The 144,179-nt window shown below is 46.6% G+C and overlaps 1 long non-coding RNA gene across 6 annotated transcripts; it reads left to right on the forward strand.

Moving 5' to 3' along the window:
• Window positions 1-43,354: 43,354 nt before the first annotated feature.
• LOC140458914 (uncharacterized) lies at window positions 43,355-107,279 on the forward strand. 6 transcript variants are annotated; one of them, XR_011953734.1, is made up of 8 exons: window positions 43,355-43,419; window positions 49,826-49,934; window positions 59,862-59,968; window positions 65,149-65,274; window positions 71,684-71,792; window positions 81,728-81,834; window positions 87,306-87,431; window positions 100,456-100,707. It is a non-coding gene; the product is annotated as an uncharacterized lncRNA (long non-coding RNA). The 6 variants fall into 6 exon arrangements; XR_011953737.1 differs by lacking the exons at window positions 43,355-43,419; window positions 49,826-49,934; window positions 65,149-65,274 and adding exons at window positions 58,752-58,807; window positions 107,203-107,279 and having other exon boundaries at window positions 100,456-101,029; XR_011953736.1 differs by lacking the exons at window positions 43,355-43,419; window positions 49,826-49,934; window positions 65,149-65,274 and adding exons at window positions 58,752-58,807; window positions 106,511-107,194 and having other exon boundaries at window positions 100,456-101,029.
• Window positions 107,280-144,179: the final 36,900 nt, after the last annotated feature.

The following is a 144,179-nucleotide window of genomic DNA, read 5'->3' on the forward strand; positions in this document are numbered from 1 at the left end:
GGGGGACAGAGAGGGGTGTACAGAGAGGGAGAGACAGAGAGATGGGGGACGGGGGGGCAGAGAGTGGGGTACAGAGAGGGGGGACAGAGAGAGGGGCGACAGAGAGAGGGGCGACAGAGAGAGGGGCGACAGAGAGGGGGGCGACAGAGAGGGGGGACAGAGAGAGCGGAGAGAGAGAGAGATGGGGGACAGAGAGAGAGGAGGGACAGAGAGAGTGGGGGGACAGAGAGAGGGGGGACAGAGAGGGAGAGGACAGAGGGGGGACAGAGAAGAGGGGGACAGGGTGAACAGAGAGAGGGGGACAGAGAGAGTGGGACAGAGAGAGGGGGGACAGAGAGAGGGAGGACAGAGAGAGATGGGGACAGTGAGAAGGGGACAGAGAGAGTGGGGACAGAGAGATGGGGGACAGAGAGATGGGGGACAGAGAGAGAGGGACGGGGGCGCAGAGGGAGAGGAACTGAGAGGGGGGGATAGAGAGAGAGGGCTGACAGAGAGATGGGGGGTCAAATAGAGACGGACGGGGGGGGCAGAGAGAGCGGGACAGAGAGAGGGAGGATATAGTGAGGGGAACAGAGAGAAGGGGGACAGAGAGAGGGGGACAGAGAGAGGGGGATAGAGAGAGGGGGAACAGAGAGAAGGGGTAAGAAAAAGGGGGACAGAGAGAGGGTCGATAGAGAGAGGGGACAGAGAGAGGGGGCCGGGGTGCAGAGAGAGGGGGAAAGTGAGGGGGGACAGAGAAAGAGGTACAGTGAGTGGGGGAACAAATAGGCGGGACAGAGAGGTCTACAGAGAGTGGGGGGACAGAGAATTTTGGACAGAGACAGGGGAGACATTGAGAGGGGGGACAGAGGGGAGGAACAGAGAAGGGACAATATAGGGGGTGACAGAGATGGGGTACAGAGAGATAGGGACATAGAGAGGGGTGACGGTGAGAGGCGGGACAGTGGGGGACAGAGGGGGATAGAGAGAGGGGAACAAAGAGGGTGTACAGAAAGTGGGGGACAGAGAGAGGGGGTGACAGAGAAAGGGGGCACTGTGAGGGCATACAGAGAGAGGGGGCAGAGAGTGGGGGGGCAGAGACAGACGGGGCACAGAAAGCGGGGGGCTTGGCATGGAGACGGAGCGAGGGGTGGACAGAGAGAGGAGGACAGAGAGGAGAGGGACAGAGAAAAGGGGGCAGAGAGAGAGGGACAGAGAGAGAGGGGCAGAGAGTTGGGACAGAGATAGGGGACAGAGAGAGGGGGGTGCAGAGAGAGGGGGCAGAGAGAGATAGGGCAGAGAGAGAGGGGGCAGAGATCAAGGTGGGACAGAGCGAGGGGTGACAGAGACGGGGGGACAGAGACAGGGAGTACAGAGACATGGGGGGATAGAGAGAGGGGGCACAGAGCGAGTGGGGACAGAGAGAGGTGGGCAGAGAGAGGGGGGACAGAGCAAGGGCGGCAGAGAGAATGCGGTCAGAGAGAGTGGGGTCAGAGAGAGGGGACAGAGAGAAGGGGGCAGAGAGAGGGGGCAGAGAGAGCGGGCAGAGAGCGCGGGAACAGACAGAGGGCGGACAGAGAGGGGGGGACAGAGAGGGAGGGGACAGAGGGGAGACAGAGAAGAGGGGGACAGAGAGGGGGACAGAGAGGGGTGTACAGAGAGGGGGGGAAGGGAGATGGGGGACGGGGGTGCAGAGAGTGGGGTACAGAGAGGGGGGACAGAGAGAGGGGGGACAGAGAGAGGGGGGACCGAGAGAGAGAGGAGGGACAGAGAGAGTGGGGGGAGAGAGAGAGGGGGGTCAGAGAGGGAGAGGACAGAGGGGGACAGAGAAGAGGGGGACGGGGGCGTACAGAGAGAGGGGGACAGAGAGAGGGGGACAGAGAGAAGGGGGACAGAGAGAAGGGGGACAGAGAGAAGGGGACAGAGAGAAGGGGACAGAGAGAGTGGGGGACAGAGAGAGTCGTGTCAGAGAGAGTGGGGTCAGAGAGAGGGTGAACAGGGAGAGGGTGGACAGACAGAGGGGGCAGAGAGAAGGGGACAGACAGCGCGGGAACAGAGAGAGGGTGGACAGAGAGAGGGTGTGCAGGGAGTTGGGGGACAGAGAGAGGGGGGAATAGAGAGAGGGCTGACAGAGAGATGGGGGGACAGAGAGAGACGGACGGCGGGCAGAGAAAGCGGGACAGAGAGAGGGGTGATAGAGAGAGGTGGAACAGAGAAAAGGGGGACTGAGAGAGGGGGAGAGAGGAGAGGGACAGAGAAACGCGGAACAGAGAGTTGGGACAGAGATAGAGGGACAGAGAGAGGGGAACAGAGAAGGGGGCAGAGAGAGGGGGAGAGAGAGAGGGGGGGCAGAGAGAGGGGGACAGAGAGAGGAGGGGCAGAGAGAGTGGGGTCAGAGAGAGAGGGACAGACAGAGGGGGACAGAGAGAGGGGCACAGAGAGAGAAGGTCAGAGAGAGTGGGATCAGAGAGAGGGGACAGAGAGAGCGGGACAGAGAGAGGTGGGCAGAGACAGGGGCACAGAGAAGGGGGCAGAGAGAGGGGGAGAGAGAGAGAGGTGGCAGTGAGCGAGGGGGACAGAGAGAGGGGGACAGAGAGAGTGGGGTCAGAGAGGGTGGGGTCAGAGAGAGAGAGTCAGAGAGAGGGGGCAGAGAGCGTGGGAACAGACAGAGGGCGGACAGAGAGAGGGGGTGCAAAGAGGGGGGCAGAGAGAGGGTGGAAAATGAGAGGGCGACAGAGAGAGAGGGACCAAAGAGAGAGGGGCGACAGAGAGAGGGGGACAGAGAAAGGTGTATAGAGAGGGGGGCAGAGAGGCGGGGAGAGAGGTGTACAGAGAGTGGGGTGAGAGAGAGTTGGGGACAGAGAGAGGGTAGACATTGAGAGCGGGGACAGAGGGGGGGGAACAGAGAGGGGAAACAGAGATGGGGTACAGAGAGAGGGGGACAGTGAGAGGCGGGACGGGGGGACAGAAGGGGGAATAGAGATAGGGGAACAAAGAGGGTACAGAGAGTGGGCGACAGAGAGAGGAGAGATAGAAAGAGGAGGCAGAGAGTGGGGGACAGAGAGACGGGTGACAGATAGCGGGGTGCGTGAAAGGGGGACGGAGCGAGGGGTGGACAGAGAGAAGGGGACAGAGAAAGGAGGGCAGAGAGAGAGGGACAGAGAACGTGGAACAGAGAGAGGGGGACAGAGAGAGAGGAACAGAGAGTGGGGGCAGAGAGAATTGGGACAGAGAGTGTGAACAGAGAGAGGGGGACAGAGAGAGGGGGTGCAGAGAGTTGGGGACAGAGTTGGGCGACAGAAAGTTGGGGGAAAGAGAGATGGGGGGACAGAGAGAGACGGACGGGGGGCAGAGAGAGAGGGGGGCAGAGTGAGTGGGACAGAGAGAGAGGGATGGAGAGAGGTGGTACAGAGAGAAGGGGGGCAGAGAGAGGGGGACATAGAGAGGAGGGACGGGAGGGCGAAGAGAGGGGGACAGAGAGAGGGGGACAGAGAGGAGAGTAACTGAGAAAGGGGGGAAGAGTGAGAGGGATGGGGGACAGAGAGTTGGGACAGTGATAGGGGGACAGAGAGGGGGCAGAGAGAGGGGGGCAGAGAGAGGGGGCAGCGATAGACGGGGCAGAGAGAGACGGGGCATAGAGCAAGGTGGGACAGAGCGAGGGGGGACAGAGACAGGGGGACAGAGAGAGGGCGACAGAGAGAGGGGGACAGAGAGAGGGGGAGTGAGAGTGGGGTCAGAGAGATTGGGGTGAGAGAGAGGGGGACAGAGAGAGGGGGACAGAGAGAGGGGGACAGAGAGAGGGGGACAGAGAGAGGAGGGGCAGAGAGAGTGGGGTCAGAGAGAGGGGGACAGACAGAGGGGTACAGAGAGAGGGGCACAGAGAGAGGGGCACAGAGAGAGAAGGTCAGAGAGAGTGGGGTCAGAGAGAGGGGACAGAGAGAGGGGGACAGAGAGAGCAGGTCACAGAGAGGGGGGCAGAGAGAGGGGGGCAGAGAGAGTGGTTTAAGAGAGAGGGGGACAGAGAGAGGGGGACAGAGAGAGGGGGACAGAGAGAGGGGGACAGAGAGAGGGGGCAGAGAGCGCGGGAACAGACAGAGGGCGGACAGAGAGTGGGGACAGAGAGAGGGGTGACCGAGAGAGAGAGGAGGGACAGAGAGAGTGGGGGGACAGAGAGAGGGGGGACAGAGAGGGAGAGGACAGAGGGGGACAGAGAAGAGGGGGACGGGGGCGTACAGAGAGAGGGGGACAGAGAGAAGGGGGACAGAGAGAGGGGGAACAGAGAGATAGGAGGACAGAGAGAGTCGGATCAGAGAGAGTGGGGTCAGAGAGAGGGTGAACAGGGAGAGTCGGGTCAGAGAGAGTGGGGTCAGAGAGAGGGTGAACAGGGAGAGGGTGGACAGACAGAGGGGGCAGAGAGAAGGGGACAGACAGCGCGGGAACAGAGAGAGGGTGGTCAGAGAGAGGGTGTGCAGGGAGTTGGGGGACAGAGAGAGGGGGGATAGAGAGAGGGCTGACAGAGAGATGGGGGGACAGAGAGAGACGGACAGCGGGCAGAGAAAGCGAGACAGAGAGAGGGGTGATAGAGAGAGGTGGAGAGAGAGAGGGGGCAGAGAGCGAGGGGGACAGAGAGAAGGGGACAGAGAGAGTGGGGTCAGAGAGGGTGGGGTCAGAGAGGGGGGTCAGAGAGAGGTGGCCAGAGAGAGGGGGCAGAGAGCGTGGGAACAGACAGAGGGCGGACAGAGAGAGTGGGGGAGCAAAGAGGGGGGCAGAGAGAGGGTGGAAAATGAGAGGGCGACAGAGAGAGGGGCTAACATGCGAGGGAGCCGGGGGTTCTGAGAGAGGGGGGACAGTGAGAGGGGGACAGAGAAAGGTGTATAGAGAGGGGGGCAGAGAGGCGGGGAGAGAGGTGTACAGAGAGTGGGGGGGACAGAGAGAGGGTAGACATTGAGAGCGGGGACAGAGGGGGGGAAACAGAGAGGGGAAACAGAGATGGGGTACAGAGAGAGGGGGACAGTGAGAGGCGGGACGGGGGGGACAGAAGGGGGAATAGAGATAGGGGAACAAAGAGGGTACAGAGAGTGGGCGACAGAGAGAGGATCGATAGAGAGAGGAGGCAGAGAGTGGGGGACAGAGAGACGGGTGACAGATAGCGGGGGGGCGTGAAAGGGGGATGGAGCGAGGGGTGGACAGAGAGAAGGGGACAGAGAAAGGAGGGCAGAGAGAGAGGGACAGAGAGAGAGGAACAGAGAGTGGGGGCAGAGAGAATTGGGACAGAGAGTGGGAACAGAGAGAGGGCTGACAGAGAGATGGGGGGACAGAGAGAGATCGACGGGGGGCAGAGAGAGAGGGGGGCAGAGAGAGTGGGACAGAGAGAGGTGGAACATAGAGAAGGGGGGCAGAGAGAGAGGGACAGAGAGAGGAGGGACGGGAGGGCGAAGAGAGGGGGACAGAGAGAGGGGGACAGAAAGGAGAGTAACAGGGAAAGGGGGGAAGAGTGAGAGGGACGGGGGACAGAGAGTTGGGACAGAGATAGCGGGACAGAGAGGGGGCAGAGAGAGGGGGGCAGAGAGAGGGGGACAGAGAGAGGGGCAGTGAGAGTGGGGTCAGAGAGATTGGGGTGAGAGAGAAGGGGACAGAGAGAGGGGGACAGAGAGAGGGGGACAGAGAGAGGGGGACAGAGAGAGGAGGGGCAGAGAGAGTGGGGTCAGAGAGAGAGGGACAGACAGAGGGGGACAGAGAGAGATGCACAGAGAGAGAAGGTTAGAGAGAGTGGGATCAGAGAGAGGGGACAGAGAGAGGGGGACAGAGAGAGCGGGACAGAGAGAGGTGGGCAGAGAGAGGGGCACAGAGAAGGGGGCAGAGAGAGGGGGAGAGAGAGAGAGGTGGCAGTGAGCGAGGGGGACAGAGAGAGGGGGACAGAGAGAGTGGGGTCAGAGAGGGTGGGGTCAGAGAGAGAGAGTCAGAGAGAGGGGGCAGAGAGCGTGGGAACAGACAGAGGGCGGACAGATAGAGGGGGTGCAAAGAGGGGGGCAGAGAGAGGGTGGAAAATGAGAGGGCGACAGAGAGAGAGGGACCAAAGAGAGAGGGGCGACAGAGAGAGGGGGACAGAGAAAGGTGTATAGAGAGGGGGGCAGAGAGGCGGGGAGAGAGGTGTACAGAGAGTGGGGTGACAGAGAGTTGGGGACAGAGAGAGGGTAGACATTGAGAGCGGGGACAGAGGGGGGGAACAGAGAGGGGAAACAGAGATGGGGTACAGAGAGAGGGGGACAGTGAGAGGCGGGACGGGGGGACAGAAGGGGGAATAGAGATAGGGGAACAAAGAGGGTACAGAGAGTGGGCGACAGAGAGAGGAGAGATAGAAAGAGGAGGCAGAGAGTGGGGGACAGAGAGACGGGTGACAGATAGCGGGGGGCGTGAAAGGGGGACGGAGCGAGGGGTGGACAGAGAGAAGGGGACAGAGAAAGGAGGGCAGAGAGAGAGGGACAGAGAACGTGGAACAGAGAGAGGGGGACAGAGAGAGAGGAACAGAGAGTGGGGGCAGAGAGAATTGGGACAGAGAGTGGGAACAGAGAGAGGGGGACAGAGAGAGGGGGTGCAGAGAGTTGGGGACAGAGTTGGGCGACAGAAAGTTGGGGGAAAGAGAGATGGGGGGACAGAGAGAGACGGACGGGGGGCAGAGAGAGAGGGGGGCAGAGAAAGTGGGACAGAGAGAGAGGGATGGAGAGAGGTGGTACAGAGAGAAGGGGGGCAGAGAGAGGGGGACATAGAGAGGAGGGACGGGAGGGCGAAGAGAGGGGGACAGAGAGAGGGGGACAGAGAGGAGAGTAACAGGGAAAGGGGGGAAGAGTGAGAGGGATGGGGGACAGAGAGTTGGGACAGTGATAGGGGGACAGAGAGGGGGCAGAGAGAGGGGGGCAGAGAGAGGGGGCAGCGAGAGACGGGGCAGAGAGAGACGGGGCATAGAGCAAGGTGGGACAGAGCGAGGGGGGACAGAGACAGGGGGACAGAGAGAGGGCGACAGAGAGAGGGCGACAGAGAGAGGGCGACAGAGAGAGGGGGACAGAGAGAGGGTGAGTGAGAGTGGGGTCAGAGAGATTGGGGTGAGAGAGAGGGGGACAGAGAGAGGGGGACAGAGAGAGGGGGACAGAGAGAGGGGGACAGAGAGAGTGGGGTCAGAGAGAGGGGGACAGACAGAGGGGGACAGAGAGAGGGGCACAGAGAGAGGGGCACAGAGAGAGAAGGTCAGAGAGAGTGGGGTCAGAGAGAGGGGACAGAGAGAGGGGGACAGAGAGAGCAGGTCACAGAGAGGGGGGCAGAGAGAGGGGGGCAGAGAGAGTGGTTTAAGAGAGAGGGGGACAGAGAGAGGGGGCAGAGAGTGCGGGAACAGACATAGGGCGGACAGAGAGAGAGGAACAGAGAGGGGAGTTAGAGAGGGAAGGGACAGAGGGGGGACAGAGAAGAGGGGGACTGAGAGGGGGACAGAGAGGGGTGTACAGAGAGGGAGAGACAGAGAGATGGGGGACGGGGGGGCAGAGAGTGGGGTACAGAGAGGGGGGACAGAGAGAGGGGCGACAGAGAGAGGGGCGACAGAGAGGGGGTTACAGAGAGGGGGGACAGAGAGAGCGGAGAGAGAGAGAGATGGGGGACAGAGAGAGAGGAGGGACAGAGAGAGTGGGGGGACAGAGAGAGGGGGGACAGAGAGGGAGAGGACAGAGGGGGGACAGAGAAGAGGGGGACAGGGTGAACAGAGAGAGGGGGACAGAGAGAGTGGGACAGAGAGAGGGGGGACAGAGAGAGGGAGGACAGAGAGAGATGGGGACAGTGAGAAGGGGACAGAGAGAGGGGGACAGAGAGAGGGGGGACAGAGAGATGGGGGACAGAGAGAGAGGGACGGGGGCGCAGAGGGAGAGGAACTGAGAGGGGGGATAGAGAGAGAGGGCTGACAGAGAGATGGGGGGTCAAATAGAGACGGACGGGGGGGGCAGAGAGAGCGGGACAGAGAGAGGGAGGATATAGTGAGGGGAACAGAGAGAAGGGGGACAGAGAGAGGGGGACAGAGAGAGGGGGATAGAGAGAGGGGGAACAGAGAGAAGGGGTAAGAAAAAGGGGGACAGAGAGAGGGTCGATAGAGAGAGGGGACAGAGAGAGGGGGCCGGGGTGCAGAGAGAGGGGGAAAGTGAGGGGGGACAGAGAAAGAGGTACAGTGAGTGGGGGAACAAATAGGCGGGACAGAGAGGTCTACAGAGAGTGGGGGGACAGAGAATTTTGGACAGAGACAGGGGAGACATTGAGAGGGGGGACAGAGGGGAGGAACAGAGAAGGGACAATATAGGGGGTGACAGAGATGGGGTACAGAGAGATAGGGACATAGAGAGGGGTGACGGTGAGAGGCGGGACAGTGGGGGACAGAGGGGGATAGAGAGAGGGGAACAAAGAGGGTGTACAGAAAGTGGGGGACAGAGAGAGGGGGTGACAGAGAAAGGGGGCACTATGAGGGCATACAGAGAGAGGGGGCAGAGAGTGGGGGGGCAGAGACAGACGGGGCACAGAAAGCGGGGGGCTTGGCATGGAGACGGAGCGAGGGGTGGACAGAGAGAGGAGGACAGAGAGGAGAGGGACAGAGAAAAGGGGGCAGAGAGAGAGGGACAGAGAGAGAGGGGCAGAGAGTTGGGACAGAGATAGGGGACAGAGAGAGGGGGGTGCAGAGAGAGGGGGCAGAGAGAGATGGGGCAGAGAGAGAGGGGGCAGAGATCAAGGTGGGACAGAGCGAGGGGTGACAGAGACGGGGTGACAGAGACAGGGAGTACAGAGACATGGGGGGATAGAGAGAGGGGGCACAGAGCGAGTGGGGACAGAGAGAGGTGGGCAGAGAGAGGGGGGACAGAGCAAGGGGGGCAGAGAGAATGCGGTCAGAGAGAGTGGGGTCGGAGAGAGGGGACAGAGAGAAGGGGGCAGAGAGAGGGGGCAGAGAGAGCGGGCAGAGAGCGCGGGCAGAGAGCGCGGGAACAGACAGAGGGCGGACAGAGAGGGGGGGGACAGAGAGGGAGGGGACAGAGGGGAGACAGAGAAGAGGGGGACAGAGAGGGGGACAGAGAGGGGTGTACAGAGAGGGGGGGAAGGGAGAGGGGGGACAGAGAGAGGGGGGACCGAGAGAGAGAGGAGGGACAGAGAGAGTGGGGGGAGAGAGAGAGGGGGGTCAGAGAGGGAGAGGACAGAGGGGGACAGAGAAGAGGGGGACGGGGGCGTACAGAGAGAGGGGGACAGAGAGAGGGGGACAGAGAGAAGGGGGACAGAGAGAAGGGGACAGAGAGAGGGGGACAGAGAGAGTGGGGGACAGAGAGAGTCGGGTCAGAGAGAGTGGGGTCAGAGAGAGGGTGAACAGGGAGAGGGTGGACAGACAGAGGGGGCAGAGAGAAGGGGACAGACAGCGCGGGAACAGAGAGAGGGTGGTCAGAGAGAGGGTGTGCAGGGAGTTGGGGGACAGAGAGAGGGGGAATAGAGAGAGGGCTGACAGCGAGATGGGGGGACAGAGAGAGACGGACGGCGGGCAGAGAAAGCGGGACAGAGAGAGGGGTGATAGAGAGAGGTGGAGAGAGAGAGGGGGCAGAGAGCGAGGGGGACAGAGAGAAGGGGACAGAGAGAGTGGGGTCAGAGAGGGTGGGGTCAGAGAGGGGGGTCAGAGAGAGGGGGCCAGAGAGAGGGGGCAGAGAGCGTGGGAACAGACAGAGGGCGGACAGAGAGAGTGGGGGAGCAAAGAGGGGGGCAGAGAGAGGGTGGAAAATGAGAGGGCGACAGAGAGAGGGGCTAACATGCGAGGGAGCCGGGGGTTCTGAGAGAGGGGGGACAGTGAGAGGGGGACAGAGAAAGGTGTATAGAGAGGGGGGCAGAGAGGCGGGGAGAGAGGTGTACAGAGAGTGGGGGGACAGAGAGAGGGTAGACATTGAGAGCGGGGACAGAGGGGGGGAAACAGAGAGGGGAAACAGAGTTGGGGTACATAGAGAGGGTGACAGTGAGAGGCGGGACGGGGGGGACAGAAGGGGGAATAGAGATAGGGGAACAAAGAGGGTACAGAGAGTGGGCGACAGAGAGAGGATCGATAGAGAGAGGAGGCAGAGAGTGGGGGACAGAGAGACGGGTGACAGATAGCGGGGGGGCGTGAAAGGGGGATGGAGCGAGGGGTGGACAGAGAGAAGGGGACAGAGAAAGGAGGGCAGAGAGAGAGGGACAGAGAGAGAGGAACAGAGAGTGGGGGCAGAGAGAATTGGGACAGAGAGTGGGAACAGAGAGAGGGCTGACAGAGAGATGGGGGGACAGAGAGAGATGGACGGGGGGCAGAGAGAGAGGGGGGCAGAGAGAGTGGGACAGAGAGAGGTGGAACATAGAGAAGGGGGGCAGAGAGAGAGGGACAGAGAGAGGAGGGACGGGAGGGCGAAGAGAGGGGGACAGAAAGGAGAGTAACAGGGAAAGGGGGGAAGAGTGAGAGGGACGGGGGACAGAGAGTTGGGTAAGTGATAGGGGGACAGAGAGGGGGCAGAGAGAGGGGGGCAGAGAGAGGGGGCAGCGAGAGACGGGGCAGAGAGAGACGGGGCATAGAGCAAGGTGGGACAGAGCGAGGGGGGACAGAGATAGGGGGACAGAGAGAGGGCGACAGAGAGAGGGCGACAGAGAGAGGGGGACAGAGAGAGGGGCAGTGAGAGTGGGGTCAGAGAGATTGGGGTGAGAGAGAAGGGGACAGAGAGAGGGGGACAGAGAGAGGGGGACAGAGAGAGGAGGGGCAGAGAGAGTGGGGTCAGAGAGAGAGGGACAGACAGAGGGGGACAGAGAGAGGGGCACAGAGAGAGAAGGTCAGAGAGAGTGGGATCAGAGAGAGGGGACAGAGAGAGCGGGACAGAGAGAGCGGGACAGAGAGAGGTGGGCAGAGAGAGGGGCACAGAGAAGGGGGCAGAGAGAGGGGGAGAGAGAGAGAGGTGGCAGTGAGCGAGGGGGACAGAGAGAGGGGGGCAGAGAAAGTGGGACAGAGAGAGAGGGATGGAGAGAGGTGGTACAGAGAGAAGGGGGGCAGAGAGAGGGGGACATAGAGAGGAGGGACGGGAGGGCGAAGAGAGGGGGACAGAGAGAGGGGGACAGAGAGGAGAGTAACAGGGAAAGGGGGGAAGAGTGAGAGGGATGGGGGACAGAGAGTTGGGACAGTGATAGGGGGACAGAGAGGGGGCAGAGAGAGGGGGGCAGAGAGAGAGGGCAGCGAGAGACGGGGCAGAGAGAGACGGGGCATAGAGCAAGGTGGGACAGAGCGAGGGGGGACAGAGACAGGGGGACAGAGAGAGGGCGACAGAGAGAGGGGGACAGAGAGAGGGTGAGTGAGAGTGGGGTCAGAGAGATTGGGGTGAGAGAGAGGGGGACAGAGAGAGGGGGACAGAGAGAGGGGGACAGAGAGAGGGGGACAGAGAGAGGGGGACAGAGAGAGGGGGACAGAGAGAGTGGGGTCAGAGAGAGGGGGACAGAGAGAGCGGCACAGAGAGAGGGGCACAGAGAGAGAAGGTCAGAGAGAGTGGGGTCAGAGAGAGGGGGACAGAGAGAGCAGGTCACAGAGAGGGGGGCAGAGAGAGGGGGGAAGAGAGAGTGGTTTAAGAGAGAGGGGGACAGAGAGAGGGGGCAGAGAGTGCGGGAACAGACATAGGGCGGACAGAGAGAGAGGAACAGAGAGGGGAGTTAGAGAGGGAAGGGACAGTGGGGGGACAGAGAAGAGGGGGACTGAGAGGGGGACAGAGAGGGGTGTACAGAGAGGGAGAGACAGAGAGATGGGGGACGGGGGGGCAGAGAGTGGCGTACAGAGAGGGGGGACAGAGAGAGGGGCGACAGAGAGAGGGGCGACAGAGAGGGGGGTACAGAGAGGGGGGACAGAGAGAGCGGAGAGAGAGAGAGATGGGGGACAGAGAGAGAGGAGGGACAGAGAGAGTGGGGGGACAGAGAGAGGGGGGACAGAGAGGGAGAGGACAGAGGGGGGACAGAGAAGAGGGGGACAGGGTGAACAGAGAGAGGGAGACAGAGAGAGTGGGACAGAGAGAGGGGGGACAGAGAGAGGGAGGACAGAGAGAGATGGGGACAGTGAGAAGGGGACAGAGAGAGGGGGACAGAGAGAGGGGGGACAGAGAGATGGGGGACAGAGAGATGGGGGACAGAGAGAGAGGGACGGGGGCGCAGAGGGAGAGGAACTGAGAGGGGGGGATAGAGAGAGAGGGCTGACAGAGAGATGGGGGGTCAAATAGAGACGGACGGGGGGGGCAGAGAGAGCGGGACAGAGAGAGGGAGGATATAGTGAGGGGAACAGAGAGAAGGGGGACAGAGAGAGGGGGACAGAGAGAGGGGGATAGAGAGAGGGGGAACAGAGAGAAGGGGTAAGAAAAAGGGGGACAGAGAGAGGGTCGATAGAGAGAGGGGACAGAGAGAGGGGGCCGGGGTGCAGAGAGAGGGGGAAAGTGAGGGGGGACAGAGAAAGAGGTACAGTGAGTGGGGGAACAAATAGGCGGGACAGAGACGTCTACAGAGAGTGGGGGGACAGAGAATTTTGGACAGAGACAGGGGAGACATTGAGAGGGGGGACAGAGGGGAGGAACAGAGAAGGGACAATATAGGGGGTGACAGAGATGGGGTACAGAGAGATAGGGACATAGAGAGGGGTGACGGTGAGAGGCGGGACAGTGGGGGACAGAGGGGGATAGAGAGAGGGGAACAAAGAGGGTGTACAGAAAGTGGGGGACAGAGAGAGGGGGTGACAGAGAAAGGGGGCACTGTGAGGGCATACAGAGAGAGGGGGCAGAGAGTGGGGGGGCAGAGACAGACGGGGCACAGAAAGCGGGGGGCTTGGCATGGAGACGGAGCGAGGGGTGGACAGAGAGAGGAGGACAGAGAGGAGAGGGACAGAGAAAAGGGGGCAGAGAGAGAGGGACAGAGAGAGAGGGGCAGAGAGTTGGGACAGAGATAGGGGACAGAGAGAGGGGGGTGCAGAGAGAGGGGGCAGAGAGAGATAGGGCAGAGAGAGAGGGGGCAGAGATCAAGGTGGGACAGAGCGAGGGGTGACAGAGACGGGGGGACAGAGACAGGGAGTACAGAGACATGGGGGGATAGAGAGAGGGGGCACAGAGCGAGTGGGGACAGAGAGAGGTGGGCAGAGAGAGGGGGGACAGAGCAAGGGCGGCAGAGAGAATGCGGTCAGAGAGAGTGGGGTCAGAGAGAGGGGACAGAGAGAAGGGGGCAGAGAGAGGGGGCAGAGAGAGCGGGCAGAGAGCGCGGGAACAGACAGAGGGCGGACAGAGAGGGGGGGACAGAGAGGGAGGGGACAGAGAGGGAGGGGACAGAGGGGAGACAGAGAAGAGGGGGACAGAGAGGGGGACAGAGAGGGGTGTACAGAGAGGGGGGGAAGGGAGATGGGGGACGGGGGTGCAGAGAGTGGGGTACAGAGAGGGGGGACAGAGAGAGGGGGGACAGAGAGAGGGGGGACCGAGAGAGAGAGGAGGGACAGAGAGAGTGGGGGGAGAGAGAGAGGGGGGTCAGAGAGGGAGAGGACAGAGGGGGACAGAGAAGAGGGGGACGGGGGCGTACAGAGAGAGGGGGACAGAGAGAGGGGGACAGAGAGAAGGGGGACAGAGAGAAGGGGACAGAGAGAAGGGGACAGAGAGAGTGGGGGACAGAGAGAGTCGTGTCAGAGAGAGTGGGGTCAGAGAGAGGGTGAACAGGGAGAGGGTGGACAGACAGAGGGGGCAGAGAGAAGGGGACAGACAGCGCGGGAACAGAGAGAGGGTGGACAGAGAGAGGGTGTGCAGGGAGTTGGGGGACAGAGAGAGGGGGGATAGAGAGAGGGCTGACAGAGAGATGGGGGGACAGAGAGAGACGGACGGCGGGCAGAGAAAGCGGGACAGAGAGAGGGGTGATAGAGAGAGGTGGAACAGAGAAAAGGGGGACTGAGAGAGGGGGAGAGAGGAGAGGGACAGAGAAACGCGGAACAGAGAGTTGGGACAGAGATAGAGGGACAGAGAGAGGGGAACAGAGAAGGGGGCAGAGAGAGGGGGAGAGAGAGAGGGGGGGCAGAGAGCGAGGGGGACAGAGAGAGGGGGACAGATAGAGTGGGGTCAGAGAGGGTGGGGTCAGAGAGGGTGGGGTCAGAGAGGGGGGTCAGAGAGAGGGGGCAGAGAGAGGGGGCAGAGAGCGTGCGAACAGACAGAGGGCGGACAGAGAGAGGGGGTGCAAAGAGGGGGGGCAGAGAGAGGGTGGAAAATGAGAGGGCGACAGAGAGAGAGGGACGAAAGAGAGAGGGGCGACAGAGAGAGGGTGTAACGTGAGAGGGGGCCGGCGGTTCAGAGAGAGGGGGGAAAGTGAGAGGGGGACAGAGAAAGGTGTATAGAGAGGGGGGCAGAGAGGCGGGGAGAGAGGTGTACAGAGAGTGGGGGGACAGAGAGTTGGGGACAGAGAGAGGGTAGACATTGAGAGCGGGGACAGAGGGGGGGAACAGAGAGGGGAAACAGAGATGGGGTACAGAGAGAGGCGGACAGTGAGAGGCGGGCCGGGGGGGACAGAGGGGGGAATCGAGATAGGGGAACAAAGAGGGTACAGAGAGTGGGCGACAGAGAGAGGATCGATACAGAGAGGAGGCAGAGAGTGGGGGACAGAGAGACGGGTGACAGATAGCGGGGGGCGTGAAAGGGGGATTGAGCGAGGGGTGGACAGAGAGAAGGGGACAGAGAAAGGACGGCAGAGAGAGAGGGACAGAGAGAGAGGAACAGAGAGTGGGGGCAGAGAGAATTGGGACAGAGAGTGGGAACAGAGAGAGGGGGACAGAGAGTGGGGGTGCAGAGTGTTGGGGTCAGAGTTGGGGGAAAGAGAGATGGGCGACAGAGAGAGAGGGACGGGGGGCAGAGAGAGAGAGGGACAGAGAGAGAGGGGGGATAGAGAGAGGGCTGACAGAGTGATGGGGGGACAGAGAGATGGGGGGACAGAGAGAGATGGACGGGGGGCAGAGAGAGGGGGGGGCAGAGAGAGTGGGACAGAGAGAGAGGGATGGAGAGAGGTGGAACAGAGAGAAGGGGGGCAGAGAGAAGGGGACAGAGAGAGGAGGGACGGGAGGGCGAAGAGAGGGGGACAGAGAGAGGGGGACAGAGAGGAGAGTAACTGAGAAAGGGGGGAAGAGTGAGAGGGACGGGGACAGAGAGTTGGGACAGTGATAGGGGGACAGAGAGGGGGCAGAGAGAGGGGGCAGCAAGAGACGGGGCAGAGAGAGACGGGGCAGAGAGCAAGGTGGGACAGAGCGAGGGGGGACAGAGACAGGGGGACAGAGAGAGGGCAACAGAGAGAGGGGGGCAGTGAGAGTGGGGTCACAGAGATTGGGGTGAGAGAGAGGGGGACAGAGAGAGGGGGACAGAGAGAGGGGGACAGAGAGAGGGGGACAGAGAGAGGAGGGGCAGAGAGAGTGGGGTCAGAGAGAGGGGGACAGAGAGAGGGGGACAGAGAGAGGGGGACAGAGAGAGAAGGTCAGAGAGAGTGGGGTCAGAGAGAGGGGACAGAGGGGGGGGACAGAGAGAGCGGGACAGAGAGAGAGGGGCAGAGAGAGTGGTTTTAGAGAGAGGCGGACAGAGAGAGGGGGACAGAAAGAGGGGGCAGAGAGAGGGGGCAGAAAGCGCGGGAACAGACAGAGGGCGGACAGAGAGTGGGGACAGAGAGAGGAGGGCAGAGAGACGGGGCAGAGAGCGCGGGAACAGACATAGGGCGGATAGAGAGAGGGGCACAGAGAGGGGAGATAGAGAGGGAAGGGACAGAAGGGGGACAGAGAAGAGGGGGACTGAGAGGGGGACAGAGAGGGGTGTACAGAGAGGGGGAGACAGAGAGATGGCGGACGGGGGGGCAGAGAGTGGGCTACAAGAGGAGGGACAGAGAGAGGAATACAGAGAGAGGGGCGACAGAGAGGGGGGTACAGAGAGGGGGGACAGAGAGAGCGGGGAGAGAGAGATGGGGAACAGAGAGAGAGAGGAGGGACAGAGAGAGTGGGGGGACAGAGAGAGGGGGAACAGAGAGATGGGGACAGAGAGAGATGGGGACAGTGAGAAGGGGACAGAGAGAGGGAGGACAGAGAGAGATTGGGACAGTGAGAAGGGGACAGAGAGAGGGGGACAGAGAGAGGGGGGACAGAGAGAGTGGGGTCAGAAAGAGTGGGGTCAGAGAGAGGGTGGACAGTCAGAGTGGGCAGAGAAAAGGGGACAGACAGCGTGGGAACAGAGAGAGGGTGGACAGAAAGAGGGTGTTCAGGGAGTAGGGGGATAGAGAGAGCGGGGATAGAGAGAGGGCTGACAGAGAGATGGGGGATAGAGAGAGACGGACTGGGGGCAGAGAGAGCGGCACAGAGAGAGGGGTGATAGAGAGAGGGGGAACAGAGAAAAGGGGGACAGAGAGAGGGGGACAGAGAGGAGAGGGACAGAGAAAGGCAGAACAGGGAGTTGGGACAGAGATAGAGGGATAGAGAGAGGGGGGAGAGAGAGGGGGCAAAGAGCGAGGGGGGACAGAGACGGGGTACAGAGACAGATGGTACAGAGGCAGGGGGACAGAGACATGGTGGGATAGAGAGAGGGGGGACAGAGAGAGGGAAGACAGAGAGAGGGGGCAGAGAGAGTGGTGTCAGAGAGAGTGGGGTCAGAGAGGGGGGTCAGAGAGAGGGGGCTCAGAGAGAGGGGACAGAGAGCGTGGGAACAGACAGAGGGCGGACAGAGAGAGGGGGTGCAGAGAGGGGGGGGCAGAGAGAGGGTGGAGGGTGGAAAATGAGAGGGCGACAGAGAGAGGGACGACAGAGAGAGGGACGAAAGAGAGAGGGGCGACAGAGAGAGGGGGTAACGTGAGAGGAGGCCGGGGGTGCAGAGAGAGGGGGGACAGTGAGAGGGGGACAGAGAAAGTTGTATAGAGGGGGGGGCAGAGAGGCGGGAAGAGAGGTGTACAGAGAGTGGTGGGACAGAGAGTTGGGGGCAGAGAGAGGGTAGACATTGAGAGCGGGGACAGAGAGGGGGGAAAGAGAGGGGAAACAGAGATGGGATACAGAGAGAGGGGAACAGTGAGAGGCGGGACGGGGGGGACAGGGGGGAATAGAGATAGGGGAACAAAGAGGGTACAGAGAGTGGGCGACAGAGAGAGGATCGATAGATAGAGGAGGCAGAGAGTGGGGGACAGAGAGACGGGTGACAGATAGCGGGGGGCGTGAAAGGGGGACTGAGCGAGGGGTGGACAGAGAGAAGGGGACAGGGAAAGGAGGGCAGAGAGAGAGGGACAGAGAACGTGGAACAGAGAGAGGGGGACAGAGAGAGGGGGACAGAGAGAGGGGGTGCACAGAGTTGTGGACAGTGTTGGGGGACAGAAAGTTGGGGGAAAGAGAGATGTGGGGGACAGAGAGAGAGGGACGGGGGCAGAGAGAGAGGGACAGAGAGAGAGGGGGGATAGAGATCGGGCTGACAGAGAGATGGGGGAACAGAGAGAGACGGACGGGGGAGAGAGAGAGTGGGCAGAGAGAGAGGGACAGAGAGAGGGGGGATAGAGAGAGGTGGAACAGAGAGAAGGGTGACAGAGAGTGGGGGACAGAGAGAGGGGGACAGCGAGAGGAGGGACGGGTGGGCGAAGAGAGGGAGACTGAGAGAGAGGGACAGAGAGGAGTGGGACAGAGAAAGGGGGGCAGAAAGAGAGGGACGGGGGGTACAGAGAGTTGGGACAGAGATAGGGGGACAGAGAGGGGCCAGAGAGAGGTGGGGCAGAGAGAGGGGGCAGAGAGAGGGGGCAGAGAGAGACAGGGCAGAGAGCAAGGTGGGACAGAGTGAGGGGGACAGAGACAGGGGGACAGAGTTGGGGCGACAGAGAGAGGTGGACAGAGAGAGGGAAGCAGGGAGAGTGGGGTCAGAGAGAGTGGGGTCAGAGAGAGTGGGGTCAGAGAGAGAGGGGGCAGAGAGAGAGGGGGCAGAGAGAGAGGGGGCAGAGAGAGAGGGGGCAGAGAGAGAGGGGGCAGAGAGAGAGGGGGCAGAGAGAGGGGGGTCAGAGAGGGTGGTCAGAGAGAGGCGACTCAGAGAGAGGGGGGACAGAGAGAGGGGGGACAGAGAGAGGGGGGACAGAGAGACGGGAACAGTGAGAGAGGGGGACAGAGAGAGGGGGGATAGAGACAGGGGGACAAAGACATGGGGGGATAGAGAGATGGGGACAGAGAGAGGGGAGACAGAGAGAGAGGGGGCAGAGAGAAGGGGGACAGAGAGAGGGGGGCAGAGAGAGGGGGGACAGAGAGAGGGGAACAGAGAGAGGGGAACAGAGAGAGGGGAACAGAGAGAGGGAGGAGAGAGCAAGGGGGGCAGAGAGAGAGGAACAGTGAGAGGGCGACAGAGAGGGGCGACAGAGAGAGGGGCAACAGAGAGAGGGGGTACGGGGAGGGGGGAACAGCAAGAGAGGGGACAGAGAGTGGGGACAGAGAGAGGGGGGACAGAGAGAGGGGGCCAGAGAGAGCGGGACAGAGAGAGGAGGGACAAAGCAAGGGGGGTCAGAGAGAGGGGAACAGTGAGAGGGCGACAGAGAGAGGGGCGACCGAGTGAGCGGTTACGGGGGAGTAGAGAGGGGGTCAGCGAGAGTGGGGGACAGGAAGAGGGGGACAGTAAGAAGGGGGAGCAGCGAGAAGGTGGTCAGTGAGAAGGGGGACTGAGAGAGGGGTACAGAGGGAGGTGGGATAGAAAGTGGGGGACAGAGAGTGGGGACAGAGTTAGGGGGCAGAGAGAGGGGGCACAGAGAGAGAGGGCGTAATAGGGGGCAGAGAGAGAGGTTCATGGAGAGCGGGTCAGAGCAAGGGAGTTCAGAGAGAGGGGGGACAGAGAGAGTGGGGACAGAGAGAGAGTGACAGAGAGGAGGGGGACAGAGAGGAGCGGGAGAGAGAGGGGCAGAGAGAGGGAGGCAGAGAGACAGGGACAGAGAGTGGGGGATAGAGAGAGAGGGGAGCAGAGAGAGGGGTCAGAGAGAGAGAAGGGAACAGTGAGCATGGGACACAGAGTGGGGACAGAGAGAGGGGGACGGGGGGCAGAGAGGTGTTCAGGGAGACAGAGCGAGGGAGACAGGGAGGAGGGACAGAGAGATGGTGGACAGAGAGAGGGGACAGAGAGAGGGGGACAGAGAGAGGCGGGACAGAGAGCGTGGGAACTTAGAGAGGGCGGAGAGAGAGAGGGGGTACAGAGAGTTGGGGGACAGAGATGGGATACAGAGAGAAAGGGACAGAGGGGGGGACAGAGAGACTGGGGACAGAGAGAGGGGGGACCGAGAGAGGGTGGACCGCGAGTGGGGGGTCCGGGGTGGATGTACAGGGGGGGCAGGAGGGGCAGTGATGTGGGACAGAGAGGCGGGACAGAGAGGCGGGACAGAGAGGCGGGACAGAGAGGCGGGACAGAGAGGCGGGACGGGGGGTGGGGACAGAAAGTCGGGGACAGAGAGAGGGGAGACAGTGAGGGGGACAGAGGGGAGAACAGAGAAGGGGGACAGAGAGGGGGGACAGAGAGGGGGGACAGAGAGAGGTGGACAGAGAGAGGGGGACAGAGAGAGGGGGACAGAGAGAGGGGGACAGAGATAGGGGGACAGAGAGAGGGGGACAGAGAGAGAGGAAACAGTGAGGGGGACAGAGGGGGGAACAGAGAAGGGGGACCGAGAGGGGGGACAGAGACACGGGGACAGAGAGAGGGGGACAGAGAGAGGGGGACAGAGAGAGGGGGACAGAGAGAGGGGGGACAGAGAGAGAGGGATAGATGGGGGGGCAGAGAAATGGGTAACAGAGCGAGCGGGGACAGAAAGAGGGGGGACAGAGAGAGGTGGGACAGAGAGAGTGGGGACAGAGAGAGTGGGGACAGAGAGAGTGGGGACAGGGGGGCAGAGAGTGGGGCGACAGAGAGAGTGGGGACAGGGGGGCAGAGGGTGGGGGGACAGAGAGAGGGGATCATGGGGGGCAGAGAGAGGGGGCACAGAGAGGGGCACAGAGAGAAGGTCACAGAGAGAGGGGGACAGAGAAAGTGGGGACAGAGAGAGGGGGGCAGAGAGAGGGGAGAGAGAGAGGGGCACAGAGAGAGGGGACAGATGGGGGTGAGAGACATGGGTGACAGAGAGAGTGGGGATAGAGGGAGAGGGGACAGAGGGAGGGGGACAGAGAGGGTGGGGTCAGAGAGGGTGGACAGAGAGCATGGGAACAGAGAGATGGGGACTGAGAGCGGGAGACAGAGAGTCGGGGGATAGAGAGAGAAGGACAGAGAACAGGAATAGAGAGAGGGACAAAGAGAGGAACGACAGACAGAGGGGCGACAGAGAGCGGGGGACAGAGAGGGGGGACGGGGGATAGTGAAAGGGGACAGAGAGAAAGGAGGGGCAGAGAGGGGGGGACAGAGAGAGAGGGACAGAGCGAGGGGTCGACAGAGAGGGGGTGAACGGGCGGACAGAGAGAGGGATGGTCAGTGACTAGGGGACGGGGCGGCAGCGTGAGGGGAGACAGAGAGAGGGGGGATAGAGAAAGGCCGACAGAGAGAGGGGGTCAGTGAGAGGGCGGTCAGAGAGAGGGAACTGAAAGAGGGGGACAGAGAGAGGGGAACAGAGAGAGGGGAACAGAGAGAGGGGAATATTGATAGGGAGACAGAGAGAGGGGGGAACAGAGCGAGTGGTGGACAGAGAGGGGGTGGACGGGCGGACAAAGAGAGGATGGTCAGAGACTGGGGGACGGGGGGAGAAGAGAGAGTGGGACAGCGAGAAGGGGTCAGAAAGGTGAGAAAGAGAAATGGGGACAGAGAGAGAAGACGAGCAGAGATAGGGGGACAGAGAGGAGGGGATAGAGAGGAGGGGACAGAGAGGAGGGTGACAGAGAGAGGGGGGCAGAGAGAGGGGGCAGAGAGAGGGGGGCAGAGAGAGGGGGACAGAGAGAGGGGGACAGAGAGAGGGGGACAGAGTGAGCGTGACAGAGTGAGGGGGTCAGAGAGAGAGGGTCAGAGGGGGGGGACACAGAGCAGGGGACAGAGAGAGTGGGACAGAGAGAAGGGAACAGAGATGTGTGGTCAGAGAGAGTGGGGGACAGAGAGGAGGGACAGAGACAAAGGGACAGAGAGCGTCAGAGAGAGGGGGGACAGAGTGAGGGGGCAGAGAGAGGTCGAAGGTTGGGGGAACAGCGAGAGGGGGGGACAGAGAGGGGGATAGTGAAAGGGGGACAGAAAGAGAGGAGGAGCAGAAATAGCGGGACATAGAGAGGGGGACAGCGTGAGGGGTGGACAGAGAGAGAGAGTGGGGTGTCAGAGTGAGTGGGTCAGAGAGAGGGGGTCAGAGAGAGCGGGACAGCGAGAGGGGGACAGCGAGAGGGGGGCAGAGTGAAGGATGGACAGAGAGGGGGTGGACGGGCGGACAGAGGGAGGAATGGTCAGAAACTGGGGGACAGAGAGAGGGGGGCAGCGAGAGGGGGGATGGGGGGAGAGTGAAAGGGGGACAGAGAAAGAGGAGGAGCAGAGATAGGGGACAGAGAGAGGGGGTTCAGAGTGAGGGGGTCAGAGAGGGGGTCAGAGAGTGGGGGACAGCGAGAGGGGGACAGCGAGAGGGGGACAGCGAGAGGGGGACAGAGTGAGCGGGACAGAGTGAGGTGGTCAGAGAGAGAAGATCAGAGAGAGGGGGACAGAGAGCGGGGGACAGAGAGAGTGGGACAGAGAGAAGGGGACAGAGATGTGTGGTCAGAGAGAGTGGGGGACAGAGAGGGGGGACAGAGACAAAGGGACAGAGAGCGACAGAGAGAGGGGGGACAGAGAGAGGGGACAGACAGAGGTGGGACAGAGAGAGGGGAACAGAGAGAGGGGGAGAGAGAAAGGGGAAGAGAGAGAGGTGAGAGACAGAGACGGAGTGAGAGAGGGGGAGAGAGGGGGGGGAACAGAGAGAGAGGGGGGGACAGAGAGGGGGACAGTGAGGGGGAGACGGGGGCGACAGAGAGGGGGGAACGAGAGGGGGGACAGAGAGATTGGGGACAGAGAGATAGGGGACAGAGAGGGGGGGCACAGAGAGAGGAGAACAGAGAGATGGAGACAGAGAGATGGGAACAGAGAGAGTGGGGGATAGAGAGACAGAGGGACAGAGAGAGAGTGGAACAAAAAGAGAGTGGGACAGAGAGAGGGGAGGACAGAGAAACAGAGGGACAGGGAGAGTGAACAGAGAGAGGTGGCAGAGAGTTGGGAGGACAGAAAGAGGGTGACAGAGAGGGGGGCAGAGAGAGGGGGACAGAGAGAGGGGTGACAGAGAGAGGGGGGATAGAGAGACAGGGTACAGAGAGACGGGGACAGAGGGACAGGGCCAAAGAGCGTGGTACAGTGAGAGATGGACAGAGAGAGTGGGACAGAGAGAGTGAGCACAGAGAGATGGGGGGCAGAGGGATGGGGGACAGAGAGAGTGGGGACAGAGAGAGTGGGGACAAGGAGAGGGGGACAGAGAGAGTGGGGACAGAGAGAGGGTAGACAGAGAGAGGGGGACAGAAAGAGGGGGAAAGAGAGAGGGGGAAAGAGAGAGGGGGGAACAGAGAGATGAGTGACAAAGAGAGGAGGTCATAGGGGGGCAGAGAGAGGGTTTCAGGGAGGGTGCTGAGAGAGGGTCACAGAGAGAGGGGCAGAGAGAGTGGGCAGAGAGAGGGAGGGCAGAGAGAGAGGGTCAGAGAGAGGGGGTCAGAGAGAGGGAGGCAGAGAGAGGGTGGGCAGAGAGAGGGGGCAGAGAGGAGGTGCAGAGAGAGGTGGACAGAGTGAGAGGTGGACAGAGAGAGGGGGGTCAGAGAGAGAGGGGACAGAGTGAGACAGGGACAGAGAGAGGGGGACATACAGAGGGGGACAGTGAGAGGGGGACAGAGAGAATGGGGACAGAGAGAGGGGGGCAGAGGGAGAAAGGGACAAAGAGTGAGGGACAGAGAGTGGGGACAGAGAGAAGGGAACAGAGAGCAGGGTACAGAGAGAAGGGGACAGAGAGAAGGGGACAGAGAGAAGGGGACAGAGAGAAGGGGACAGAGAGAAGGGGACAGAGAGAAGGGGACAGAGAGAGGAGGACAGAGAGAGGGGGGACAGACCTGGGGGACAGAGAACCGTGGGGACAGAGAGAGGGGGGGGCAGAGTGAAGGGGGATGGAGAGGGGTGAGCGAGCGAGAGCGGACAGAGAGACAAGGGGACAGGGAGGGTGGACAGAGCGAGGGGGCGGGGGGCGAGAGATAGGGGGCAGAGAGGGGGGTGACAGAGAGTCAGGGGACAGGGATGGGAGGACAGAGACAAGGGGACAGGGAGGGGGGATAGATAGAGGTGGCGGGGGGCAGAGAGAGAGGGGGACAGTGAGAGAGGGACAGAGAGAGGGAACAGAGGGGGACAGAGAGAGGCGACAGAGAGACAGTGGGACAGGAAGGGTGGACAGAGCGAGCGGGCAGAGATCGGGTGGGACAGAGAGAAGGATGACAGAGAGAGAGGCGACAGACTTAGGGGGACAGAGAGACGTGAGGACGGGGGGCAGAGAGGGGAGACAGAGAGGTGGAGAAAGAGAGAGTGGGAGACAGAGGGGGACAGGGAGAGGGCGGACAGAGAGAGGGGGATAGAGAGAGGGGAGATAGAGAGCGCAGGGACAGAGGCAGTGGGGACAGAGAGTGGGAAGACAGAGAGACGGGGGTCAGAGAGATGGGGACAGAGAGATGGGGACAGAGTGAGGGTGGACAGAGAGAGGGGGGACAGAGAGAGTGCAGACAGAGAGAGGGGGGCAGAGAGAGGGGACAGAAAGAGGGGACAGAAAGAATGTGCAGAAAGAGGGGGCAGAAAGAGGGGACAGAAAGATGGGTCAGAGATGTGGGGCAGACAGAGGGGCAGAGAGAGAGGCAGAGAGAGGGGGATATAGAGAGGAGAGACAAAGAGGGGGACAGTGAAACGGGGAACAGAGAGCGCTGGAACAGAGAGATGGGGATAGAGAGATGGGGGACAGAGAGAGGGGTGCAGAGAGGTTGAAGAGAGAGGGGGGACAGAGAGAGATTGACAGAGAGAGGAGGGACGGAGAGGGGGACAGAGAGAGGGTGGACATAGAGCGCGGGAACATAGAGATGGGGATATAGAAAGGGGGGCAGAGAGAGAGGGGGACAGAGAGCAGGGGGACAGAGAGGAGCTGGACAGATAGAGAGGGACAGAGCGGGGGGACAGAGAGCGGGGGACAGAGAGGAGGGGGACAGAGATGAGCTGGACAGATAGAGAGGGACAGAGTAAGTGGGGCAGAGAGAGGGGGACAGAGAGAGGGGGAAATAGAGAGGGGGAAATAGAGAGGGGGAAATAGAGAGGGGGTCAGAGGAGGGGGTCAGAGGAGGGGGCAGAGAGGAGGTGACAGAGAGCGGGGGACAGAGAGCGGGGGACAGAGAGCAGGGTGACAGAGAGGAGGGTGACAGAGAGGAGGGGGACAGAGAGGAGGGGGACAGAGTGAGGGGTGCAGAGAGAGGGGAGCAGAGAGAGGGGCAGAGAGAGGGGGAAATAGGGAGGGAGGAATAGAGAGGGGAACAGAGAGACGGGGACAGAGAGGGGGGGAACAGATAGGGCGGGCAGAGAGAGGGGGACAGAGAGAGTGGGACAGAGAGAGAAGGGACAGAGAGAGGAGGAGAGAGAGAGCATGAATAGAGAGAGGGACAAAGAGAGGGGAGACAGAAAGAGGGGGGACAGAGAGCGGGGAGAGAGAGAAGGGGGCAGAGAGAGGGGGAAAGAGAGAGGAGGGACAGAGAAAGGGATAGGGAGAGGGACAGAGAGAGGGGCGACAGAAAGAGGGGCGACAGAGAGGGGGGAACAGAGAGCGGGGGACAGAGATCGGGGGACAGAGAGAGGGGGACAGAGAGAGGGGGACAGAGAGAGGGGGACAGAGAGAGGGGGACAGAGAGAGGGGGACAGAGAGAGGGGGGAGAGAGAGAGGAGGAGAGAGAGAGCAGGAATAGAGAGACGGACAAAGAGATGGGCAACAGAAAGAGGGGAGACAGAGAGGGGGGACAGAGAGCGGGGGACAACGAGAGGGGGACAGAGAGAGCAGGAATAGTGAGAGGGGGACAGAGAGAGGGGCTACAGAGAGAGGGGAACGGGGGGACAGAGAGAGAAGGGACAGAGATAGGGGACAGAGGGGGTGGTACGGGGGGGGAGTGCGGGGGGGGAGACAGAGAGGGGGTACAGAGAGTGGGGGACAGAGAGAGGGGGGACAGAGGGAGGGGGACAGAAAGAGTGGGTACAGAGAGGTCGACTGTGGGAGGGGTTCAGAGAGAGGGGGCGGGGGAGCAGAGATTGGGGGCAGAGAGAGGGAGGAAATTGAAAGGTGGACAGAAGGGGGACAAGAGAGACAGGGACAGAGAGTGGGGGACGGAGAGAGTGGGGACAGAGATGGGGACAGAGAGACGGCTGACAGAGAAAGGGGGTCATAGGGGGCTGAGAGGGGTGTTCAGGGAGAGGGGGGACAGAAAGAGGCGGTCAGAGAGATTAAGTCAGAGAGAGGGGGGTCAGAGAGAGAGAGGGGACAGAGAGAGGGGGGACAGATGGGGGGAGAGACAGAGGGGTGACAGAGAGTGGGGTACAGAGAGAGCGGGAACAGAGAGAAAGGGACAGAGAGAAAGGGACAGAGAGAGGGACAGAGAGAGGGACAGGTAGGGGGTGACAGAGAGAGGGGGGACAGAGACAGGGGGATAGAGAGAGGGAATAAGGAGAGTGGGACACGGAGAGGACGAAAGAGAGAGGGGGCAGAGAGGGGGGGACAGTGAGAGAGAGCGGACAGAGAGAGTCGGGACCCAGAGAGGGTGCTGAGAGAGGGGAAAAGAGAGAGAGGGACAGAGAAAGAGCGTGGACAGAGAGAGGGTGGGCAGACAGGGGGACAGAAAGAGGGGAACAGAAAGAGGAAGGGGTAACAGAGGCTGGGGACAGAGAGGGGGGACAGAGAGAGGGGGGACAGAGAGAGAGTGGGGACAGGGAGAGAGGGGGGACAGGGAGAGCGGGACAGAGAGAGGGGGACAGAGAGAGAGGGGACAGAGAGAGAGGGGGGACAGAGAGAGAGTGGGGACAGGGAGAGAGGGGGGACAGGGAGAGCGGGACAGAGAGAGGGGGACAGAGAGAGTGGGGTCAGAGAGAGGGGGGACAGAGAGACAGATGGACAGAAAGAGGGTGACTGGGGCAGAGAGAAGGGGACAGAGGGGGCAGACAGAGGAGGGACAGAGAGTGGGGTACAGAGAGAGCGGGAACAGAGAGAAGGGAACAGAGAGAAAGGGACAGAGAGGGAGACGCAGAGAGAGGGATAGCGAAAGGGGTGACAGAGAGAGGGGGTCAGAGACAGGGGGATAGAGAGAGGGGACATAGAGAGTGGGACACGGAGGGGAGGAAAGAGAGGGGGCAGAGGGAGAGCGGAGCAGAGAGAGGGGGGACAGAGAGAGCGGGACAGAAAGAGGGGGACAGAGAGAGGGGGACAGAAAGAGGAGGGATGGGGTGACAGAGGGGGGGACAGAGGGTGTGGACAGAGAGGTGGGACAGAGAGGGAGACAGAGATGGGGACAGAGAGACGGGGACAGAGAGACAGGGGACAGAGAGACGGGGGACAGAGAGACGGGGGACAGAGAGACGGGGGACAGAGAAAGGGGGCCATGGGGAGCAGAGAGAGTGAGGGACAGCGAGGGGGGCCAGAGAGGGGTGGACAGAGGGGGGGACGGGGGGAAAACAGGGGGGACAGAAAGAGGGGAACAGAAAGAGGAGGGACGGGGACAGAGGGTGGAACAGAGGGTGGGTACAGAGAGATGGGGGACAGAGATATGGGGGACAGAGAGATGGGTGTCAAAGGGAGCAGAGAGAGTGGGCAGAGAGTGAGGGAGAATGAGGGGGGACAGAGAGAAGGAGGACAGAGAGAAGGGAACAGAGAGAAGGGGACAGAGAGAAGTGGGCAAGGGGTGCAGCGAGGGGGGGCACAGAGCAAGGGGGACACAGAGTGGGGGGGACACAGAGAGGGGGACAACGAGAGGGGGAAAGAGAGAGGGTGACAGAGAGATGGGGACAGAGAGATGGGGACAGAGAGATGGGGACAGAGAGATGGGGACAGAGAGAGAGGGCGGAGAGAGAGAGTGCGGACAGAGAGAGGGTGACAGAGAGATGGGGACAGAGAGATGGGGACAGAGAGATGGGGACAGAGAGATGGGGACAGAGAGATGGGGACAGAGAGATGGGGACAGAGAGATGGGGACAGAGAGATGGGGACAGAGAGATGGGGACACAGAGAGAGGGCGGAGAAAGAGGGCGGAGAGAGAGAGTGCAGACAGAGTGGGGGTCAGAAAGAGGGGAATAGAAAGGGGGGACAGAGGGGGGACAGAGAGCGGGGCACAGAGTGGGGGCGACAGAATGTGGGGGACAGAGTGGGGTAGAGAGAGGGGGACAGAGAGTGGGGACAGAGAGAGACAGGGATAGAGAGTGGGGGACAGAGAGAGTGAGGACAGAGAGAGGGAGGTCAGAAAGAGGGGGACAGAGATAAAGGGACAGAGATGGGGACACAGAGACGGGGACAGAGAGAGTGGGTCATAGGGGTTCAGGAAGAGGGAGGACACAGAGACGGGGGAACAGAGAGGAATTGGGGGACAGAGAGGAGGGGGGTAGAGAGGAGAGGGACAGACCGAGGGGGCGACAGAGCGAGGAGGTGACAGAGCGAGGGGGAGACTGAGAGACAGCGGACAGGGAGGGTGGACAGAGAGAGTGGCAGAGAGGGGGGCAGAGAGAGGGGGGACAGAGAGAGGGGAAAAAAGGGGTGGACAGAAGTGGGGAAGAGAGAGGGGGACAGACAGAGGGGGGACAGAGAGGGGGGGACAGAAGGGGGGAAGAGAGAGGGGGACGGGGAGAGGGAGAGAATGACAGAGAGAGGGGGAGTCAAAGATTGGGGACAGAGAGAGGGGGACAGAGAGAGGGGGACAGAGGGGGGTGGGGAATAAGAGGGAGGTGGCAAAAAGAGGGGGGTCAGAGAGAGAGGGACAGAGAGAGGGAGACTGGGGGGACAGAGGGGGACAGAAAGAGGGGGACAAAGAGAGGGAGGCAGAGAGAGAGAGGGGACAGAGAGAAGGGGAGAGAGAGGGGGACAGATAGAAGGGGGGAACAGAGAGGAAGGGGGGACACAGAGGAGGGGAGCAGAGGGCAGGGGGACAGAGCGAGGGGGGACAGAGCGAGAGGGGGCAGAGAGGGAGGAAAAGAGATAGTGGGGGAAAGAGAGGGAGGGAAAAGTGGGATGTAGGGGAGAGAGATGGGGGCAGAGAAAGGGGACAGAAAGGGGCAGAAATGGGGAGAGAAAGTGGGGGAGTGAGATTGGGGGAGAGAGTAGGGAGCAATTGAGAGACAGAGAGGGAGAGTGAGAGGGTGAGAGAGGGATGGGGAGAAAGAGGGTGGAGAGAGAGGGAAAAGAGGGGGAGAGAGAAAGAGGGAGAGGGAGAGAGGGGAGTGCGATGGCGGTGAGAGTGGGGGAAGATATTGGGGAGAGATTGGGGAAAGACAGCGGGGAGAGAGGGGAGAGTAAGAGGGGGAGAGATGGAGGGAGTGAGAGAGGGAGGGTAAGAGAGGGGAGAGATTTAGGTGACAGGGTGGGGGAGAGAGTTAGTGGACAGAGAGAGGGGAGAAAGAGATTGATGTGTAGAGAGAGGGAGTGAGCGGGGTGGAGAAAGAGGGTAGAGAGAGGTAGTGATGGAGGCGTTTTGAGAGAGAGGGGGAGAGAGAGAGGGGAGTGAGTGGGGGTGAGACAGGCGAGTGAGTGGGGGTGAGAGAGGGGAGAGTGAGAGGGAGGGAGGGAGAAAGGGATGGAGTGAGAGCCAGAGGGAGAGTGAGGTGACAGAGTAAGGGGAGGGAGCTAGTGAAGCGAGAGAGATGGAGAGAAACGGGTGGAGAGAGGAGGTGAGAAAGAGAGGGGAGGGAAAGGGGAGAGAGAGAAAAAGGCGAGAGAGTGGGTGAGACGGGGGACAGAGGGGGCGAGACAGAGGGTGTGAAAGAGGGGGACAAGCGAGAGCGGGCGAGAGAGAGGGGGTCGAGAGAGGGTGCAGAGAGAGGGGGTGAGAGAGAGAGGCGAGAGAGAGGGGGAGAGAGGGGGAAGAGAGGGAGAGAGGGTGTTTGGGAGAGTGGGGGAGAGAGAGGTTTGCGTAACGGGAGAGAGAGTGGGGAGATGGGTGAGACAGAGGGTGTGAGAGAGAGGGTGTATGAGAGGGGGTGAGAGAGGGGGAGAGACTGGGGTTGGGAGAGCGACCACGCGAGAGTGGGGCGAGTGAGAGGGGTGAGAGAGAGGGGGTGAGAGAGAAGGGGAGAGAGAGGGTGAGAGCGAGGGGGTGAGAGAGAGGGGGTGAGAGAGAGGGGGTGAGAGAGAGGGGTGAGAGAGAAAGGGGTGAGAGAGAGGGGGTGAGAGAGAGAGGTCGGGGGAATTGTGGGGGTTGGGGGAGAGAGAGAGGGCAGAAAAAGGGGGGAGGGAAAGGGGGAGAGAAAGATGGTGAGTGAGATTGGGGGACAGAGTGAGAGAGAGGGAGGGAGAGTGAGGTGACAGAGTGAAAAGAGAGAGAGAGAGGGCAGCGTGAGGGGTAGAGAGAGAGGGGCTAGAGAGGGAGGGCGAAAGAGGGGAGGGAGAGGAGGCAAGGGAGAGGGGGGAGAGAGGAAGAGAGAGAGAGAGGAGAGAGAGAGAGAGAGAGGAGGCAAGGAGGGAGAGAGAGGGAGGGGAGAGAGGGGGTGTGGGGAGAGTGGGTGGAGATCGGTAGAGAATCGTGGGGAGAGAGGGGGTAGAGAGAGAGAGAGGCAATGGAGAGAGAGAGGGGGCAGAGAGCGGAGGGATAAAAAGGGGGAAGAGAGAGGGTGGAGAGTGAGGGGGAGAGTGAGGGGGATAGTGAGGGGGAGAGTGAGGGGGTGAGTGAGGGGGTGAGAGAGAGAGGTAGAGAGAGGGAGAGGGTGGTTTGATAGAGCGGGGTGAGAGAGCGGGATGAGAGAGTGGGGGTGAGAGAGCGGGGGGTGAGAGAGAGAGGGTGAGGAGCGGGGATAGAGAGTGTGGGGAGAGAGAGGGGGGAGAGGGTGGAGACAGTGGGGTGGAGAAAGTGGGGTGTAGAGAGGGGGGAGAGAGAAGGGGAGAGAGAGGGTGGGAGAGAGGGGGAGAGAGAAGTGGGAGAGAGAGACGGTAGAGAGACAGGAGAGCGGGGGACAGAGACATGAGAGTGGGGGGAAGAGGGGGAGAGAGAGAGAGGGAGGGAGAGGGAGACAGGAGGACAGAATGGGGGTGAGGGAGGGGGGAGAAAGAGCGGGAAGAGAGAGGGAGAGAGGGGGGAGAGAGAGGGGGTGAAAGGGGGGAGAGAGAGGGGGAGGGAGGGGGAAGAGGGGGAGAGGGGGTAGAGAGGGAGGAGAGAGAGGGGGAGAGAGGGGGAGGGAGAGGGGGTAGAGAGGGAGGAGAGAGAGGGGGAGAGAGGGGGAGAGAGAGGGGGAGAGAGAGTGGGGAGAGAGGGGGAGAGATGGGGGAGAGAGGGGGAGAGACGGGGGAGAGAGAGAGAGGAGAGTGAGTGGGGAGAGAGTGGCGAGAGAGTATGGAGCTAGAAAGGGGGCTAGGGATGAAATTATGGGGAGAGGGATGGGGAGAGAGTCAGGGAGAGACGGGAAGAGAGGTGGGAAGAAAGAGGAAGGGAGAGAGAGGTGGGGAGAGAGAGACGGAAGAGAGACGGGGAGGGGGAGAGAGGGGGCGGAGACAGAGGGGAAGGTAGTGGGCGTGGGATGGGGAGAGAGAGAGGGGGAGGGGGTTAGAGAGGGGGTAGAGAGGGGGAGAGAGATGGATGGAGAGTGATGTGGAGAGAGAGATGGGTGGAGAGAGATGGGTGGAGAGAGAGAGAACATAGAACATAGAAGAATACAGCGCAGTACAGGCCCTTCGGCCCTCGATATTGCGCCGATCCAAGCCCACCTAACCTACACTAACCCACTATCCTCCATATACCTATCCAATGCCCGCTTAAATACCTATAAAGAGGGAGAGTCCACTACTGCTACTGGCAGGACATTCCATGAGCTTACGACTCGCTGAGTGAAGAACCTACCCCTAACATCAGTCCAATATCTACCCCCCCTTAATTTAAAGCTATGCCCCCTTGTAATAGCTGACTCCATACGTGGAAAAAGGTTCTCACTGTCAACCCTATCTAACCCCCTAATCATCTTGTACACCTCTATCAAGTCACCCCTAAACCTTCTTTTCTCCAATGAAAACAACCCCAAGTGCCTCAGCCTTTCCTCATAGGATCTTCCTACCATACCAGGCAACATCCTGGAAAACTTCCTCTGCACCCGTTCCAGTGCCTCCACATCCTTCCTATAGTATGGCGACCAAAACTGCACACAATATTCCAGATGCGGCCGCACCAGAGTCTTATACAACTGCAGCATGACCTCAGGACTCCGGAACTCAATTCCTCTACCACTAATAGCCAGTACGCCATATGCCTTCTTCACTGCACTATTTACCTGGGTGGCAACTTTCAGAGATCTGTGTACATGGACACCAAGATCCCTCTGCTCTTCCACACGACCAAGTAGTCTACCATTAGCCCAGTACCCCATCTTTTTATTACTCTTACCAAAGTGAATCACCTCACACTTAGCTACATTGAACTCCATTTGCCACCTTTCTGCCCAGCTCTGCAGCTTCTCTATATTAGGAGGTCTTTTACAGGCCTCCTAATAGTCCTAGAATCGTTGAAGAAAGGATTGCGAAGATGATTCAGGAGAAGAGTGACAGTAATAGGGTGATTGTTATGGGAGACTTTAACTTTCCTGATATTGATTGGGAAAGCTATAGCTCAAGTTCGTTAGATGGGTCAGTGTTTGTGCAATGTGTGCAGGAGAGTTTCCTGACACAATATGTAGATAAGCCAACAATAGGTGAGGCCATACTGGATTTGGTTCTGGGTAACGAACCAGGCCAGGTATTAGAACTAGAGGTAGGTGAGCACTTTGGGGACAGTGACCACAATTCGGTGATTTTTACTCTAGTGATGGAGAGGGATAAGTGTGTACTACAGGGCAAGAGTTATAGCTGGGGGCAGGGAAATTATGATGCGTTGAGGCATGACTTAGGATGTGTGGATTGGAAAAGTAGATTCCAAGGCAAGAGCGTAATTGATATGTGGAACTTGTTCAAGGAGCAACTATTGAGTGTCCTTGATAAGTACGTACCTATCAGGCAGGGAGGAAAGGGTCGTGTGAAGGAGCCGTGGTTTAATAAGGAGTTGGAATCCCTTGTTAAATGGAAGAGGGCGGCCTTTGTAAAGATGAGGCGTGAAGGTTCAATAGGGGCGATTGAGAGTTATAAGGTAGCCCGGAAGGACCTGAAGAGAGAGCTAAGAGCAGCAAGGAGGGGACATGAAAGGTCCTTAGTTGGTAGGATTAGGGAAAACCCTAAGGCTTTCTATAGGTATGTTAGGAATAAAAGAATGACTAGGGAAGGAATAGGTCCAATCAAGGATAGTAATGGGAAGTTGCGTGTGGAGGCTGAAGAGATTGGGGAGGCGCTGAATGAATACTTTTCGTCAGTATTCACTCAGGAACAGGACATTGTTGTCGATATGAATACTGAGGCACGAATAAGTAGAATGGATGGCTTTGAGATATGTAGAGAAGAGGTGTTGGAAATTCTGGCAAGGGTGAAAATAGATAAGTCCCCTGGGCCTGATTGCATTTATCCTAGGATTCTCTGGGAAGCAAGGGAGGAGATTGCAGAGCCATTGGCCTTGATTTTTGTGTCCTCTTTGTCTACAGGAGTAGTGCCAGAGGACTGGAGGCTAGCAAACGTGGTTCCCTTGTTCAAGAAGGGGAGTAGGGATAATCCTAGTAACTATAGGCCAGTGAGTCTCACTTCTGTTGTGGGCAAAGTCTTAGAGAGAATTATAAGGGATAGGATTTATGCACATCTGGATAAGAATGATGTGATCAAGGATAGTCAGCATGGTTTTGTGAAGGGCAGGTCGTGCCTCACAAACCTTATTGAATTCTTTGAGAAGGTGACGTTTGAGGTAGATGAGGGGAAAGCGGTAGATGTAGTATATATGGATTTTAGTAAGGCGTTTGATAAGGTCCCCCATGGTAGGCTACTGCAGAAAATACAGAGATATGGCATTGAGGGTGAGTTGGAGGTTTGGATTAGGAATTGGCTCTCTGGAAGAAGACAGAGGGTAGTAGTTGATGGCAAAGGTTCATCTTGGAGTGCCGTCACTAGTGGTGTTCCGCAAGGATCTGTTTTGGGACCATTGCTGTTTGTCATTTTTATAAATGACCTGGAGGAAGGGTTAGAAGGTTGGGTGAGCAAGTTTGCGGATGATACGAAAGTCGGAGGAGTTGTAGACAGTGAGGAAGGATATGGCAGGTTACAGCGGGATATAGAGAAGCTGCAGAGCTGGGCAGAAAGGTGGCAAATGGAGTTCAATGTAGCTAAGTGTGAAGTGATTCACTTTGGTAAGAGTAATAAAAAGATGGATTACTGGGCTAATGGTAGACTACTTGGTAGTGTAGAAGAGCAGAGGGATCTTGGTGTCCATGTACACAGATCTCTGAAAGTTGCCACCCAGGTAAATAGTGCAGTGAAGAAGGCATATGGCGTACTGGCTTTTATTGGTAGAGGAATTGAGTTCCGGAGTCCTGAGGTCATGCTGCAGTTGTATAAGACTCTGGTGCGGCCGCATCTGGAATATTGTGTGCAGTTTTGGTCGCCATACTATAGGAAGGATGTGGAGGCACTGGAACGGGTGCAGAGGAGGTTTACCAGGATGTTGCCTGGTATGGTAGGAAGATCCTATGAGGAAAGGCTGAGGCACTTGGGGTTGTTTTCTTTGGAGAAAAGAAGGTTTAGGGGTGATTTGATAGAGGTGTACAAGATGATTAGGGGGTTAGATAGGGTTGACAGTGAGAACCTTTTTCCGCGTATGGAGTCAGCTATTACAAGGGGGCATAGCTTTAAATTAAGGGGGGGTAGATATAGGACTGATGTTAGGGGTAGGTTCTTCACTCAGCGAGTCGTAAGATCATGGAATGCCCTGCCAGTAGCAGTAGTGGACTCTCCCTCTTTATGGGTATTTAAGCGGGCATTGGATAGGTATATGGAGGATAGTGGGTTAGTGTAGGTTAGGTGGGCTTTGATCGGCGCAACATCGAGGGCCGAAGGGCCTGTACTGCGCTGTATTGTTCTATGTTCTATATCCCGCTGTAACCTGCCATATCCTTCCTCACTGTCTACAACTCCTCCGACTTTCGTATCATCCGCAAACTTGCTCACCCAACCTTCTAACCCTTCCTCCAGGTCATTTATAAAAATGACAAACAGCAATGGTCCCAAAACAGATCCTTGCGGAACACCGCTAGTGACGGCACTCCAAGATGAACCTTTGCCATCAACTACTACCCTCTGTCTTCTTCCAGCCAGCCAATTCCTAATCCAAACCTCCAACTCACCCTCAATGCCATATCTCTGTATTTTCTGCAGTAGCCTACCATGGGGGACCTTATCAAACGCCTTACTAAAATCCAGATATACCACATCTACCGCTTTCCCCTCATCCACCTCCTTTGTCACCTTCTCAAAGAATTCAATAAGGTTTGTGAGGCACGACCTGCCCTTCACAAAACCATGCTGACTATCCTTGATCACATCATTCTTATCCAGATGTGCATAAATCCTATCCCTTACAATTCTCTCTCAGACTTTGCCCACAACAGAAGTGAGACTCACTGGCCTATAGTTACTAGGATTATCCCTACTCCCCTTCTTGAACAAGGGAACCACGTTTGCTAGCCTCCAGTCCTCTGGCACTACTCCTGTAGACAAAGAGGACACAAAAATCAAGGCCAATGGCTCTGCAATCTCCTCCCTTGCTTCCCAGACAATCCTAGGATAAATGCCATCAGGCCCAGGGGACTTATCTATTTTCACCCTTGCCAGAATTTCCAACACCTCTTCTCTACATATCTCAAAACCATCCATTCTACTTAATCGTGCCTCAGTATTCATATCGACAACAATGTCCTGTTCCTGAGTGAATACTGACGAAAAGTATTCATTCAGTGCCTCCCCAATCTCTTCAGCCTCCACACGCAACTTCCCATTACTATCCTTGATTGGACCTATTCCTTCCCTAGTCATTCTTTTATTCCTAACATATCTATAGAAAGCCTTAGAGTTTTCCCTAATCCTACCAACTAAGGACCTTTCATGTCCCCTCCTTGCTGCTCTTAGCTCTCTCTTCAGGTCCTTCCGGGCTACCTTATAACTCTCAATCGCCCCTATTGAACCTTCACACCTCATCTTTACAAAGGCCGCCCTCTTCCATTTAACAAGGGATTCCAATTCCTTATTAAACCACGGCTCCCTCACACGACCCTTTCCTCCCTGCCTGATAGGTGCGTACTTATCAAGGACACTCAATAGTTGCTCCTTGAACAAGTTCCACATATCAATTACGCTCTTGCCTTGGAATCTACTTTTCCAATCCACACATCCTAAGTCATGCCTCAACGCATCATAATTTCCCTGCCCCCAGCTATAACTCTTGCCCTGTAGTACACACTTATCCCTCTCCATCACGAGAGTAAAAATCACCGAATTGTGGTCACTGTCCCCAAAGTGCTCACCTACCTCTAGTTCTAATACCTGGCCTGGTTCGTTACCCAGAACCAAATCCAGTATGGCCTCACCTCTTGTTGGCTTATCTACATATTGTGTCAGGAAACTCTCCTGCACACATTGCACAAACACTGACCCATCTAACGAACTTGAGCTATAGCTTTCCCAATCAATATTAGGAAAGTTAAAGTCTCCCATAACAATCACCCTATTACTGTCACTCTTCTCCTGAATCATCTTCGCTATCCTTTCTTCAACGATTCGAGGACTATGAGGAGGCCTGTAAAAGACTCCTAACTGGGTGACCTCACCTCTCCTATTCCTAACCTCAACCCAAACTACCTCAGATGGCAAATCTTCGTCCATCTTCCTTTCCACCGCTGTAATACTATCTTTGACAAGCAAAGCCACACCCCCCCCTCTTTTACCCCCACCTCTGACCCTACTAAAACATTTAAACCCTGGAACCTGCAACAGCCAATCCTGTCCCTGATCTAGCCACGTCTCCGTAATAGCCACAACATCGAAGTCCCAGGTACCAACCCACGCTGAGAGTTCACCTACCTTATTTCGTATACTTCTGGCATTAAAGTATACACACTTCAAGCCACTCTTCTGTTTACAGGCACCCTCCTTTAATATTGATGCCATATTCCTAACCTCCCTACACTCCAGGTCCTGCACCCTAAAGCTACAGTCTGTGTTCCCATGCCCCTGCAGAGTTAGTTTAAACCCCCCCCCCCCCCAAGAGCACTAGCAAACCTCCCCCCAAGGATACTGGTGCCCCTCAGGTTCAGGTGCAGACCATCCTGTTTATAGAGGTCCCACCTTCCCCAGAAAGAACCCCAGTTATCCAAGTACCGAAATCCCTCCCTCCTGCACCATCTCTGTAGCCACGCATTAAACTGTTCTCTCTCCCTATTCCTCGACTCTCTATCACGTGGCACGGGTAACAAACCAGAGACAACAACTCTGTTCGTTCTAACTCTGAGCTTCCAACCTAGCTCCCTAAAAGCCTGTCTAACATCCTCAGCACTCCTCCTACCTATGTCATTGGTGCCAATATGGACCACGACTTCAGGCTGCTCCCCCTCCCCCTTAAGGACCCGGAAAACACGATCAGAGACGTCACGTACCCTTGCACCTGGGAGGCAACATACCAAACGTGAGTCCCTCTCGTTCCCACAAAACCGCCTATCTGTGCCCCGAACTATCGAGTCCCCAATTATTATTGCTCTGCACTTCTCCACCCTTCCCTTCTGAGTAGCGGGGACAGGCTCCGTGCCAGAGGCCTGAGCCCCGTTACTTACCCCTGGTAAGTCCCCCCACCCCCCCACAAGTATCCAAAACGGTATACTTGTTCTTGAGGGGAACGACCACAGGGGGTCCCTGCACTGGCTGCTTCCTCCCAGTCCCTCTCACTGTCACCCATCCATCTGCCATCTTCAGCTGCGTGCTTTTAAAGGGGAAACAAACCTACCCAGGTCAGCTTACGCTCTACCTGCTTCCGGGTCTCGGCTGCCTCTCTGGTCATCGTCACTTCCCCCTGTTGCTCCTGCTCTTTCTGTGAAGAGAGAGTGAAAAAAAAACACCGCTGCCCGCTACCGGTAAGTACTTCTAAAACAAACAGTCTTACCTTAGCTGCTGCTCGCACATCTTTGACTGTGGGGTCATAAGAGTGAACTCTGCTCTGGTTCACCTCTGGGTTCTCTGATGTCCACTTGTTCATTATCTAGCTTCCTCAGTCTCTCATGGGTGTATTTTTGCTCGGTATAGTATTTTACTATGACTTTCACAGCTGTTTTGTAAATTAATTGAAAAATGTAGAGCAGGCCAGGCAGAGTTTGAGGAGCAGGAGTATCAACGTTTTGGGCATGAGCCCTTCTTCAGGAATGTAAATGAATTGTCCACTGCTGCCCGGCTCTTGACCATATGCTGTTCCATTATCAGGTTATTTTTTCCACAATATCTTTGACAGTCAAGAATCCTTTTTTCCAATAAGCGAGTGTATTTTCCTTCAATTTAACAGTCAAATTCTGCACCATTTTCATTCCCTGTAATTCATATTGCACTCCCTGAAACATCAACTGTGTATTTCCCCTTCCACAGAAACTAGTAAACAATGGCAAAGCCTTGTTGCCTGTGGAGAGGGTGATGTTTGACTTCCTTGTACTGCTGCACTTTGTATGGTGAAGGTGGTTGGGTAAGAGACATTACAGATTATTCACTCAGCGATATTGAAGAGTAGAAGATATCTGTACAAATCATCATGGTTTTAATTTCACAAAAATATTATTGAGAAGTTTTGACATAAGGCTACAGATGGAGAATATTGTGTCCAGTGACCACAACCATTGCCAAATAAGCAGTTTTTCAAGAATGCCTTAACGGAAGAAAGCAGATCTTAGGGGGTTAGAGTAGGGATTCCAGACCATGTTCCCTTGCAATCTATAGAAACAGTCACACAGGTGAACTCAAAAATAAACACATCATTGAGAGTCTGAACTAAAATGAGTTATTGAGATATGAAAGGGTGTGTGGTGCAAGGAGATAGGAATGATTACAGCCAGGAATTAATTCAAAGGTGCGAAAGTAAATTGTTGTTGCTTATAAATGGGAGTCTTTTGATTGATCAGCAAGTTTTGGTACAAGTGAGCACTTCGGCAGTAGAGTTTTCAATATTCTTGAGATTATCGGGAGGGTGAATGTGGGATGTTGGTTTAGATAATGAAATCTAGAGTTAATAAATGGAATGAATGAGATTTTCAGCAAATGAGCTGAGACTGTGGTAAGGTCTGGTGATATCACTGAAGTCGAAATAGTGGACTTGGAGGGGGTCTGGCCTGTCATCCTCACCTCATTCAGCTGTTTGTCAGTTTGTGAATCAAGTCTGTAACAAACTCAGGAACTGAGTGGCCCTGGCATAACCCAAACTGGGCATCGCTGAGTAGGTTATTGCTGAGCAGGTGCATCAGCCTTCCATCACTTCACTGCTGAGTGAGTGTGGACTGATGCAGGGGAATTGCCTGAGTTGGATCTGCCCTGTGTTTTTGTGTTGGAACATCCCTGAGCAATGTTCCACAAAGTCAGTCGGTGCCAGTGCTGGAGCAGTACTTGCCTTGGTGGGCAGCAGGTTCTGGAGCACAGCCAACAGTATTATTGCCAAAATATTGGCAGGGCCCATACCTTTACACTGCTTATCCATTTCTTGATCTGATTTGAAATGAGTTTTCAACCAAGTCGATTCATATCTGTGATGTCAGGGACCAATGGAGAAGGCTCATCCACTTGGCACTGCTGGCTGAAAAGCGCTGCTAATGCTGTCCTCTTATCTGTTGCATGAATGTGTGAGACCCCTCCATCGGTAAGGGTGGGGATATCTGTGATGCTTCCTCCAGTGAGTTGTTTAATTGTCCATCACTATTCTTGACTAGGTGTGGCAGAACTGCAGAACTCACATCTAATCTATTGGCTATGGGATCACTTAGTTCTATTTAGTGTTGCTTGTGCTGTTTGGCATGCAGGTTTGGGAGCTGCACCAGGTTGGCACCTCATTTTTAGGTATGCCTTGTACTGTTCCTGACATGCCCTCCTGCATTCACCATTGAACCAGGGTTGATCCCCAGCTTGATGTTAATGGTTGAGTGGTGGATATCAGGCCATGAGATTTCAGATTGAGCTGGAGTACAGTTATGCTGCTGTTGTTGGCCCACAGTGAGGCGAAAGTTGCAGGGTCAAGAGGGCTGATTGTGTGGTTGTATTTTCCAGTGCATTGGTAGATGTAATGTGGTCCATCCAGTTTCATTCCTTTGTTGAGACTGTGCAGTGATTAATACAATGAGTGACTTGATGGGCCACTGTCGGGTTTCTTTCCCTCAAGGACATTGTCAATGGCAGAAAAACATCCCCAATGGTTCCATGGCAAACGGTAGATTCTTCATTCCAGTTATTTTTTTTCTTGAATTCAGAGCCACCCTCTACCGATTTGGGATTCAAACCTGAACTTCAGTTGTATATTTTAATATTCTTGATAAATGATAAATACGACAGGTTTGTTCACTTATTTTTAGAATCACTATCAAGGTTTTGTTTATTGTTTTGGAAATAAAAACACTGTCCATTATCCTGTCTCCTCCATCCTTCCCTCCAACAAGAGTGAGGGGCACATGGAGTTTCTCTGTCCATAACATTGAGACAATCCGATCAGCTGCCTCTGCTTCTTTCCTCCCTCTCCACGAGCCCACCGAGCCAAACTGCCTCACAAGGGTGCTCCCCATTTTAGTCCTAAACTTGCATTTCCTCGAGTCCCTTGTCAAGCCTTATTAGAGGTCATCTTGACCATTTACTAAAATGGTGTAGCTAAATCATGGACATTCCAAATCTGTCTAATCCTCCTGCTTGTCACCGCCCTCCCAACTCCCCCTCACAATTCACAGATATTGTTCCATGATCTGTCTGTCTGTCTTTTCTGGTTATGTCCTTCTCTCCCATTCTCCTAAAACCTAATATTTGACCTCACCATCATTGGAAAATCCTGCTCCGTCTCCACTCTCCCTTTCCTTTCTGAATTCCTTGTATTTGGTGTCCCTCCAGGGTCTATCCTTGGTCCGTCCTGTTTCTCACCTACATACTGCCAGGAGGTAACATCGCCCAAAAGCACTGTTGAGTTTCACATGTACACTGACAATGTCCAGCTCTCCCTCCCCATCATCCCTCTCCACTACTCCACTATTACTCAGTTATCAAACTGCTTACCGCGCTTCGATTAGCTGCAATTCACTCCAATGACACACTGTCATTGTTAAACCCATTGCCTTCAGTCACTATTCCAAATTCATTTCCCTTACTGCTGTGTCCCTCCCTTTCACTGGGAAGTGTCTGAGGCAGAACTACATTCTTCACAATATTGCTCTCATATCTGACCCCAAGGTGACCTTCTGATCAGACATCTACGCAATCACAAACACCAGGAATTCCAATCTCCTAAAACGTTGCTTGTCTCCTTCTCACCCCAGCTCCATTGCTACTGAAACCCTAACCTGTGTCGGTGTTGCCTTGAACTTGACAAATCTGAAACAGAACCCCTTGATTCCACGACTGACCCATAATCTGGTTCAAGACTCACCCGTAATGGGACACATCCTCTCCATATTTACCCTGTCAAACCTTGACAGAATCCTGTATGTTTCAAAGAGATCACCTCTCATTCTTCCAAAGTCCAGTGAGTATATTCCCAACTTATTCAGCCTTTGCTTACAGGATAATCCCTTCAAAACAGGGATCATCCCAATGGATCTTCTCTGAAATGCCTCCAATAAACTGCTCTATTTCATGAACTAAAGTGACCAAATCTGTTCCCGTTACTCCAGATGTGGTCTCACTTGTCATTTGTTTAGTTGCCCTAAGGTATATACTCCAAACTCTTATATTGCAAACTCTTTGAAAGAAGGGACAGTATTCCATTCCCCTTCCTGATTCCCTGTTGTAACTGTGTGCTCGCTTTCTGTTTCCTGCTCATTTTCCCCCAGTCCCTTTGTGGTGCAGCTTTCTACAGTTTATCCCAAGTTATACTTTATTTGCCAACTTGTTGCCCAGGTTTCCTGTGAATATCTCTCTGTAAACTGTTTATAACCTTTTGGAACTTTCCTGTTATGCCTTTTCTAGGAGATTCCCCCCTCATAATTCGAAACATGTACTGTGAGCACTGGGCAGTGGGAAGCATGCACAGTTGCTATCTTTCAGGGATACTCTGTTTCATGACTGGGAGGAGGTTGTTGCCCATTGGTCAGAATGGAGACATCTTGCCCATCAAGGTGCATGAGCCTTTCACACCCCACGTCTTATTGAGGAGGCTCAGCGGCAGCACGGAAGGAAAGAAAAGGAAGCAAATCCTGCTCTCCACATCTCACTGAATCTTGGGACATTCTGTCTCATGTTCATTCACATGAAGTCCCAAGGTGGAAACTCATAGAAACCCACATAGATTTGTCCTTGAAGTTCCTGCTAACCTCCACCAGGGGTAATGTGTACAGTCCTCCTGGGCCAGGAGGAGGGGATTGTATGAGTTTCAAACTTGAACTGACAGTGACGGATGTTATAAACTTGTATTACAGGCAGATATTCAGATGGAAATCTCAGTCATTGTAACGCCAAACTCTGACAGAATTACTCAATACATCAGGACCTGGATATTCATATTGTGTGAGAGTATTGTGTTCCAGATCAATACCATTTGCTGAATAAAAGTTCTCCTTTGAATCAAACCATCCTCTCAATAGATCTTCCCAAATCTTCAACATGTGACCTGTAACCCTTGTATAATGAGCTGATGGGTGTAAGGTTTATTATTACAACGTGTAACTTTTGTAAACCGCTTTGTCACAGCTCCCCAAATTTCCTTTGCTACAAGGAGAACACCTCAGTTTCCCCAAAGCCCTGATTCCCCAATGTCTGTTTGCTCTCTATAAGGTACACATCAAGATTGTGTTGGAACATTCTCCACTTGCCTGCATCAGTGCACCCCCTCCCCACCACCCAACAATATTAAGGAAAGTGAACATCCTCCAAGGGAAAGTACTGTACCCGAGTGATTTCCCATCCACCACCTTCAGCATTCCCTTTCCCCACCCTCGAGGCACAGTGGCATCACTGTGCAAAAGACCAAGTCAGCATTGTCCGACCCGACCATAGGACTGCTCTCTCATTAGAGAGAGATGTCTGGTAGTGGTTAACCTGAATATTACCACAGCACATGCAAGGGGAGAGGTTGAAAAGGAGAGTCCATTAATTACGGATGGTTATTCTTGATGTGTATTAGCAACACAGATGTCACGTGAACAATTAATGTTAAAAAAGCCCCACAAATTCTGCAACTAAAATCCCCCATTCCTTGAACCATCCTGGTTAATCTCCTGTGCCCTGTCTCAGGGACCCTGCCATCCTTCACAATGTGTGGGCGATCTGTGGTTCGCACAGACCCAGCTGCTCTGAACTGTGTGGGTGATAGCATAGAGCAACAGTTGCACTAAACCTCACTGTCTGGAAGAGAGTGAGAGACCGAAATCCCGAAGGCATTTAAAATCTATTTAGGAACATACTTGCAAGCCCAAGGCTGACCGGTCGATGGGCTCTGTGCTGGAAAATGGGATTAAAATAGTTAGCTGGGAGATTTCTTTACAGCATAAATCCAATGGACCACAAAACCGTTTTCGGTCATGTGGACCACAGACACGTAATATAGGAATATGACAAGCCACAATAGAAACCAGGTCAGAGAAGGTGATATTAGAATAGATGATACGTGATTGATTAATGTCTATTGGAGGAAATGTGACAGAGGTTAAGCAGGACATTGTGGAGCTCTGGGTGCAGGAATCTGAAATAAAAATGGGTTATCCTGAAAGCTGGAATTAAAGAAAGGAACATCACAGAGATTTGAGAGGGTGGACAAGATTAAAGATAGAAAGTGTGTTGAGACTGGAGGAGATTAGAGATTGGAGGATGTTGCAGAGATTTTAAGATGTCTTTGATACAGAGATAGTGATAGTTCTGAGGCTAGAGATGAATTATAGAGAAAAGGATGAGTTGTTAGTTTTCCCGACACTACCTCTTTATTGATAATGATTGTTTCTCTGTCCTCATCTGCCATTGCCTCAATAGGCCTGTGACAATGAGAGTATGCAGATAGTATGTTCCCGTTAAGGCCAAGGCTGGGAGGCATCGAGAATGCTGCATGACCTGAGAAATTGAGGCTGTGGTCAAGAAAATGAAGGAAGGATATGTCAGGTACAGACCCCACTGTGTTTGTGTGAATCCATAGAGGATGATAAGAGAAGTAGGAGTATACTCGCAGAAAACCAGGAGGCAAAAAAGGGGACATGACATAGCTTTTGGAAATAGGTTTAAGGAGAATCCAAAGAGATTCTACAAATACACTAAAGACAAAAGAATAACTAGGCAGAGAATAGCGACCCTCAAAGATCAACAAGACTGTCTATGGAACAGCAGGAGGTGGGAGAGATTCTTAGTATTTGATGTCAGATTTTACTGAAAGGGGATATAGAAGTTAGAGAAGTTGGAGAAATAAATAGTGATAACTTGGCAAGTGTACATATTACAGAGGAGGTGGTACTGGATGTCTTAAAATGCATAAAGATGGATAAATCCCTGAATCTGATCAGGTGTATCCCAGAACTTTGTGGGTAAATAGGGAAGCTTTTGCCGGGCCCCTCGCTGCGATATTTGTATCATCGATCGCCACAGGTGAGGTGCTGGAAGATGGGTGCCATTATTTGAGAAAGGTGGTAAGGAAAAGCCAGGGAACTATAGACTGGTGAGCCTGAAGTCAGTGGCAGAGAAGTTGTTGGAAGGGATTCTCAGGGACAGGATTTACGTGTCATTGGAAAAGCAAGAAAATATTAGGGAGAGTCAGCATAGCTTTGTGCATTGAAATCAGTAACTTGGACTTGAGAAAGACACAAGGTTTCACATAACACACTGGTTAGCAGGTTCAGTACCATAGAATTCTGGCGGAACTAGCTGTTTGAATACGGAATTGGCTGGAAGGTCAGTCATAGATGGACAGCACAGAAACAGAGACCCGTCGGTCCAACCAGTACATGCTGATCAGATATCCCAATGTAATCTAGTCCCACCTGTCAGCACCCGGCCCATATCCTTCCTATTCATATACACATGAAGATGCCTTTTAAATGTTGCAATCGTAATGGACTCTACCACTTCCTCTGGCAGCTCATTCCATACACGTCCCACCCTCTGTGTGAAAACGTTGCCTCTCAAGTCTCTTTAAAGTCTTGCCCTCGTACTATAAACCTATGTCTTCTAGTGCTGGGATCCCCCACGCCAGGGAAAAGACTTTGTCTATTTATCCTATCCATGCTCCTCTTGTTTTTATATACATCGATAAGATCACCTCTCAGCCTCCGACTCTGCAGGGAAAACAGCCCCAGTCAATTCAACCTCTATTCAACCCCCAGCCTAGCTCAAATCCTCCAACCCTGGCAACATTCTTGTAAATCTTTTCTGAACCCTTTCAAGTTTCACAACATCCTTCCAATAGGAGGGAGACCAGATTTGTACGCAACATTCCAAAAGTGGCCTAACCAATGTCCTGTACAGCTGCAACATGATCTCATAACTCCTGTACTCAATACTTAGTCCGATAAAGGCAAGCATACCAAATGGCGCCTTCACTATCCTATCTACCTGCACTCCAAGGTCTCTTTGTTCAGTAACACTCCTCAGGACCTTACCATTAAGTGTATAATTCCTACTAATATTTGTTTTCCCAAAATGCCACTCCTCAGCCATTCACCCATCTGATCAAGATCCCATTATACTCTGAGGTAATCTTTTTCACTGTCCACTACACCTCCAGTTTTGGTGCCATCTCACTAACTATACCTCCGATGTTCACATCTAACTCATTGATATAAATGAAGAAAGGTAGTGGATCCAGCAGTGATCCTTGTAACACTCCACTAGTCACAGGCCTCCAGTCTGAAAAGCGACCCTCCATCACCACCCTCTGTCTTCTGCCTTTGAGCCAGTTCTGTATCCAAATTGTTAGATCTCCCTATATGCCATGAGCTCTAACCTTGCTGAGCAGTCAGTGTCATAGTGGAGGATGCTTTTTGGACTGGAAGCCTGTGATGAGAAATATGCTGTCAGGCTGGGTACTGGGTCCACTGCTTTTTGCCATTTATATAAATGATTTCTATGTGAATATAGGAGCTATGGTTAGTAGGTTTACAATAGACACCAAAATTGGAGGTGCAGTGGACAGCAAAGTTACCTGAAAGTACAATGAGACTCTGATCAAATGGGCTGAGGAGTGGCAAATGAAGTTTAATTCAGATATATGTGAGGATCAGCATTTTGGAAAAGCAAATCAGGGTGGGACTTCTACACTTAATGGGAAGGTCCTGGGGAGTGTTGCTGAACAAAGAGATCTTGGAGTGCAGGTTCATAATTCCTTGAAAGTGGAATCATAGATAGGCAGTGTAGTGAAGAAAGTGTTTGGTGTACTTGCCTTTATTGGTCTGTGCATTGAGTACAGGAGTTGTGACATCAGTGTGCAGCTGTACAGGACATTCATTCAGCCACTTCTGGAATTCTGCTTTCAGTCCTGGTCTCCCCGCTATCGGAATGATATTGTGAAACTTGAAAGGATTCAGAAAAGATGCAAAGATGTTGCCAGGGTTGAGGGATTGAGCTATAGGGAGAGGCTGAATAGACTGAGGGTGTTTTCACTGGAGAATCGGATGCTGAGAGGTGACCGTAGAGTTTGATAAAATCGTGAGGGACATGGATAGGGTAAACAGCCAGGGTCTTATTCCTGTTTAGGTGAGTCCAAAACCAGAAAGTATAGGCATGAGGGAAAAGATTGAAAAGGGATATTAGGGGCAAAGTTTCAAGCTGAATGTAGTATGTGTATGGAATGAGCTGCCAGAGAAAGTGTGGAGGCCGGTACAGTTACAACATTTAAAAGGCATCTCACTGGATATGTGATTGGGAAAGTTTTAGAAGGCTATGGGCCAAGGGCTGACATATGGGATGAGATTAATTTAGGATATCTGGTTGGCATGGACAAGTTGAACTGAAGGGTCTGTTTCGGTGCTGTACATCTCTATGGCACTAATAAATTAAAATTAATATAGGTTTCTCTTTTATGGAGAGTTAGCAGAAGGCCAGACAATTCTCCTTGGAACTGAGAAGGTTAAGCAGTGATTTCGACCAGGAGTTGATTTGTTTCTAGGGTATAGAGTGAGAAATTTTTAATGTCACAATTTTTAGTAACTATTTTCAGGTAACTGGCAAATAATGCAAAGAAAAATGTGAAGATTATTTTGCTCACTAAGTTCTGAGCATCTGCAACAGTATGACCGACAGCTGGATGCAGATTCAGTAGTTATTGTCAAAACAAATTTGAAATTTAACAATTTTAAGGAAGGACTTGGAGCGCTATGTCCAAATGGGAGGTGAGTTGGGATAGACTGGCACCATCTCCAGAGGGAGAGAGTACAGTCCCAATGGGCTGAATAGCCTCCAGCCCCTGTGCTCTGTGATACTGACCCATTCACTGTGAATGATGAAGCTCATCCCAGGGCAGAGCCGTAGAGATGTACAGCATGAAAATAAACCCTTTGGTTAAACTGGTCCATGCTGACCAGATATCCCAACCTAATCTAGACCCATTTGCCAACACTTGGTACATATCACTCTACACCCTTCCTGTTCATGTACCCATCCAGATGCCAAATGGTTTAATTGTACCAACATCGTCCACTTCCTGACAGAAGACTCCATACATGCACCAACCTCAGTGTGGGAAAATAACTGCCCCTCAGATCCATTTTAAATTCTTCCCCTCTCACCTTAAACCTATGCCCCCTCATTCTGGACTCCCCGACCCCAGGGAAATGACCTTGTCTATTTATCCTACCCATTGCCCCTCATGGTTTTATAAACCTCTATGAGGTCACCCCTCAGCCTCTGATGCACCTGGGAGGATCCCAACACTCATGTCACAATGGGGCCTGGCTGATTGACACAGCTTCAGACCAATAGGAGAGTTGGCGTGATCCTCCAGCCAATGGGAGTGAATGAGGGGTGGGTCCAGCAGGCCAACACATGACCATCAGCTTTGCAGGCGCAGTGTCACTGTGAGAGGGGACTGAATGTGAAGGAGTGGGAGAGACAGCAGATACTGGGAGAGAGATGGAGTTAGTGTGGACTGGGAAGGTTGATAAACACTGTTTCAGTCTGCTAGACCTGAATTAGATACTCCGGGTAAATTAGAACCAAAAGAACTTCGGATGCTGTAAATCACACACAACAACCAGAAGGTACTGGAAAAGCTCAACAGATCTGGCAGCATCTGTGAAAAGAAATCAGTTCACATTTTCAATCCAGTGACGCTTCCTCAGGAACTGATGTTACTGAGAAAAAAAGTCTGTTTTTATGCAGAAGGTAGGGGTTAAGGAGTAAATGATAAGTGGGGATAGAGTCCGAAGAGAGAGATAGGAGCAGTTGGACAAAGGAGTGAATAACGATCGGATGGGGGGAGGGTGAAGAGCTGTTTATGGGGACTGTTAGTGGCTAACCATAGGTAATGTGTACTGGCAGGCTACGTAATAACAAGGCCTGGTATGTGGGGTAGGGGGCAAAGACACTCGTACGTGGGAGAGTTCAGGACCTAAACTTATTGAATTTGATGTTGAAGCCAGAGGGTTGCAGGGTCCCCGAGTGGGAGATGAAGTGTTGTTCTTCCAGCTTGTGTTAAAGTGTGGCTCTGGAAAAGCACAGCAGGTCAGGCAGCATCCAAGGAGCAGGAGAATTGACATATTGGGAATGTCAGCATTTCATCAGAAATGTGGGTGGTGGAATACGGCTGAGAGATAAATTGGGAGGGGTGTTTGGGGTTGGGGGAAGCGAGCTAGGGAGGCAATAGGTGGTTGTGGATGGAGGGTCGTGGTGAGAGGGTGGAATAAATAATTGGGAAGGAAGATGGGCAGGTGGGACTGTTCAAGAGGCCAGTGCTGAGTTGGAGGGTTGAATCTGAGATAAGTTGGGGGGTGGGAGATGAGGAAACCTTGATGCCGTGTGGTTGAAAGTTCCCAAGATGGAAGATGAGGAGTTCTTCCTCCAGGTGTCGGGTGGCTCGGATTTGGGATGGAGGGCTTGCATGTCCTTTGCAGCGTGGTGACGGAGGGGGTGAGGGGTAGCCGAAGTGGTCGGCCACAGGGAGGTGGGGTTGGTTGGTGCATGTGTCCCAGAAATGTTCCCTGAAATTTTTTACAATTTGACGTCCTGAGAGCAAGGGACACAATAGGTGAGGTGTTTGGGTGGACAGGGAAATCTCTGCTGGATGTGGGAGGATCAAGTGGTGCCTTGGATGGAGGTGAGGGGAAGGTGTGGGCACAGGTTCTCCACCTCTTGCAGTGACAAGCGAAGGTGCTTGGAGTGGAGGGTGGGTTGGTGGGGACTGTGGATCTAACGTGGAAGTCACAGAAGGTATGGTCTCTGTGGAATGCTGAAAGGGGAGGGGAGGGAAATATATCTTAGGGGGTTGGATCTGATGGTGGAAAGAGCAGAGGATGACGCGTTGTTTATGGGTGGAAGGTGAGGATGGTGGGATTCCATCTTTGTTGCATTTGGAGGGGTGGGGTTCAAGGGCAGTGGTGTGGGAAGTGGAGGAGATACACTGGAGGGCATTGTTGACCACATGTGAGGGGAAATTGCAGTCCTTGAAATAGGAAGCCATTTGGGTATGTTCTGAAGTGTTCTTCCAGCTTGCATCAAGCTTCACTGGAACACTGCAGTAAGCATGAGACAGAGATGTTGGACAGGGAACAGTCTTGTGTGTTAAAGAGCAGGCAACTGGAAGCTCAGGGTCTTTTTTGCAGGCACAATGTAGCTACCATTTCCACCACCGCCACTGAAATGCTAGAAGGTTCCTGTCTCCTCCATTAACAACTTTCCACCTTCCCACTCCTTTATCTTTCCAAATGTTCCTGTGTCTCTTTGGGCTCTGTCCCCACCTATTATTTACTCTTTAACCCCTATCTCCTGTAGTCCAAAGATCTGTAGGTTCGGTGAATTGGCCCAGCTAAGGTTCCCGTAGGGTTCAGGGATGTGCGTTAGTCCGGGTAAACGGTGAGTAATAGAGTAGGAGAATGGGTCTGGGTGGGATAATCTTCGGAGGGTGGGTGTGGAATTGTTGGGCCAAAGGGCCTGTTTCCTGAAGGGATTCTAATTTTCCCAGCTGTCATCTGTTCTGAGGAAGGGTCACTGGACCTGCGGTAACCCATGGTGTGTGTAGGAGGCGGAAAGGGGAAAGGGGAGAGTGGCAGCAGAAACCGGATGGAATGTATCAGTGTAGACTGGGTGGGTTTAGTTACACTCTGGGCAGGTCGTTAGTCTGAATTAGAAACTCTTGGTCCCACGTTTGCAGCAAAGGGCCTCAGGCAGTGAGAGGTCCTGGGTTTTAGCCACCATCTTTATTTGGGGCAAGGTACAGCAAGGAGCATGAACGTGTCCTCTTCCTGGGTGGGGGAGGGGTGATTTAAAGAGGAGCATTTACACATTAAACACGTACGAAGAGAAGTGTTTGTCTTCACTATTCATCTTGCACTGACTGTGAGCTTTGTTTTGTGAATTCATTTTATAGGATATTAATTGAGAATAATTGAGACTGGGATCTCAATAAACAAGTTTCTACAATCAGCAGAGTCCTCAGGATCTGAATATCATTGGGATTTCACTGTGGAACGAGAAAGGTTTGTCTGTTCTGTTTGTGGGAAAATATCTTCAATATTTTTGTCAAGCCAAAAGCAGAAAGATGTTCGAGTTCATGGTTGGATCACCCTTGGGGTATGTGTTCAATTCTTGGCCCCCTAGCTGTGGAAGGAGGTATTGGCCTGAGAGAGAGCACAGATTTATCCAAATTACACCTCGTCTTTTTGCAGGAACGGTCAAATTTAGTCTCAATCATCCACTTTATAATGTTAAACTGTAATCTGTACCTGTGGAGTATTTAAGTGTTTAAAGTATGACATATCAGCTTAAGTAAAGATTTTTTTTTGTTATTATAATGGACATGTTTGAAGTGAAGGAAGGTTACTCACTCATTTAAATTCTCTTAATGGGAGTAACTAGATGAATGTAGAGAGACGTTGTGACAGGAGCCCTCAGACCCGTGGTGTGCTCCTCTTGCACAATGTGGGAAATAAGGGCCGCTTCCAGTGTCCCTGACGGCTATTTGTGCAGCAAGGGTTCCCATCTGCAGCTACTGGGAAACTGCTTTTCAAAGCTGGAGCTTGGAGTGGACTCACTGTGGAGCATCTTCAATACTGAGTATGTTATGGACAGCACGTTTAGTGAGTTAGTCACCCTGCAGATGAGGGTTACACAGGCAGAAAGGGAATGGGTGAACATCAGATCTAGTAAAAGGCTCAGGAAGTGAGTACAGGAGTCCCCCGTTGTTATCCCCTTCTCATACAGATACTGTATACCACTTGGGATTCTGTAAGGGTGGGAATGGGTGGGTGGCTTCTCGGGAAATCAGCAACAGCCAGGTTCATGACACCACAGAGAGCTCTGCTCAGAACAAGAGGACTGAGAGTGGCAGGGCTATAGTGACAGGGGATTCAATAGTCAGGGGTACAGCCAGGCACTTCTGTGCCCACAGACATGAATCGAGGATGGTATGTATTCTCCCTGGGGCCAAGATCCATGATATCATGGAGTGGCTGCAGGACATTCTGGAGCTGGAGGGTAAACAGGCCGTGGTGGTGCAACACACAGATACCAACAACATCGCTAAACAGAGGGATGACGGCCTGAAAGCTGGACATAGGGAGAGCAGAGATACATTAAAATGTAGCTCCTGAAATGTAATAATGTCAGACTTACTCCTAGTGCCATGTGCTAATGAGAGCAGGAATGAGAAGGTAGATCAGCTGGATGTGTGGTTGGGGAAATGGTGTACCAGAGAAGGGTTTTGATTCTTCAGGCACTGGGACTGTTTCTGGATGGGACCTGTACCAGCCTGACCGTTTACCCCTGGGCAGAGCTGAGACAAATCTGGTGGGGGCTTTTGCCAGTTCTATTGGTGAGTTTGTAACTAGTCTGGCAGGGGTTGGGAACTAAAGTGTAGGCTTAGATGGGTCAGATTCAGGACAGGGAATAGGAGGTAGAATATTAGTGATGTAGTTAGCGGCTCAGAAAGCCAAAGGAAAGGAGGATTAAACGAAGATTGAGTCCCTGTTCAGCCATCAGTCCTGACATCCCAGAAATGTGAGTCAACAAAATATGGAGCTGTTTACATGTCTATTACTCTGTGTGTTTCTCGAAAAACTCAATGAGGTTTGTGAGACACGACCTGCCCTTGACGAAACCATATTGACGATCTGAAATCATATTGTTGTTTGCCAGATGATTACAAATAGTGTCTCTTATAATCCTTTCCAAAACCTATCCTACAACAGAAGTAAGGCTCACTGGTATATAATTACCTGGGTCATCTCTACTGCCCTTCTTGATCAAGGGCATAACATTTGCAATCATCCAGTCCTCTGGTACTGAACCTGTAGGCAATGACAACTCAATATCAAAGCTGAAGTCTTTGCTAACTTCTCCCTAGCTTCCCAGACAATCTACGGATAAATCCCATCTAGCCCAGGGGACTTGTCTACTTTCAATCCTTCTGGAATTGATAACATCTGTTCGTAACTACCTCGATCCTTTCTAGTCTAACATCTTCTACCTCATTATTTTCTACAATATTCTAATTTTCCTGAGTGAAAACCAATGAGAAATGTTTGTTTAGCACCTCTCCGATTTCCACAGTGTCCACACTCAACTTCCCACTTCCGTCTTTGATTGGCCCTATTCCTACCCTATCGTTTATTCCTCACATACCTATAGAAAGCTTTAGGGTTCTCCTTTATTCTATTTGCTAAAGACTGCTCATGTCCTCTCTTTGCTCTTCTTAACTCTCTTTAAATCCTCCCGAGCTGATCTGTAAGTCTCCATCGCCTTTTCTGTACCATTTGTCTCATCAACACATAAGCCTCCAATTTCTTCTTAACAAGAGATGCAATTTCTGTGGTAAACCACGGTTCCCTTACCTTATCACTTCCTCCCTGCCTGACAGGGACATACCTATCAAGGACACACAATATCTGTTCCTTAAACCAGCTCCACATTTCCATTGTCTGCATCCACTGCATTTCGCTACCCCATCCTATGCATCCGAATTCTTGCAGAATCGCATTATAATTGCCACTGCCCCATTGATAAGTCTTCACCTGTGGCATGTACCTATCCATTTTCATTGCTAAACTAAACATAACTGAATTATGATCACTCTCTCCAAAGTGCTCACCTACACCTAAATCAAACACCGAGTCTGGTTCATGACCAAGCACCAGATCCAATGTGGCCTCCCCTCTTGTCGGCACTTTGACATACTGTGTCAGGAAACCCTCCTGTACACATTGGACAAAAACTGATCCATCCAATGTACTAGAGTTATAGCATTTCCAGTCAATGTTGGGGAAGTTAAAGTCCCCCATAATGACCACCATGTTACTTTCACTCCTACCCAGAGTAATTTTTCTAATCCTCTCTTCCCCCTCCCTGGAACTCTGTGGTGGCCTATAAAAAATCCAAGCAGTGTGACCTCCCCTCTCCTGTTTCTAACCTCAGCCCACGCTACTTCAGTAGACAAGTCCTCATCAAATGTTCTCTCAGCCACCGTTATACTATCCTTGACTAACATGACATCCATGGGCCCATTGCGGTGCTTCAAATTCCATGAGGCAGCCATACTGTCTATGACAGACAGACTCAGTCTGGAACCTCCTCTATCCTTAAGACCTTATGCACAGCCTACGCTCCTCCATTTCCCCTTTGCACGTTCCCTTTTCAACCCACCCCACCCCACCTGCATCACTCCACAATTGGAGCTGTCAAGAGCAGAAGTCTGTGGAATACCCTCCCTAACCTTCTCTAGCCTCTTTTAAGATGTATTTTAAAATCATTCTCCTTCATCAATGTTTTGATCATCCATGAAACACCTTAGGAGATTTGCCATTGTGAAAGATTCCATATAAAGCAAGTAGTTGTTGTTATTGCTGTACATTAGGGGAAACAGAAATGATGCTTTCAAAATTCTAACAAGAAAGTCACTGATAGGCGCAGTGTGTCGGCCAAATAATAACATCACATTGGGATGGACAATAAACAAAGAAATAACTGATGCCTGTAAAAATGGCATGTCTATTACCATGGGTGATTTTAATCTACATGTAGATTGGTCGAACCAGCTCAGTCAGGGTAGCCTTGAGGAGTTCATTAAGTGTATACATGATAGTTTTTTTGAACAGTATGAAATGTAACCGACAAGGAGCAAGCTATCCAAGATCTGGCCCCTGTGCAATGAGACAGGAATAATTAATGACCTCAGAATTAGGAATCCTCTTGGAAGAAGTGATCACTGTATAGTTGAAGTTAGAATACATATGGAGAGGTGTGAAGATAAATTACCTGCCCTCGATCTCTTCATAGCCAACTGCCGCTGCGACATTAACCGCCTCAACTTCTCCACCCCTCTCACCCACTCCAACCTCTCACCTCGGGACGTGCAGCCTTCCACTCCATCCGTTCCAACCCCAACCTCACTATCAAACTGGCAGACAAGGGAGTAGTAGTTTGGCGCACCGACCTTTAGACCGCTGAGGCTAAACGCCAGCTTGTGGACACCTCCTCCTACTGCCCTCTTGAACATGACCCCACCTCCCACCACCAAACCATCATCTCCCAGACCATCCATAACCTCATCACCTCAGGGGATCTCCCATCCACTGCCTCCAACCCCATAGTCCCTCAACCCCACACTGCCAGTTTCTACCTCCTGCTCAAAATCCACAAACATGACTGCCCCGGCCGACTCATTGTCTCAGACTGATTCTACCCCACCGAACTCATCTCTGCATACCTCGACACGGTCCTGTCCCCCTTAGTCCAAGAACTCCCCACCTATGTTCGGGACACCACCCACGCCCTCTACCTCCTCCATGATTTTCGTTTCCCCGGCCCCCAACGCCTTATCTTCACCAGTTCCTATACACCTCCCTTCCCCGTCACGAAGAACTCAAAGCCCTCTGCTTCTTCCTTTCCCACTGTACCAACCAGTATCCTTCCACTGACACCCTCCTTCGACTGACTGAACTGGTCCTCACCCTGAACAACTTCTCTTTCCAATCTTCCCATTTCCTCCAAACCAAAGGAGTAGCCATGAGCACCCGCATGGCCCCAGCTAAGCCTGCTTCTTCGTAGGATATGTGGAACATCTTCCGCAACTACACTGGCACTACTCTCCACCTTTTCCTCCGCTACATCAATGACTGTATCGGCGCTGCCTCGTGCTCCCACGAGGAGGTTGAACAGTTCATCCACTTTACCAACACCTTCCACCCCGACCTCAAATTCACCTGGACTGTCTCAGACTCCTCCCTCCCCTTCCTAGATCTTTCCATTTCTATCTCGGGCGACCGAATCAACACGGACATTTACTATAAACCGACCGACTCCCACAGCTACCTAGACTACACCTCCTCCCACCCTGCCCCCTGTAAAAAACGCCATCCCATATTCCAAATTCCTTCGTCTCCACCGCATCTGCTCCCAGGAGGACCAGTTCCAATACCGTACAACCCAGATGGCCTCCTTCTTCAAAGACCGCAATTTCCCCCCAGATGTGGTCGACGATGCCCTACACCGCATCTCCTCCACTTCCTGCTTCTCCACCCTTGAGCCCCGCCCCTCCAACCACCACCAGGACAGAACCCCACTGGTCCTCACCTAACACCCCACCAACCTTCATATACAGCGTATCAACCGTCATCATTTCAGCCACCTCCAAATGGACCCCACACCCAGGGATATATTTCCCTCCCCTCCCCTATCAGCGTTCCGAAAAGACCACTCCCTCCATGACTCCCTCGTCAGGTCCACACCCCCCACCAACCCAACCTCCACTCCCAGCACCTTCCCCTGCAACCGCAAGAAATGCAAAACCTGCGCCCACACCTCCCCCCCCCCCCCCCCCCCCTTACTTCCCTCCAAGGCCCCAAGGGATACTTACATATCCACCACAAATTCACCTGCACCTCCACACACATCATTTACTGCATCCGTTGCACCCGATGTGGCCTCCTCTATATTGGGGAGACAGGCCGCCTACTTGTGGAACGTTTCAGAAAACACCTCTGGGACACCTGGACCAACCAACACAACCACTGTGGCTCAACACTTCAACTCTCCCTCCCACTCCAAGCACATGCAGGTCCTTGGACTCCTCCATTGTCAGACCATAGCAACACGACGGTTGGAGGAAGAGCACCCCATCTTCCGCCTAGGAACCCTCCAACCACAAGGGATGAATTCCGATTTCTCCAGTTTCCTCATTTCTCCTCCCCCCACCTTCTCTCAGTCAAATCCCTCGAACTCAGCTCCGCCTTCCTAGCCTGCAAACTTTTTCCTGACCTCTCCGCCCCCACCCCCACTCCGGCCTATCACCCTCACTTTGACCTCCTTCCACCTATCGCATTTCCAACGCCCCTTCCCCAAATCCCTCCTCCCTACCTTTTATCTTAGCCTGCTGGACACACTTTCCTCATTCCTGAAGAAGGGCTTATGCCCAAAACGTCAATTCTCCTGTTCCTTGGATGCTGCCTGACCTGCTGCGCTTTTCCAGCAACACATTTTCAGCTCTGAGCTCCAGCATCTGCAGTCCTCACTTTCTTCTCCAGTACGAAGATAAAATCTAATACCTTGGTCCAGTGCTTGAACATGGGGAACTAAAATAGAATGAGGGAGAACCTGGATAAAGTAGACTGGAAACAAACATTTTATGGTGGAACAGTTGATGAGCAGTGAAAGATTTTCAAAGACATTTTAGGAAGTGTTCAGCAAAGGCATATTCCAGTGAAAAGGAAGGACTGTAAGAAAAGGCGGTGGACAAAAGATAGGGAATTCTACACTAGTTAGTTTATTCTCTGCAGTTGGAAAGATGTTTGGGTCTATTATCAAGGAAGAAATAGCAGGGAATCCCGATACAAATTGTCCCATTGGGCAGACAGAGCATGGATTCACAAAGGGCAGGTCATGCTTGACAAATCGTTTGGAAATCTATGAAGACATTTTGAACAAGGTGGACAACAGTGACCCAGTGGATGCGGTGTACGTGGATTTCCAAAAGGCCTTCAACAGTGTGCCACGCAAGTGGCTGTTGCTTTATATAAGGGTGCATGGGATAGAGTATTAGCATGGATACAAGATTGGTTGACTAACAGGAAGCAAAGAGTGGGGATAAATAAGCCTTATTCTGGCTGGCAATCAGTAACTAGTAGCGTGCCTCTCGGATCAGTGTCGGGACTGCAATTATTTAGAAGTGATTCAGATGATTTGGAGTTGGGGACCACATGTAGGGTGTCAAAGTTTGCATATTAGACTAAGATGAGTAGCAGGACAAAGTGTGTGGAGGACTGGGAAACTTTGCAGGGAAACATAGATACATGTGAGTGGGCAATGGTTTGGCAAGTGAAATATTATATTCATAAATGTAAAGTCATATTCTTTGGTTGGAGTAACATTAATAAAACGATTATTACTTGAATTTTAAAAAAGTTACATTATTTGCTATGCAGAGGCACCTGAACATCCTTCTGCAGGAGGGTTAGTCACCAGGTACAACAATCAATTCAGAAAGCAAATGGAATTTTGGCCTTCATTGCTGAAGGGATTGTGTTTAAAAGCAGAGGTTATGTTCCAGCTGTATTGGGTGCTGGTGAGGCCACACCTGGAGTACTGCATGCAGTTTCTGTCTCCTTTCTTGCTCAAGGATGTACCGGCACTAGAGGGGGTGCAGAGGAGGATAACTATGTTGATTACAGAGGTGAGAGGTTTGACTTAACAGAGACTGAGTAGATTGAGATTATATTAATTGGAATTCAGAAGAATGGATAGATATAAAATAATGAATGGAACGAATAAAATAGAAGTAGAGAGGATGTTTCCACTGGCAGGTGAAGCTAGGACAAGAGGGCATCACCACAAGGTTAGAGGCAGCAAATTTAGGAGTGAATTGAGAAGGAACGTCTTGACCTTGATAGAGTGCATTGCCCAGGGAAGCATTTGATGCTGGTTCAATGAACGTTTTTAAAGATAAGTTAGTTTTTTTTTAAAGAAATAATTAATTAAGGAACATGGTGAGAACGTGGGTAATGGTTCTGCATCCACGAAATGATCAGCCATGATCTTATTGAATGGTAGAGCAGGCTCAAAGGGCAGGATGGCCTTCTCCTTTTCCTCGATCTTTTGTTCTTATGTTATGCATGCCTCCATCACTCGTGACTTGGAGGGGCTGGTGTTTTTTTTTATTTCAAAAATATACTTTATTCATAAAAAGATTTGATGGTCTGTACATTTGATCATGCCATACATATGTCCACATTTACAAACACAGATTCGAATTTATCCTTGTCATTTACAATCCTGTGCATTTTTCAATCTTGTACATATTTTTGGCTGAGGCATCAGCAGAGCCCAAAAAAACGTCCGCATGGGCCCCCTGTTCTTCTTTAGGCAGGCCGATCTTACACGGTGGTCTTTCCCCACCGCACCTTGGCGGCAGCTGCCCCAAGCTTCAGCGTGTCCCTCAACACGTAGTCTTGGACCTTGGACTGTGCCAGTCTGCAACACTCGGTCAGGGTCAACTCCTTCAGCTGGAAGATCAACAGGTTTCGGACCGCCCAGAGAGCGTCCTTCACCGAGTTGATGATCCTCCAGGCGCAGTTAATGTTCGTCTCGGTGTGAGTCCCGGGGAACAGGCTGTAGAGCACGGAGTCCTGCGTCACGGCGCTGCTCGGGACGAACCTCGACAAGCACCACTGCATTCCTCTCCAGACTTCCTCTGCATAGGCACATTCCAGAAGGAGGTGTGTGACAGTCTCTTCCCCCCCCGCAGCCACTTCGAGGACAGCGTGCGGTGCGGCAGAGAGTCCGCGCGTGCATAAAGGATCTCACAGGCAGAGCCCTTCTCACCGCCAGCCAAGCCACGTCTTGGTGCTTGTTGCAGGGGCTGGTGTTGGATTAGGAGGGACAAAATTAAAATTCACAGAACACCAGGTTATAGTCCAACAGGTTAATTTGGAAGCACTATGTTGCTGGTCCTTCATCAGGTGGTTGTGTGATTTTTAACTTTGTCCCTCACTCTTGTAACTGATAAACAGCAACAAAAGCCGTGTGCAAGCTCCAGCCAACAGTTGGTTTGTGGACAATGAAGAAGGTTATCTCAGAGTACAGTGGGATATTGATCAGATGGGCCGATGGGCTGAGGACAGGCAAGATAGGATTTAATTTAGATAGATTAGGTTAGGACAGCTGGTTGTCATAGACAGGTTGGACCGAAGAAGTGATTGATGTCAGCGGCGGACCAATGGAAAGGCAGGGGCGGAGCTGGAGGACCTGGCGGGGCAGTTGGTCCTCCGGCCAATCAGTGAATGAGGGCGGGACTAAACTATACACGTGATCATCCTCGCGGTGGGCGCGGATGTTCGGAATGTGTGTGTGCGGAGAGCTGTCGGTAAGGAAAGAAATAAACAGCAGGAAGCGGGAGGGAAATGGTGTTGGTATGGTCTGAGAGGTTTTACAATCATTTGGTACACATCGGAAAATACAAATTTGAAACTTTACAGTTCCGTTTTTGCAGCAAACGGGAATATGTCTCGTTGAGGAATCGGCCCGAGTGAGCGCCGCCATCTTTATTCGGGGCAATGAGTCACTGGGTACGTGCGCGGCCGCCATCTTTGTAGGGGGCAAAGTTCAGAGGGATGTATGTGCAGCCTTCCCTGGTAAAAAGAGTCAGAGGGCAGGATTTACACAGAGCACATTCAAACCCAGAGAAATGGATCTTTTTTCTGGATTTGTTTCGTCATTCATTTAAATGATTTGGATGTGAATAGAGGCCGTATAGTTAGTAAGTTTGCAGGTGACCCCAAAATTGGAGGTATTGTGGACAATGAAGAAGGTTATCTCAGAGTACAGTGGGATATTGATAGATGGGCCAATGGGCTGAGGTGTGGCCAAAAGGATTTAATTTAGATAGATTAAGCTAGGATATCTGGTTGGCATAGGTTGGACCGAAAAAGCCTGTTTTTGTGCTAGACATCTTTGACTGTGGGATCATAAAAGTGAACTCTGCTCTGGTTCACCTCTGGGTTCTCTGATGTCCACTTGTTCATTATCTAGCTTCCTCAGTCTCTCATGGGTGTATTTTTGCTCGGTATAGTATTTTACTATTACTTTCACAGCTGTTTTGTAAATGAATTGAAAAATGTAGAGCTGGACAAACACAGCAGGCCAGGCAGCATCCGAGGAGCAGGAGAATCGACGTTTTGGGCAGAAGCCCTTCTTCAGGAATGTAAATGAATTGTCCACTGCTGCTTGGCTCCTGACCATACGCTGTTCGATTATCATGTTATTTTTTCCACAATATCTTTGACAGTCAAGAATTCTTTTTTCCAATAAGCGAGTGCATTTTCCTTCAATTTCTGACAGTCAAATTCTGCACCATTTTCATTCCCTGTAATTCATGTTGTACTCCCTCAAACATCAACTGTGTATTTCTCCTTCCACAGAAACCAGTGATCAATGCCAAAGCCTGGTTGCCAGTGGAGAGGGTGATGTTTGACTGACTTGTACTGCTGCAGTTTGTATGGTGAAGGTGCTCCCACAATGTGGTTGGGTAAGAGACGTTACAGATTATTCACTCAGCGATATTGAAGAGTAGAAGATATCTGTGCAAATCATCATGGTTTTAATTTCACAAAAATATTATTGAGAAGTTTGGACATAAGGCTACAGATGGAGAATATTGTGTACAGTAACCAAAACCATTGCCAAATAAGCAGTTTTTCAAGAATGCCTTAAAGGAAGAAAGTAGATCTTAGAGAGTTAGAGTGGGGATTCCAGACCAAGTTCCCTTGGAGTCTATAGAAACATTCACACAGGAGAACTCAAAAATAAACACATCATTGAGAGTCTGAACTAAAATGAGTTATTGAGATATGAAAGGGTGTGTGGTGCAGGGAGATAGGAATGATTACAGCCAGGAATTAATTCAAAGGTGCGAAAGTAAATGGTTGTTGCTTATAAATGGGAGTCTTTTGATTGATCAGCAAGTTTTGGTACAAGTGAGCAGTTCGGCAGTAGTGTTTTCAATATTCTTGAGATTATCGGGAGGGTGAATGTGGGATGCTGGCCAGGAGTGGGTTTAGATAGTGAAATCTAGAGTTAACAAAAGGAATGAATGAGAGTTTCAGCAAATGAGCTGAGACTGTGGTGAGGTCAGGTGATATCACTGAAGTCGAAATAGTGGACCTGAAGGGGGTCTGGCCTGTCATCCTCACCTCATTCAGCTGTTTATCAGTTTGTGAATCAAGTCTGTAACAAGCTCAGGGACTGAGTGGCCCTGGCAGAACCCAAACTGGGCATCGCTGAGCAGGTTATTGCTGAGCAGTTGCTTGACAGCACTGTTGATGACACCTTCCATCACCTCACTGCTGAGTGAGTGTGGACTGATGGAGGACAATTGGCTGAGTTGGATCTGCCCTGTGTTGTGTTGGAACATCCCTGAGCAATGTTCCACAAAGTCGGTAGGCGCCAGTGCTGGAACAGTACTTGCCTTCGTGGGCAGCAGATTCTGGAGCACAGCCAACAGTATTATTGCCAGAATATTGGCAGGGCCCATACATTTACACTGCTTATCCATTTCTTGATCTGATTTGAAATGAGTTTTCAGCCAAGTTGATTCATATCTGTGATGTGAGGGACCAATGGAGAAGGCTCATCCACCTGGCACTGCTGGCTGAAAAGCGCTGCTAATGCTGTCCTCTTATCTGTTGCATGGATGTGTGAGACCCCTCCATCGGTAAGGGTGGGGATATCTGTGATGGTTCCTCCAGTGAGTTGTTTAATTGTCCATCACTATTCTTGACTAGGTGTGGCAGAACTGCAGAACTCCGATCTAATCTGTTGGTTATGGGATCACTTAGTTCTATTTAGTGTTGCTTGTGGTGTTTGGCATGCAGGTTTGGTAGCTGCACCAGGTTGGCACCTCATTTTTAGGTATGCCTTGTACTGCTCCTGACATGCCCTCCTGCATTCACCATTGAACCAGGGTTGATCCCCAGCTTGATGTTAATGGTTGAGTGGGGGATATCAGGCCATGAGATTTCAGATTGGGCTGGAGTACAGTTCTGCTGCTGTTGTTGGCCCACAGTGAGGCAGAAGTTGCAGGGTCAAGCGGGCTGATTTTGTGGTTGTATTTTCCAGTGCATTGGTAGATGTAATGTGGTCCATCCAGTTTCATTCCTTTGTTGAGACTGTGCAGTGATTAATACAATGAGTGACTTGATGGGCCACTGTCGGGTTTCTTTCCCTCAAGGACATTGTCAATGGTAGAAAAACATCCCCAATGGTTCCATGGCAAACAGTAGATTCTTCATTCCAGTTATCCTTTTCTTGACTTCAGAGCCAACCTCTACCGATTTGGGATTCAAACCTGAAGTTCAGTTGTATATTTTAATATTCTTGATAAATGATAAATACGACAGGTTTGTTCACTTATTTTTAGAATCACTATCACAGGTTTTGTTTATTGTTTTGGACATAAAAACACTGTCCATTATCCTGTCTCCTCCATCCTCCCCTCCAACAACAAGAGTGAGTAGCACATGGAGTTTCTCTGTCAATAACATTGAGATAATCCGATCAGCTGCCTCTGCTTCTTCCCTCCCTCTCCACTCGCCCACCAAGCCAAACTGCCTCACAAGGGTGCTCCTCATTTTAGTCCTAAACTTGCATTTCCTCGAGTCCCTTGTCAAGCCTTATTAGAGGTCATCTTGACCATTTACCCTCGTGTAGCTAAATCATGGACATTCCAAATCTCTGTCTCATCCTCCTGCTTGTCACCACCCTCCCAACTCCCCCTCACAATTCACAGATATTGTTCCATGATCTGTCTGTCTGTCTTTTCTGGTTATGTCCTTCTCTCCCATTCTGCTAAAACCTAATATTTGACCTCACCGTCATTGGAAAATCCTGCTCCGTCTCCACTCTCCCTTTCCTTTCTGAATTCCTTGTATTTGGTGTCCCTCCAGGGTCTATCCTTGGCTTGTCCTGTTTCTCACCTACATACTGCCAGGAGGTAACATTGCCCAAAAGCACTGTGTTAGGTTTCACATGTACACTGACAATGTCCAGCTCTCCCTCCCCATCATCCCTCTCCATTATTCCACTATTACTCAGTTATCAAACTGCTTACCACGCTTCGATTAGCTGCAATTCACTCCAATGAAACACTGTAATTGTTAAACCCATTGCCTTCAGTCACTATTCCAAATTCATTTCCCTTACTGCTGTGTCCCTCCCTTTCACTGGGAAGTGTCTGAGGCAGAACTACATTCTTCACAATATTGCTCTCATATCTGACCCCAAGGTGACCTTCTGATCAGACATCTACGCAATCACAAACACCACGAATTCCAATCTCTAAAACATTGCTTGTCTCCTTCTCACCCCAGCTCCATTGCTACTGAAACCCTAACCTGTGTCGGTGTTGCCTTGAACTTGAGAAATCTGAAACAGAACCCTTGATTCCGCAACTGATCCAGAATCTGGTTCAAGACTCACCGTAATGGGACACATCCTCTCCATATTTACCCTGTCAAACCTTGACAGAATCCTGTATGTTTCAAAGAGATCACCTCTCATTCTTCCAAAGTCCAGTGAGTATATTCCCAACTTATTCAGCCTTTGCTTACAGGATAATCCCTTCAAAACAGGGATCATCCCAATGGATCTTCTCTGAAATGCCTCCAATAAACTGCTCTATTTCATGAACTAAAGTGACCAAATCTGTTCACGGTACTCCAGATGTGGTCTCACTTGCCATTTGTTTAGTTGCCCTAAGGTATATACTCCAAACTCTTACATTGCAAACTCTTTGGAATAAGGGACAGCATTCCATTCCCCTTCCTGATTCCATGTTGTAACTGTGTGCTCGCTTTCTGTGTTTCCTGCTCATTTTCCCCCAGTCCCCTTGTGGTGCAGCTTTCTACAGTTTATCCCAAGTTATACTTTATTTGCCAACTAGTTGCCCAGGTTTCCTGTGAATATCTCTCTGTAAACTGTTTATAACCTTTTGGAACTTTCCTGTTATGCCTTTTCTAGGAGATTCCCCCCTCATAATTTGAAACATGTACTAAGAGCACTGGGCAGTGGGAAGCATGCACAGTTGCTATCTTTCAGGGATACTCTGTTTCATGACTGGGAGGAGCTTGTTGCCCATTGGTCAGAATGGAGACATCTTGCCCATCAAGGTGCATGAGCCTTTCACACCCCACGTCTTATTGAGGAGGCTCAGCGGCAGCACGGAAGGAAAGAAAAGGAAGCAAATCCTGCTCTCCACATCTCACTGAATCTTGGGACATTCTGTCTCATGTTCATTCACATGAAGTCCCAAGGTGGAAACTCATAGAAACTCACATAGATTTGTCCTTGAAGTTCCTGCTAACCTCCACCAGGGGTAATGTGTACAGTCCTCCTGGGCCAGGAGGAGGGGATTGTATGAGTTTCAAACTTGAACTGACAGTGACGGATGTTATAAACTTGTATTACAGGCAGATATTCAGATGGAAATCTCAGTCATTGTAACGCCAAACTCTGACAGAATTACTCAATACATCAGGACCTGGATATTCATATTGTGTGAGAGTATTGTGTTCCAGATCAATACCATTTGCTGAATAAAAGTTCTCCTTTGATTCAAACCATCCTCTCAATAGATCTTCCCAAATCTTCAACATGTGTCCTGTAACCCTTGTATAATGAGCTGATGGGTGTAAGGTTTATTATTACAACGTGTAACTTTTGTAAACCGCTTTGTCACAGCTCCCCAAATTTCCTTTGCTACAAGGAGAACACCTCAGTTTCCCCAAAGCCCTGATTCCCCAATGTCTGTTTGCTCTCTATAAGGTACACATCAGGATTGTGTTGGAACATTCTCCACTTGCCTGCATCAGTGCACCCCCTCCCCACCACCCAACAATATTAAGGAAAGTGAACATCCTCCAAGGGAAAGTACTGTACCCGAGCGGTTTCCCATCCACCGCCTTCAGCATTCCCTCTCCCGAACCTCGAGGCACAGTGGCATCACTGTGTAAAAGATCAAGTCAGCATTGTCCTACCTGACCATAGGACTGCTCTCTCATGAGAGAGAGATGTCTGGTAGTGGTTAACCTGAATATTACCACAGCACATGCAAGGGGAGAGGTTGAAAAGGAGAGTCCATTAATTACGGATGGTTATTCTTGATGTGTATTAGCAACACAGATGTCACGTGAACAATTAATGTTAAAAAAGCCCCACAAATTCTGCAACTAAAATCCCCCATTCCTTGAACCATCCTGGTTAATCTCCTGTGCCCTGTCTCAGGGACCCTGCCATCCTTCAAGCCACAATAGAAACCAGGTCAGAGAAGATGATATTAGAATAGATGATACGTGATTAAATAATGTTTTTTGGAGGAAAAATGTGACAGAGGTTAAGCGGGACATTGTGGATCTCTGGGTGCATGAATCTGAAATAAAAATGGGTTATCCTGAAGGCTGGAATTAAAGAAAGGCACATCACAGAGATTTGAGAGGGTGGACAAGATTAAAGATAGAGAGTGTGTTGAGACTGGAGGAGATTAGAGGTTGGAGGATGTTGCAGAGATATTGAGATGTCTTTGATGCAGAGATAGTGGTAGTTCTGAGGCTAGAGAGGAATTACAGAGATAAGGATGAGTTGTTCGCTTTCCCAACCCGACCTCTTTACTGAGAATGATTGTTTCTCTGTCCTCATCTGCCACATCCTCCATAGGCCAACGACAATGAGAGTACACAGACAGTATGTTCCTGTTAAGGCCAAGGCTGGGAGGCGTCGAGAATGCTGCATGACCTGAGAAATTGAGGCTGTGGTCAAGAAAATGAAGGAAGGATATGTCAGGTACAGACCGCACTGTGTTTGTGTGAATCCCTAGAGGACTGTAAGGGTAGTAGGAGTATACTCGCGGGAAACCAGGAGGCGAAAAAGGGGACATGAGATAGCTTTGGGAAAAAGGTTTAAGGAGAATCCAAAGAGATTCTACAAATACACTAAAGACAAAAGAATAACTAGGCAGAGAATAGCGACCCTCAAAGATCAACAAGACTGCCTATGGAACAACAGGAGGTGGGAGAGATTCTGTGAGTATTTCATGTCAGTTTTTACTGAAAGGGGATATAGAAGTTAGAGAAGTTGGAGAAATAAATAGTGATAACTTGGCAAGTGTACATATTACAGAGGAGGAGGTACTGGATGTCTTAAAATGCATAAAGATGGATAAATCCCTGGAATCTGATCAGGTGTATCCCAGAACTTTGTGGGTAATTAGAGAAGCTTTTGCTGGGCCCCTCGCTGCGATATTTGTATCATCGATCGCCACAGGTGAGGTGCTGGAGGATTGGTGCCATTATTTGAGAAAGGTGGTAAGGAAAAGCCAGGGAACTATAGACCGGTGAGCCTGAAGTCAGTGGCACAGAGTTGGAAGGGATTCTTAGGGACAGGATTTACATGTCATTGCAAAAGCAAGAAAATATTAGGGAGAGTCAGCATAGCTTTGTGCATTGAAATCAGTACCTTGGACTTGAGAAAGACACAAGGTTTCACATAAAACACTGGTTAGCAGGTTCAATACCATAGAATTCTGGCGGAACTAGCTGTTTGGATACGGAATTGGCTGGAAGGTCAAAGAGTCATAGATGGACAGCACAGAAACAGAGACCCGTCGGTCCAACCAGTACATGCTGATCAGATATCCCAATGTAATCTAGTCCCCCCGGTCAGCACCCGGCCCATATCCTTCCTATTCATATCCACATGAAGATGCCTTTTAAATGTTGCAATCGTAATGGACTCTACCACTTCCTCTGGCAGCTCATTCCATACACGTCCCACCCTCTGTGTGAAAACGTTGCCTCTCAAGTCTCTTTAAAGTCTTGCCCTCGTACTATAAACCTATGTCTTCTAGTGCTGGGATCCCCCACGCCAGGGAAAAGACTTTGTCTATTTATCCTATCCATGCTCCTCTTGTTTTTATATACATCGATAAGATCACCTCTCAGCCTCCGACTCTGCAGGGAAAACAGCCCCAGTCAATTCAACCTCTATTCAACCCCCAGCCTAGCTCAAATCCTCCAACCCTGGCAACATTCTTGTAAATCTTTTCTGAACCCTTTCAAGTTTCACAACATCCTTCCAATAGGAGGGAGACCAGATTTGTACGCAACATTCCAAAAGTGGCCTAACCAATGTCCTGTACAGCTGCAACATGATCTCATAACTCCTGTACTCAATACTTAGTCCGATAAAGGCAAGCATACCAAATGGCGCCTTCACTATCCTATCTACCTGCACTCCAAGGTCTCTTTGTTCAGTAACACACCTCAGGACCTTACCATTAAGTGTATAATTCCTACTAAAATTTGTTTTCCCAAAATGCCACTCCTCAGCCATTCACCCATCTGATCAAGATCCCATTATACTCTGAGGTAATCTTTTTCACTGTCCACTACACCTCCAGTTTTGGTGCCATCTCACTAACTATACCTCCGATGTTCACATCTAACTCATTGATATAAATGAAGAAAGGTAGTGGATCCAGCAGTGATCCTTGTAACACTCCACTAGTCACAGGCCTCCAGTCTGAAAAGCGACCCTCCATCACCACCCTCTGTCTTCTGCCTTTGAGCCAGTTCTGTATCCAAATTGTTAGATCTCCCTATATGCCATGAGCTCTAACCTTGCTGAGCAGTCAGTGTCATAGTGCAGGATGCTTTTTGGACTGGAAGCCTGTGATGAGAAATATGCTGTCAGGCTGGGTACTGGGTCCACTGCTTTTTGCCATTTATATAAATGATTTCTATGTGAATATAGGAGCTATGCTTAGTAGGTTTACAATAGACACCAAAATTGGAGGTGCAGTGGACAGCAAAGTTACCTGAAAGTACAATGAGACTCTGATCAAATGGGCTGAGGAGTGGCAAATGAAGTTTAATTCAGATATATGTGAGGATCAGCATTTTGGAAAAGCAAATCAGGGTGGGACTTCTACACTTAATGGGAAGGTCCTGGGGAGTGTTGCTGAACAAAGAGATCTTGGAGTGCAGGTTCATAATTCCTTGAAAGTGGAATCATAGATAGGCAGGGTAGTGAAGAAAGTGTTTGGTGTACTTGCCTTTATTGGTCTGTGCATTGAGTACAGGAGTTGTGACATCAGTGTGCAGCTGTACAGGACATTCATTCAGCCACTTCTGGAATTCTGCTTTCAGTTCTGGTCTCCCCGCTATCGGAATGATATTGTGAAACTTGAAAGGATTCAGAACAGATGCAAAGACGTTGCCAGGGTTGAGGGATTGAGCTATAGGGAGAGGCTGAATAGACTGAGGCTGTTTTCACTGGAGAATCGGATGCTGAGAGGTGACCATAGAGGTTGATAAAATCGTGAGGGACATGGATAGGGTAAGCAGCCAGGGTCTTATTCCTGTTTAGGTGAGTCCAAAACTAGAAAGCACAGGCATGAGGGAAAAGATTGAAAAGGGATATTAGGGGCAAAGTTTCAAGCTGAATGTAGTATGTGTATGGAATGAGCTGCCAGAGAAAGTGTGGAGGCCGGTACAGTTACAACATTTAAAAGACATCTCACTGGATATGTGATTGGGAAAGTTTTAGAAGGCTATGGGCCAAGGGCTGACATATGGGATGAGATTAATTTAGGATATCTGGTCGGCATGGACAAGTTGAACTGAAGGGTCTGTTTCGGTGCTGTACATCTCTATGGCACTAATAAATTAAAATTAATATAGGTTTCTCTTTTATGGAGAGTTAGCAGAAGGCCAGACAATTCTCCTTGGAACTGAGAAGGTTAAGCAGTGATTTCGACCAGGAGTTGATTTGTTTCTAGGGTATAGAGTGAGAAATTTTTAATGTCACAATTTTTAGTAACTATTTTCAGGTAACTGGCAAATAATGCAAAGAAAAATATGAAGATTATTTTGCTCACTAAGTTCTGAGCATCTGCAACAGTATGACCGACAGCTGGATGCAGATTCAGTAGTTATTGTCAAAACAAATTTGAAATTTAACAATTTTAAGGAAGGATTTGGAGCGCTATGTCCAAATGGGAGGTGAGTTGGGATAGATTGGCACCATCTCCAGAGGGAGAGAGTACAGTCCCAATGGGCTGAATAGCCTCCAGCCCCTGTGCTCTGTGATACTGACCCATTCACTGTGAATGATGAAGCTCATCCCAGGGCAGAGCCGTAGAGATGTACAGCATGAAAATAAACCCTTTGGTTAAACTGGTCCATGCTGACCAGATATCCCAACCTAATCTAGACCCATTTGCCAACACTTGGTACATATCACTCTACACCCTTCCTGTTCATGTACCCATCCAGATGCCAAATGGTATAATTGTACCAACATCCTCCACTTCCTGACAGAAGATTCCATACACGCACCAACCTCAGTGGGGGGAAAAAATTGCCCCTCAGATCCATTTTAAATTCTTCCCCTCTCATCTTAAACCTATGCCCCCTCATTCTGGACTCCCCGACCCCAGGGAAATGACCTTGTCTATTTATCCTACCCATTGCCCCTCATGGTTTTATAAACCTCTATGAGGTCACCCCTCAGCCTCTGATGCACCTGGGAGGATCCCAACACTCATGTCACAATGGGGCCTGGCTGATTGACACAGCTTCAAACCAATAGGAGAGTTGGCGTGATCCTCCAGCCAATGGGAGTGAATGAGGAGTGGGTCCAGCAGGCCAACACATGACCATCAGCTTTGCAGGCGCAGTGTCACTGTGAGGGGGGACTGAATGTGAAGGAGTGGGAGAGACAGCAGATACTGGGAGAGAGATGGAGTTAGTGTGGACTGGGAAGGTTGATAAACACTGTTTCAGTCTGCTAGACCTGAATTAGATACTCCGGGTAAATTAGAACCAGAAGAACTGCGGATGCTGTAAATCACACACAACAACCAGAAGGTACTGGAAAAGCTCAACAGATCTGGCAGCATCTGTGAAAAGAAATCAGTTCACATTTTCAATCCAGTGACGCTTCCTCAGGAACTGATGTTACTGAGAAAAAAAGTCTGTTTTTATGCAGAAGGTAGGGGTTAAGGAGTAAATGATAAGTGGGGATAGAGTCCGAAGAGAGAGATAGGAGCAGTTGGACAAAGGAGTGAATAACGATCGGATGGGGGGAGGGTGAAGAGCTGTTTATGGGGACTGTTAGTGGCTAACCATAGGTAATGTGTACTGGCAGGCTACGTAATAACAAGGCCTGGTATGTGGGGTAGGGGGCAAAGACACTCGGACGTGGGAGAGTTCAGGACCTAAACTTATTGAATTTGATGTTGAAGCCAGAGGGTTGCAGGGTCCCCGAGTGGGAGATGAAGTGTTGTTCTTCCAGCTTGTGTTAAAGTGTGGCTCTGGAAAAGCACAGCAGGTCAGGCAGCATCCAAGGAGCAGGAGAATTGACATATTGGGAATGTCAGCATTTCATCAGAAATGTGGGTGGTGGAATACGGCTGAGAGATAAATTGGGAGGGGTGTTTGGGGTTGGGGGAAGCGAGCTAGGGAGGCAATAGGTGGTTGTGGATGGAGGGTCGTGGTGAGAGGGTGGAATAAATAATTGGGAAGGAAGATGGGCAGGTGGGACTGTTCAAGAGGCCAGTGCTGAGTTGGAGGGTTGAATCTGAGATAAGTTGGGGGGTGGGAGATGAGGAAACCTTGATGCCGTGTGGTTGAAAGTTCCCAAGATGGAAGATGAGGAGTTCTTCCTCCAGGTGTCGGGTGGCTCGGATTTGGGATGGAGGGCTTGCATGTCCTTTGCAGCGTGGTGACGGAGGGGGTGAGGGGTAGCCGAAGTGGTCGGCCACAGGGAGGTGGGGTTGGTTGGTGCATGTGTCCCAGAAATGTTCCCTGAAATTTTTTACAATTTGACGTCCTGAGAGCAAGGGACACAATAGGTGAGGTGTTTGGGTGGACAGGGAAATCTCTGCTGGATGTGGGAGGATCAAGTGGTGCCTTGGATGGAGGTGAGGGGAAGGTGTGGGCACAGGTTCTCCACCTCTTGCAGTGACAAGCGAAGGTGCTTGGAGTGGAGGGTGGGTTGGTGGGGACTGTGGATCTAACGTGGAAGTCACAGAAGGTATGGTCTCTGTGGAATGCTGAAAGGGGAGGGGAGGGAAATATATCTTAGGGGGTTGGATCTGATGGTGGAAAGAGCAGAGGATGACGCGTTGTTTATGGGTGGAAGGTGAGGATGGTGGGATTCCATCTTTGTTGCATTTGGAGGGGTGGGGTTCAAGGGCAGTGGTGTGGGAAGTGGAGGAGATACACTGGAGGGCATTGTTGACCACATGTGAGGGGAAATTGCAGTCCTTGAAATAGGAAGCCATTTGGGTATGTTCTGAAGTGTTCTTCCAGCTTGCATCAAGCTTCACTGGAACACTGCAGTAAGCATGAGACAGAGATGTTGGACAGGGAACAGTCTTGTGTGTTAAAGAGCAGGCAACTGGAAGCTCAGGGTCTTTTTTGCAGGCACAATGTAGCTACCATTTCCACCACCGCCACTGAAATGCTAGAAGGTTCCTGTCTCCTCCATTAACAACTTTCCACCTTCCCACTCCTTTATCTTTCCAAATGTTCCTGTGTCTCTTTGGGCTCTGTCCCCACCTATTATTTACTCTTTAACCCCTATCTCCTGTAGTCCAAAGATCTGTAGGTTCGGTGAATTGGCCCAGCTAAGGTTCCCGTAGGGTTCAGGGATGTGCGTTAGTCCGGGTAAACGGTGAGTAATAGAGTAGGAGAATGGGTCTGGGTGGGATAAACTTCGGAGGGTGGGTGTGGAATTGTTGGGCCAAAGGGCCTGTTTCCTGAAGGGATTCTAATTTTCCCAGCTGTCATCTGTTCTGAGGAAGGGTCACTGGACCTGCGGTATCCCATGGTGTGTGTAGGAGGCGGAAAGGGGAAAGGGGAGAGTGGCAGCAGAAACCGGATGGAATGTATCAGTGTAGACTGGGTGGGTTTAGTTACACTCTGGGCAGGTCGTTAGTCTGAATTAGAAACTCTTGGTCCCACGTTTGCAGCAAAGGGCCTCAGGCAGTGAGAGGTCCTGGGTTTTAGCCACCATCTTTATTTGGGGCAAGGTACAGCAAGGAGCATGAACGTGTCCTCTTCCTGGGTGGGGGAGGGGTGATTTAAAGAGGAGCATTTACACATTAAACACGTACGAAGAGAAGTGTTTGTCTTCACTATTCATCTTGCACTGACTGTGAGCTTTGTTTTGTGAATTCATTTTATAGGATATTAATTGAGAATAATTGAGACTGGGATCTCAATAAACAAGTTTCTACAATCAGCAGAGTCCTCAGGATCTGAATATCATTGGGATTTCACTGTGGAACGAGAAAGGTTTGTCTGTTCTGTTTGTGGGAAAATATCTTCAATATTTTTGTCAAGCCAAAAGCAGAAAGATGTTCGAGTTCATGGTTGGATCACCCTTGGGGTATGTGTTCAATTCTTGGCCCTGCAGCTGTGGAAGGAGGTATTGGCCTGAGAGAGAGCACAGATTTATCCAAATTACACCTCGTCTTTTTGCAGGAACTGTCAGATTTAGTCTCAATCATCCACTTTATAATGTTAATCTGTAATCTGTACCTGTGGAGTATTTAAGTGTTTAAAGTATGACATATCAGCTTAAGTAAAGATTTTTTTTTGTTATTATAATGGACATGTTTGAAGTGAAGGAAGGTTACTCACTCATTTAAATTCTCTTAATGGGAGTAACTAGATGAATGTAGAGAGACGTTGTGACAGGAGCCCTCAGACCCGTGGTGTGCTCCTCTTGCACAATGTGGGAAATAAGGGCCGCTTCCAGTGTCCCTAACGGCTATTTGTGCAGCAAGGGTTCCCATCTGCAGCTACTGGGAAACTGCTTTTCAAAGCTGGAGCTTGGAGTGGACTCACTGTGGAGCATCTTCAATACTGAGAATGTTATGGACAGCACGTTTAGTGAGTTAGTCACCCTGCAGATGAGGGTTACACAGGCAGAAAGGGAATGGGTGAACATCAGATCAAGTAAAAGGTTCAGGAAGTGAGTACAGGAGTCCCCCGTTGTTATCCCCTTCTCATACAGATACTGTATACCACTTGGGATTCTGTAAGGGTGGGAATGGGTGGGTGGCTTCTCGGGAAATCAGCAACAGCCAGGTTCATGACACCACAGAGAGCTCTGCTCAGAACAAGAGGACTGAGAGTGGCAGGGCTATAGTGACAGGGGATTCAATAGTCAGGGGTACAGCCAGGCACTTCTGTGCCCACAGACATGAATCGAGGATGGTATGTATTCTCCCTGGGGCCAAGATCCATGATATCATGGAGTGGCTGCAGGACATTCTGGAGCTGGAGGGTAAACAGGCCGTGGTGGTGCAACACACAGATACCAACAACATCGCTAAACAGAGGGATGACGGCCTGAAAGCTGGACATAGGGAGAGCAGAGATACATTAAAATGTAGCTCCTGAAATGTAATAATGTCAGACTTACTCCCAGTGCCATGTGCTAATGAGAGCAGGAATGAGAAGGTAGATCAGCTGGATGTGTGGCTGGGGAAATGGTGTACCAGAGAAGGGTTTTGATTCTTCAGGCACTGGGACTGTTTCTGGATGGGACCTGTACCAGCCTGACCGTTTACCCCTGGGCAGAGCTGAGACAAATCTGGTGGGGGCTTTTGCCAGTTCTATTGGTGAGTTTGTAACTAGTCTGGCAGGGGTTGGGAACTAAAGTGTAGGCTTAGATGGGTCAGATTCAGGCCAGGGAATGGGAGGTAGAATATTAGTGATGTAGTTAGCGGCTCAGAAAGCCAAAGGAAAGGAGGATTAAACGAAGATTGAGTCCCTGTTCAGCCATCAGTCCTGACATCCCAGAAATGTGAGTCAACAAAATATGGAGCTGTTTACATGTCTATTACTCTGTGTGTTTCTCGAAAAACTCAATGAGGTTTGTGAGACACGACCTGCCCTTGACGAAACCATATTGACGATCTGAAATCATATTGTTGTTTGCCAGATGATTACAAATAGTGTCTCTTATAATCCTTTCCAAAACCTATCCGACAACAGAAGTAAGGCTCACTGGTATATAATTACCTGGGTCATCTCTACTGCCCTTCTTGATCAAGGGCATAACATTTGCAATCATCCAGTCCTCTGGTACTGCACCTGTAGGCAATGACAACTCAATATCAAAGCTGAAGTCTTTGCTAACTTCTCCCTAGCTTCCCAGACAATCTACGGATAAATCCCATCTAGCCCAGGGGACTTGTCTACTTTCAATCCTTCTGGAATTGATAACATCTGTTCGTAACTACCTCGATCCTTTCTAGTCTAACATCTTCTACCTCATTATTTTCTACAATATTCTAATTTTCCTGAGTGAAAACCAATGAGAAATGTTTGTTTAGCACCTCTCCGATTTCCACAGTGTCCACACTCAACTTCCCACTTCTGTCTTTGATTGGCCCTATTCCTACCCTATCGTTTATTCCTCACATACCTATAGAAAGCTTTAGGGTTCTCCTTTATTCTATTTGCTAAAGACTGCTCGTGTCCTCTCTTTGCTCTTCTTAACTCTCTTTAAATCCTCCCGAGCTGATCTGTAAGTCTCCATCGCCTCATCTGTGCCATTTGTCTCATCAACACATAAGCCTCCAATTTCTTCTTAACAAGAGATGCAATTTCTGTGGTAAACCACGGTTCCCTTACCTTATCACTTCCTCCCTGCCTGACAGGGACATACCTATCAAGGACACACAATATCTGTTCCTTAAACCAGCTCCACATTTCCATTGTCTGCATCCACTGCATTTCGCTACCCCATCCTATGCATCCGAATTCTTGCAGAATCGCATTATAATTGCCACTGCCCCATTGATAAGTCTTCACCTGTGGCATGTACCTATCCATTTTCATTGCTAAACTAAACATAACTGAATTATGATCACTCTCTCCAAAGTGCTCACCTACACCTAAATCAAACACCGAGTCTGGTTCATGACCAAGCACCAGATCCAATGTGGCCTCCCCTCTTGTCAGCACTTTGACATACTGTGTCAGGAAACCCTCCTGTACACATTGGACAAAAACTAATCCATCCAATGTACTAGAGTTATAGCATTTCCAGTCAATGTTGGGGAAGTTAAAGTCCCCCATAACCACCACCATGTTACTTTCACTCCTACCCAGAGTAATTTTTCTAATCCTCTCTTCCCCCTCCCTGGAACTCTGTGGTGGCCTATAAAAAATCCAAGCAATGTGACCTCCCCTCTCCTGTTTCTAACCTCAGCCCACGCTACTTCAGTAGACAAGTCCTCATCAAATGTTCTCTCAGCCACCGTTATACTATCCTTGACTAACATGACATCCATGGGCCCATTGCGTTGCTTCAAATTCCATGAGGCAGCCATACTGTCTATGACAGACAGACTCAGTCTGGAACCTCCTCTCTCCTTAAGACCTTATGCACTGCCTACGCTCCTCCATTTCCCTTTTGCACGTTCCCTTTTCAACCCACCCCACCCCACCTGCATCACTCCACAATTGGAGCTGTCAAGAGCAGAAGTCTGTGGAATACCCTCCCTAACCTTCTCTAGCCTCTTTTAAGATGTATTTTAAAATCATTCTCCTTAATCAATGTTTTGATCATCCATGAAACACCTTAGGAGATTTGCCATTGTGAAAGATTCCATATAAAGCAAGTAGTTGTTGTTATTGCTGTACATTAGGGGAAACAGAAATGATGCTTTCAAAATTCTAACAAGAAAGTCACTGATAGGCGCAGTGTGTCGGCCAAATAATAACATCACATTGGGATGGGCAATAACAACGAAATAACTGATGCCTGTAAAAATGGCATGTCTATTACCATGGGTGATTTTAATCTACATGTAGATTGGTCGAACCAGCTCAGTCAGGGTAGCCTTGAGGAGTTCATTAAGTGTATACATGATAGTTTTTTTGAACAGTATGAAATGTAACCGACAAGGAGCAAGCTATCCAAGATCTGGCCCCTGTGCAATGAGACAGGAATAATTAATGACCTCAGAATTAGGAATCCTCTTGGAAGAAGTGATCACTGTATAGTTGAAGTTAGAATACATATGGAGAGGTGTGAAGATAAATTACCTGCCCTCGATCTCTTCATAGCCAACTGCCGCTGCGACATTAACCGCCTCAACTTCTCCACCCCTCTCACCCACTCCAACCTCTCACCTCGGGACGTGCAGCCTTCCACTCCATCCGTTCCAACCCCAACCTCACTATCAAACTGGCAGACAAGGGAGTAGTAGTTTGGCGCACCGACCTTTAGACCGCTGAGGCTAAACGCCAGCTTGTGGACACCTCCTCCTACTGCCCTCTTGAACATGACCCCACCTCCCACCACCAAACCATCATCTCCCAGACCATCCATAACCTCATCACCTCAGGGGATCTCCCATCCACTGCCTCCAACCCCATAGTCCCTCAACCCCACACTGCCAGTTTCTACCTCCTGCTCAAAATCCACAAACATGACTGCCCCGGCCGACTCATTGTCTCAGACTGATTCTACCCCACCGAACTCATCTCTGCATACCTCGACACGGTCCTGTCCCCCTTAGTCCAAGAACTCCCCACCTATGTTCGGGACACCACCCACGCCCTCTACCTCCTCCATGATTTTCGTTTCCCCGGCCCCCAACGCCTTATCTTCACCAGTTCCTATACACCTCCATTCCCCGTCACGAAGAACTCAAAGCCCTCCGCTTCTTCCTTTCCCACTGTACCAACCAGTATCCTTCCACTGACACCCTCCTTCGACTGACTGAACTGGTCCTCACCCTGAACAACTTCTCTTTCCAATCTTCCCATTTCCTCCAAACCAAAGGAGTAGCCATGAGCACCCACATGGGCCCCAGCTATGCCTGCTTCTTCGTAGGATATGTGGAACATCTTCCGCAACTACACTGGCACTACTCTCCACCTTTTCCTCCGCTACATCAATGACTGTATCGGCGCTGCCTCATGCTCCCACGAGGAGGTTGAACAGTTCATCCACTTTACCAACACCTTCCACCCCGACCTCAAATTCACCTGGACTGTCTCAGACTCCTCCCTCCCCTTCCGAGATCTTTCCATTTCTATCTCGGGCGACCGAATCAACACGGACATTTACTATAAACCGACCGACTCCCACAGCTACCTAGACTACACCTCCTCCCACCCTGCCCCCTGTAAAAAACGCCATCCCATATTCCAAATTCCTTCGTCTCCACCGCATCTGCTCCCAGGAGGACCAGTTCCAATACCGTACAACCCAGATGGCCTCCTTCTTCAAAGACCGCAATTTCCCCCCAGATGTGGTCGACGATGCCCTACACCGCATCTCCTCCACTTCCTGCTCCTCCACCCTTGAGCCCCGCCCCTCCAACCACCACCAGGACAGAACCCCACTGGTCCTCACCTAACACCCCACCAACCTCCATATACAGCGTATCAACCGTCATCATTTCAGCCACCTCCAAATGGACCCCACGCCCTGGGATATATTTCCCTCCCCTCCCCTATCAGCGTTCCGAAAAGACCACTCCCTCCATGACTCCCTCGTCAGGTCCACACCCCCCACCAACCCAACCTCCACTCCCAGCACCTTCCCCTGCAACCGCAAGAAATGCAAAACCTGCGCCCACACCTCCCCCCGCCCCCCCCCCCCCCCCCCTTACTTCCCTCCAAGGCCCCAAGGGATACTTACATATCCACCACAAATTCACCTGCACCTCCACACACATCATTTACTGCATCCGTTGCACCCGATGTGGCCTCCTCTATATTGGGGAGACAGGCCGCCTACTTGCGGAACGTTTCAGAAAACACCTCTGGGACACCTGGACCAACCAACACAACCACTGTGGCTCAACACTTCAACTCTCCCTCCCACCCCAAGCACATGCAGGTCCTTGGACTCCTCCATTGTCAGACCATAGCAACACGACGGTTGGAGGAAGAGCACCCCATCTTCCGCCTAGGAACCCTCCAACCACAAGGGATGAATTCCGATTTCTCCAGTTTCCTCATTTCTCCTCCCCCCACCTTCTCTCAGTCAAATCCCTCGAACTCAGCTCCGCCTTCCTAGCCTGCAAACTTTTTCCTGACCTCTCCGCCCCCACCCCCACTCCGGCCTATCACCCTCACTTTGACCTCCTTCCACCTATCGCATTTCCAACGCCCCTTCCCCAAATCCCTCCTCCCTACCTTTTATCTTAGCCTGCTGGACACACTTTCCTCATTCCTGAAGAAGGGCTTATGCCCAAAACGTCGATTCTCCTGTTCCTTGGATGCTGCCTGACCTGCTGCGCTTTTCCAGCAACACATTTTCAGCTCTGAGCTCCAGCATCTGCAGTCCTCACTTTCTTCTCCAGTGCGAAGATAAAATCTAATACCTTGGTCCAGTGCTTGAACATGGGGAACTAAAATAGAATGAGGGAGAACCTGGATAAAGTAGACTGGAAACAAACATTTTATGGTGGAACAGTTGATGAGCAGTGAAAGATTTTCAAAGACATTTTAGGAAGTGTTCAGCAAAGGCATATTCCAGTGAAAAGGAAGGACTGTAAGAAAAGGCGGTGGACAAAAGATAGGGAATTCTACACTAGTTAGTTTATTCTCTGCAGTTGGAAAGATGTTTGGGTCTATTATCAAGGAAGAAATAGCAGGGAATCCCGATACAAATTGTCCCATTGGGCAGACAGAGCATGGATTCACAAAGGGCAGGTCATGCTTGACAAATCGTTTGGAAATCTATGAAGACATTTTGAACAAGGTGGACAACAGTGACCCAGTGGATGCGGTGTACGTGGATTTCCAAAAGGCCTTCAACAGTGTGCCACGCAAGTGGCTGTTGCTTTATATAAGGGTGCATGGGATAGAGTATTAGCATGGATACAAGATTGGTTGACTAACAGGAAGCAAAGAGTGGGGATAAATAAGCCTTATTCTGGCTGGCAATCAGTAACTAGTAGCGTGCCTCTAGGATCAGTGTTAGGACTGCAATTATTTAGAAATGATACAGATGATTTAGAGTTGGGGACCACATGTAGGGTGTCAAAGTTTGCATATTAGACTAAGATGAGTAGCAGGACAAAGTGTGTGGAGGACTGGGAAACTTTGCAGGGGAACATAGATACATGTGAGTGGGCAATGGTTTGGCAAGTGAAATATTATATTCATAAATGTAAAGTCATATTCTTTGGTTGGAGTAACATTAATAAAACAATTATTACTTGAATTTTTAATAAGTTACATTATTTGCTATGCAGAGGCACCTGAACATCCTTCTGCAGGAGGGTTAGTCACCAGGTACAACAATCAATTCAGAAAGCAAATGGAATTTTGGCCTTCATTGCTGAAGGGATCGTGTTTAAAAGCAGAGGTTATGTTCCAGCTGTATTGGGTGCTGGTGAGGCCACACCTGGAGTACTGCATGCAGTTTCTGTCTCCTTTCTTGCTCAAGGATGTACCGGCACTAGAGGGGGTGCAGAGGAGGATAACTATGTTGATTACAGAGGTGAGAGGTTTGACTTAACAGAGACTGAGTAGATTGAGATTATATTAATTGGAATTCAGAAGAATGGATAGATATAAAATAATGAATGGAACGAATAAAATAGAAGTAGAGAGGATGTTTCCACTGGCAGGTGAAGCTAGGACAAGAGGGCATCACCACAAGGTTAGAGGCAGCAAATTTAGGAGTGAATTGAGAAGGAACGTCTTGACCTTGATGGAGTGCATTGCCCAGGGAAGCATTTGATGCTGGTTCAATGAACGTTTTTAAAGATAAGTTAGTTTTTTTTAAAAGAAATAATTAATTAAGGAACACGGTGAGAACGTGGGTAAATGGTTCTGCATCCACGAAATGATCAGCCATGATCTTATTGAATGGTAGAGCAGGCTCGAAGGGCAGGATGGCCTTCTCCTTTTCCTCGATCTTTTGTTCTTATGTTATGCATGCCTCCGTCACTCGTGACTTGGAGGGGCTGGTGTTTTTTTTTTATTTCAAAAATATACTTTATTCATAAAAAGATTTGATGGTCTGTACATTTGATCATGCCATACATATGTCCACATTTACAAACACAGATTCGAATTTATCCTTGTCATTTACAATCCTGTGCATTTTTCAATCTTGTACATATTTTTGGCTGAGGCATCAGCAGAGCCCAAAAAAACGTCCGCATGGGCCCCCTGTTCTTCTTTAGGCAGGCCGATCTTACACGGTGGTCTTTCCCCACCGCACCTTGGCGGCAGCTGCCCCAAGCTTCAGCGTGTCCCTCAACACGTAGTCTTGGACCTTGGACTGTGCCAGTCTGCAACACTCGGTCAGGGTCAACTCCTTCAGCTGGAAGATCAACAGGTTTCGGACCGCCCAGAGAGCGTCCTTCACCGAGTTGATGATCCTCTAGGCGCAGTTAATGTTCGTCTCGGTGTGAGTCCCGGGGAACAGGCTGTAGAGCACGGAGTCCTGCGTCACGGCGCTGCTCGGGACGAACCTCGACAAGCACCACTGCATTCCTCTCCAGACTTCCTCTGCATAGGCACATTCCAGAAGGAGGTGTGTGACAGTCTCTTCCCCCCCGCAGCCACTTCGAGGACAGCGTGCGGTGCGGCAGAGAGTCCGCCGTGCATAAAGGATCTCACAGGCAGAGCCCTTCTCACCGCCAGCCAAGCCACGTCTTGGTGCTTGTTGCAGGGGCTGGTGTTGGATTAGGAGGGACAAAATTAAAATTCACAGAACACCAGGTTATAGTCCAACAGGTTAATTTGGAAGCACTATGTTGCTGGTCCTTCATCAGGTGGTTGTGTGATTTTTAACTTTGTCCCTCACTCTTGTAACTGATAAACAGCAACAAAAGCCGTGTGCAAGCTCCAGCCAACAGTTGGTTTGTGGACAATGAAGAAGGTTATCTCAGAGTACAGTGGGATATTGATCAGATGGGCCAGTGGGCTGAGGAGTGGCAGATAGGATTTAATTTAGATAGATTAGGTTAGGACAGCTGGTTGTCATAGACAGGTTGGACCGAAGAAGTGATTGATGTCAGCGGCGGACCAATGGAAAGGCAGGGGCGGAGCTGGAGGACCTGGCGGGGCAGTTGGTCCTCCGGCCAATCAGTGAATGAGGGCGGGACTAGACTATACCACGTGATCATCCTCGCGGTGGGTGCGGATGTTCGGAATGTGTGCGCGCGGAGAGCTGTCGGTAAGGAAAGAAATAAACAGCAGGAAGCGGGAGGGAAATGGTGTTGGTATGGTCTGAGAGGTTTTACAATCATTTGGTACACATCGGAAAATACCAATTTGAAACTTTACAGTTCCGTTTTTGCAGCAAACGGGAATATGCCTCGTTGAGGAATCGGCCCGAGTGAGCGCCGCCATCTTTATTCGGGGCAATGATTCACTGGACACGTGCGCGGCCGCCATCTTTGTAGGGGGCAAAGTTCAGAGGGATGTATGTACAGCCTTCCCTGGTAAAAAGAGTCATAGGGCAGGATTTACACAGAGCACATTCAAACCCACAGAAATTGATTTTTTTTTTCTGGATTTGTTTCGTCATTCATTTAAATGATTTGGATGTGAATAGAGGCCGTATAGTTAGTAAGTTTGCAGGTGACCCCAAAATTGGAGGTATTGTGGACAATGAAGAAGGTTATCTCAGAGTACAGTGGGATATTGGTCAGATGGGCCAATGGGCTGAGAAGTGGCAGATAGGATTTAATTTAGATAGATTAAGCTAGGATATCTGGTTGGCATAGGTTGGACCGAAAAAGCCTGTTTTTGTGCTAGACATCTTTGACTGTGGGATCATAAAAGTGAACTCTGCTCTGGTTCACCTCTGGGTTCTTTGATGTCCACTTGTTCATTATCTAGCTTCCTCAGTCTCTCATGGGTGTATTTTTGCTCGGTATAGTATTTTACTATTACTTTCACAGCTGTTTTGTAAATGAATTGAAAAATGTAGAGCTGGAAAAACACAGCAGGCCAGGCAGCATCCGAGGAGCAGGAGAATCGACGTTTTGGGCAGAAGCCCTTCTTCAGGAATGTAAATGAATTGTCCACTGCTGCTTGGCTCCTGACCATACGCTGTTCGATTATCATGTTATTTTTTCCACAATATCTTTGACAGTCAAGAATTCTTTTTTCCAATAAGCGAGTGCATTTTCCTTCAATTTCTGACAGTCAAATTCTGCACCATTTTCATTCCCTGTAATTCATGTTGTACTCCCTCAAACATCAACTGTGTATTTCTCCTTCCACAGAAACCAGTGATCAATGCCAAAGCCTGGTTGCCAGTGGAGAGGGTGATGTTTGACTGACTTGTACTGCTGCAGTTTGTATGGTGAAGGTGCTCCCACAATGTGGTTGGGTAAGAGACGTTACAGATTATTCACTCAGCGATATTGAAGAGTAGAAGATATCTGTGCAAATCATCATGGTTTTAATTTCACAAAAATATTATTGAGAAGTTTGGACATAAGGCTACAGATGGAGAATATTGTGTACAGTAACCAAAACCATTGCCAAATAAGCAGTTTTTCAAGAATGCCTTAAAGGAAGAAAGTAGATCTTAGAGAGTTAGAGTGGGGATTCCAGACCAAGTTCCCTTGGAGTCTGTAGAAACATTCACACAGGAGAACTCAAAAATAAACACATCATTGAGAGTCTGAACTAAAATGAGTTATTGAGATATGAAAGGGTGTGTGGTGCAGGGAGATAGGAATGATTACAGCCAGGAATTAATTCAAAGGTGCGAAAGTAAATGGTTGTTGCTTATAAATGGGAGTCTTTTGATTGATCAGCAAGTTTTGGTACAAGTGAGCAGTTCGGCAGTAGTGTTTTCAATATTCTTGAGATTATCGGGAGGGTGAATGTGGGATGCTGGCCAGGAGTGGGTTTAGATAGTGAAATCTAGAGTTAACAAAAGGAATGAATGAGAATTTCAGCAAATGAGCTGAGACTGTGGTGAGGTCAGGTGATATCACTGAAGTCGAAATAGTGGACCTGGAGGGGGTCTGGCCTGTCATCCTCACCTCATTCAGCTGTTTATCAGTTTGTGAATCAAGTCTGTAACAAGCTCAGGAACTGAGTGGCCCTGGCAGAACCCAAACTGGGCATCGCTGAGCAGGTTATTGCTGAGCAGTTGCTTGACAGCACTGTTGATGACACCTTCCATCACCTCACTGCTGAGTGAGTGTGGACTGATGGAGGACAATTGGCTGAGTTGGATCTGCCCTGTGTTGTTGTGTTGGAACATCCCTGAGCAATGTTCCACAAAGTCGGTAGGCGCCAGTGCTGGAACAGTACTTGCCTTCGTGGGCAGCAGATTCTGGAGCACAGCCAACAGTATTATTGCCAGAATATTGGCAGGGCCCATACATTTACACTGCTTATCCATTTCTTGATCTGATTTGAAATGAGTTTTCAGCCAAGTTGATTCATATCTGTGATGTGAGGGACCAATGGAGAAGGCTCATCCACCTGGCACTGCTGGCTGAAAAGCGCTGCTAATGCTGTCCTCTTATCTGTTGCATGGATGTGTGAGACCCCTCCATCGGTAAGGGTGGGGATATCTGTGATGGTTCCTCCAGTGAGTTGTTTAATTGTCCATCACTATTCTTGACTTGGTGTGGCAGAATTGCAGAACTCCGATCTCATCTGTTGGTTATGGGATCACTTAGTTCTATTTAGTGTTGCTTGTGCTGTTTGGCATGCAGGTTTGGAAGCTGCACCAGGTTGGCACCTCATTTTTAGGTATGCCTTGTACTGCTCCTGACATGCCCTCCTGCATTCACCATTGAACCAGGGTTGATCCCCTGGCTTGATGTTAATGGTTAAGTGGGGGATATCAGGCCATGAGATTTCAGATTGGGCTGGAGTACAGTTATGCTGCTGTTGTTGGCCCACAGTGAGACAGAAGTTGCAGGGTCAAGAGGGCTGATTGTGTTGTATTTTCCAGTGCATTGGTAGATGTAATGTGGTCCATCCAGTTTCATTCCTTTGTTGAGACTGTGCAGTGATTAATACAATGAGTGACTTGATGGGCCACTGTCGGGTTTCTTTCCCTCAAGGACATTGTCAATGGCAGAAAAACATCCCCAATGGTTCCATGGCAAACAGTAGATTCTTCATGCCAGTTATTTTTTTTCTTGAATTCAGAGCCACCCTCTACCGATTTGGGATTCAAACCTGAAGTTCAGTTGTATATTTTAATATTCTTGATAAATGATAAATACGACAGGTTTGTTCACTTATTTTTAGAATCACTATCAAGGTTTTGTTTATTGTTTTGGAAATAAAAACACTGTCCATTATCCTGTCTCCTCCATCCTCCCCTCCAACAACAAGAGTGAGGAGCACATGGAGTTTCTCTGTCAATAACATTGAGACAATCCAATCAGCTGCCTCTGCTTCTTTCCTCCCTCTCCACTAGCCCACCGAGCCAAACTGCCTCACAAGAGTGCTCCTCATTTTAGTCCTAAACTTGCATTTCGAGTCCCTTGTCAAGCCTTATTAGAGGTCATCTTGACCATTTACCCTCGTGTAGCTAAATCATGGACATTCCAAAACTGTCTCATCCTCCTGCTTGTCACCGCCCTCCCTCCCTCCACCACGGTCACCTCCCCCCCCACTTGCAATTCACAGATATTGTTCCATGATCTGTCTGTCTGTCTTTTCTGGTTATGTCCTTCTCTCCCATTCTCCTAAAACCTAATATTTGACCTCACCATCGTTGGAAAATCCTGCTCCGTCTCCACTCTCCGTTTCCTTTCTGAATTCCTTGTATTTGGTGTCCCTCCAGGGTCTATCCTTGGTCCGTCCTGTTTCTGACCTACATACTGCCAGGAGGTAACATTGCCCAAAAGCACTGTTGAGTTTCACATGTACACTGACAATGTCCAGCTCTCCCTCCCCATCATTCATCTCCATTACTCCACTATTACTCAGTTATCAAACTGCTTACCACGCTTCGATTAGCTGCAATTCACTCCAATGATACACTGTCATTGTTAAACCCATTGCCTTCAGTTGCTATTCCAAATTCATTTCCCTTACTGCTGTGTCCCTCCCTCTCACTGGGAAGTGTCTGAGGCAGAACTACACTCTTCACAATATTGCTCTCATATCTGACCCCAAGGTGACCTTCTGATCAGACATCTACGCAATCACAAACACCAGGAATTCCAATCTCCTAAAACGTTGCTTATCTCCTTCTCACTCCAGCTCCATTGCTGCTGAAACCCTAACCTGTGTTGGTGTTGCCTTTAACTTGAGAAATCTGAAACAGAACCCTTGATTCCGCGACTGATCCAGAATCTGGTTCAAGACTCACCCGTAATGGGACACATCCTCTCCATATTTACCCTGTCAAACCTTGACAGAATCCTGTATGTTTCAAAGAGATCACCTCTCATTCTTCCAAAGTCCAGTGAGTAGATTCCCAACTTGTTCACCCTTTGCTTACAGGATAATCCCTTCAAAACAGGGATCATCCCAATGGATCTTCTCTGAAATGCCTCCAATAAACTGCTCTATTTCATGAACTAAAGTGACCAAATCTGTTCACGTTACTCCAGATGTGGTCTCACTTGTCATTTGTTTAGTTGCCCTAAGGTATATACTCCAAACTCTTATATTGCAAACTCTTTGAAATAAGGGACAGTATTCCATTCCCTTTCCTGATTCCCTGTTGTAACTGTGTGCTCGCTTTCTGTTTCCTGCTCATTTTCCCCCAGTCCCTTTGTGATGCAGCCTTCTACAGTTTATCCCAAGTTATACTTTATTTGCCAACTTGTTGCCCAAGTTTCCTGTGAATATCTCTCTGTAAACTGTTTATAACCTTTTGGAACTTTCCTGTTATGCCTTTTCTAGGAGATTCCCCCCTCATAATTCGAAACATGTACTAAGAGCACTGGGCAGTGGGAAGCATGCGCAGTTGCTATCTTTCAGGGATACTCTGTTTCATGACTGGGAGGAGCTTGTTGCCCATTGGTCAGAATGGAGACATCTTGCCCATCGAGCTGCATGAGCTTTTCACACCCCATGTCTTATTGAGGAGGCTCAGCGGCAGAACGGAAAGAAAGAAAAGGAGGCAAATCCTACTCTCCATATCTCACTGAATCTTGGGATATTCTGTCCCATGTTCAGTCACATGAAGTCCCAAGGTGGAAACTCATAGAAACCCACATAGATTTGCCTTTGAAGAGCCTGCTGACCTCCACCAGGGGTAATGTGTACAGTCCTCCTGGGCCAGGAGGAAGGGATTGTATGAGTTTCAAACTTGAACTGACAGTGACGGATTTTATAAACTTGTATTATAGGCAGATATTCAGATGGTAATCTCAGTCACTGTAACGCCAAACTGACAGAATTACTCAATACATCAGGGCCTGGATATTCGTATTGTGTTCCAGATCAATACCATTTGCTGAATAAAAGTTCTCCCTTGAAACAAACCATCCTTTCAATAGATCTTCCCAAATCTTCAACATGTGTCCTGGAATCCTTGTATAATGAGCTGAAGGGTCTAATGTTTATTATAATAATGCGTAACTTTTGTAAACCACTTTGTCACAGCTCCCCAAATTTCTTTTGCTACAAGGAGAACACCCCAAAGCCCTGATTCCCCAATGTCTGTTTGCTCTCTATAAGGTACACATCAGGATTGTGTTGGAACATTTTCCACTTGCCTGCATCAGTGCACCCCCACCCCCCAACAATATTAAAGAAAGTGAACATCCTCCAGGATAAAGTACTGTACCCGAGTGATTTCCCATCCACCACCTTCAGCATTCCCTTTCCCCACCCTCGAGGCACAGTGGCATCACTGTGTAAAAGATCAAGTCAGCATTGTCCTCCCCGACCATAGGACTGCTCTCTCATGAGAGAGAGATGTCTGGTAGTGGTTAACCTGAATATTACCACAGCGCAGGCAAGGGGAGAGGTTGAAAAGGAGAGTCCATTAATTGCGGATGGTTATTCTTGATGTGTATTAGCAACACACATGTCACGTGAACAATTAATGTTAAAAAAAGGCCCACAAATTCTGCAACTAAAATCCCCCATTCCTTGAACCATCCTGGTAAATCTCCTGTGCCCCCTGTCAGGGACCCTGCCATCCTTCACAATGTGTGGGCGATCTGTGGTTCGCACAGACCCAGCTGCTCTGTGTTCCTGTGGGCGATAGCATAGAGCAACAGTTGCATTAAACCTCACTGTCTGGAAGAGAGTGAGAGACAGAAATCCTGAAGGCATTTAAAATCTATTTCGGAACACACTTGCAAGGCCAAGGCTGACAGGTCTATGGGCTCTGTGCTGGAAAATGGGATTAAAATAGTTAGCTGGGAGATTTCTTTACAGCATAAATCCAATGGACCACAAACCGGTTTTTTCATGTAGACCACAAACGCGTAATATAGGAATATGACAAGCCACAATAGAAACCAGGTCAGAGAAGATGATATTAGAATAGATGATACGTGATTAAATAATGTTTTTTGGAGGAAAAATGTGACAGAGGTTAAGCGGGACATTGTGGATCTCTGGGTGCATGAATCTGAAATAAAAATGGGTTATCCTGAAGGCTGGAATTAAAGAAAGGCACATCACAGAGATTTGAGAGGGTGGACAAGATTAAAGATAGAGAGTGTGTTGAGACTGGAGGAGATTAGAGGTTGGAGGATGTTGCAGAGATATTGAGATGTCTTTGATGCAGAGATAGTGGTAGTTCTGAGGCTAGAGAGGAATTACAGAGATAAGGATGAGTTGTTCGCTTTCCCAACCCGACCTCTTTACTGATGATGATTGTTTCTCTGTCCTCATCTGCCACATCCTCCATAGGCCTACGACAATGAGAGTACACAGACAGTATGTTCCTGTTAAGGCCAAGGCTGGGAGGCGTCGAGAATGCTGCATGACCTGAGAAATTGAGGCTGTGGTCAAGAAAATGAAGGAAGGATATGTCAGGTACAGACCCCACTGTGTTTGTGTGAATCCCTAGAGGACTGTAAGGGTAGTAGGAGTATACTCGCGGGAAACCAGGAGGCGAAAAAGGGGACATGAGATAGCTTTGGGAAAAAGGTTTAAGGAGAATCCAAAGAGATTCTACAAATACACTAAAGACAAAAGAATAACTAGGCAGAGAATAGCGACCCTCAAAGATCAACAAGACTGCCTATGGAACAACAGGAGGTGGGAGAGATTCTGTGAGTATTTCATGTCAGTTTTTACTGAAAGGGGATATAGAAGTTAGAGAAGTTGGAGAAATAAATAGTGATAACTTGGCAAGTGTACATATTACAGAGGAGGAGGTACTGGATGTCTTAAAATGCATAAAGATGGATAAATCCCTGGAATCTGATCAGGTGTATCCCAGAACTTTGTGGGTAATTAGAGAAGCTTTTGCTGGGCCCCTCGCTGCGATATTTGTATCATCGATCGCCACAGGTGAGGTGCTGGAGGATTGGTGCCATTATTTGAGAAAGGTGGTAAGGAAAAGCCAGGGAACTATAGACCGGTGAGCCTGAAGTCAGTGGCACAGAGTTGGAAGGGATTCTTAGGGACAGGATTTACATGTCATTGCAAAAGCAAGAAAATATTAGGGAGAGTCAGCATAGCTTTGTGCATTGAAATCAGTACCTTGGACTTGAGAAAGACACAAGGTTTCACATAAAACACTGGTTAGCAGGTTCAATACCATAGAATTCTGGCGGAACTAGCTGTTTGGATATGGAATTGGCTGGAAGGTCAAAGAGTCATAGATGGACAGCACAGAAACAGAGACCCGTCGGTCCAACCAGTACATGCTGATCAGATATCCCAATGTAATCTAGTCCCCCCGGTCAGCACCCGGCCCATATCCTTCCTATTCATATCCACATGAAGATGCCTTTTAAATGTTGCAATCATAATGGCCTCCACCACTTCCTCTGACAGCTCATTCCATACACGTCCCACCCTCTGTGTGAAAACATTGTCTCTTAAGTCTCTTTAAAGTCTTTCCCCTCATATCATAAACCTATGCCCTCTTGTGCTGGGATCCCCCACGCCAGGGAAAAGACTTTGTCTATTTATCCTATCCATGCACCTCATGTTTCTATACACATCGATAAGATCACCTCTCAGCCTCCGACGCTGCAGGGAATACAGCCCCAATCTATTCAACCCCCAGCCTAGCTCAAATCCTCCAACCCTGGCAAAGTTCTTGTAAATCTTTTCTGAACCCTTTCAAGTTTCACAACATCCTTCCAATAGGAGGGAGACCAGATTTGTACACAACGTTCCAAAAGTGGCCTAACCAATGTCCTGTGCAGCCACAACATGACCTCACAACTCCTGTACTCAATACTTTGTCCGATAAAGGAAAGCATACCAAATGCCGCCTTCATTATCCTATCTACCTGCACTCCAAGGTCTCTTTGTTCAGTAACACTCAGCAGGTCCTTTCCATTAAGTGTATAAGTCCTGCTAAGATTTGAGTTTCCAAAATGCCAATCCTCAGCCCATTCACCCATCTGATCAAGATCCCACTGTCCACTACACCTCCAGTTTTGGTGTCATCTCACTAACTATACCTCTGATGTTCACATCCAAGTCATTGATATAAATGATGAAAGGTAGTGAATCCAGCAGTGATCCTTGTAACAGTCCACTAGTCACAGGCCTCCAGTCTGAAGAGCCAGTTCTGTATCCAAATGGTTAGTTCTCCCTGTATGCCATGAGCTCTAACCTTGCTGAGCAGTCAGTGTCATAGTGGAGGGTACTTTTTGGACTGGAAGCCTGTGATGAGCAATATGCTGTCAGGCTGGGTACTGGGTCCAATGCTTTTTGCCATTTATATAAATGATTTCTATGTGAATATAGGAGCTATGGTTAGTAGGTTTACAATAGACACCAAAATTGGAGGTGCAGTGGACAGCAAAGTTACCCGAGAGTACAATGAGACTCCAATTAAATGGGCTGAGGAGTGGCAGATGCAGTTTAATTTAAATAAATATGAGGTTCTGCATTTTGGAAAAGCAAATCAAGGCAGGACTTCTACACTTAATGGGAAGGTCCTGGTGAGTGTAGCTGAACAAAGAGATCTTGGAGTGCAGGTTCATAATTCCTTGAAAGTGGAGTCATTGATAGGCAGGGTACTGAAGAAAGTGTTTGGTGTACTTGCCTTTATTGGTCTGTGCATTGAGTACAGGAGTTGTGACGTCATTTTGCGGCTGTACAGGACATTCATTCAGCCACTTCTGGAATTCTGCTTTCAGTCCTGGTCTCCCTGCTATCGGAATGATATTGTGAAACTTGAAAGGATTTAGAAATAATGCAAAGACGTTGCCAGGGTTGAGGGATTGAGCTATAGGGAGAGGCTGAATAGACTGAGGCTGTTTTCACTGGAGAATCGGATGCTGAGAGGTGACCGTAGAGGTTGATAAAATCGTGAGGGGAATGGATAGGGTCAACAGCCAGGGTCTTATTCCTGTTTAGGTGAGTCCAACACCAGAAAGCACAGGCATGAGGGAAAAGATTGAAAAGGGATATTAGGGGCAAAGTTTCAAGCTGAACATGGTACGTGTATGGAATGAGCTGCCAGAGAAAGTGTGGAGGCTGGTACAGTTACAACATTTAAAAGGCATCTCATTGGATATGTGATTGGGAAAGGTTTAGAAGGCTATGGGCCAACTGTTGGCATATGGGCCGAGATCAATTTAGGATATCTAGTCAGCATGGACAAGTTGGACTGAAGGGTCTGTTTCTGTGCTGTACATCTCTATGACACTAATAAATTAAAATTAAGATTTAGCAGAAGGTCAGACAATTCTCCTTGGAGCTGAGAAGGTTAAGCAGTGATTTTGACCAGGAGTTGATTTGTTTCCAGGGTATTTCATTTACAGAGAGACAGAGTGAGAAATTTTTAACGTCACAATTTTTAGTAACTATTTTCAGGTAACTGGCAAATAATGCAGGTTAAAAATGTGAAGATTATTTTACTCACTAAGTTCTGAGCATCTGGAACAGTTTGACCAAGAGCTGGATGCAGATTCAGTAGTTATTGTCAAAACAAATTTGAAATTTAACTTTTTTAAGGAAGGATTTGGAGGGCTATGTCCAAATGGGAGGTGAGTTGGGATAGATTGGCACCATCTCCAGAGGGAGAGAGTACAGCCCCAATGGGCTGAATAGCCCCCAGCCCCTGTCCTCTGTGATACTTACGCATTCACTGTGAATGATGAAGCTCATCACAGGGCAGAGCCGTAGAGATGTACACCATGAAAATAAACCCTTTGGTTAAACTGGGCCATGCTGACCAGATATCCCAACCTAATCTTGTCCCATTTGCCAACACTTGGCACATATCACTCTACACCCTTCCTATTCATATACCCATCCAGATGCCAAATGGTTTAATTGTACCAACATCCTCCACTTCCCGACAGAAAATTCCATACACGCACCAACCTCAGTGGGGGGAAAAAATTGCCCCTCAGATCCATTTTAAATTCTTCCCCTCTCATCTTAAACCTATGCCCCCTCATTCTGGACTCCCCGACCCCAGGGAAATGACCTTGTCTATTTATCCTACCCAGGCCCCTCATGGTTTTATAAACCTCTATGAGGTCACCCCTCAGCCTCTGATGCACCTGGGAGGATCCCACCACTCAGGTCACAATGGGGCCTGGCTGATTGACACAGCTTCAGACCAATAGGAGAGTTGGCGTCACCCTCTAGCCAATGGGAGTGAATGAGGGGTGGGTCCAGCAGGCCAACACATGACCATCAGCTTTGCAGACGCAGTGTCACTGTGAGAGGGGACTGAATGTGAAGGAGTGGGAGAGACAGCAGATACTGGGAGAGAGATGGAGTTAGTGTGGACTGGGAAGGTTGATAAACACTGTTTCCAACTGCTGGACCTGAATTAGATACTCCGGGTAAATTAGAACCAGAAGAACTGCGGATGCTGTAAATCACACACAACAACCAGAAGGTACTGGAAAAGCTCAACAGATCTGGCAGCATCTGTGAAAAGAAATCATTTTGCATTTTCGATCCAGTGACGCTTCCTCAGGAGCTGATGTTACTGAGAAAAAAATGTCCGTTTTTATACAGAAGGTAGGGGTTAAGGAGTAAATGATTGGTGGGGATAGAGTCCAAAGAGAGAGAGAGGAGCAGTTGGACAAAGGAGTGGATAACGATCTGATGGGGGGAGGATGAATAGCTGTTTATGGGGACTGTTAGTGGCTAACCATAGGTAATGTGTAATGACAGGCTACGTAATAACAAGGCCTGGTATGTGGGGTAGGGGGCAAAGACACTAGGACGTGGGAGAGTTCAGGACTTAAAATTATTGAATTTGATGTTGAAGCCAGAGAGTTGCAGGGTCCCCAAGTGGGAGATTAGGTGTTGTTCTTCCAGCTTGTGTTAAAGTGTGGCGCTGGAAAAGCACAGCAGGTCAGGCAGCATGCAAGGAGCAGGAGAATTGACATATTGGGCATGTCAGCATTTCATCAGAAATGTGGGTGGTGGAATATGGCTGAGAGATAAATAGGGAGGGGTGTTTGGGGTTGGGCGAAGGGAGCTAGGGAGGCAATAGGTGGTTGTAGATGGAGGGTAGAATGGACAATTGGAAAGGAAGAATATCAGGTGGGGCTGTTCAAGAGGGTCTTGCCGAGTTGGAGGGTTGAATCGGAGATAAGTTGGGGAGAGGAGATGAGGAAACCTTGATGCCGTGTGGTTGAAAGTTCCCAAGGTGGAAGATGAGGTGTTCTTCCTCCAGGTGTCGGGTGGCTCGGATTTGTGGGATGGAGGACTTGCATGTCCTTGGCAGCATGGTGGCGGAGGGGGTGGGCGGTAGCCGAAATGGTCAGCTACAGAGCGGTGGGGTTGGCTGGTGTATGTGTCCCAGAAATGTTCCCTGAAATACTCCACAATTTGGCGTCCTGAGAGCAAGGGACACAATAGGTGAGGTGTTTGGGTGGGCAGGGAATTCTCTGCTGGATGTGGGAGGATACAGTGGTGCCTTGGATGGAGGTGAGGGGAAGGTGTAGGTACAGGTTTTCCACCTCTTGCAGTGGCAAGCGAAGGTGCCTGGAGTGGAGGGTGGGTTGGTGGGGAGTGTGGATCTAACGTGGAAGTCACAGAAGGTATGATCTCTGTGGAAATGAAAGGGATAGGGAGGGAAATATATCTCAGGGGGTTGGATCTGATGGTGGAAAGAGCAGAGGATGATGCGTTGTTTATGGGTGGAAGGTGAGGATGGTGGGATTCCATCTTTGTTGCATTTGGAGGGGTGGGGTTCAAGGGCAGTGGTGTGGGAAGTGGAGGAGATACACTGGAGGGCATTGTTGACCACATATGCGGGGACATTTGCAGTCCTTGAAATAGGAAGCCATTTGGTATGTTCTGAAGTGTTCTTCCAGCATGCATCAAGCTTCACTGGAACACTGCAGTAAGCATGAGACAGAGATGTTGGACAGGGAACAGTCTTGTGTGTTAAAGAGCAGGCAACTGGAAGCTCAAGGTCTTTTTTGCAGGCATAATGTAGATCATCAGCCGCCACTTTCACCACCGCCACTGAGATGCTAGAAGGTTCTTGTCTCCTCCATTAACAGCTTTCCAACTCCCCACTCCTTTATCTTTCCAAATGTTCCTGTGTCTCTTTGGGCTCTGTCTCCACCTATGAGTTACTCTTTAACCCCTATCTCCTGTAGTCTAAAGATCTATAGGTTAGGTGAATTGGCCCAGCTAAGGTTCCCGTAGGGTTCAGGGATGTGCGTTAGTCCGGGTAAACGGTGAGTAATAGAGTAGGAGAATGGGTCTGGGTGGGATAAACTTCGGAGGGTGAGTGTGGAATTGTTGGGCCAAAGGGCCTGTTTCCTGAAGGGATTCTAATTTTCCCAGCTGTCATCGGTTCTGAGGAAGGGTCACTGGACCCGTGATGACCCATGGTGTGTGCAGGAGGCAGAAAGGAGAAAGGGGAAAATGGCAGCAGAAACCGGATGAAATGTATCAGTGTAGACTGGGAGGGTTTAGTTATACTCTGTGCAGGTAGTTAGTTTGAATTAGAAACTCTTGGTCCCACGTTTGCAGCAAAGGGGAAGATGGCTTGGGCCTCAGGCAGTGAGAGGACCTGGGTTATGGCCACCATCTTTATTTGGGGCAAGGTACAGCAAGGAGCATGAATGTGTCCTCTTCCTGGGTGGGGGCGGGGTGATTTGAAGAGGAGCATTTACACATCAAACACATACCAAGAGAAGTGTTTACCTTCACTATTCATCTTGCACTGACTGTGAGCTTTGTTTTGTGAATTCAGTTTATAGGATATTAATTCAGAATAATTGAGACTGGGATCTCATTAAACAAGTTTCTACAGTCAGCGGAGTCATCAGGATCTGAATATCATTGGCATTTAACTGTGGAACGAGAAAAGTCTGTCTGTTCTGTCTGTGGGAAAATATCTTCAATATTTTTGTCAAACCAAAAGCAGAAAGATGTTCAAGTTCATGATTGGATAACCCTTGGGGTATGTGTTCAATTCTTGGCCCTGCAGCTGTGGAAGGGGGTATTGGCCTGAGAGAGGGCACAGATTTATCCAAATTACACCTCGTCGTTTTGCAGGAGCTGTCAGATTTTGTCTTAATCATCCACTTTATGATGTTAATCTGTAAACTCCCTACTTCCAATTCTCTGCAAATTTCTCATTGAAATTCCTTGTGGACTCAAATTCCAGCACCATTTCAGGTGGAACGTTCCAGATTCTGACAACTGTCTGTTCATTCAGAAACTGCTGAAGTCCATTATGACTCTGGGGTTACAAAGGGCTGAATTGAAAGATGCAATGCTGGTCTGAGCTCCCATTGAGATGCATTGGAACAGTACAGGAGGCTGAGGGCAGTGTAGGTGTGAGCAGACAATGAAAATGACAGGGCTGCACTGTGAGGGCTGCTTGGCTCAATGAGAGTGTTTTGGAGTTGGGTGTAAACAGAGTGAGGGGAGACGGGGAGAAGGTGAAGCTGAAACTCCGTTTTAGTTCAGGCCTTTCAGAAATTCACAGTCCCAATGGGAACAGCCAATTTGTCAGTGATACCTGTGGAGTATTTAAGTTTTTAAAGTATGACATATCAGCTTAAGTAAAGATTTTTTTTGTTATTGTAATGGACATGTTTGAAGTGAAGGAAGGTTACTCACTCATTTAAATTCTCTTAATGGGAGTAACTAGATGAATGTAGAGAGACGTTGTGACAGGAGCCCTCAGACCCGTGGTGTGCTCCTCTTGCACAATGTGGGAAATAAGGGCCGCTTCCAGTGTCCCTGACGGCTATTTGTGCAGCAAGGGTTCCCATCTGCAGCTACTGGGAAACTGCCTTTCAGAGCTGGAGCTGTGAGTGGACTCACTGTGGAGCATCTGCAATACTGAGAATGTTCTGGACAGCACGTTTAGTGAGTTAGTCACACTGCAGGTGAGGGTTACACAGGCAGAAAGGGAATGGGTGAACATCAGATCTAGTAAAAGGCTCAGGAAGTGAGTACAGGAGTCCCCCGTTGTTATCCCCTTCTCATACAGATACTGTCTACCACTTGGGATTCTGTAAGGGTGGGAATGGGTGGGGTGGCTTCTCGGGAAATCAGCATCAGCCAGGTTCATGACACCACAGAGAGCTCTGCTGATCAGAACAAGAGGAATGAGAGTGGCAGGGCTATCATTACAGGGGATTCAATAATCCGGGGTACAGCCAGGCACTTCTGTGCCCACAGACATGAATCGAGGATGGTATGTAATCTCCCTGGTGCCAAGATCCATGATATCATGGAGTGGCTGCAGGACATTCTGGAGCTGGAGGGTAAACAGGCCGTGGTCGTGCAACACACAGATACCAAGGACATCGCTAAACAGAGGGATGAGGGCCTGAAAGCTGGACATAGGGAGAGCAGAGATGCATTAAAATGTAGCTCCTGAAATGTAATAATGTCAGACTTACTCCCAGTGCCATGTGCTAATGAGAGCCGGAATGAGAAGGTAGATCAGCTGGATGTGTGGCTGGGGAAATGGTGTACTAGAGAAGGGTTATGATTCTTCAGGCACTGAGACTGTTTCTGGGTGGGACGTATACCAGCCTGACAGGTTACCCCTGGGCAGAGCTGAGACAAATCTGGTGGGGGCTTTTGCCAGTTCTGTTGGTGAGTTTGTAACTAGTCTAGCAGGGGGATGGGAACGATAGTGTCAGCTTAGATGGGTCAGATTCAGGACAGGGAATGGGAGGTAGAATATTAGTGATGTAGTTAGCGGCTCAGAAAGCCAAAGGAAAGGAGGATTATACGAAGATTGAGTCCCTGTTCAGCCATCAGTCCTGACATCCCAGGAATGTGAGTCAACAAAATCTGGAGCTGTTTACATGTCTATGACTCTGTGCTTCAGGAAAATGGTGGAAACCTGCAATAAAAACAAAAAGCGCTGGAGATCCTCATCAAGTCTGTCAGCATCTGAAATGGTGACAGATGCAGGAAACATTGCATCCTTAAAGAAGTGTTTCGATGATCACACCAGGCACTACAATATCAGTTACACGCTGAGTGCCAGAACGTGGGACTAGAATCAATAGGTGCTTGATGACCAGCATGAATACGATGGGGCTGGAAAGCTGACATTTCGGGTCAGGGCTATTTATCAAGACTGACAAAGGGTCCCGACCCAAAACATCAACCTTCCTGCTCCTCTGATGCTTCCTGACCTGCTGCACCTCCCCAGGTCCACATTGTACAGACTCTGACTTCCAGCATCTGCAGTCCTTAACTATCTTCACATCCCAGGACTCATCTGGTGATCCTCCTTTACACTCTCTCCATAACCAGGAGAGCCTTCCTTGGGAAAGGGGAACAAAGGTGTATACAGTACTCCAGGTGTGGTCTCACCAAGGCCCTTCTAGAAAGGGATCCCTGTCCCCATCTTATCCATAATGGTCATCGAGCACACATGCCTGGTGTGATCATCTGAACACTTCTTCAAGGCTACAATGTTTCTTGCGTCTGTCACCATTTCAGATGCTGCCAGACCTGCTGACGATCTGTTATAGAGTATTGAAAGGGGGGATTTGCAGTTGAGAAATTCAAATTGAACTTCATGTTACTGGATCCGTGCCGATCTGAATATCATTGACCTTTTCGTCTGGATGGAAAGGTGGTGCATTCTGCCCGTGGGGGAATATTTCAAATGTCTGTGTGACTGGAAAAAAGTACTGAGACAGCGAAGTCCATGTTAGTGTGGGGACTATGGAGAGAGATTTCATTGGTTTTTTAAAGTCTAAACAATCATGGAACATTTCCCTGGGACAGGTAAGCCACAGATTGGGTTTGTATGAGGACAATGAACCATGAAATCAGAAAGACAACAGGATTCCTGCATCATGGAAAAAGCTATGAAAATGGGATTGTTGTAATGGAGTGAGTTATCGATCATTGATTGTAATCCATTGGCGTTGTCACATCGGTTCCAGTGCCGTGGGGAAACACTAGAAATTTGATGAGTGCAGTGTAGGTTTCAGTTATTCAACTGGAAAGGTGAAGAAGAAATTTACAAGGATGATGCCAGGTCTCAGGGGTCTGAGGTACAGGGAGAGGTTGGACAAGTGAGGACTTTTTTGTTGAGAGCAGAAGAAACTGTGGGGGAATATTTTATAGAAGTGTATAAGATCATGAGAGGCTTGGGTAAGGTGAATGCACTTGGTCTTTTTCGCAGGGACTCAGGGATTGGAGGGCATCAGGTTAAAGTTAGAGGAGAAAGAACACATGGGAAACTGAGGGGCAACTGTTCTACACAAAGGTGGTATGTATATGGAATGAGCTGCCAGTGGAAGTGGTTGAGGTGGGTATATTAACAACAAGTAAAAGACATTTGGACAAATACATGGATAGGAAAGTTTCAGAAGCAGATGGGCCAAGTGCAGGGATATGGGGTTAGCGTGGATGGACATTCTGATTGGCATGGGCCAGTTTGGGCCAAAGGGCCTGTCTCTGCTGCAGGACGTTATAACTCTAAGTGCATTTGCTATTTCTCCCCCTAACTCTGTTGGTATCCTGGGATGTATTCCATCAGGGCAAGGAGACTTGTTTACCTTTAGCTCCATTAGCTTGCCCAGCTCTAACTCTATCGTGATAACGGTTATTATCGAGGTCCTCACCTTCCTCAGTCTCCTTATCAATTACTGGCATGTTCTTCGTATCCTCCACTGTGAAGACTGACTGTTGTGTGCTCATATTCCTGAACCCTGCTGGATAGGAATAACTGGGCACAGAACTCTGAGAGGTCTTCTTTGAGTCTTTATTGATGAAACCTGGCAGCTCTCTGGATAGTGTTCATGCAGAACACCTCCAGGCAGCATCAGGTAACTCCCCGCCTGTCCGATGGACAGCTCCCCTTCTTATATATTTTGTGGTTTGTGACTTTGAATACAGACTCTCTCTCAATATTATCTCCATGGCAATGGCAGTTCAAAAGTCTAGTTCAGTTCAGCACTTTGTGGTTAAACCACACACCCCTCCCCCGCCCACCTCCGTGGCTCCCTCAAGTACCTGACAGGTGCTTCAGTTTCCGTGGGGCTGTCTATCGGGATGGTGATGTGGAGGAGCTGGGGGTGAGGTGGACAAAGTTAAAAACCACACATCACCAGGTTATAGTCCGACAGGTTTATTTGGAAGTACAAGCTTTTGGGGTGTGCTGTGATTTTTAATTTGATCAGGATTATCTCTATGGTAACAGTTAAGTGCTTCAACAATTACAGAGGCCATATGTTCCCCACACAATAGGTTTCCATCTAGCAGTGTAAACTGCTATTCTGTTCCTGGGGAGAGCTACTCATCACTTTTTATCCCCAATTCCATCATGCTTTCTGTTGATTTTTGAAGTTTTTCCAATCTCCGAATTTATCATTGGTCTTTGACAGTTTGTATGCCTTCTACTTCAATTTCATGGACTTCCTTATTGCCTTAGACATGGCAGATTACTCCTTTTCCTACAGTCCTTCCTTTTCACTGATATATACTTTTGCTGAGAAATTTGAAAAATTACTTTGATATTCCTCCACTGTCCATCAACTGTCCCACAGTAAAGTCTTTGCTTCCAGTCTGCATTAGCCAACTCCTGCCTCATCCTATTGTAGTCTCCTCTGTTTAAGCACAGTATATTGGGATTGGATTTAATCTTCCCGCTTTCCAACTGTATTCTAAATTCAACCAGATTAATGACAAGTCTTTTTATCAGATTGCGAGGTGAAACGATGTTTCCTGCGTGTTTTGGTTTCATTGTCAGTGACCTTGGCTTTGTAATAAAGTACAGGATAGATATTTACAACAGAGTATTCTGGACGGTGTGAATGTACTACAGTCTAAAACCATAAATCACTGTCTCCCCTCAGTTTAAAGTTGCAAAATCATTATCTCCCACACGCTTCCTCACTACCTAAGTTTGGAACGCTAATCCACCTGACTATCCTGCTGTTTCTGAAAATCTCCTTTGGTGAAGGTGGTGAGTTTTGGATTCAGCTTTCTGGTTAGTACCATAAGAAGATAAGCACTGGGCCCAGGAGAGGCAATGCAGCCCTTCGAACCTGCTCCACCATTTAATACGGTGATGATTGAGCTCACCTCGGTCACAGCTGGATTTTCCTGCCTGCTCTCTCTCACGCTTCAACTCATTGCAAATTAAAAGTCTGTATCTCTTCATTAAATTGGCTCATTGTCTTGGCATCCACCGCATTTTGAATAGGAAATTCCACAGATTCACAACACATTGAGATAGACACATTCTTCTTCATGAGAATTGAATAGAGTCCCTCTCGTGCAGAAACAGAGTATTCATCCATCGATTCCACACCAACCCTATGATGACCATCCCATTCAGACCCACCCATTCCCTGTAACCCTGCATTTCCTGTGGCTAATTGCCTAACCAGCACATGCATGGACCCTGTGAGCAATTTGGCATGACCAATCCACCTAACCTGCACATCTTTGGACTGTGGGAGGAAACTGGAGCACCGAACAAAACCATGCAGACATGGGGAGAATGTGTAAACTCCACACAGTTGCCTAACCCTGGAATCAAACCCGGGTCCCTGACGCTATGAGGCAGCAGTGTTCGCCACTGAGCCACCTCTGCTTAAAATCTGCTGCCCATTATTAACCTCCCCACCCCACAATTGGCCGAATGTATATTCCTTACGTCAGAAGTCCAGGTGTCTAAGCGGATGTCTCGGTAAATCCCAGTGACAGCCCACATGTCCTGTGTGTCTGAATAGATCTCCTATACACAACACCCTCCAGCCCACACTTTCTCTCACTTTCCAGTGACAGGTCTCCAGAGACTTCATGGGGACTACAACTCCCACAGTCCCTGAGGCAGGGACCACATGTCTGTGGGGAAACCTAGCACTATACACGTCCAGAATGTGGGCGGGTTTTGGAGCATGTTCTGTGGGGTAATGAGTGGAAAGCATTTCACACTGTGATTGGCTGGAGAAGGGACGCATCTGCCTATAGTATTGATCAGTTGGGGGGGTCAAAGTGACACTACGCATAGATGGGACCAAGTTCCATTCGCAACTTGTCATAACACTGGGAATTGACCAATGGGAAACAAGGAAGAATCTGACCCATTCTCCCAGACTGAAGGTTCCTCTTCTGTCCAGGATCTGCCACCTCCCTTTCTGTTTTCTTTTGTTTCATTCTGCTGTTACATTATTGACTTGCAGCAACTGAAGGGAAAGGAAGTGAACCCAGAAAGGGTGCAGAGTCAAACCAGGGACGGGAAGTGGTGGCATGGATCTGTTTATCAATAACTCCATGAGAATGGGGAGGGTGTACATTAGGGGGTAGTAGAGTCAGAATGGTGGGAGAGAGTAAGAGGGCTGGAGGGTTACAGCTTTGGGGGAAGAAAGGGGAAAAAAGATATTCCAGAGAAACTAGAATTGTCTGTTCTGAATTTCTAACCTGTACATATTCCTTTATTCAGGGTGCTAGATGGTGAAGATTTGCAGACTGAAATCTCAAAATCACATGCAGATTGTGATTAAGTTGACCAGCATTTGATGAACCAAAGATGGAGAATCACTGGGCCAAAATCTTGCAACACTCTCCCTCCCAGCATTGTCGGTCTATCTGTGCCAAATGGACTGTGAATGTTTCAAGACAGCAGCTCTCTACCATCTTCTCAAGGGTAACGAGAGACGGGGAATAAATGCTGGCTGAGCCAGTGATGCCCATATCATGGAAATGGTTTCTATCTCTAGTTGCTGAAACTCAGTTGATGTTACTGCAGGATGATGAGGGATGCTGAGTGCATCATCCAGGAGGCAGCACCATCTCATTACCCCTGCCTACATCCACACACTAACACCGCAACGCCAATGGAACAAAAGGCAGTGGAGCTAAAGGAGGACTTAGATATAGTTCTTCAAGGTAAAGTCATGAAAGGGGATTGGAACACAGCAGGAACAGGAGACTGAGCTGGATGGTCAGCTGTCTCCCATTGAATGGTGGAGCAGGATTGAAAGGCTGAATGGTCTCCTGCTGCTGCTATCTCCCAGGTATGTATATAGCCATGGAGCCCGGGTAGGAATAAGGGGGCAGGGATTCTCCAGGAGATTGCACTTCCACAACAGTTTTCAGTGAGGGATGGTTTGATGGATTTTATTTAACATTTATCTTTAACACAAGGTTTCTAAATTTTGGCTTTAAAATGTTGCAAAAGCTTTTTGCACAGCAAATAAAATTAAAGAAATAATGTAAACTGTCTGAATATAACAGTTTTAAAGCTTTCAACCTCCTGTAAAACAAAATCCTGTTTATTCCCAGACACCATCACTTTCCAGCTACTCAAACTCCAGGGAAATATTTCCTCCCTGTCTGAACCTTTGGTTTGATTTAACTGCTTTTCAGTTCTCTTTCTGTGAGCTGTGAAGCGTTCTTTTTCCCCATTTCTCTGACCTAGAAATGTGATCACAGCAACCTTCCCACCATCAAAATCATCATTACGCCATTTTGCTTTTGATTAACATATAATCTCCAGCAGTTCAAAAGTGAGGACCGCAGATGCTGGAAACCAGAGCCTAGATTAGGGTGGTGCTGGAAAAGGCCTCTCGCCAAAACGTTGATTTTCCAGCTCCTCGGATCCTGCCTGACCTGCTGTGCTTTTCCAGCACCACTCTAATCTAGACATATAATCACCAGCAGTAAACCATTTGTGTAACCAATTGAATATTTCCAAACAAAGCCTATTACGGGTCAAGCAAACCATTACAAGTGACAGAGTGAGAAGGGACTAAATCAAAGTAGAGTTGTGGGGAGGGGGAAGCGGTGGAGATAAAGTACTGTATCCCCTACGGTGCCCACCTCTATCTAAAGGCATCAAGAGCATTGATACACACCACATGCTCCTTCTCCAAGGACACCCTGCTGTGTAGCCTTTATCCTCAATCATAGAATAAAATCCCTACAGTGTGGAAGGAGAGCAGTGGCCCATCAAACCCCACTGACCATCCGAAGAACATCACGCCCAGAGCACTCTAACACTGTATTTCCCATGGCTGATCTACCTATTATGCACAATCCTGGATACTGTGGACAATTTAGCACGACTGACCCACCTAACCTGCACATCTTTGGATTGTAGGAGGAAACCAGAGAACCTGGAGGGGACCCACACTATAATGGGGAGAATATGGGAACACCACACAGGCCGTTGACCAAGGCTGGACTCCAACCTTGTACCTGATGCTGTGAAGCAGCCGTGCTACAATCACAGTTTAAATCAAAACAGATGATCCCTGTTTATTGTCACATTGCTGTTTGTGGAGACTTACTGCCCAGAGAGACATCCTGAGGTTCAGAGAGTGGCAATGTAAGTTCAGTCAACTCCACACCAGTTAATGTGGTTAACAACAACATCAATCCTCCAACAGTGTCATCATGTACAAGGTCCACTCCTGACTCTGATGGACAGTAACATCAGAGTCAGAGTCCTGCAGTCCACATGGAGCAAGGGGATGACCATTTCCCTGTGAGCACTCACTGGGCTCTCAATCGTGTTGAAGGTGCAGCAAATCCCTTGTCACACAGACGGGTGAACAGCTCCTTCCCAGTGTGAACACGCTGGAGTCTCAGGGGGTGGGATGAATCACTGAATCCCCTCACACACTGACCATCTGAATGTCCTCTCCCCCTGTGTGGACTCACTGGGACTTCACAGGTGCTGCATTTGAGTGAATCTCCCCCCACACTGGGAACAAGCGAATGGCCTTTCCCCAGAGTGAGCTCGCTGGTGTTTAAGCAGGTCAGAGGACTGAGTGAATCCTTTCCCACACACTGAGCAGGTGAATGGCCTCTCCCCGGTGGGAATGCACTAATGTCTCCGCTGGTGAGAGATTTGATTGAATCCTTTCTCACACATGGAGCAGGTGAAGGGTCTAAATCCACTGTGCTATCTCTGGTGCCTCAGCAGATTGTAAGATCGAGTAAATCCCTTCCCATAGGTGGGGCAGATTAACAGCCTCTCCCCAGTGTGACTGTGTCGGTGAGTGTCCCGCTGGGAGGGGTAAGTGAATTCCTAATTATAATTGAGTACGTCCTCCTGTTTTCTCGTTTGTTATTGACAGTCTCATTCCCCTTGCACCAGAACCTGTTCCAGTGTTACAGAAACAACAGAATGGTCAGCTCCAGCTGGTCACCTGACTGATCACTGGACACGAACGGTTCACTCTCCACAGATGCTGCCAGACCTACTGAATTTTTCTAGCAATTTCTGATTTCCCAGCATTTGCAGATGTTTAGTTTTCCAATACTCATCTTGTGTGTTTCAGAGGAGTTTATTGATGAAATTAGACAGTTTTGAAAGTTGTACGTTAAGTCACACATCAGCTATGATCATCATGAATGGCAGAACAGAGTTGAGGGGCTGAATGGCCTCCTCCTGCTCCAATGAAAGTTACCCATCTTCAGTTTGTTGTTACATTTCCCCTCACTGCTCCCTTCCCCTCCATGTCTAACACACTGTTACTGACTGAACAAACCTCCTGTGTTTGAACTAAACCTGCTCATGTTCAGTGGCTCCCTCTCCTGCCACCCGGGTTTAACTCTCATCATGGAATGCTGTCTCGTGTTACTGCGGGAATGCGCACAAAGGACTAATCCTGGATGTTCAACGTTTGGGAGAAGATTTGTAGCTCGGGTGCTCGTTGTTGTGGTTCTGTTCGCCGAGCTGGGAATTTGTCTTGCAAACGTTTCGTCCCCTGTCTAGGTGACATCCTCAGTGCTTGGGAGCCTCCTGTGAAGTGCTTCTGTGATGTTTCCTCTGGCATTTATAGTGGCCTGTCTCTGCCGCTTCCGGATGTCCGTTCCAGCTGTCCGCTGTAGTGGCCGGTATATTGGGTCCAGGTCGATGTATTTGTTGATAGAGTCTGTGGATGAGTGCCATGCCTCTAGGAATTCCCTGGCTGTTCTCTGTTTGGCTTGCCCTATAATGGTAGTGTTATCCCAGTCGAATTCATGTTGCTTGTCATCTGTGTGTGTGGCTACTAAGGATAGCTGGTCGTGTCATTTCATGGCTAGTTGGTGTTCGTGTATACGGATCGTTTGCTGTCTTCCTGTTTGTCCGATGTAGTGTTTTGTGCAGTCCTTGCATGCAAAACCAATGTAGTGTACAAAATCCCATGCAAGGACTGCACAAAACACTACATAGGACAAACAGGAAGACAGCTAACGATCCGTATCCATGAACACCAACTAGCCACGAAACGACACGACCAACTATCCTTAGTAGCCACACACACAGCTGACAAGCAACATGAATTCGACTGGGACAACACTACCATTATAGGGCAAGCCAAACAGAACAGCCAGGGAATTCCTAGAGGCATGGCACTCATCCACAGACTCTATCAACAAACATATCAACCTGGACCTAATATACCGGCCACTACAGCGGACAGCTGGAACTGACAACCGGAAGCGGCAGAGACAGGCCACTATAAATGCCAGAGGAAACGGCACAGAAGCACTTCACAGGAGGCTCCCAAGCACTGAGGATGTCACCTAGACAGGGGACGAAACGTTTGCAAGACAAATTCCCAGCTCGGCGAACAGAACCACAACAACTAATCCTGGTGTCTGTATCCCCTGGGATCTGCAATCATCATTTATTTCCTTCTTCCTCTTTCATTCTGGCGATTGAACTCTCGGTTTGAATCCATTCTCCTGTCATGCTCTTCAACATGTCCATGTGGGTGGACGAGGGGCAGCTGGGATTTAATGAAGGGAAGTGGGGATTAGGCAGAAGCACGAGGAGAGGTGACAGCAAAGACCGTTCTCATTGTAAGGGCAGAGTTTCTCCATGACACAGTGAGTGGTAAGGCACCTGAGATTGTGGGGGGAGGCAGATTCAATCAGGGATTTGGTAAGACACTCAGACATTGACCTGTCCATCTGAGTGTTAACTCAGACAGACAGAAAGAAAGATGCACATTAAAATTCACCTTTGATGATCTGGGGCAATGAATCATGCTTCCAATCTAATGATTGCAACCTCAAATCTCTGAAAATACAGACACAAAACTTTCTACTTGTACCAGGCTGTCTCTGAGCCTCCTCTTTTCTTGAGAAAAGCGTTTTGAGCTGTTCAGCCTTTTCTGGTGATTATAACTGCTATGTTCCTGTAAGATTTGTGACTGAACCTTTATTTTCCTGTTCCTTACGAGTGATGAAAGTAGCAGAAACAGTTCCTGACCTGGGAGGGGTTTCGGTTGGAGTATTTATATTTACAAATCCATTCCCACCCTCACATACAGTGTGAAATTGATGTAAAACTGAAGGGAAGGAGTGAGTGAGCACCCACAGAATCATATGTATCTGAGTTGAATGAACCTGGCATGAGGAAAATGGGACAACAATCACAACTAGTTAGAATCACAGAATCCCATAGGTGCAGACAGAGTCTATTCGGCCCATCGAGTCTGCAATGACCTGCTCACCCACCCTACCGCTATAATCCCACATTAACCATGGCTAGCCCAACCCACATAAATTGCATACTGCGGCCATGTTAGCATAGCCAATCCAGTAACGTTACACATCTGTGGGAGGGTCACAAATTACATCCAAATGCTCGGAATTGAAGGCTCACAAATATTTGACTCTGACACAAGTGCTCTGCTTTTCAAAATAAAATCTGGGGGAAACTGCAACCAGAAAGATTTCTGATTATCTCAGGAGGAAGAGAACTCAAAATTCGCGCCATTGATCTAGGGGGCGCAGTGATAGTTACAGAGGTCTCGGAACCATCAGAAATGTAACAGGTTGTGAGCAAGGTGGGGGTGAGACAAGGATATAAAGACACTCTATCACACAGGGGAAGGCAGGGGAGATTAAATAGCAGAAATGGTCGTCCCGCAAGGCCACAGTGGATAGAATTAGGGCTGGGAAAGAAACGAGGAAATAAGGTGTACAGCTGTCAGAGAAATATGTTAAAAAACAGATTATAAAAGCATAGAGGGCAGAGTACTGTCTGAAATTATTGCTCTCAATGGTGAGTACAAAAAGCTGTAAAGCCTGGGGAGTTTACAGCCGACACATACAGGATTGGCCAAGTGGCCTCGATCTGTGCTGTAACTTTCTGATAATTGTTTTTCTGACATTTGTAGTTAAATTCTGATGTCACTAGTAACTTTTCAAATTGGACTGGAGTTTAATATTCTGGAGTAGTGTCAAATAAATCACATTGATCACATTCTGCAGATCTTAGTCCTTTACCCTGCATGTTCCAGCATTTCAGTTACATCCATGTCCCCTGCCGGTGGGACAGGATGTACAGGGATGGTGACGATGGTGTCTAGGGCATTGTAAGCTATGATTCTCTGCGTATGACTGTGTCAGGTTGTTGCTTGACTAGCCTGCGTTCCAGCTCACCCAATAAGATGTTAGCAGGGTGAGACACTACAGTTGCAGCTCCTCTGCTTGCCAGTTCTATCATTTCTCCTTTTTAAAAATTTCTTTCTCCCTCACTCTCCATTTTGCAGACTCTGACACAAGTGTCTCAACATTGAATCCTGACAATTTTTTTTAAAAGAACATGTCTCTACAAGAAAACCAATGGAGGAAAATATATTATTCTTGCATCAACTGCATTTGTAAACAAAAACAATCCCGTTCAATAAACACTGTCTCATTTTTTCCTTCAATTCTATCAAGCGAGCTATTATATTTGATCCCTCAGTTTACCGATCTTAATAAATATCCAATCAATTTCAGAGCAACATGCTTACAAAGTATTGAACCAATGTATCTGTTTAGGTTTTAGCATTAGTTATTAAGTCATTACCATTACAATAATAATTGGTCTGGGTAACAAGTATACTGAGGTTCACAATTTAATTTATTGACTGTTTGAAAAATGGTACAGTATATCCTTTTTTCAGGATTCTAACAGTAGTTATTAAAGAATTTGCATGACAATAATTATAATATAGTTTAGTTTATCTTGCTAACAACCACAGTGAAGTTTATATTTGAATTTAATCCAATCTTCCCTAGTACCTAAACAGGAATATAAAAATCCATTTTATTTCCAATCACACACCTACAAAAGAATCCATTATTTCTGATGCAACACGCACTATTAAAAATACGACTTTTGCTCATTTGAATGATCTGTGTAATCCCAGCCTTATAAATTACTTTTCCCTGCCACAATTCCTGTTCATTTTTGCAGATAGCACAGTCAAATAGCAAGATGAAATTTATCATTATTCGTAAGTATGCTCATACAATTTTGAAAATCTATATGTTGCTAATATATAATAATTGTTCTTTCAATCCATAGAATACAGAACAGTACAGCACAGTACAGGCCCTTTGGCCACGATGTTGTTCTGACCTTTTATCCTACTCTAAGATCAAACTAACCAACATGCCCTTCACTTATTATCATCCATGTGCCTATCCAAGAATCGCTTAGATGTCCCTGATGGATCTGAATCTACTATCACCACTGGCAGTGCATTCCATGCACCCACCATTATCTATAAAGAAACTATCTCTGACATCTCCCCACAACTTCCCCCATTCACCTCAAAATTATGCCACTTTGTAGGGAAAAGTCTTTCATTATCCACTCTATCTATGCCTCTCATCATCTTATACAAAGCTATCAAGTAAACTATCATCGTCTTTCATTGCAATGATCAAAGCCCCAGCTTCCTCAACCTTTCTTCATAAGACATGCCTTCCAGTCCAGGCAACATCTTGATAAATCTAATCTACACTTTCTCTAAAGCATCCGCATCCAATGTGTAATGAGGTGATCAGAACCGAACAAAATATTCCAAGTGTAGTCTTACCAGGGATCCATAGAGGTGCAGCATAATCTCATGGCTCTTAAACTCAATCGCCCTGCTAATGAAAGCCAACACACCATGCACCGTCTTAATAACCCTATCACCTTTTTTTAGATTAGATTAGATTACTTACAGTGTGGAAACAGGCCCTTCGGCCCAACAAGTCCACACCGACCCGCTGAAGTGCAACCCACCCATTCCCCTACATTTACCCCTTACCTAACACTATGGGCAATTTAGCATGGCCAATTCACCTGACGTGCACATCTTTGGACTGTGGGAGGAAACTGGAGCACCCGGAGGAAATCCATGCAGACACGGGGAGAACATGCAAACTCCACACAGTCAGTCGCCTGAGGCGGGAAATGAACCCGGGTCTCTGCTGCTGTGAGGCAGCAGTGCTAACCACTGTGCCACCGGATGTCAGTTATGAGGGATCTATGGAAGTGAACCCCACGATCCCACTGTTCCTCCACATTGTCACGAATCCTGCATTTAATCTCAAAATATGCATTCAAATTTGAATTTCAAAAATGAATAACTTCATATTTTCCCAGGTTGAACTCCATCTGCCACTTCTCAGCCCAGCTCTGCATCCTGTCAATGTCCTCTAGCAACCTACAAAAGTCCTCCACACTATCCACAACTCCACCAATCCTCGTGTCATTGGCAAACCTCCTAACTCACCCTTCCACTTCATCATCCAAGTCATTTGTAAAAATCACAAAAGAGCAGAAGTCCCAGAACTAATCCCTTCAGAACACCATTGGTCACCGTGCTCCATGCTGAAAACTATCTATGTAATCTCACCCTGTCTTCTGTGGACCAGCAAATTTATTATCTAACCAGAGAGGTTTTCCTGTATCCCATGCCTCATTACTTTCTAAATGAGCCTACCATGGGGAACCTTATCAAACACCTTGCTAAAATCCATATAGACCACATCCACTACTCTATCCTCACCAATGTGCTTGTCACATCCTCAAATAATTCAATAAGGCTTGCGAGGCATAACCTGCCGCTCACAAAGCCATGCTGACCATCTGTAATCAATCTATACTTTTCCAAATAATCATCAATCCTGTCTCTCAGAATCCTCTCCAATAATTTGCCCACAACTGTTATAAGACTGACTCATCGATGATTCCCAGGATTATCTCAATTGCCTTTCTTGAATAAGAATGATTTGCCACCCTCCAATCATCTGGTATGACTCCACTGGACAGTGAGGGTGCACAGATCATTGCCAAAACACAGTAATCCCTTGCCTCCCTTCTCATAACAACCTATATTATATCCTTTCTGTCCCAGGGGACTTATCTATCCCCATGACTTTTCAATATTTTCAGCACATTCTCAGAGTTAACATCGACCTGTTCGACCATGTCAGCTGGTTTCACGCTGTCCTCACAAAGAACAACGTCCCACTCACTCGTGAATACTGAAGCAAAGTACTCATTAAGAACCTCCCCTACCGCCTCTGACCCCGGCACAAGGTTGCTTTGCTATAACGGGTATAAATGTGGAATTACGCCTCAGCACTGAATTAATGTAAAGATAATGCAGTGTACAATCACTCGATTACTTTGAATATTGAACTGTATTTTAACTGAAAAAACACAGTTGAATTGATTTGATTATATTTCACTTCAAGCTAACATTTATTGTATTTTGAACCACAATAAGTTTCATTTTTACATTTATAAAACTTACTTAAAATTCATCGCACGTTTATGTACAGAAAATAGAATTATCATCTGCTTGTTCCTTCCTTTTTCAATGACTGTTAATTTTGAATTTGTGGAAGTTGTACATTGTTGAAAGGAAGGGAAATTATCTTCAGCTGAATATTCACATTGAATGACAGATGCATTTTTAAATCAAAGTACAATGATCACGCAGTTTTGTCAGTTTGTCTTTCAAAGAATTGTCATGAGATTCCTGTTTATTTAAGAGTAACATTCATTTATTTTATTGTTATTGTAAAATATTGCTTAAGTTCCAGTCCAATACACACAGAAACTACCTAATTAATTCCCATTCAGATTACAACAATAAACAGCTGATTAGTTTTCATTTGAGAAACCAGATGAAACACAATATTGCAGTCCTGCCGTCCTGAGTGGGAACATTATGAAAGGAGCCTGTGGAGCTGTGGCAGTGTCTCTATTACTAAACCCGAGGGAAGGTTTCAAATCACACCTTCACCAGAAATATACCAAGAGCTGCTCTGAATGTTGATTAGAGAGTACCTAAGCACAGATTGAACTGCTTTTCAATCCAACATTAGATCTGCTTTTATCTATTATATCAATAATCACAAAATCTGATACTTATTTGAGTCAGGTTACAAAGAAATATGTGTTGGAAAATTCGCTTTAGCCACTTTGCTTTAACAAAAGACTTATATCTGTCCCTGTTTTCTCTAACTGAAAGAAATATGAAGAGGATTTTTACTTTTATAAAAAAGGGGAGATGTTTCCCATATAAATTAATTCTTTTTTGATATACGCGTTTTCAGCTTATGAAAGGTTTCATAATAACGCTCTACTTTCGGATAGTGGGGATACCTGCATCTATTTCTGTCGCTTATAAGTTCCTGGAGAATATTTGAAAATGTTGCAGAATTCAAGATTACGATGTCTAAGTAATTAGATTGATCTTTTTTTTGTTGCAAAGGGGCAAGTTGAAACAATTGAAACACATTAAACATTATTATCTTGTGCTATAAATTGGAAATGAAGTTGATAGCTTCTTCAGTAAACGAACAAATGCTACCACCTATTACTTGTCAGTCAGCTGTTTGCCTACTTTGTAACTAAATGTTGTGATTCAGCTAAATATTACTCTGTCCTTTGATCAAAGTGATTTTGTAATGGTTGTTCAGTTTATGAATTGTCAGAAACTTGTTTTTACTTTTCCATTCCCCTGTTCATTTTGACCGTAAGGTTGAAATGCTTTGAAAATATTGGAGTTTATTCATTTAAAAATAAGGTTTGCACACCTCTCACATATCTCATTTCTTGTAAGACCATAAGACCATAAGACCATAAGACATAGGAGTGGAAGTAAGGCCATTCGGCCCATCGAGTCCACTCCGCCATTCAATCATGGCTGATGCGCATTTCAGCTCCACTTGCCAGCATTCTCCCCGTAGCCCTTAATTCCTCTAGACAACAAGAACCTATCAATCTCGGCCTTGAAGACATTTAGCGTCCCGGCTTCGACTGCACTCCGTGGCAATGAATTACAGGCCCACCACTCTCTGGCTGAAGAAATGTCTCCGCATTTCTGTTCTGAAATGACCCCCTCTAATTCTAAGGCTGTGTCCCCGGGTCCTAGTCTCCTCGCCTAACAGAAACAATTTTCTAGCATCCACCTTTTCCAAGCCATGTATTATCTTGTACGTCTCTATTAGATCTCCCCTTAATCTTCTAAACTCCAACGAATACAATCCCAGTATCCTCAGCCGTTCCTCATATGCTAGACCTGTCATTCCAGGGATCATCCGTGTGAATCTCCGCTGGACACGTTCCAGTGCCAGTATGTCCTTCCTGAGGTGTGGGGACCAAAACTGGACACAGTACTCCAAATGGAGCCTAACCAGAGCTTTATAAAGTCTTAGTAGTACATCTCTGCTTTTATATTCCAACCCTCTTGAGATAAGAGACAACATTGCATTCGCTTTCTTAATCACAGACTCAACCTGCATGTTTACCTTTAGAGAATCCTCGACTAGCACTCCCAGATCCCTTTGTGTTTTGGCTTTATTAATTTTCTCACCATTTAGAAAGTAGTCCATGCTTTTATTCTTTTTGCCAAATTGCAAGACCTCGCACTTGCTCACGTTAAATTCCATCAGCCATTTCCTGGACCACTCTCCCAACCTGTCTAGATCCTTCTGTAGCTTCCCCACTTCCTCAGTACTACCTGCCTGTCCACCTAACTTCGTATCATCGGCAAACTTCGCTAGAATGCCCCCGGTTCCCTCATCCAAATCATTAATATATAATGCGAACAGCTGTGGCCCCAGCACCGAACCCTGCGGGACACCGCTCGTCACTGGCTGCCATTCTGAAAAAGAGCCTTTTATCCCAACTCTCTGCCTTCTGTTAGATAGCCAATCCTCAATCCATCCCAGCAGCTCACCTCGAACACCATGGGCCCTCACCTTGCTCAGCAGCCTCCCGTGTGGCACCTTATCAAAGGCCTTTTGAAAGTCCAGATAGACCACATCCCCTGGGTTTCCCTGGTCTAACCTACTTGTTACCTCTTCAAAAAATTCCAACAGGTTTGTCAGGCATGACCTCCCTTTACTAAATGCATGTTGACTTGTTCTAATCAGACTCTGCTCTTCCAAGAATTTAGAAACCTCATCCTTAATGATGGATTCTAGAATTTTACCAACAACCGAGGTTAAGCTGATTGGCCTATAATTTTCCATCTTTTGCCTTGATCCTTTCTTGAACAAGAGGGTTACTACAGCCATCTTCCAATCATCCGGGACCTTTCCTGACTCCAGTGACTCTTGAAAGATCTCAACCAATGCCTCTGCTATTTCCTCAGCAACCTCTCTCAGAACTCTAGGGTGTATCCCATCGGGGCCAGGAGATTTATCAATTTTAAGACTTTTTAACTTTTCTAGCACTATCTCTTTCGTAATGGCAACCATACTCAACTCAGCCCCGTGACACCCTTTAATTTTTGGGATATTACTCATGTCTTCCACTGTGAAAACTGACGCAAAGTACTTGTTAAGTTCTCCTGCTATTTCCTTATCTCCCATCACTAGGCTCCCTGCATCAGTTTGAAGTGGCCCAATGTCCACTTTTGCCTGTCGTTTGTTTCTTATGTACTGAAAGAAACTTTTACTATTATTTCTAATATTACTGGCTAGCTTACCTTCATATTTGATCCTCTCATTTCTTATTACACTCTTTGTTATCCTCTGTTGGCTTTTGTATCCTTCCCAATCTTCTGATTTCCCACTGTTTTAGTCACTTTATAGGATCTCTCTTTTTCTTTAATACATTTCCTGACTTCCTTTGTCAGCCAAGGTTGTCTAATCCCTCCCCGGTTAATCTTTCTTTTCTTGGGAATGAACCTCTGTACAGTGTCCTCAATTATACCTACAAACTCCTGCCATTTTTGCTCTAGTGTCTTCCCGGTTAGCCTCTGCTTCCAGTCTATTTTAGTCAGTTCCTCTCTCATGCCTTCATAATTACCTTTATTCAACTGTAACACCATTACATCAGATTTTGCCTTCTCCCTTTCAAACTCCAGACTGAACTCTACCATATTATGGTCGCTACTTCCTAAGGGTTCCCTTACTTTAAGATCTTTTATAGAGTCTGGTTCATTGCAAAGCACTAGGTCCAGAATAGCCTGCTCTCTTGTGGGCTCCATGACAAGCTGTTCCAAAAAGCCATCCTATAAGCATTCCATGAATTCCCTTTCTTTAGATCCACTAGCAACATTATTTACCCAGTCTACCTGCATATTGAAGTCACCCATGATCAATGTAACCTTGCCTTTCTGACATGCCTTCTCTATTTCCCGGTACATGTTGCGTCCCTGGTCCTGACCACTGTTAGGAGGTCTGTACACAACTCCAATTATGGTTTTTTTGCCTTTGTGGTTCCTCAATTCCACCCACACAGACTCCACATCATCCGACGCTATGTCATTCAATACCATAGATTTAATTTTGTTCTTAACTAACAAGGCAACCCCACCCCCTCTGCCCACCTCTCTGTCTTTTCGATAAGTTGAAAAACCATGGAGGTTTAACTGCCAGTCCTGACCCCCCTGTAACCAAGTCTCTGTGATGCCTACTACATCATAATCATTCACTATTATCTGTGCCATTAGTTCATCGGCTTTGTTATGAATGCTACGAGCATTCAGGTAAAGTGCCTTAATGCTAACTTCCTTATCATTAGAGATGTTGGAAGTCATATGTCCTAAGTTATCCTTGCTTTTTTCTGCATTCTCAGTCTGCCTCAATTTTAAATCCGCCTGGAAACATGCTATCCTGCTGCTTATCTTTCCATTTACCTCCATACTCCCTGTCGCTTTCACTTTCCCTTCCCCCCAACTCAGAAGTTTAAAGTCCTACTGACCACCCTATTTATCCTCTTCGCTAGAACATTGGTACCTGATCAGTTCAGGTGAGATCGTCCCAACGGTACAGATCCCCCCTGTTCCAAAACTGATGCCAATGCCCCATGAAGTGGAATCCCTCTTTCCCACACCAATCCCTTAGCCACGTGTTTACTTGCCTAATTTTGCCGCCTTCCGGACTTATATACTCACTTTTCCTTCCCGGCTGCCCCTCTGCTCACCGTCACTTCCTCTGCAGCTCCCGCTCTTTCTGTGGAGAGAGAGAGAAAAAAAACACCGCTGCCCGCTACAGGTAAGCAATTTTAAAACAAACTGTCTTACCTTTGCTGTAGTCTCCCGGGTTCTCTTTTACTTCGATGCTGCTCCCGCTCAAATGTATTATGATTCAAGAATGTTTCCTGGTGGAATTCAAGTAAATTCCAAACATTTTTTCACTTCAAATAAGGTCTTTAACACCCAGTTATCAATCTGTTGTTAATGTTTCAGTTGTTTACATTGACATTGATTAGGTACTCATTCAGAGAGATCAACTGAAAATTATAAACTATTTGCAGGATTATTGAATTGAAAGAAAGAAGCAGACGTCCAAACATTTTTTGGAAGGAATTGCTTTTTCATTCAAATGTGTAGGCTGTTCAAGAATTCTACATTGCCTTCCACTGGTTTTCTTGTCGAGAAATCAAATTTATAATTCATGTGAATTTTAATGTGTTCTGTATTTTGACATTTGTAACAGATTTAAGAAGAAAAAGAGGAGCAATTAACATGAAAACTTCAGTGAATAGAAAGCACAGTAAATTAAATTGACAGAGGCAACTTTTACTGTTATCTGTGAATATTCAGTCAAATATTTCTAATGTCAAAAGAGTGTGGTGCCGGAAAAGCACAGCAGGTCAGGCAGCATTCGAGGAGAAGCAGAATCGACATTTTGGGCATGAGCCCTTCGTCAGGAATCTTTTCTGATGATGGCCTAATGCCCGACAGGTTGATACACCTGCTCTTTGGAAGTGCCTGCCCTTTTCCAATGCTACAGCTTTCCTCACTTTCTCCAAATATGTTTAATGAACACGAACTTAATATGTTCGCATCAGCAGTTGAACAAGAGCAAATTAACACATTGTTTTGCAATATTTGTAGTGAAAACCTGTTTGAGAACATGCAACAAATCAGATCAAACAACATCTCTTGCCGTTAGAACCCTTGGCCATTCATAATAAAGAATAACCATGCTTTGAATAGCCAGTATAACTACTGAACTGAAATACCAGAGGGCAACGATTGCATTTATTGGAGGGAATGATAACCAGATCCTTACTGTGATAGTGGTGATTGATCTCAGGAACAGTAAGATATTTACTGTGATTATTCCACTAAACAGTAATTCGATGGTCATGAAGATATTTGTGTGGCTTTATGTGCAGTGTTTTGTTTGAACATTGATTTCAGTAACATTGAGATATTTTACAAGATTGACAATTGCCTGTTAAAGATAAGTTTTAAAGGCAACATTTTTTTTAAAAGTCAGTTTTGCTTAGCGAAACACAATTCTAATTATATGGAATCCCTACTGTGTGGAAACAGGCCATTTGGCCCAACAAGTCTACACTGACGTTCTAAAGAATAATCCACTCAGCACCATTCTGCTCTCAAATTACTGGACATTTATCACTGACTAATGCACATAACCTACACATCCCTGAACAGACCGTGCAGTTTAACATGGCCAATTTACCTAATCTGCGCATCTTTGGATTGTGGGAGAAAACCAGAACATGCAAACTCCACACAAACATGTGGCCGAGGATGGAATCAAACCCAAGTGCATAACACTGTAAGTCACAAGTGCTAACCACTGATCCTCTGTTCTCAATGCCCAGCCCCCATGCAAGAAGTGAAACAAGTGAGAGATGTGCAAAATAAAAACCCCTGACAAATCATGAATGAACAATAATTAGAAAATTAATATGATCAAAGGACACAACAATATTCAGGTGAATTGCATTGTTTAACAACAAATTTGGGAATGAGCTAAAAAAAATCAGTACAATCACATCGACTTCTTCATCCTTAAGACTCAAACATTCTCAATTACTTTACTGATCCTCTGTTCTCAATGTCCAGCCCCCATACAAGAAGTGAGATAAGTGAGAGACGTGCAAAGTCAAATTTCAAATGAACACTCTCTGATGTTGCCAAAGCGTATCAATCTTACATTCAATATGAATAGGTGAATGGAAAACAAAAAATAGAAATCCCTGACAAATCATGAATGAACAATAATTTGAAAACTAATATGATCAAAGGGCACAACAATATTCAGGTGAATTGCATTGTTTAATTACAAATTTGGGAATTAGCTAACTAATGAATAACGGGAAGTGACATTTGTTTACTTCACTGATGATGAAATTGTCTTGCTTTTCATCTTTGTAACACTGCAGAATAGCAATTTATGTGCCTGAAATGTTTGAATTAAGCTGTTTACAATAAAAAAAATCAGTAAATTCACATTGACTTCTTCATCTTTAAGACTGCAAAAATATCAAATACTTTCCAGGAATTTAGAACCAGCAGAATTAGTTAATTTGGTTGCTTGGGAACTCGAAGAGAATAAACAGCAGATCCTGTGAATTAGTCATTCAATGTGAATATTCAGCTGAAGACAACATCCCTTCTTTGCAAAAATGCTCAGCTTCGAAAAATTCAAAATGCATTGTCATTGTTTAATGAAACAATACAGAAATGTTAATTCTTTTTCATTTGACTTAACAAAACGCAGGAATTTTACATGATTTTGTGTCATGAAAAATACTTAAATCTTATGATGATTAGAAATACAGTAAATGTTCGCATCAAAGTGAAATATATTTAACAGAATTCAATTATGTTTCTGCTGGTAAAATAAGAATTAATATAAACAATGAATGAGAGATTGCACACTATATTAGTTATTCATGTAAAGAGCCGTAATTCCACATTCACAGCACGTACTGGATTGAATAATTATTAGGTATGAGCAACAACTGAATTATAAAATTCGATCAATGAATTTAGAAATAATGAGAAATTTCGTTTTGCTATGTGACTGAGGAATATGTGCAAACAAACAGGAATTATTGCAATGAAAAGTAATTGCAGGTCTGTGAGTTTAAAGTCTGTGATTACGGAGATCATTCAAATAAGCAAACATTAGACATTCACAATTAATGTTGGATGGGAAGTCCTTGGATCTATTGTGGGAAACTTGACCTGAAAATAAAGTTTCATATTGCAGTGTTGGTACTCAGAAACAATTGGTTAAATTAAAATGTGAGGCTCACTTTACTTGTTTAAAACACTTTCTTAAATAATTGCGCAATTATTATCATGACAATGACTTGATAATGTTGTTATATGAGCAATTAAAATGATTCAATATTTCAAAAATAATTTGCTGTTATGTTGATTGGATATTTATTAAAATTGGTAAATTGTGGAATAAAATATAATAACTCCCTTTATGAATTGAAGAAAAAATGAACCATTCAGTGATTATACAAAATTTATTTCTTTATTTACTAAAAAATGAAGGTAACACAAGAAATATGAATTTCTATCAAATGGTTTTATCAAAGAGACGTTATTTTAATTGAGATGATTAATATTATGATCAGAGTTCAGACATTTGTGTCAGAATTTGGAAGAAAGTTCATAGATAATGAAAGTGAGCATGAAAGTGAACAAATGATGCAGTCAATGACATTTGGTACATAAAGGAATTATAATAATTATTCATTATTGTACAGTGATGAATAATGTTGGAATAGAAAAGACAAAAAGAATCAACATGTTCAAAACAGTTCTTTTCTTACAATTAAATGAAACCAATAATCATTTTGCAGAGCGCGTGATTTTGAAAAAAGAAGTCATTTACTGTGTTATATAAATTGAAAACTACTTCCATTTTGCAAAAATGGAGATTTTCCCAAATTCAAAATTTAGGTTTGCTGAATTATACAACAAAAATGGTTGTAATTTGAAATATCTCTTGACACAAATTTAAAATAAGTAAACTTAAAGATTTTTAGAATGTCAAACGTTTGTTGTTTGCATGATCGTATTACAGTCAATATCCATGATAAAGTAGAAGCATTGTTTGAAGCAACATAAATCATCTTTAACTACTGAACTGAAATAGAAGATATCAGTTCCACTTGTTGCATGGAATAGTAAACAAATGTTTACTGTTGTCATTGGTTTCAGGAGCAATAAGTTACTTCCTCAGGTTATTCTACTGGACAATAATCAGATGGTGATGGAAGTCTTTCTGTTGCTTTATGTGTATTGTTTAGTGTGAACATTAAGTTCGATAAAATTGAGATATTTGCATGAATTAGGAACAGATTGATAATTGGGTGCGAATGATCTGATTTAAAATCAGACAGTTTTTGATTTTTCTGAGGATTGCTGAGTGAAACGTTCTTAAACCAACATGCAATCAACGGGATAAGTGAGAGATATGCAAATTGAACTTTCAAATGAACACACCCTGATATTTTCGCACCATTTCAAGATCACATTCAATATAAATAGATAACTGGAAAGCTTAAAAACAAATCTCACACAATTCATAAACTGCCCAATAATTAAAAATTGATAAATAATAGCAAGTGGCATTTGTTTATTTTACTGAGAAGTAATTGATCTTTTCTCATATTTATAGCACTGGAGCATAAAATTCTGTGCTGTTTTAACTAAGATCTACAGAACAACAGAAAATGAATGACTCTCATGACTTTGTATATTTCAGCTTTATGACTGTAACATTCTCAAATATTTTCTGAGGAATATTGATTGAGTGGAATTACATACATTTTGCTATGAGTGACCAGAAGAAAGTATATAGCAGATACTGTGATTATTGGAATGGACGATGATACCTCCAAATAATCTACTGATATTGTGATTGGATATACAGTATTTGTCAGCATCTAAATAAATTATAATCAAATCAATTCAAAGATGTTTCCAAGTTTAAAATAAATGCAATATTCACAATGATTGAGAGATTGTACATTGCAATGTCCTTGCAGTATTTATTGTACAGAAGCATAATTCCACATTTGTAGCCCTTACTGGATTGTACAATTATTAGATATAAGATATATTAGCAACAAAGGGATTTTTAAAAATATATATTGGTGAATTTGAGAATAATGAGATATCTCATCTTGATATTAGACTGAGTAATATGTAGAAATGAAGACTAATATCGCAGGGAAAAGGAATTGGAGCTCTCTGAATTTCAAAGGCTGAGATAATCATTATATTTCACCTGAGCAAAAATCAGACATTTACAAAGAATTTTGCAAGGGATATTATTGGTCGTTTGGTATGTGCATGGGCCTGAACAAATAGGTATTAATATAGTAGCATTGACAATAAGAAATAATGAATGGCATTTTTAAAAAAAAAACGGCATTATTATCAAGTCTATGTTAAATTGCTGTGCAATTATTGTAATTGATAATTGCTTTTAGAATCCTGACAGATAAATTGACTTAATATTTTGAAACACTTTGCTCTGATATTGATTGGATATTAATTAAGATTAAGGAACTGAAAATTAAAGCATAAAACTTAGCTGGATGATGTGAAAAAAATCATTCAGCAGCAATTGAAAAAAAAAGATTTTGTTTAAAAATGCAGGCAATGCAAGATTTATATGGTTCCAATAGTCTTCTTGAAGAGTCATGTCAATTTTGTTGATGTAATTTTTACCACAATAAATGTTTTGATATTTATTTCAGAATTAGGAGGAAAAGAATTAGGCCATGAAAGTGACTATTATTGTGAACAAAACACAGGGTCACTGACATTTGATACGGAAAGAAATTCTCATAATTGTGTGATTATTGTTCACTGACATCTAATATGGGAGGAAAAGGAGAATTGTCAACATTTTCAAGCAATTTTTTTCTTATAATGATTTGAAAATAAAAATCATTTTGGAGGGCAATTTGTTTGAAAAAAGGAAACAGTCATTTCATATGACATTTGAGCTGAAGACTCGTTCCCGCTTCCCCCATTGTAGTCTTCACAATAATTTAAAACTTAGTGTTGGTTGAACGAAAGAACAAATAGATATAATCGAAATGTTTTCTTGTACACCAAAAAAAGTAAATGAAAAGCAATTTTATCATGAAAATTATATCGCTCTGAATATAATAATTTCACACACAATAAATGTATGTGTTGAATTGAAATGTCATCATAGCTGTAGAATTGTTTTCACTGGCAGGGAATGAGGACTCAGGAGGCAATCTGAGCTCAGGCATGTGGAAGATGTTTACTCATGCAGCAACCAGTTAATGAAGGGATCGTCCCCCGAGGCCAATCTCGGAAGGGAGATCCATGACACACTGTAACATGTACAGTAAAAAGCAGCATTTTTATGGACTTTCTGCATCACAATGGCCACATGCAATGTGATTACAGCCCTTCCCTCCTCATCTAGCCACCTAATTGAAACACATAATCGCAGATGGGCATTCTAATGGGCATCCCAAGACTCCTATTGGGATCTTTCCATGCATCTTATTGACTTAGATTCCACAGTTATTCCTGAACACTCTCGGGCATCTCAGGATACCTTATCAGTTGAGACATTTTGAGTTCTGCCATTCATTTAATTTTATTTTATCAAAGCCAATTTACTCCTCATATTGTTCACTGTCTTAATTATATATGTATAAAGAAATAGAAAAGACAGTTAATTTTAGCTTACTTGCTATAAGAATAGTAATATGACTTGTGTTATAAAGTTTGTTATGTTGTGTAAAATTATACAGCTACTCTTTTGGTCAGGACTTTATAATTAATGAGCAGTCAACATCATACCGTGAAGTTAATTCCTAAAACTAGCTAACTTCAAATCTCTGTCTAAATGCTTTTCTATAATGGTTTTAGGAGGCTTTGGTTACATATATCAAACTTATGTTGCAAATTTCCCCTATTATACTCAAGAATCTGTAATTAGAACCTTTGTTTAATATTCTGAGTAACTGTAAAGTAATAACTATATCTGACAAATGAACTCTTCTGTTGTCATGATAGCTGCTTAGTGAGTTAACTGGGCTGCACCCTGCAGCTGCTGTTTATTCATTTACTGGGACAATTATCCTTTTATTTATGAAGATCAGGATTGGTCATTTGTCTGTATGTCGGCATGCTGTTGTCAAGAAATGTCTGGAATGCTGTAGTCCTGGCAATGGAGTAGGTCCATTGGTCGTGTGCTTTCTTTTAATTTAAGTCTGGAACAGAATGTTAATCTAGTTTATCACCCCCTGACACCTTGTTTTTTAGTTCTAAGTTAGGCTGCCTGTCAGGCATTTGATTGTCAGGCATTTTGTATGAGCCAATGTGGACCATTCTATTCCAGGTGGGGCAGGCCATGCCCAGAACAGCAAATCAACTAAGATTCAAGTATTGAAATAAAAATCAACATTCGCTACCATTGGTTTCTGTACAATGCAATATGTTTACGTTACTGAGCCTTAATTTCACACTTAAAGCTAGATATACTGGATTTGATCAATTCTTAAATATTAGATATAAGCAACAATTAATCTTAAAAACATTTTATAGCAAACTTAAAAATGATTTGAAATCTCATATAGCTGCCCGTCATGTGTAAAAATGAACAGCGTTTATTGGTGTGTAAAATAATCAGACATCTCTTAATATGTAAGGACGAATATTAATCCAATGATTTCTGTGAATGTTCAAATGAGAAGGGAACAGATATTATCTGTGAGTGTTGGATAGGGGATCATTAATTAGTTTGTGTTTGTGTTATCCTGAAATAAGAGAACTATTATTCTTCTTTTAATATTGACATTAAGAAATAATGGATTAAATTAAAATGTGAATTTGACGATGTTTGTTACAAAACCTAAACTGAATTACTGTGTGATTTTTGGAATGACAATGAATTAATAATTAATTTTAGAACTTTGTCAAAGTAAATGATTCAATATTTCCAAATGGATTTGCTCTGATGTTGACTAGATATTTCTTCATCTGTCAGCTGAGAATGCAAATTCTAGCATGAGGACATGGAAAGACATGAGACATTCAGTGAACGTTGATCAGAAATGGTTTGTCATTCAAAATTCTCAGATCTTCAAGATTTCTATACTTGGTTTCCCTACTTTTCTTCTGGAGAAATATAATATATAACAAGAACAAATTCTGCATTGTATTTAATTCATGCAATTTTTCATATCATCAATATTTAGACATTTGAGTCAGAATTATAATGAAAATTAGTCAATAAGGAAGATTTATTTTCACAGAAGCATACAGTCAAGAGCATTTATCAACGTATTTGTTTCAATATTGTCTCTGAATAAATGGATAAATACGTTTAATGGGGATCTGTTGACAATTTAATGAACCACAATATAATTTTTATCATAATTTTTGGATTGGAAATCTATCAGAAAAAAAATCCTATATTCAGGACTTGCTTCATCTCGATACATGTTACACGTAGTATCCTCGGTCATAACGTGTCATCATGGGTCTGGGAAAGATGTAGTGTGTAAATTACAATAAGGTGTCTTCTACATATGTTTGGATCTGGTGAGACTGTGATGTTTGCTATGATTGTTCATCCTGAGCACAATAAGGCACGTACAAAGTGTTTTTCACCGAACAGTAATTCGGTGGTCTTGAAGACCATTAGGAGTACTTTGATTTCAATAATGTTGAGCTGATTTCCATGATCTGGGAAATGTTTCACAACATTTTACCAAAATTCTGGATTCTAAGCATTCAATGGGTTTCGTGCAAACACCCTTCACTTGTCGTCATTCTCAAGTGAGGTGTCTGATGCTCAGGCACTGGCTGGAAGTCAAGGTGCCAGGAAGTCTGCTTCAACCTCTCCAAAACACAGCTCTTGGGCTGGTTGTAACAGGATTTCCCGAACCTTTGTGAGCTCTTTGACCGGGCTTTCCACTGTTTTCTGGAGCTGGTTACTTTGTCTACTGTTTCCTTTAGTTTGACCTTTTTAGCTCTGCTTTCCCCAGCTGTAGGAATATTTTGAATGTTCAATTATGGGCCACAGGTCACTTGACCTTAGTGGACAGATAAAATATGGTTCACTTATTGTTGTAATAATGAATTGAGAATGAATCTTTGCATTTTAACAAATAAAATGTTTCAATTTTATCAGTGGTTTACAATGACATTGATTAGATAGTCATTAAGAGAGATCAACTGACAATTATAAGCTAATTGCAGGATTATTGAATTGAAAAAGGATACAGACGTACAGAGATTTTTTTTGGAAGGCATTGCTTTTTCATTCTAATATCTTTGTTGTCCAAGAAGTCTATGTAGCTGTTCATTGGTTCTCTTGTCCAGATAATAATTTTATAATTCATATCACTTTTATTGTGCCCAGAGTTTTGAGATTTGTATCAGATTAAGAAGAAAACGAGGAGCTATTAAAACGAGAACTTGAGTGAATAGAACGCACAGTAAATTTAAATTACTGAGGAAACAGAGAGTATTTGCTCCAAATAAGCAAATATTTTTTATGTCGAAAGTGTGGTGGTGGAAAAGCACAGCAGACCAGGCTGCATCCATGGAGCCGGAGATTCCCGATGAAGGCTTATTCCTGAAACATGGTTTCTCCTGCTCCTCAGATGCTGCCTGACATTCTGTGCTATTCCAGCACCACATTCTTGACTCTGATCTTCAGCATCTGCTTTCCTCACTTTCTCCAAATATTTGTAATGGACATGAACTGAAAATTTTAGCCTCGGCAGTTGAACAAAACCAAATTTACACTTTTTTGTGCAATATTTGGACTGAAAATTGTTTGTGATCATGCAACACATTAGGACATATGAACACCTCTTCTGTTAGAATCCTTTGCCATTCATAATAAAGAATAACCACTGCTTTGAACAACCAGTATCGTGTGTAATTACTGAACTGAAATACCAGAGGACAACGTCTGCATTTATTGGAGGGAATGATAACCAGATCCTTACTGTGGCAGTGGGGATTGATCTCAGGAACAATCGGATAGTTACTCTGATTATTCCACTGAACAGTAATTAGATGGTCATGAAGACCTTTGTGTGGCCTCATGTTTAGTGTTTTGTGTGAGCAATGATTTTTAAAATATTGAGATATTTTACAAGATTTAGGAACACTGATAATCAAGTGTTAAAGGCATTAACTAAAGTCAACTTTAAAAAAGTTAGAATTGCTTAGAGAACGCAATTAAACTATTGTAGAATCCCTGTTAGCACAGTGTGGTAACAGGTCATTTCGTTGAAAAAAAAAATGACGCTCCAAAGAGTAACCCATCCAAACATTTTCCCAACCATATTCCTCGACATTTACTGCTGACTAACATACACATCCCTGAACACAATGTGCAATTTAGCATGGCCAGCTCACCTAACCTGCACGTATTTGGATTGTTGGAGGAAACCACAGCAAAGTCACATAGACTTGGGGAGAATGGGTAAAGTACACAAAGACAGTCACCGAGGATGGGATCAAACCTGGCACTGTGAGGTAGCATTGTTCATGACTGAGCCACTGTGCAACAACATGCAATAAGTAAAATCAGTGAGAGGTATGCAAAGACAAATTTCAAATAAACACCCTCCGCTATTGTCAAAGCATGTAAAAATTACATTCAATACGAATAGATGAATGGAAAACAAAAAGAAAACTCCAACAATTCACGAATGAAAAATAATTAGAAATTTAATTTGATCAAAGGTCATTCCAATATTTAGATGAATTGCAATTTTTAATAACAAATATAGGTAATTAGCTGACTAATGAATAATTGGAAGTGGCATATGTTTGCTTTACAGACGAAGAAAGCGACTTGTTTTCCACCCTTGTAACACAGCAGAATAAAAATGTGAATGTCCGAAATGTTTGAATCAAGCTTTTTCAAACAAAAAACAAATCACTTATGATCACTTAGCTTTTTACCTTTAAGACCGCAACATTCTCAAATATTTTTCAGGAATTTAGAACCAGCAGAACTAGTTAATTTCTTTTCGTGGGAACCCAAAGAAGAGAATAAACAGCAGATACTGTGAAGAAGTCATTCAATGCGAACATTCAACTGAAGACAGCATTCCTTCTTTCTAAAAATGTTCAACTTACAAAAATTCGAAATTTATTGTCATTGTTTAATGAAACAATAAAGAGATGCTGATGCTTTTTCATTGGATTTTGTTGCATGAAAAATGCTGAAGTCTTAAGTGTTAGCATTGAAGTGAACTATATTTACATTAATACAACTATGTTTCAACAGGTAAAATAAATATTGATTGTTATAATGAATGAGAGATTGTACACTGCAATACATATGAAGAATTAACATGATTCAATATTTCAATAGCACTTTACTGTGATGTCGATTGAATATTTATTAAGATCAGTAAACTAAGGAATAAAACATAGGAGCTAGCTTTACGTATTAAAGAAAAAATGAGACATTCAGTGATTATTGAACAAAATTCTTTTCTGAACTCAAAAATATATGCAATATACAAATTGCGAATTTCTTTCCACTGGATTCCTTGTAGAGATGGTACGTTGATTAATATTATAATCAAAGTGTCAGAATTAGGAAGAGAATTAATAGATCATGAAAATGAGCATGAAAATAAACAAACAATGAAGTCACTGCTGGGTGGTATATGAAGCGATTGTAATAATTGTGTCATTATTGTACAATGATGAATAATGTTGGAATTGAAACAACAAAAAAATCAACACTTCTTTTCTTACAATGCAATGAAAGCAATAATCATTTTGCAGCATGCATGATTGGAAAAAGCAGTCTTTTAATATGACATAGTGAAGACTAAGCTTTTTCCAAAACTGTAAGAAGTTCATAAATTCAAAAAGTAGCGTTTGTTGAATTTGCAACAAAAATGGTTATAATTTGAATTATCTTTTGCACACACACAACAGAAGAGGAGCTTAAAGATTGTTAGAATATTTTAAAAAAATGTTTCCAGTGTTATTGTATTACAGTCAATATCCATGATAAATTAGAATTATTGGTTTAAACAACAAAAATTTTCATTAACGACTGAACTGAAATATTAATATCAAATGCACTTACTGCATGGACGAGTAAACAAATGCTTACTGTTATCATTAGTCTCAGGAACAATAAGATACTCAGGTTATTCCACTGAACAGTAATTAGCTGATGATGAATATCTTTGTGTCACTTTATGTGCACTGTTTTGTGTGAACATTGACTTCAAGAAAATTGAGATATTTACATGAATTAGGAATAGATTGATAATTGGGTGTTAAGGATCTTATTTAAGATTAGACTTTTTAAATAGTTGGTAGAATTGCTGAGCAAAACACACTTCAGACATCATGCAATAAATGAGATAAGTGATTGTGAGAAACGAAGTTCAGTCACTTCAATAAGTTCAGTCCGGAACAAGACCGAAATCAGTAGTATCGTTTATTATGCTGTTGCAAGAGGGGTGTGGTGTCCACTGTCCACAAGGCACACACACACACTGAATTTAACGAGTACACAATATTTATGTAATTCGTTTCTCTTCCCTCCTCCCATTGCTCCTTCACTGTTTACAACTACTTCTAATCTAAACCGGCTGTTTATCTCTGAACTCATCCAGCCTCGTACCTGACAAAATGTTTATTTCTGGCCTCACAAGGCCGTTTGACCACCTCCCTCTGTGGTCTTATTGTTATTTATCCTTCTTCACTGCCATCTGTTTCCGTGCTAACCATAGCATAATTTCTTTTTATTCTTTATTTACAGCTAGCCTTATGACTTTTTGATGGTGTTTTTTTTGTTCCTGCTGAAGCGGAAACAGATGCTTGTAACTGTTTGTACAGGCATATCTAGCTTAACCTACACCCCTCCGCTCACAGCACCTTAACTATTTGTCTATAACATCTACCGGTTATTGGCAGACACATTTCATTCTTGTATGCACATTTAAGCTAATACAAAAGCAATAATATATTTCCTTCACATAGTTTTCATTCTTGTTAACTCAGCTCTTGGCTGAAACAATTATACATTGGTGTGAGTTCATTTCCCTTGAATACACAATTATGATTGCAGAAGTAACACTGCTTTACATATATCCCACAGTGATAAATATGCAAAATCAAATTTCAAATGAATGCACTTGGATATTTTCACAGCAGTTCAATCTCACATTCAATATAAATAGGTGAGTGGAAAATGAAAAAAAAAATCACACAATTCATAAACAGATCAATAATTAAAAATTGATAATAAAATGATTTTGCATTTGTTTATTTGACTGAACAAGAAATTTATTTTTTCTCCTCATTTTTATAGCACTGGAGCATCAAGTTCTATGTACTGTTTGAACTCAGCTCTTCAGAACAAAAGAAAATCAATTAATATCATTACTTTGTATATTTCATCTGTATGACTGCAACATTCTCAAATATTTTCCAAAGAATATTGATTGAGTGGAATTAGATACATTCTGTTATTAGTGGCCTAAAGTAAATAAATAGCACTACTGTGATTATTGGAATGAACAACAGATGGAAGCATATCTAATATTAAATTTAAAGGCAATTCAATTGATTCTTAGATATTTTCTAATCAACATTCAGAGCTGCTCTGACACAACTCTGTGCAAGGTGAGAATTGAAACTGTACCTCCTGGTCTGGTAACAGAGACACTATCAGAGCTGCACAACATTCCTTCATAATGTTCCCAACCAGGCTGGGCAGGTCTATAATCACATGCTCACTGTGGTTACTCAAGTGAAAAATAATCAGATGTTTATTGTGATAATTGGATTGGAATTAAATGGATGAATCCTGTGTGTAATGTACTGAAAATTAAATAGTAGTTTTCAATAATGATGGGAATTAACAGCTGTCTTAATTAAATATGATTTTATGATAATTTGTGGAATGACAAGTTGACAGATTTGTGTGATTACTGTAAATTGATAAATACAAATGAATACAATCATTCTACATGTTCATAATAGTTTCTCATTTTATGAATGCAACGTAATTTTTTTATTGTTCTACACGTAAATTGGAACAAAATGAAGACTTGGTCAGTCAATGGGACTATTCAGCTGAAGACAACTTTCATGGTTTCTGAAAATGTCTGGTTTCTAAGAAGCCACCATTTCCCGTGAGTGTTTAATGAAACAAGAAAGATGTCAATCCTTTTTTTGTGTACTTCAAAAAAATTCTCGGAATTTAAATAATTGTGCACAAGAAAAATATTCAACTATTATTGTGATTAGAAGCACAATAAATGTTAACATTGAAGTGAATTACAATCAAATCATTTCAGAAGTGTTTCCAAGTTTAAAATGAAAAGCAATATTCACAATGATTGAGAGATTCTACATTGCTAAGTCCTTGCAATAGTTATTATATGGAACCATAATTCCACATTTACATCCGTTACTAAATTGAACAATTATTCGATATTAGCAACAAATTGATTTTAAAACTACTATTAATGAATTTAAGAATAATGAGATATCTCATCTTACTATTCCACTGAGTAATGTGCAGAAATGAAAAGAAATATTGCAGTGTAAAGTAACTGGTGTTCTCTGAATATCAATGACTGTGATGACTGTGATCTTTCAAATGAGAAAAAGTCAGATATTTACAAAGGATGTCGCAAGGGCAGTTATTGGTCTTTTCTGTGTGTATTGGCCCGACCAAACAGGTTTTTATATTGTAGCATTCACAATAAGAAATATGAAAAATATTAATAACACATTAACTTGGACTTCATAACAAGCACAAAGTGCTGTGTAATTATTGTAATTGTTAATTGTTTCTAGAATATTGATCGATAAATTAACTTAATATTTTGAAAGCACTTTGCTCTGACGTCGATTGCGTAATAATTAAGATTGATAAACAGAAAATTAATATATAAAAAGTCACTTTAATAATTCTAAAACAGCTCAGCAACAATTGACACAGTTCAACATTGGGTTTTTTTTTGTTGAGTCATGTTTTTTAAAAAAATTTATCGTGATAAATGTTTAGACATCTATGTCAGAATAAGGAAGAAAATAATTGGACCGGGAAAGTGAGTACTATTGTGAATAAAAGGTCGAATAAATGACATTTGTTACAGAAAATTATTTTGCACAAAATGACTGATAATTACGTGATTATTGGTCATTGACAACTAATGCTGGAAGTAAAAGAAACAGTTTCTAACTTTTCCAAAGCAGGTTTTTTTTCTTATAATGAAATTAAAATACAAATCATTTTAAGGTCACATGATTTGAAAAAGTGTCATTTAATGTAATATTTGAGATGAAGAATCGTTCTTCTTCCCCCAGTGTAGTCTTTTCAATAATTTAAAATTTAGTGTTATTTGAACTAAAGAACAGATGGGTGTACCTACATGACTTCTTTTGTGTGCAAGGAAACAAAGTCAACAATATTTTTAAGTTTCGTAGAGTTAATTAGCAAAATGCATTGAAGCAATCATGCATGAAGTGAGATAAGTGAGACAGAGACAAATTAAATGTTCAAATGAGCACGTCGATATTTTGAAAGCATATCAATCTTATGAATTATGAATTGGTGGATGAAAAATAAAAACAAATTCCTGATAATTCAAGAATGAACAGTAATAAGAAATTTAATTTGTTCAAAGCACATAACAATATTTAAATAAATTCCAATATTTGGTTACAATTGTAGGTGATCATATGAAGTTGCATTTGGTTATTTTGCTGAAGAGGAATTTCGACTGTTTATTTTTTCATCTTTATAATACTGGAGAATAAGGATTTATGTGCTTGAAATGTCTGAACTAGGTTCTTTCAAACAGAAAAAAAAATCAGTGAGTATCATTTCTTAGACTCTTCCAACTTTAAGATTTCAACATTCTCAACTACTTTTCCAAGGAATGTCGAACCAGCAGAATTAGATGCATCGTTTTATTAGTGACCTGAAGAAAATAAGTAGTAGATATGGTGATGATTAAAATGCACAGCAGATTGAAGTATATTTCATGTTGTTTTGAAAAGCAGTTCAGTCTATGCTCAGGTATTTTCTCATAAATATTTGGAGCCGCTCTGACACGTCTCTGCTGAAGGTGGAAATTGAAATCATTCCTCCTGATCTTGTCGCAGAGACACAATCAGAGCTCCACAAGGACCCTTCATAATGTCCCCACCCAGGAAGGGTAGAATCATAGTCACATGCTTACTGTGGCAACTCAAATGAAAACGAATCAGATGTTTATTGCAATAATTTGTATGGGAATTAATTACATATTTTCTGTGTGTAATGAACTGACAAAATGAATTAGTAATTTACAGTAATGATGAAACAAAGCAATAATGACTTTAATTAATATGAATCTCATGATGATCCATGATAGGAAAAAATGCCTAATCATTTGCTCATTGTACACTGATGAACAAAAATCAATAAAATAGTTCCATATGTTCAAAGCAAGTTTTCACAGAATAAAAAGAAAATTAAAATGCTTTTGCAACATAAATGAATAGGAAAATAAATGAATTAGTCACACAATGCAACTATTCATCTGAAGACAACTTCTCTTCTTTCCAGAAATGTTCAAATTCCCAAAGTTCAAAATGTACTGTGACTATTTCATGAAACAATAGTGATGCAAATATCTTTTTTTGCACTTCAAAACGTCATAAGAATTTTAAATGATTTTGTTCCATGAAAAATGATTAACTTGTATTGTGTTTATAAATACAGTAAATGTTAACATGTAAGCGAAACATGATTAAATCAATTCAACTTTTGCTAGGGTTAAAATAAAAATAGATATTTACAACACACACTGCAAATCTTTACATTATTTCATGCATGAGCCATAATTCCACAGATATACCCTGAACTATATTGAACAATGATTAGATAATAGCAGCAATTGGATTGTCAAAATTCTATCAGTTAATTTAAGATACTGAGAAATCGTAGTTGATTATTTCACTGAACAATGTGGAGAAACGACCAGGAATTATTCTAATGAAAAGTAATTATAGTTCTCTAAATGCTTCAGGCTGAGATTAGCGTGATCATTCAAATGAGCAATCATCAAATATTTACAATGAGGCATTGAATGGGAAGTCATTGGTTCCATTATGGGATCATTCACATGAACAGTAAATTGATTTGTATATTGTAGTGTTCGTACTCAGAAACAATTGATGCAATTAAAGTGCGATTCTCACTATATTTGTTAGAAAGATTAATTCCAATAATTGTGTAATTATTGTAATGGCAGTGACTGGAAAAATAACGTTATAATCTGAAAAAATAAATTGTTTTGATATTCTAAAAGCACTTTGTTGTGATGATGATTGGATATTCATTAAGATTGGTAAACTGAGGAATACAATATAATCGCTAGATTTATGGATTCACAAAAATGAGTAATTCAGTTATTATTCAGCAGAATTGTTGTTGGGTCAAACATGCAGGATTACAAGAATGACATATTACCATCCATTGGTTTGCTTCTTGAGACGTGCTTTTAATTTATATACTTTTGTTCATGACCAATGTTTAGACATTCCTGTCAGAAGTAGGAAATTAATAAGTAGATAGTGAAAGTACGTATGACAGTGAATGTAAGATACAGGGAACTTCCATAATTTTGTGATGATTGTACATTGATAAATAACTTTGGACTAAAAAAAAGAAAATCAACATGTTCAAAGCAGTTTTTTTTTATCATAACAAATTGAAAATTAAATAAATCCTTCTGCAGTGCACATGATTTGAAAACACATCAGTCACTAGTCACTCTTATTATTCCTAAACTTTTATTATCGTAAATATTTCGACATTTGTATCAGAACTAGGAATAAAATGAGAAGCAATTCACATTAGTATTTTCGTGAGTGAAAGTCAAAATAAATTTACAGTGCCATCTTTCATTATTTTCTCTGAATAAGCAGATAAAGATTTTTAATGTGCAAGCTCAAAATGTTTTCACCTACAGGTTGTACTAAGCCAAAATACCATTATTTTATTTTGCGATACTTCAGCTGGATTGGAAATCTGCCATGAATGCTAACGTTAGCGTCCTCGCTCATTTGTAATAAAGCATTGTTATTGGTTTTAGCGAAATATTTCATGTGCAATTACTGAAGTGAAATGTAAGAAATCAAGTACATTTATTGGATGGAAGTACTCACCAAATGTTTATTGTGGTTCTTGTTCTCAGAAACAATACGATACTTACTCAGGTTTTTCTCTGGAGCAGTAATTAGATGACCAGGAAGACATTTGTGTGGCTGAGTGTGCCGTGTTCACTGAGCATTTCTTTTCAATTACAATTATATTTTACGAATATAGGAAGGGATTAATAATCGTGTGTTAAAGATCTTAATTAAAGTCATATTTTATTTTAAAAATTACGAGAATTCCTTTGTGCAACAATAATTTGGAGATCTCAGTATTGGACTAGGGTGGACAAAGTTAAAAATCACATGACACCTGGTTATAGTCCAACAGGTTTATTTGGAAGCACTAACTTTCAAGGCTATGGCTCTGCATCTGGTTATCTGGTCTCTGAGGAGAGACACTACTAGAGATACACAAGTGCTTTTCATCATCTTCCCAACAAGGAAGGTTGGGATTATAATCAATTGGGATTACTCAAATGAAAACTAACCCAATGTTCATTCTGATAATTGGGCTGGGAATTAATTAGACTATTTCTGTGTAATGGACTGAGAATGAAATAGTAATTCACAATAATAATGGTACTAAGCACATATGCTCTTACTTACATATTAATATCAGAATAATTGGAAGAAAGATAAATCGACATATCATGAGTTTATTGTGAATTCATAAAAAATACAACTGCTGAATACGTTTAAAGCAGTTTTTCTTATAAAGAAAAAGATAATGAGAATGTTTAGCAGTCGGACGGAATCGGAAGAAAAGGTCATTCACTGTGACTATTCAGCTGCAGACATCTTCCTTCCACAAATGTATAACTTGCAACAATTCCAAATGTATTCTGATTGATAAAGGAAAGAGCAAACACCTGTAAATTCTATTTTTATTGTTTACAAAAATGTCACAAATTTAAATAATATTTTAGCTTTTAAATATTTAAATCTTACTGTGATCAGAAATACAATAAATCTTTGTGTTGAAGAAAAATATAATCAAATGAAACCAAAATATACATCGATATTCACAATAATTGGCAGAGTGAACACTGCAATATCTTTCCATCAGTTGATGCACTGAGCCATATTTCCACTTTTCTATCCCTGACTGGATTGATCAATGGTTAGATATTAGCAATAACTAAATTATTAATATGCTGTCAGTGAACTGAATATTAATGAGAAACTTCACATTGTTGTTTGAACGAGCAATGTGTCGAAATAAACAGTAATTATTGTTGAAATGTCATTAGATATCTCTTAATCGATGAGGCTGTAATTACTTTGATTGTTGAAATGAGTAGTATTCCAATATTTCCAATGAGCATTGGATGGAAAATCGATGCTTTTCGGTGAAGAGCTGAACTTTTTTAAATTGTACTTTGGCAGTAATAATAAATGGATTAAATTATGATGTGCATCACATCTTACTGAATATTTTCAAGTTTTCTAACAGGTTTCTAATCCAATCATCATTTTAAAGGGGTAGTTTTGGCTCAGCACATCAGTATCTGCAAACATTTTCAACACATCTCCAAAATTATTAATCTTATAATTAAAAAAAATAAAAAAAAACCTCTGTAAATGTCATTGACTCTATCTTCAGATTATAGGTAAGTTTGTTCTCTACTTATTTTCTTCCTATTTCTGATACCAATGGCTAAATATTGATGAGATTAAATATCATATGAGTGAGGTATTAGTTTTCTCTCAAAGATCTGTGCAGCACAGGAATGGGTCCTTTGGCCCGTAACGTTGTGCTGAACATAATGCAAAAGAAACTCATCCCTTCTGCCGACCCTTGAGCCATATCCATCCAAATTATCTAACTGAACATTAATTAGCCTTAATGTATCTGCCTCCACCACCAACCCCTGAAGTTCATTCCAGACACCTACCACTCCCTGTATAAAAAATAATTGCCCCTCACATGCCCCTTGAACTTCCCCCGCCCCCCAGCCTTAAATGCATGCCTCATTGTTTTGACGTTTCAACTCTGGGGAGAAACTTCCTGACTGACAACCCTACCTATGTATCTCATGATTCTTTGGACTTCAATTAATTCTTCCCCCAGCCACCGCCACTCCACAAAAAAGCAGCCTCTCCAAATCCAGGCAGCATCCCGGTAAACGCCCTCTGTGCCATCTTCAAAGCCTCCATAACCTTCCTGTAGTGTGGCGAACAGAAGTGAATACAATACTTTAAGTATGCCTTAACCAAAGTGTTACAAAGTTGCAAAATGATATCCTGACTCTTGTAATCAGTTCCCTGACCAATAAAGGCCAGCATGCCATTTGCCTTCCTTACCACCCTATCTACTTGCATGGACACATTCAGGGAGCCATGGTCTTGAACGCCAACATCCCTTTGAACAACAAAGCTGTTCGGGGTCCTGCCATTGACTATTTACTTTTCCTTAATATTTGAGCTCCCAAAGTGAGACACCTCACACTTGTATGGATTAAGCTTTACCTTTAATTTCTCTGGCCATAGCTGCAGTTTATCTTTTTCCTGCTGCATTCTTTGACAACCTTCGACATTATTCACAACTGCACTGAACTTTGTACCATCTGCAAGCTTATTAACTCACCCAATTAGGTTTTAATTCATGTCACTTCTATATATTTGTATCGTAACCAGAAGGGTTCCAGTACAGATCCCTGTGGAAAAAAGACAAAAAATGAAGGAAATGCAGAATTCTTGAATAAATGAAGTTTTTTTCAATGACAAAACAATTCTGATAAATAATCTCTGAAGTTGTGATTTTTGTTTTAAATTAACCCAATATTTTAATTCTCAGTTTACTGATCTTAATGAATATCCAGGACAAACTGCTTTGAATATATTGAATCATTTTAAGTGTTGAGTTCTAACATGAATTATTATTTGATTGTCATTCCAATTCTCACACCATCATGAGATTAACATTTTAGTTGAATCCATTATTTCTTAGTGCCAGTATCATAATGAAATATTAACATTCTTTTCAGGTCAACACACCTGCAATCAACCAAAGTTTTCTCACCCAACACTCATAGTAACTATCTCATTCTCTTTCATTTGAATTTTCATATTAATGGAAGGATTATTATTCAGCCTTATCAATTAAGAGATGGCTAATTATTTTTCACTTCAATATTTCAGTTTTTCCAAATATATTACACAATTACATTGCAATAAGGATTTTCTTATCAACCTTAAATTTGGTTTCAGCCATTTTAAAACGAATTATTGCTAATGTCTAACTGGTAATCATTGTTTAAATGCAATATATCCAGCTCTCGATGTGGAACTATGGCTCAATACATCAACTGACAAACAATATTGCACTCTACAATCTCTTAATCTGAGCAAAATAATTTTCAGTATGGAAGCTTATTTGGATTGAATTGGCTGTGAGCAAAAATACATTCTGAGGAAGGGTCACTGGACCCAAAGTATTAACACTGAATGCTTCCCACAGATGCTGCCAGACCTGCTGTGTTGTTTTCCAGCAATTACTGATTTTGTTTCTGAGTTCCAGCATCCACAGTTTTTTGCGTTCTTGTACTGATTGTATTTCACTTCAATGCTAACATTTCTATATTTCTGATTATTACAAAAGAGCTAACTACTTTTCACATTAAACATTATGTAAATTTCATGTGCTTCTTGTGTACACAAACCTGAATTAACAAATGTTTGATCTATTCTTTTACAATAAATCTTGAATTCTTAGAAATCACAATTTTGTGAAACTGAGGAAAGTTGTCTTTCGCTGAGTAGTCACGTTGAATGGTAAATGCTTTATTTTCAATTCATGTGCATTACAAAGCAGGTCAATGTTAATTTATGTATATGAATAACTGCTTCAAACATATTGAATTATTTGATTATCATGAGACTTATATTTATTTAAGATCATTGTCGCTTCGTTCCATCATTATTAGAAATTAGGAATTCTTTTTATCTATTACACACTGAAAGTGTCTAATATAATCCTAGTCCAATTATCACGATAAATATCTGAGCAGTTTTCCCTGTGAGTAACCACAGTAAGTATGTGATTATAGTCCTGCCCTTCCTGCATGGGAACATTATGGAGGGTTCTGGTAATGTCTGTACTAATAGACCATGAGGCAGGCGTTCAATTCCTACCCTAAACAGAGATGTGTCAAAGCACTTCAGAGTTGATTAGAAAATATCTAAGTGTCAATTGAATTACTTTTCAATCCAACATTTTCTCAACTTGTATCTGTTGTTGATTATCATGATCACAATATCTTGAATTTATTTGCTTCAGGTCATTGATTAAAGTATGAATGTTATTAAGGTGAGGGGGAAAGTTTTAAAAGGGATCTGAGGGGCAACTCTTTTCACAACGTGTGTTTGGTATATTGAGATGAGCTGTGACAGGAAAGGCAGCGGCTGGTACAATTAACATCTAAAAGACTTTCGGACAGTTACATGGATAGAAAACATCCAGAGGGATATGGGACAAACACAGGAAAATGGGACTAGTTTAGTTTCGGAAACCTGGCCAGAATGCCAAGTTGGGCTGAATGGCCTGTTTCCGTGCTGTATCAGTCTAACTTTCTACGATTCAAACTTGACTGTGATGAGTAAAGGAAAGCAAAAACAGGTGTTAATTCTATTTTGTGTCCATGAAAAAGTAACATGAATTTTAAATAATTGTGTCACATGAAATAGTTAACTCTTATTGTGATTAGAAATACAATGAATGCGAGCATTAAAGTGAAATATAATTGAATTAATTCAACTGTGTTTCCATGGTTAAGATAAAAATTGATATTCCCAATGATTGAGATTTGTACACTGCAATATATTCACATCAGTTCACGTACTGAGCTATTATTGCACATTTATACCCCTTACTGAACTGAACAAGAATTACATATTAGCAATACATAGATTTTTGTAAATATATCAGTGCACTTCAAAGAAGGAGATATTTAATGTTGCTATGTGACTGTGCAATGTGTAGACATGAACAGCAATCATTGCAGTGAAAAGTAATTACAGTTCTCTGAACTTATAAGGCTGAGATTACTGTGATTATTCAAATGAGCAAAAGTCAGTTTTCAAAGCATGTTGGATGCAAAATCATTGGTTCCATTGTGGGATACTTGACCTGAAAACAATAGTATTGTTACAATGGATAAAATTAAAATATGTATCTGACTAAAATATGTAATAATTATAAGGATAAATATTTCATAATAAATGTTGTTATCTGAACAAATAAGTTGACTCAACAGTTTAAAAGCACCTTGCTCTGATGTTGAATAGACATCATTAAGATCAGTAAACTGAAGACTAAAATATAACAGTTCGATTGATGGATTGAGGACAATAAATTAGCCATTCAGTAATTATTAAAAAGAAATGACTTTTGCTCAAAATGCAGATAATGTATTTCATTCAATTAGTTTACATGTAGAAACATATATTTTAAATTTATTTAATTTTATCCTGATCGACGTTCAAACATTTGTGTCTGAATTAGGAAGAAAATAAGGAGATAATGAAAGTGAATATCAGAGTGACCACAAGATACAGTCCATGACATTTGATAGAAAAAGGAATTTGCATAATTTTGTCTGGTCTTAACTGAATTGGTCTCACCACACAAACACAGTGGCTACAAGAGTAATTCAACTCCTGGCTCCTGAAAGCCTGCCCAACAGCTACCAGGCACAAGTCAGGAGTGTGATGGAATACTCCCCAATTGCCTGGATTAGTGCAGCCCTCACAACACTCAAGAAACCCATGGCCACTTCCATCTCGAAGGACAAAGGCAGCAGCTAGATGGAAATACAACTACCTTCAAGTTTCCCTCCAAGGTACTAACCCACGCTGACTTGGGAATATATCGCCATTCCTTCACTGTCGGTGGGTGAATGTCCTGGAAAGCCCCACCCCAATGGCATCGTGGGTGAACCCACAGCAGGTAGACTGCAGCTGTTCAAGAAGACAGCTCAGCACCAATTTCTCAAGGGTAACTAGGGACGGGCAATAAATGCTGGGCCCAGCGAGTAACAACCAAATCACATCAAATAAATATTAAAATAATGTCTGCAAGATCAAAACAGCTCCGACACTGTCCTAGCTGCAATCTCTGCCTCTTCTTATTGACAAAGATAAAAGGTTACCTTGCTCAACTTTCTCATCAGTACAGTATTCACCCCAGCCCTCTTTTATAGCAACCAGCAGCATTTCCATCACCAGCAGCAACTCCGCATAAAATATTTTGTCAGTAACTTTTCATTAACTGGTTACTTTAATTACAATGCAATCTCTACAAACAGACCAAGTACCTTTTCGGCAACAACAAATTTTCTAACAACTTTTCTTGATCTCTCTCTGCCATTCTTTTTGGTTATATGAGGTAGGGAGGGATTGGATCACCACAGTGATGTAAGATATATGTAACACAGTGAGACAGGAAAGCAAGTATGGCTCACGTTGACTCTTAGACCCCACACAGTGGAACAACACATTCACTGCATAATAAACACAACACAACATTTCAACGCGGTGTGACAGTAATAAAATGTGGATCGGTTGGACAGGCTGGATTTGTTACAGCCGGAGTTTGGGAGAGTGAGGGGTGACATGACTGAAGTGTCTAAGATCCTGAATGGTTTGTTAAGGAGGATGTGGAAAGGATGTTTCCTCTTGTGGGTCATACGTGAACTCGAGAGAACTGCTTTAAAATTAGATTCACCCTTTCAGGACAGAGATGAGGAGATTTATTTCCTCTTAGAGGGCTGTGCAACTTTGGAACTCTCTGCCACAGAAGGTGGGCTCAATGAGTATTTTAAGATACAGGTTGATAGGTTCTTGTTAAGGGACGTTGGGGGAAGATGGAACACAAATCACTAACAGATCAGGCCTGGCCTTATTGAATGATGGAGTGGACTTGAGGGGCTGAAACTTCACCTTCTGCTTCTTTCTCACATGACAAAGGACTAAGAGATTTGTTGAAAATTCATTCACTGGATGTAGGTGCCACTAGCTATGGGCAGAATTTATTACCCAGAGGGCAGGTAAGAGTCAACCACATTGCTGTGGGTCAGGGGTCACATGTAGACTAGATCGGGTAAGGATGGCAGCTTCATTCCCTAAAGGACATCAGTGACCGAGATGGATGTTTCCTGACAATCGAGAATAATTTCATCAATAGACTCATAATTCTAGATGATTATTGAATTCAGACTGCTGAAACTGACTGATCATGGGGCTGTCAGTGAATCCAACACAAGTGAATGGAAACATTGCTCAGAGTCTGGTTCTGGAACATTCAATACAACCAGGAAATGGAAAGTGAATAATTAGCTGAAAACAAGGCCACTGCTCTGTTAGAGACAAAATCAATCAATGTTCAGTTACTGAACATTATTGACTCACAGAATATGCGAACCTGCAGAATCACAGTAAAAGGGGAAAGTAAACAACATTCTTGGCAAAGACAGAATGAACCAACTGCTTGTATAAAAACAGCTCAGAACAAAGGGGCTGAATCCTCCACAAACTGACAAATCAGATTTGTAGATAGAGATTGGAAATCTTTAGAAAAAACCCTTCCCTGCTGATGGTGTGTGCTAGAAACCATTCTCAGGTTGAACTGCCACTTATTTCCCCTCACAAAAGGAGGTGTGTTGCTCACTTACAGACTGATTTCCAGACAAAGGAAACCTGATCAGGGACTCGCAGGTTAATTAAGCTATTAGTGACAGTCCATTGCACACACCAAGAGCTTAGACCACAACAGATTCTAGTGAAACCAACAGTGCAATGAAAATGGCGAATTAGTCTTTATAATCATGCAGCCTCTCTCAATTAAAATAATCCCAGTCAACTTCTCAACATTTTAAAACTATTAATATAAATGAATATATATTTATTTCCATTCCTAATTTCCTCCAAAAAATGTATCTGATTATTCTCTTCAAAATATATTTTCAATGGTGTATTCCAAATCACAATTCATTTCCAATTATTCTTAGAGCAAAACAACTTGCAAACTAAAATAGTTTTCATGTCAATAATGACACTGGAAACTTTGTCATGTAGTTCAACCATATTTCCAAATATTTGGTTCATTATTGCAGTAAAGCTAAAATTAATGTCTATTTATTTTCTCTGATATCCTTCAATTAATTTATTCCCTAATAAGAATGCCCACGGTGTAATGGGTGACAAACGTTAAATAAAATTGAATTTTCATTGCAAGAACTTGTACAAAATATCATATTATTCAGTTCATTCATTGTCGTTGATTATCTGTTATTTTCATTGATGATCACGTTAAATTCACTTAAATAATCACAATAGAATTTTCACCTGTATAGATATGTAAAGTGAATGTCAAATTATTAATATTTCAAGTAAAACCAAATTCACATTTTGCTCTGTTTTATTCCAGGAATGACAGGATGTGTTGAATTATTATGGGAAACAGGAACAAGTGAAGGTGGTGGCTCTCTGACGTGAGGCCTTAAAGCCAAAGGGCCAGGTGGTAGTTACAGTGGGGGAGGTACCCAGTGCCCCGCTCTCCTCAGAAGGCAGTGAGGATGGTGACACTGACTGGAACGGGTTAGATGACAAAGTGCCCATGTATGGACATATGGACGGCAATGGGTGGGATGATCCACTGCCCTATAAGGCCCAGAAGGCCGTGTCTATGACACCACTGGGCATCAAAGCTCAACTTGGAGAGACAGTAGGGAGCAACAAAGGGAACTGACAGAAACCAAACCTGAACCGTTCACCCGCTGAATGACAGATGTTGGTGAATGAACACCCAGCCTGATGGAGAAATGGTAGTAATGGGCCTTATTGGGACAATATGGATGAATTAGTAGAGGTACACAGTCTCACCGAAGATGATGTACGGACCCTCCCTCGGCCCAAGATGCCCTGACGTGTACAGCAGAAACTGTCCCTGCAATGAGAGGATGGGGTGTGAGCCAGTTCCCCCCAGAGTACAGCTGATCCATGGCGCCAGGCATTTACAGATATTACAGGGACACACTGGGGACACACAGGCTGAATGGGCTAAAATAACCTTGGTGTCTTAGGGAACCAAGGGTAATATCGAGGATCATACAGAGAGGAAGCCTGAGGTGTGTAAGGACCACGGGGGATTACCAAACCCCAACCTGTGATGATGAAATAGGTTTGATGTATTTAAAAGATGACATGGGACACTATTTAACTGTAATTATAAACATGGGACTCTCAGTGGGAGATAATTCTAAACACATTCTGAATTGGGCCATGAGAGCTGAGGCAAACACAGAAACAGAGGGGAATAGCTGCAGTACAGGGAGGGTAATCAGACCCACAATGTTACAAGGGAAGCAGGAAAGGGCACATAGACAAGGAACATAGGCAGAGAGAGGGAGATAGGTGTTCATATTGTGAGTGGCCTGTGTTCATGTAGGTATATGCATAGCCCATGAATATTCATTGATGCGCTGTTAAGGGGCCAACATTTGCATGATTCTAACACCGGAGCATCTTTGTCAGTTCCTGATAAGGATTTACCCCTCACCCCCTCAATTACTAAAATGAGAGCAGTCGGAGAGGGAACCTGGGAAGCTGGATGAAGCAAACCTGCCCCGATGTAGACCGGGAATATGACAAAATGTATTCAGATATGGAGGTGTGAAACTCAAGAAGGGACCATTCTGGGAGTTGCTCCTATTTTTTCTAAAATGGCAACTACTGACATCAACACCCGAATTTAAACATGGGGATGCTCCGGCCAGGACTGGGACAGAAAGAAAAGGAAAGGCAACCTCTCCGGAGTAGCTACATTGGAGGGAGACTGGGACAGTCAGAGAATCTGGTGGGTTGTAGCTCGGACCCACTCAGCGGTGTGCGTAACTCAAACAGGAAAGTGGGTTGTTGTCTATCGACTCTGTAGAGATCGAGGGCCCTCTCACTCCCCACACAAATGGGATCTCATCAAAGCTGGGGCTGAGGAGGCAGTAATTGTGACAGTGATAGATTGACAGAAGCTGGAAATAGTCTGGGTCCATACCTGTGGACATTGAATGGCAGAAGAGAGTGGTGTTTACTGACCGAAGAGAAAAGGCCTCCAGGATACTATTACCTCAGGGATCCCACAATATTCCAGTATATCCCACCGATGTGTGTTTGATGGATTTTGTCACACTGATCGAACCACAACACCTCAAGCGGTGAGAAAGAACATATCCAGATATTAGACAGAGTATTGGATCAGGTTAGCCAGGCCAGGCTTAAAATTAACACACAGAGAGTGAAACTGGGAAGATAGAGAGAGACGGAACTGGGACATCATAGTGGGGAGATCAAATCAGGAAGGGAGAGGGAACAGACCCAGCGGGAACAAAAGCTATCATTATAAAACTATCCACCCGCACACCGTAAAGGGATCAGGCAAACTTTAGGATTGTTTAATTATTGTGGGAATTTTGTGAGGAATTATCCAGAAATAGAGAACCATCACGAGCCCTGGCAGAAGCGCGGACATTAACCAGGGGTGAGGGAGGCAAAATGCACACAGTCAGCATGCCTTTGGTATAGTTCATGACTGAGCTCGGTGAAGGTATATCACCCTGTCTGGGGGCCACATTGAGCATGAAGAACAGGTCAGAGAGTTGGTGGAAGCAGCTAACTTTCCCAGTGAAGCAGCAATAATGAAGATTAGAGCTCACAGGGAAGTAGAAACTCCATACCAACGGGGTAGTTGGTGAGCATGGGTGAGCATACTTACTGAAACAGTGCATACATTTGAGGAGGATGCAGTGGCAGTAGCTACAGAAGCGAGAAAGGAAAGTTTAAAGGCATTTCCAGAAACAGTCCCACAGCAAGAGAAACAGGAACGGGAAAAGGGTGGGGCAGTAATAGGACATAGGATGATCCAGCAGTGCCACTGTATAAGACAAACATTATGAAAAACATATGATGGGCTGGCCAGGTTTACTCAGTGGGTGGAAGCATTCCCCTACAGATTCTGACCAAGGGACACATGTTCCAGGAAATGAAGTTAAGCAGCTCTGTGGCCTGTTTGGTACTGAGCAGAAATCCCATCTCACACACCACCCCCAGAGCTCAGGGACAGTAGAAAGAATGAAGCAGACACTGAAAGCTAGTCTGACTAAGGCCCTGACAGAGACAGGCCAGGATGGGTTAGTGTACTCCCCACAATCCTAATAAAACTGACGTCAACCCCAGCAAAGGGAACTGAGCAATCCCCCTTTGAATTAGTGACCGGATGGACTATGCAGCTGCCAGAGGATATGGTCGAGGGAGGGCAGGAGATGTACAATGGCAAGGATAGGGTGAAACAATTTGTGAAAGAACTGACAAAGCAACTGCATGAGCTGAGAGGGGAAGTTGCAGACGGACAGAGAATCAGAGACTGGGAAAGGGAGCTCATAAACATCCGAGCTGACATCCTGAACCCAGGAGATCGGGTCGGGGAGAAATATTAGTGGAACGTATGAAAGAAACACATCCAAATGCTGGACTTGGCTGGGGGAGCCACAGAATTCCAGAGAGGGAACTCTTCCATCAGGCATTAGTAAGGAGCTCTGAATAAACATTGGTCGTGCTGCTCAGCACAGAACTCAAGGCTCCTCTTTGATATTTCTCCCAGTAACAGTTGGGCAGGGGTATGTTGGTGGCTGGAGGTCTGTGACCAGTGCCTCTGTTCCACAAGGGTCAGAGCTGGGACATCTGTCCTTTGTAATACATATAAATGATTAGCCTGAAAAAGTAAACGATTTAATTAGCAAGTTTGTCGATGGCACAAGGTGAAGCAGTTGTGAATCGTGAAGAATGTTGTCAAAGGAAAGATCAAGGACGAGATCAATTGGAAGGTTATGCGGAGAAATTGCAGATAGATTTTAATTCAGACAAATGTGACGTGATGTGTTTTGGGCAGCTCATTGTAAGAGGAATGTATACACTAAAAGGAAGTGCCCTGAGCAGC

Source organism: Chiloscyllium punctatum, chromosome 34 (assembly GCF_047496795.1).
Source record: "Chiloscyllium punctatum isolate Juve2018m chromosome 34, sChiPun1.3, whole genome shotgun sequence".
NCBI classification, from domain to species: Eukaryota; Metazoa; Chordata; class Chondrichthyes; order Orectolobiformes; family Hemiscylliidae; genus Chiloscyllium; species Chiloscyllium punctatum.